At 42.8% G+C, this 144179-nt stretch overlaps 2 protein-coding genes across 5 annotated transcripts; one reads left to right on the plus strand and one right to left on the minus strand.

Annotated features, from left to right (window-relative positions):
• Positions 1 to 19864: 19864 nt before the first annotated feature.
• On the plus strand, positions 19865 to 26621 carry LOC135289096 (protein NYNRIN-like). Its single transcript, XM_064402445.1, has one exon. It carries the CDS (start codon positions 19866 to 19868, stop codon positions 23166 to 23168), a length of 3303 nt encoding a protein of 1100 aa, XP_064258515.1. The 5' UTR covers position 19865; the 3' UTR covers positions 23169 to 26621.
• Positions 26622 to 43315: 16694 nt separating this feature from the next.
• On the minus strand, positions 43316 to 117895 carry LOC135288982 (mothers against decapentaplegic homolog 2-like). 4 transcript variants are annotated; one of them, XM_064402349.1, is made up of 11 exons: positions 117807 to 117895; positions 106462 to 106756; positions 75215 to 75304; positions 73885 to 74078; positions 73265 to 73399; positions 70193 to 70267; positions 68432 to 68485; positions 67184 to 67396; positions 66064 to 66201; positions 65759 to 65903; positions 43316 to 45205 (listed from the first exon to the last, which is right to left on the minus strand). In XM_064402349.1, exons 2-11 carry the CDS (start codon positions 106695 to 106697, stop codon positions 45082 to 45084), a joined length of 1404 nt encoding a protein of 467 aa, XP_064258419.1. In that variant the 5' UTR covers positions 106698 to 106756; positions 117807 to 117895; the 3' UTR covers positions 43316 to 45081. The 4 variants fall into 4 exon arrangements, with proteins under 4 accessions (XP_064258419.1, XP_064258420.1, XP_064258421.1 ...); XM_064402350.1 differs by lacking the exon at positions 117807 to 117895 and adding an exon at positions 117429 to 117526; XM_064402351.1 differs by lacking the exon at positions 117807 to 117895 and adding an exon at positions 117156 to 117176.
• Between the last annotated feature and the right edge of the window lie 26284 nt (positions 117896 to 144179).

Raw genomic sequence — 144179 nt, forward strand, 5'->3', positions numbered from 1 at the left:
TGGACACCAGAGACTAATAAAGCATTTGTAACTCTGAAACGTGAGTTAATGCATGCTCTGGCATTGAGCATACCAGATGTCACTAAACTCTTTTTGCTGTTTTCACACGAGAGACAAGGACTGGCATTGGGACTTTTGGCACAGAAGCTGGGACTGTACAAAAGGGCAGTGGATTACTTCTCCAAGCAACTGGATGGGATCAGTAGAGGATGGCCTGCTTGCCAGCATACGATGGCAGCCATGATCCTGAACATAGAAGAAGTCAGCAAGTTCTCAATGGGCCAGCAGATAACTGTTTTTGTCTCTCATACAGTGTCAGCAGTGCTCACACAGAAAGAAAAACTCTATCTTCCTTTCTCAAATACAAGGCTGTTCTAGCAGAGTTAGAGGATGTGAGTATCCAAGTAACTGACATTTTAAATCCAGCAGCTTACCTCCAAAGCAAAGCTACAGGGGAGCCTGTACAGCACGGCTGCATCGAAACCATGGAGGGAGTTTACTCCAGCCACCCAGAGCTAAAGGACTTCCCGCTAGAAAATGCGGAAAACTGGTTCACTGACGGAAGCAGCTATGTCAAGAATGATAACGAGTTTGCTGAGTATGCAATTACAACCACAAATGCTGTCATTGAAGCAAATACATTACTTGTGAAGACATCAGCTCAAAATGCTGAAATAATAGCCCTGATTCAAGCCTTGGCATTACATTTAGACTGATTCAAAGTATGCTTTTGGAGTGATACAAGCTTGTGGGGCTATTTGAAAAGAAAGGGTTATATTAAACTCACAGGAGAAAGAAATCAAGCATACTACTGAAATCTTCCAGTTGCTAGAAGCAGTGTTAAAACCTTCAAAAGTATCTATAATGCATTGTAAAGGACACTCCCAAGATAACACCATACCTGAACTGGAAAAGGCTATGGCAGACAAAACAGCAAAAGCAGTGGCTAGTGAGGTCCAAATTCAAGCCGTAGCTCTAATCCCTTCTAGCATCCTTATGGGTAAAAATCCCCCACCATATAACACTAATGATTTAAATTAGATACAAGAAGAAAAGAGTCAAAATGCGAACATTGCATCAAATTACCTTAGATAACACTTCCTGAGGGTTTAAAAAACATGTGAGAATCTTACATTACAGTTACAAAAATTATCTTGGCATAAACAATTGTTCATAATAGTTATTTGTGTTATTACATTTGTGTTATTACATCTGGAAAGATTTGGTATATAAGATACAAACTAGATTTAAGTTACAAGAAACATTGAAAGTAAAATTAAAATAAGATAGGGTATGACAAAAACTGTTAGATATTTAATAAGTATCAAATTAAAGTAAAAGAGAAAAGCCAAATAAATGACTGAAAAAGATCAGATAAATTGCACAGTGACTGGTTGCAAATCCATCTGTGTATTTTAAATGCAAATATTGTCACTAAGTTTAGGTTACACATTGTAAGAGGGGATATAGACCAAGAGGTTTATGTACAAAGTATACAGAGGAAGAACAGTATCTGACTAGCCGTACCTTAGAAATCACTATTGAATTAGGCATAATAGAATTGGACTCCCTGGAGTGACATCACTTGTTTCAGAACAGGATAGGGGGAAAAAGTAAATTCGAATGCTCAAATTCTAACAATTGAGTACCAGAGATTGAACAAAGTACCCTGTAGAACTGATACAGTTAAACTATCAAGATTGGGCATCTTTAAAAGGAAGTATGTGGCTCGGTCTGGGTATGGGACCCCCGAAAAATATTCTTGCTGCTGAGAAGATGAGTCTGACCTCGCCACTGGCAGCAACCCAGTGGGTGTAGGCAAAGGCAGAGGAATACAAATATGGGGATCCTGATGGGCCTGAGTCTAGCCGTGTGCAGCACAGCTGGTCTGCACCTGGAGAATTTGCCCAGCACGAAGAGGCAGAGTCCTGGTAATGAATGCGGGCAGTGTCTGCAGATTGTCCTGAGAGGACAAGCAGAGGCAGACTTCAACATACTTAGCCCCAGAAGACTTCAGCAAGGGTAAGAAAAGCGAGTACTGTACCTTAAATAGTACTCGGTATAACATATGACTTAAATGGAAAAATAATATGTTATATGCAAAAAGCGGAATCTAAGAATAGGCAGTCAGAAACACCCATGCATAAAGTTTATAAGAGGAATGTTGAACAGATACCCATTCCTATTTGTGATAAATGTAATCGCACCATGTGGACTGGGGGAAAAATGGAGTCAGTGTTTGTAGCTAATTTCCAGGTGAACAAACTATGTTATGATAATAATCAGCTGGAAATGTGTGTGGTGGGAGGAAAAAAATACTGGGTAAGAAAGAATTTGAAATATGAAAATAGGCTATCCCTCAAGAATGAGCCAGTTATTCTTGACCTTCTTGAGGATCATGATGACAGGGCTTGTCTGCAATATGATAAGATTTTTTGTTTTTCAAAGAATAAAGAGGGGGTGGATCCAGAGAGTACAATACAGCAGGTAGATCAGGAATTAAAAAAAGACAAGAGTCAGAGAGCAGCTCATCAGTGAAATAAATGGGCAGGAGATCTTTCTCCTTTTTAATGCCTTTATTAAGAAGAATCAGCTCAGGTGGGGAGAAATCGACAGGTTGCGCCCACGCCGCCGCTGCTCCCAGGCGTGGCACGGAGAAGGAGGATGATGCAGCTTTGTCCGCTGGTCTGCAGACAGAGCTGAGGATTCCGTCCTCACGGGAGAGTCGCAGATTCCTAGCTTGTTTGTTTAACACTCCGGGGTGTCTCTTTAATAAGTATCTTTTCAGGTTAGGGTGAGAAACAAAAAGGGTCTAAGCAGGTACGGGACTACGCTCCCATCCTTAGACGTCACTTAAGTCACTTGTTGGCTCGTGATTTTAGGGGTTTTTCTTGTAAAAACTGTAAAACTGTAAAAATTCAGGGCGCAATGCATTTCTCATCTGCATACTGGCTCTGATGTCACTCCTATTCTGGGTCTGTCCCCCATGTCCGTCCCTGGCAAGCAGCTAGCATCAGGGGAACAATGGTTAATCACCGGCCATTAACGGGTAATTAAGGAGCCCCTCTCTGGCAGCGAAACCAAAGAGGTCTGACTTGTTTCTAACTCTGAAACTCAAAAAAAAATACAACTTTCTATTCATAACAATCAGGACCCCCTTGGTACAAGACTTTGAATAGAAAGAAAAGGGATGTGAAGAAGAAATTTCCCATATTCAGGGGAAGCCAAACATGGGGGGAGGAAGAATGGCCTGCGGAATGGATAATAGAATATTATGGGCCAGCAACTTGGGCTCAAGGTGGGAGCTGGGGTTATAAAACCCCAACATACCTCCTAAACCTATTAATCAGACTCCAGGCAGTAGTGGAGATAGTGTCAAATCATACTTCAGATGCCCTCAAGTTATTGTCAAGACACCACTCCCAAATGAGAGCCTTTGTGTATCAAAACTGGATAGCTCTGAATTATTTACTAGCAGAAGAAGGGGGAGTCTATGGGAAATTTAACGAATCAGAATGCTGCATTGAAATTGATTATTATAGGGGAACTGTTAGGGATATAGTTAGTAATTTATGCAGACAAAATATATCGACTTGTATAAAGTATATGAACCAAACCAGCTGTACATGGCGGGGGGGGGGGGGGGGGGGGTTGGGGGGCTAGGAATTTCATTCTCAGGATGACAAAACCATGGCAGACTGGCAATGACATTTACATACGAAGGAAACCTCACCTCGGCTTCACAGGAGATGGTTGTTCACGGTGGCATGTATCCAGTGATGCCCAAAGATGATGGCCCCAAAAGATACCCATCTGAGATAACCAGAGCCATCAACACCTGTAAGAGCCTAAATGAGAGATGCGGGACTCCAGGCGGCTCTTCCAAAACGCAGTTTATTGCATGCAAGATGTTCCAGGGTCGTGGGCGACAGAGCCTGAGCCTACAGCTGTCAGCTGCAGCTGCAGGCAGGCCTGGAGACCCTTAGTTTAGGTTACAAATGCATTATATACTTTTCTCTCCTGAGCATCTTAATACAGTAGAACCAATCTATACCTTAACTTTTATCTATAGCCTATCATAACTAATACAATTACCATATTCATGTTAGTATTCTCCAATCACTAAAGGTTAGTACATTACAGTTTAAGCTAGAAGTTGTTCTTCAGTTTTCTTGCAGTGGAAAATTCTGAGACCTTTTTTCTACTTGCAACATTTGCTGACTTGTTTGCCTGTGCTATCTTTCTGCCTGGTAAAAACATCTTCTTGTTTGAGGTGGGTTTATCCTTTGTTCTGAGTCATAAAAACCCCCTTCTAACTAACATACCCTTTGCCTCCTTGGTTATCCAGTAAGACTGGCTCAGCAATTCTTTTCTTCTATATCAAAACTTGCTTCTATCTCTATTCCTTCCTCAGCTTCTACATTCAAAAATCTTTCTGCTAAGCATACATATCTGTGAGACTTTCTTGTCAAACTTTCATCCTTCCCAACATCTCCCCCGTTCTGATGAACAACAAAGATGCTAGAAACTGTCTTATTCATCATTCTCTGCACACACTGAAGTGCACAGGGTACCACTAACATAATTGTAATTATCACCACTAACACAATCAAGCCTAACTTACAAAGTTCCTTCAGCCAAGGTGCAAAGCTCCAACCATCAAACAAATTGTCTAACCAAGATGATTTATCTGTTGTAATTTGGTTAGCTAAATCTCTTAAGTTTTGCAGCTGTTTATGAATAGAAGCAGAATGATCAGACAAATTCATACAACACAATTCTTCAAAATCTTCACAACCATGTCCATGTGCTAGTAAAAGAAAGTCAATAGCAGCTCTGTTTTGTAAGGTGGCATGTCTGACTGCCTCCTCATCTGTCAGCAAATCACTAATTATTGTAGAGGTGGCATTCACTTCTTTACTGAGCCAACACCCTAATTTGTTTAACTGTTTCAATGCAATTGCAGAACTTAACTGAGGTAAAAAAATGCTTGTAACAATTGAATTTCCAGAGTTCCAAGGATGAAACTCACTATCACAGTTGCTCTCATAATGATGCCCTAAGGAAGATCTTATTTTTCTATTTTTCTTTTTCATTGCTTTTTTGATACTGGGAGCAATTACTGTAAGTTGTCCCAGAGCACAAGGGCCGCCGTCTAGTTTTGAGGGAATACCCTGCCAAGCCCTGTCTCCACATATGAGCCAAATTCCTTTAGGAAATTGAATTGGAAGTTTGTTAAAACGATCTGCATAAGGTTCATCATATATAAGAAGCTTAGTTTGATTACACCAAGAAGTCATATTGTTATAAACTGGGTGATAAGGAGTAACATTTAAATGTGGCCCATTTTGTCCTATAAAATGAAACAAATAACAAGTGTCCATAGTTAATGAGCCTAAAATTTCTAATTCTTGAAGATCAGATTTATCAACTTTAAAATTATCAATATAAGTTTGGTGTCTTGGGCTAGGAGTTGGAGAAATATGGTGATCATCATATGGCCAATACTTCTCAAAAGTAACATTATCAAAACCTTCTGGGAAAGGCACTCCAACTAAACAAGTTGAAAAAGGTTTATCAGGGCTAGTGTTAGATAAGCAAATGGTGTCAGAGCCTGCAGACTTGGCTAAAGAAACCCAAACATTTGTTTTTGGTTGAGTTACAGGTAAAGCTTCACTGCAAAGATAAAAACAAAAGGTTAAAAGTAACATACACCCGCGCAAATTATAACACAACTCCATTCTCTTCTTGAACAGTTTCTGGCAGACAGTTTTCTCTGGCTGATCCTGCGTAGATCACGTTTGCGTGCCTGTCTCTCGGCTTCCACTCGCAGGGTCACTGGCTGCTGCGGAAGCATCCACGGGCTTTGAGGGGTGGTACGGTTTCACGTTCTTTGCTGGAATCCACTTGAGTCCTGTATCTGTAGAAACACATGCAAACCCCTTCCCCATGTAATAAGATCAAATGGTCCCTCTATTTTTCCTGATTCTAGATTTTTAATTAAAACTGGAGGGTGTTCCTTCAGTTTTGCTTTTTTGTTGTTCTTGAAATGTCTGTAAATGGGAGGATCTGGCTCTTCTGCAGAGCTATTCAAAAAGTTATAAACATACAAAGCCTTATTCAACTTTCTTTGAGGTGTATCCTGGACTCCCCCCACTTTTTGTTGATCTAAAATGCGTTTTAGAGTTTGATGTGTTCTTTCTACCATTCCCTGACTTGTAGGAGAATAGGGAATACCAAATGTATGGTGAACACCCCAGTCATTTAAAAATGTGGCCAATTCTTGTGAAGCATATGAAGGACCATTATCAGTTTTGATTTCTTGAGGGACACCTAATGAAGAAAATGCTTGTGAAAAATGCTGGCAAACATGCTTAGCTGTTTCTCCTGTATGTACAGACACAAAAACTGCTTTTGAAAATGTATCAATAGAGACATGGATATTTTTAAATTTCCCAAAAGAAGAGTACTTTGTGACATCTGTTTGCCACTTTTGCAAACTTTCCAACCCCCTTGGGTTGGTTGCTCCCGTAGAAGGGATAGGCTGAACAAGCTGGCAGTCAGAGCAAGCCCGTACAATGGCTTGTGCCTGCTCTAGGGAGATGTGAAAATCTCGTCTGAGCGCCTGTGCATTTTGGTGAAAAAAGGCATGACTCAATTTAGCTTGTTCAACAATGTTAGGTAAGGTAGCTGCAGGAAGCACAGAAGTGCAATCTTTAATGTCTCCTTCAGTTCCCTCATCACACGCTGCTGATGCCAATGCATCAGCTCGTGCATTCCCTTCTGCCATAAATCCTGGGAGACCAGAGTGAGCTCTAATGTGAGCAACAAAGTAAGGATTAGTTCTGTGTAACAAAATTTGATAAAGACAGGTAAGCCAAAGACACAATGTGTCATTGCTAACATCTTTTAAAACAGACCCTTCAATTCTCTTAACAACATGAGCAACATATGCTGAATCAGTGACTAAGTTAAAGGGCTCTGGAAAGAGCTGAAATGCTCTTACAACTGCAGCCAATTCAACAATCTGAGGAGAACCCTCAACTTTTTGAACATCTTGCTCCCAAGATTTAGTGTTTTTATTCTGCCATGTAATCACTGCTTTGTGTGTTTGTCCTGACCCATCAGTGAAAAGAGTGACTGCATCTAATGGTTCTTCACTGATAAGGGGTTTCTCTTTGTAGCATAATTTAGCTTTGATCAGTTTGTGTGCTGGGTAATGAATGGAGCAAACACCTGGAAAATCTAACAAGGCATAGAGCAAATCTTCTGACTTTTGCATGGCCCAATCAAAATACGATTTAATCATAGGTAAATAGATTATTTCAAATTCGCAACCTGCTATAGAAAGAAGCCTTGCTCTGCCCTTAATGATGATTTGAGAAATCATCTCTAAGGATGTGAAGATTGTCTTTGGTGACCTGTAAGAAAGAAAAACCCATTCAATTATTAACAAAGGATCATTTTGAGAGGAATCCCATTGGAAAATGAGGCCATACTGTCTCAGCATTTCTCCTAGAACTGCAAGGAAAAAAGGTTTATGTGGAATATAGCGATGAGCTTGTCTATTTTGCAGAACATCGGCAATGTTCTCCAAAGCTTTGCTAGTTTTAGGAGTAGGAGATCTGGGGGATGATTTTTTGGCTCCCTCAGTGGTTGTTGGTGCCAGTGGCAACCTGCGCAGCGATGAGATGCAGGTCCCGCTGCCTCTGAGGAGTCATCTTCTGGCTCTCGTCTTGGTCCTTTTCGACCTCCCTGGGTGCCTCGATCGCGGGCAGCACCCGGCGGGCCGCGGTGCCCGAGCCGCGGCTGAAGTGGCCGGGCTGGACCCCGCAGGGCTGCCGGCTCCAGTGCACCTTGGGCATGCCGGCGCCGCTGCACAGGGATAGGTGCCGGGCCGTGGAGGATGCTCTTGTGTAAAACTGGTTCTTTAATTTCGTGAGGGGGGATGGGAACCCCCATTCTGGGACTGCTGGGCTGCTGGAAATCTGATCCCTGTGGGGATTCTTCTGAACCAGGAGGCAGCGCCGGAGAATTCCTGGGGCTAGGTATTTCTTTCTGGGTTGAAAAATTTCCATTCCCGGGGCAAGCCCTGGCGTTATTTGGAAACATTTCTACTTGGTTTTCGGGGTTTCCTGGCTTTGGAATAAAGCAATTCCCCTCTCTCTCCGAGATATCGTTAGTTTCGTCTGCCTCTCCTGCTGCATGGGCAGTTGCTATTTTCTTCTCCCCCTCCCCTTCCCTCGCGGTTGGAGAGGCCGGCCGGGCCCGCTCGGAGGGACGCGGCTGCGAGGGTGCGGGTGGAACGGGGCTGGGGCAGGGGCGCGGCGGTGGGGCATTCGCAGCGAAGATTTCTACAAGGACTCGGCAAGCGGGGAGAAGCTTCGCTGCTGTTTTATCGCGCCGAGAGATAGCATTATATAATTTAACCCCCACAAATTCCCAAAAGTCTCTGGTATAGAAGGCTTCAGAGTCAGCATTTGGGATACGAGTTATAGTCCATTTAAAAAGCTCTTTGAGCTCTCGCTTAGGCAAGGATTTTGGACTTGATTTAACTAATGATTTTAAATGCTGATACACATCTCTCCGAGGAACAGACTTATTCTGCCCCATTATTCCCAGTGCTCACCTGCTGTCCAGCTATGCAGCAGGCCCGGCTAGCTCAGTCGGTAGAGCATGGGTGTAGCAGGCACAAGGCCTGCAAGGCCTTGGAGGTCAGAAGCCTGAGCTAGGAAATACCAAAGTCAGCATGACTAAGGTTTTAGAAGCCCCTCTCTTCCGCCTTTCGGACCCTGTTATCTCCCTGTATATCCATAGGTCACTTTTCCCCTGACCCTTACTATTGGACAGTTTTCAATCCCCCTGTAAGGTATAAAAACCCCTAAACTCTGCCCGGTTCGGCAGAGGAGAGCTGTCACTGGAACCTTCGCGGAGACCCCAATAAAAGAACCCTGCGGAACCCACACAGCGCTGCTCCCTCTCTCTCTGCGTCTGCTGCGGCGGCACCTAGGGCGACGGCCCCAGGCAAGCTGAAAGAGCTGAAATCACTAAAGAGCTGACTGCAAATCACTATAGCTTGCCTGGGTTACCTGAGCCCCCCGCTGGGCGATCCTGGACCCCCGCTGAGCTATCCTGGCCGGCCTCCCCGCTGGGCTTCTGCCCCTGGGGGCCATACATGGGACTCTTAATCCCAGGGTCGTGGGTTCGAGCCCCACGTTGGGCGCCACTGTAAGAGCCTAAATGAGAGATGCGGGACTCCAGGCGGCTCTTCCAAAACGCAGTTTATTGCATGCAAGATGTTCCAGGGTCGTGGGCGACAGAGCCTGAGCCTACAGCTGTCAGCTGCAGCTGCAGGCAGGCCTGGAGACCCTTAGTTTAGGTTACAAATGCATTATATACTTTCCTCTCCTGAGCATCTTAATACAGTAGAACCAATCTATACCTTAACTTTTATCTATAGCCTATCATAACTAATACAATTACCATATTCATGTTAGTATTCTCCAATCACTAAAGGTTAGTACATTACAGTTTAAGCTAGAAGTTGTTCTTCAGTTTTCTTGCAGTGGAAAATTCTGAGACCTTTTTTCTACTTGCAACATTTGCTGACTTGTTTGCCTGTGCTATCTTTCTGCCTGGTAAAAACATCTTCTTGTTTGAGGTGGGTTTATCCTTTGTTCTGAGTCATAAAAACCCCCTTCTAACTAACATACCCTTTGCCTCCTTGGTTATCCAGTAAGACTGGCTCAGCAATTCTTTTCTTCTATATCAAAACTTGCTTCTATCTCTATTCCTTCCTCAGCTTCTACATTCAAAAATCTTTCTGCTAAGCATACATATCTGTGAGACTTTCTTGTCAAACTTTCATCCTTCCCAACAAACACCTGCCACCTGAATACAGGATTCTGGGAATCAGGGAAATGCATTAATCAATTCCCAGATGAAGGCTTTGTGCAGCTCAGACTGAAGAAAAGAACCAACTTGAATATGAAGAACTCTAAAAGGAGACAAAGGGACTCTGATGCGGGCAAAATAAAGAGTATAAGAACTACTCCCTCGGAGCAGCCAGTGTGGACGATGGGGGATTTGGTGCGCTAGAGGCCAGATTTACGTCCACCCAGCCAATCTCCCGGGGGTGTTGCACTGTCAGTTTGATTGTCGGCTGTCAGGACTGTATCACAGTCACTAATAAATCCTTTTTTAAATTTTTATTAGAATTGGGCATATTTCATTTTTACCTATAACAGAAACTATCAGGGGTCTGGCAGCAGAAATTAAAAAAGTAGCACATGTCCCAGTCCAGAAATGGAATTCTATCCTCAAGGCCTCCTGGTGGGACAATCTGTTTGATCGAGCTTGGTGGAAGAAATTAGTATTCTTCATACTTTGTCCAGTAACAGGAATTATATTTTTACCCTGCCTGATACCGTGCTTCATTAGGTTGATACATTCGGTGGTGCAAGGCATGCAGATAGCTGCCATGCCCACAGACCCAGAATGTGCTATGGGGAACATGAATCTGGTCTCTAAAATAATGAAATTAGAAGAGGAAGACCCACACAAATGGGCAGCAGATGCCCTAGCTAAGTTTGAAAACCAAGTAAAAAGGAATGAGGTTGACTATAGGATATACCAAGAAATACCCAGGGAAGAGTGGGAGAATGATGCTGAAACCGAATAAGAGGGAGTTTTTTCTTTGTTTTCTTTTCTTTTTAAGAGCACCAGGTAGATAGAAGTAATCACACGGGTTCCAAGGGAAAATTTTTAAAGGGCTAAAAATATGTATGAACATTTTTAGAAAAACAGCACGAATTAATGTGTTTATGAAGAAGGGGAGGGATTGTTATGTGTATTATGGTAATTCATGCTGGTAGAGAATATATAAATGCATGAAATATAAAAACCTTAAAATCACACTAGCAAGGGAGAAAGGGAGTTGCTTCACAGGGTGATGAAACCGCAGCTGGCAGCCAAGGAGGTATGCAATTAGCATACGAAGAGAACCTAGCCCAGCACAGGAGATGGTCATCCTCACTGGTATGAACAGAAGAAGCCCAGCGGTGATGGCCCGTGAAGATGTTAATCTTAGATAAACGGAGCCATCAGGGACATACATTTGAATACTGGAATCTGGTAACCGAAGAATGAACACACATTGGTTGCAGACAAGAGTTTTGTTCAGCTCAGGACAGAGAATAAAAGCAACATGCATATGGAAGACCCTGAAAGGAGACAAAGAAACTCTGCAGAGGGCTAGAAAAAGGGTATAAGAAAGAACTCTGCCAAGCTGCATGTGTGAACTGTGGGGGATTCGGTGCCATAGAGGCTGAATCTGTTTTCACACAGCTCCGATCCCAGGGTCGGTGCTGTTCCTTGATTGTTGGCTGTCAAGACTGTATATTTTTATTTTTATTAAATTGGCTGGATCGATTTTTACCTATAACAGCTGCGACTCACAGCTAGCCAAATAGTGTCTCTGGGGAGAAACACCACAGTTGCTGCTATTTGGTTCAGCAGCAGGGGCCAGACAAGCCAAGGCACGTCCTGTTCGGTAATATTGGTACAATCCAATCATAATTTGTTTAAATTGATTTTATCTTGGAATTTGGTACAGGAATTTATACATTTATGAAATCATACATATATGCATTGACTTTCCTAATTTTACCTTGGAAGATTTTGGAATCATTACATTTTGGCTTATTTTTTAAGTGTTATTAATTAGTGAACTAAAGAATCCTAACAGAATATAAATAAAATACAAAAAACTTCTACCAACTCTGAAACCCACCTAAACATCTTTGATGTGCTGTTGAGTTTCCTATGTCCTAGAAGAACATTTTAATTTTACCTCACTTCTTTTAATTATGCTAATCAGTATGGTAATCCCTACACACTCTATTCCAAGAATGCTTCTCAGGGTGCAGAGTGTGATAAGGACAATTTACTCATTAAAACTCAAAAGAAAAAAAAAAAGGTTCTTAGACCAATACAACTAAATTTAAAGAGAATTAATTTATTTTTTTTTCTCTTCTATTATTCTCATTTTGTATGAAAATGGTTTTATATTTTGTGAATTTGATATGATAAAAATGAATTTTTTTATAGACTTACCCAGCCAAAACAGAAACACTACTGAGAGGAACGAAGGATTTGTCTTTACAAACAAGCTGTGGGTCTGATGGCAGATAAAACTACTGAGAGATAAAAGAAACAATGAGAAGGATTCCACTGATTGATGAATGGAAAAAGATATTTGCCTTTACAAACAAACTGTAGGTTTACAGATAAATGAAATTAGATATTGAAAGATGAAAGAAACAAAGGGGAAAAACCCTAAATTCCATACTGCTGCTTCTCCTTCCCCAGCTAGCTGATGATAAGAGGGGGAGGGCGGCACGTTCCCCCTGGAGCTCCGTTGAATCCCAGTTTTCAATTGTTTCGGCGCAATATAAAACACAGGCAGGGCACACGGGTCCCAGGGAAACTTTATTTGATGGTAAACTTCCCCTTTTCCTCTCCTGGGATGCCGATCAAGGGGCAAACAAAGACTTATAAGTGTGGGCAGGTCTCAGGGGAAGGCGCAACTTTCAACAAATCAGGGGAGTTGGGAGTAAAAATCCTAGGCAGAGATAACAGCAGTGAACCAATACAATTCCAAGGGAGGAAAAGCGGTTTCAATAAATGGCTAAAATTTGGAGAAATAGAAACTAGAAACTAGCTGACGAAATAACTGGGAAAAGGTGGAGACAAAAGGAAAACAGCACCAAGGAAAACCACCAAATCACAAATCAAACCATAAACCTACTAATAAAACAAAAAGCACGATACAAAAAAGAATTAAAAATTAAAAAGGAAGGTTATACATTAGAGGGAAATCTTTGGTATCAGGTGTTCTGGGAAGTCTGTATCTCTCAAGTACCTCAGCCAATGTGGAAAGAGAGAAGGGAAATGCAGCCGGGAAATTAGGATAAAAAGGGAGGCTGTGTCCTCCAAAAATTTGAGAGAACACAGGGGAATGCCCCATGGCCTCTCCCTTTATTCAAATAAAGTAAAAAGGACTCCTTTGTCTCCTTTTTGGACATAAACCTCTGATGTTTGTGGATTAATTTTCCTGACACTACCAATTAAATTCTTCCAACTATATGTGAATGCAATCAAGAAAAAAAACTATTTTACAGCCTTTGAAGTATGTAAGCACACATCTTCAACAAACCTATTCACATTTGTTCCAGGGTGCAATTATATTACAGGAGTTGAGGATCTCCTTGAAACTCGGCTGATTGACACATGGTAATGGTGGGGATATCCCCCCTACAGGAATTTAAAAATTGAAACCTGATGTGTAACTCTATGACCAAACTTCAAAACATATTAAGTCAACATCCAAGAAACACAGTATTGGGTAATCCCTCACACCCACTACCCAATAAAGAAAACTGATCTTTGGGTTCTCAGGGTGGGAGGCACTTACTAATAAGCATTGGATTAATGACTGCAATTGAATTTACATTTTTGATTATTGGAATAACTATTGTATTACTCGCATTATTACATCTTCTTCTATCTTTTCTCTTACTAGCCACTTTTCTCTATACATATCACCTGCCATGGGCAACCCATAAACTGAAAAAACATCAGAAGAAAATTCAATACAATGTTTAAGTCAGGGTGTGGATTGTCAGAAACTGAAATATTATAGTTTATGACTTAACCATTTTCATGAAAGACTTTCAAAACTGTATTACAAAAGCTGCAGAGAAGACCACCACACCCTGAATGGGGCTCTGAGAGGCCCTACACTGTTTGCTGATGAAGATAAGATAAAGTAACAACCCAGGGATGAGGACATTCACAAAGCACAAGCCTAATACCATGGGAGAGGAGACCACAGCCCCAGGGCTTTCAGCTGCCAGGTTTGCACAGACCCTTGCAGTATTGCATTTTATTTAAATGGTATGCTCTGTCTCACCCCTCCGAAATGTATGGTATATCCCAAGCCTGTGGTCCTGCCCTGAACCATCATGCATCTGTAATCCCATTGGCACAAGTCTGATTCCACGCCCATTTTCATTCTCCCTCTTAAACCATGTGAGCGAGACCAGTCGCTCTCTTAGCCTTTTCCCCTCTCTTAGCCTTCCTCCCCTCTTGGCCCTTCCATCCCCTAGGCCCTCTCCCTCTCCCCCTCCTTCCCCCTCCCCCTTCCCCCCTTTCTCCCTCAGTAACCATGCTGTTTCTGGGGATGGGACCCCAAATAAACTCTCATCTAATTAGCACCCTCAGAAGCCATGTGGAGTGTCCTTTCCTGCCTGCTGCTGCCAGCGAACTCACAGCCTAGGGGGCCCTCCGGGGACACCCCGGGGTGCCCCCCCCCAAAAACGAATCCCACAGACCCTTGCACCAAAGGGTGGGGGGAGAGAGGCTTTGGGTATCTGTTGGAAGGGCCTCTGGTCAGAAGCGCAGTGAATACCCATCCTCCACTGTGCAGAGGAGCCCAGCTGAGGAGCCTCTTCACCTGGGGAAAAAGCTTATCCACAGCAGAAGGGGGTGTCATGGCCCATCAAACACCTTGCCTCAAAAGGGTCCCCAGACCTTGCACCAGAGCACTGCAGCATGATGCAATAAATCCACAGTGTTGCAAGGGGTAGTGTCAAACTGGGCCCCTGCAAGGGAGGCACCTGGGAGTTCCCACTTGGCCCAAAGTGTATATTAATCCACTGAATTCTATACTCTTTGGCATGGTGTGGTGTGGCACAGCATGGTGGTGGCTTTCAGGCAGATATGGGAAAAGAAACAACAGTTTTTTACTAGTATATATATCTGTATAACAATGTGAGTGACCGCGACATGGACCCAGACTGGCAGGGAATCTGAATTGTTTATTCAAAAGAAACAAGCTGGTTTTATACAAATTTTCAAGGCACAGTACTTCGTTATATGGTAATTCTCACTACATGACCTATCCCACATTACCACGTCGGCAACACAAGTTCTAAATGTCCTTCTATGGGGTGATCATGTGCTGTTCACCTGTCTGTCAGCTTCCAGCATGTTCCTTTCCAGTAGGGGTCTGTCGTGACACCACCTCCTCCCAGGGTCTGGAGGCGACAAGCCTCTCTGTGCTGCCATGTGCTTCTGCAGGCACGTCCCATAGCCCGCAGCTCAACTCCATCCCATCTCTTCCTACATAACAAGGCAAAAAAACAACTATAACAGCAGCATCAACAAACAAAACCAGAAACCCAACAGCAGCCTTCTCTTGTCTATCAAGCACTTTCCCCTTTGGTGTAGTTATGGTCACAGCTGGCAGAGGCACTGTTGCCTCATGGCCGGGCAGGGCAGGTGTGATGATTCTCCCGTGGCTGCAGGGGGCCCTGTGGTGGGAGCTCAGCTGCCTCTCTCCACATGGTAATGGTGAGCACACCAGAGGGAGAGAGAGAAAAGGGGCTTCCTTTACAAACCCACAGGGGCAGCTGGGCTCAGTGCCCCTCTGAATGACAAAATGGACTGTAGCAGGAACCTCGGACTGGCAGCTGGAACAGCAGAGGCAGGTACACCCTGGGGTGGCAAACAAAATGTAACAGAAAACTCTGCAGCCTTAGCAGGAGCCACAGGGGTCAGGCAGACACAGGGTGTTGGGTTAGAGTGTAGCAAAAAAGCCTGAGGCAGCAGCAGAAAGCAGCGGGGCTGGGCAGTGGCAGCCGGGCTTCTTTGTAGTAGCTGCTGCAAGCAGCTAGGGAGATGTGCCCTCTGAGAAGGGTTTGGGGTCCCAGGTTTTTCCCTTGAGGCACCCGAGTAGTTGGTGAGGGTCCTTTCCAGTGAGATCGGGTGTTAATAAGGTCCCAGTTCAACGGCTGCTCTTATGAGCAAAGGCTTACTCACGGTAAGGAATAAAACAGTAACAGGCTGGACTCTGCAGTGGCAGCAAATTCTCCTGCAGTAGCAGTAACTTGACTGTTCCCCTCCGATCCCGAGAGCAAGAGAAAGAGCAAGGAGCTTGAAATAAATACACTCCACTAGTTCGCCTCCTACTCCCGCTGCTGGATACTCTCACCAGTCCGGCACTCCTTCGCGTCACTGTCCCAAGCTGATCTTCTCTGGTCCTGATAGCCAGCTGTCCTGCAGGTCCTGGGTGGGCGGCTGTCCCAGTCCTGGTGTCCTCTTCAGGTGTGGCTATCCCGGAGAACCCCCAGCTGAAATAAATATGGCAGGAGATCTTTCTCCTTTTTTAATGCCTTTATTAAAAAAAATCAGCTCAGGTTGGGGAGAAACGACAGGTCGTCCGCGCCGCCGCTGCTCCCAGTAGTGGCACGGAGGTGGAGGATGATGCAGCTGTGTCTGCTGGTATGCAGGCAGAGCTGGGGCTTCCGTCCTCCAGGGAGTAGTGGGAATTCCACTTTTTTGGTCTAACATTCCAGGTCCTCTTTCTAGCTAACATCTTTTCAGGTTAGGGTGAGAAGTAAAAAGGATTTTAGCAGATACTGGATTAAGTTCCTCACCTTTAGACATTACTTAGGTCTCTTAATTCCATATTGGCTCGTTGTTTTTAGGGGTTTTTTCCTGGAAAATTGCAAAATCTGGTGAAATGCATTCTCATCTGCATACCAGCTCTGATGTCACACCCTCCCCCCTGCTACCTGCAGGATCCGGGGTCACTCCCTGGGAAGCAGAAGGGGGACAATTGCGCTGATTTCTAACCATTAACAGGTAATCGAAGAAAAACTATTAACAATAGGTGATTGCAACATGAAGCTATTAACAACAAATAGTAAAAACTTCAATTCAACAGCAAGTTGCCCAACTTGTTTAACTTTGTAACCTTAAAAAAAATGGATAACTTTTTACTCATAACAAGCTGAGCCCAGTCCCCTGACCCCTCAGCCAAAATCTCATGGTATATCTGCCCTTCCCAAGAGAAAAGCCCCCCCCCCCTTCGTCCCCCCCCCCCCCATCCCCCCCTCCCCCCTAAGAGGCTGCAGCCAGCTGCACCCCTTCCCCCCACCTTGGCCACTTCTTTTGTTTCTCTTAAGTCCTGGTTGTTATAATTTCTTAGACAACAGATGGGAGAAAATTCCCTGAGAGAAAGGAAAAAGAAAGAAAAAAATCCTAACCTCCAACAGTGGAGTATAGTGAAATCCCATATTTCACAATAATTTAATTCAAAACCCAGCTGCAGTAAAATTTCAGTTTGCAATGCTAAAAAAAGCTGTAACCACAAAAGAAAGAGAGAAATTTGAAGGTTAAAACACAGTTCACTGTGCCAACAATTCAGAGCTACAGATGATTATGATGGGAATATGACCTTTTTGTTCACTGAAAACAGGAGAAAACATAAGGTTGTGATGGGAATGTGACCTTCTTGTTCACTAAAAACAGGAGGAAACATAATGTAAATAAGTAACTGCCAACTGCCAGGCGATAACATATGAGACTAAACATTGCTGAGCTAATCAAAATACAAGTTGTTCCCAGCCCAGATTCCCAGAGAGGGGGGCGCCGAGGAAAAGTACCAGAGGCCCTATTCGACGACCACCAGGAGGCAGAAGGAGACCCTCTAACAACCCGGTGGACATGCGCGGAGAAGCACCGGAAATGCGACGGGGCTAGGAGCGCGGGAGGGTACAAAAAGGGGAACGGAACAGTTTTCGGCGCGGTAGTTGGTGGAGCAAGGACTCCCCCGCCGCCCAGCGCTGCGATTTTGCTTTCTCTTTTCTGTATTATTAAATTGGCTATATAATTGACCCGACTGGCCCATTGTGCTCATTTATAACAACTTGGTGCCGTGACTCGGATCGGTGGCCGTCGGAGAGGTCTCTCAATACCGGAGGGGGCGCCCCTCCGATTCGGAGGCCCCGGGACCTGAGGGACCCGCTCCCGGCCCCGACCGACGAACCCCGAAAAGAGGAAAGGAGAAAGCAAAGGGAGGTTGCGGGCCCAAGGAGACCCCTTAAAAGATTTGTGCACAAAGTCCGGACGAAGACGCGGGATGCGTAAGTATTACGGGATCCGTCCGGGCGGGGTTGGGATCCCGGAGTGCGGCGAGTGTGTGGTGCGTGAGAGGAGAGCTGGCAGCCAGACTTTCCAAGTGAGTGTGGACCCTTAGTAGTGCGTTTCCCACAGACCCGCGAGGGCTTGGGCCACGAACCAGGGGAAGCGAAAGTTGACTGTGTGAAAGAAGGCACTCCGGAAGAATGGGACAGGGGAAGAGTAAGCCCCCTGCCGAGGTGAAACTCCCTCCAATACCTAGGGAAAGCCCTTTAGGATTTATGATAGAAAACTGGCAACATTTTCCAGGCACACGGGACAAGGATAAGGCTAAAATGATTCACTATTGCATGGAAGTATGGGGAGGAAAAGAAATCTCCAAGAGGGTGTTTTGGCCTGTATTTGGCTCTTCAGAAGATTGGGTAAGGCAAACCTTAAATATCTGGGTAAATAGTAGAGAACCCCCCTGTGCTCAGGAGGAGAGTGATTATGCTAAAGTTTGGGTAGAGAGACCCGAGGTGTTTCTCTTCAAACTCTCTGAAACACCGAAAGGGAATAAGAGCAAGAAAAAGGGGAATAAACCAGAAGACACTTTGGTGCCACCCCCTCCTTATGTACTCCCACCCCAAGCACAGGAAGCGGAGGCTCCTCCGAATGCACCAGCAGGGACAGACTCGGATTCGGACGGGCCCGAATATACAGGGCCAATGACTCGAAGTCGAACCAAGAGAGGCTTATACCCCTTAAGGGAAATGCCCATGGGGGGACCCCAGGCCGGTATAGGGTTTGTGTCGGTGCCCCTAAGCTCAGGAGATGTTAGGGAATTTAAGAAAGAAATGGGACACCTCTTGGAGGACCCGCTTGGAGTGGCCGAGCGGGTAGATCAATTCTTAGGACCTAATATGTACACCTGGGAGGAATTACAATCCATACTGAATATCCTGTTCACGGCAGAGGAAAAAAATATGATTAGAAGAGAGGGAATGCGCATCTGGGATGCGCAGCACGCGCAGGGGCCGGCAGCAGATATAAAATGGCCATTACAAAATCCTAATTGGGATCATCAGGACCCGGCCCATAGAGTGCACATGCAAGACCTCAGAACAATAATTGTGCAGGGAATCAGGGAGTCTGTCCCAAGAGGACAGAATATTAATAAAGCCTTTAACGAAAGACAGAAAAAGGATGAGACCCCCACTGAATGGCTAGAAAGATTAAGGAAGAATTTTCAGTTGTATTCAGGAATGGATCCAGATGGACAGATGGGACAGGCAGTGCTAAAGGTACACTTCGTTTCCAAATCCTGGGAGGACATCAGAAGGAAAATACAGAAATTAGAGGATTGGCAAGATAGAGGGTTAGATGAGTTGCTAAGAGAAGCTCAGAGAGTGTATGTGAGGAGAGAGGAAGAGCGAGATAAGAAACAAGCCCGACTAATGATGGCGGCAGTACGTGAAAGCCAGGGAACGGATAGGAGACCCGAACAGGACAGAAGGGAATTGAGGCGAAGTGGGCAGAGAAGCCCACGGGATAAACAGGAACTGAAGGTGTGCTTTTACTGCGGACGGAGAGGACACTTTAAGAGGGAATGTCGGATGCGGATTCGGGACGAGAAGGAGTTTAAGGAGGACTAGGGGGGTCAGGGGCTCTATCTCTTGGGGACCCAGAAACATCAAAGGGAGCCCTTGGTAAAATTGAAGGTAGGTCCCCAGGGCCAGGATGTTACCTTCCTGGTTGATACTGGAGCTGAGAGGTCCACACTCCAGTCATTACCTAAAGGGTGCAAGTTATCTAGGGAAACCGTTACAGTAGTGGGAGCAAAAGGGGAACCGTTCGAAGTTAAAGTTATAAAAGAGGTAGTAGTAGAATCGGACTCCAAGATGGGTATTGGGAATTTTCTATTAGTACCAGAATCAGATTATAACCTATTAGGTAGAGATATGATTGTGGAATTAGGTATTCAAATCAAGGTGGTAGAACAGGAGATTCAGATTAAGTTGTGTCCCCTAAGATTAGAAGATGAGAGAAAAATCAACCCTGAAGTATGGTATAATCCGGATAGTGCTGGCAGATTAGAAATTACCCCCTTCAAGGTAACCATTAGAAATCCGGAGATTCCAGTAAGAATAAAACAATACCCGATGTCTTTGGAAGGGAGCAAAGGGTTGAAACCGGAAATTGATAGACTAATCAAACAAGGATTATTAGAACCCTGTATGTCCCCTTATAATACCCCAATTTTACCAGTAAAGAAATCAAACGGGTCTTATCGTTTAGTACATGACCTGAGAGAAATAAACAAGAGGACGATAGCTAGGTTCCCCGTGGTGGCTAACCCTTACACATTATTGAGCAAACTAAGCCCGGATAACCACTGGTACAGTGTAATCGACCTGAAGGATGCCTTTTGGGCTTGCCCCCTAGATGAAGCAAGCAGGGATTATTTCGCCTTCGAATGGGAGGACCCAGAGACAGGGAGAAAACAACAGCTTAGATGGACGGTGTTACCCCAGGGCTTTACAGAATCCCCTAATTTATTTGGACAAGCTTTGGAACAAATTTTGGAGGATTACCAAACCGAACCGGGGATAACCCTGATACAATATGTAGACGATCTATTGTTAGCAGGGAAAGATGAGGAGGGAGTACGAAGAGAAAGTATAAAACTTTTGAATTTCCTGGGGCTTAAAGGACTAAAGGTTTCGAAGGCTAAGCTGCAGTTTGTAGAGGAAGAGGTAAAGTACTTAGGACACTATCTAAGACGAGGTGAGAAAAGAATAGATCCGGAAAGGGTGCAGGCTATTCTATCATTGCCAACCCCCAGGAACAAGAGACAAATCAGACAAATCTTAGGTTTAACAGGATACTGTAGACAGTGGATAGAGAATTACAGTAGTAAGGCCAGGTTTTTATACCAAAAATTGACTCAGGATGGGTGGATGAAATGGACTCAGGAGGATACAGAAAACCTGAAAGAATTAAAGGAGAGCTTGGTGCATGCTCCAGTTCTAAGTCTCCCTGACTTAAAAAGACCCTTTTATTTATTTGTTAATATAGAAGGGGGAATTGCCTTTGGAGTACTAACCCAAGAATGGGCAGACAAAAGGAAACCTGTAGCGTACTTATCGAAACTTTTGGACCCCGTGAGCAGGGGATGGCCTACGTGTTTACAAATGTTAGCCGGATGTGCCTTATTAGTTGAAGAAGCTAGGAAAATTACCTTTAACAGTAGTCTTAAGGTTTTCTCCCCCCATAATATCAGGAGCGTAATGCAGCAAAAAGCAGATAAATGGATATCAGATGCTAGGCTCCTGAAATATGAGGGGATTTTACTAGAAGCACCAAATTTTACCTTAGAAACGACTGCTATTCAAAATCCGGCAACCTTTTTGTTCGGGAATGTAGAAGAAGCACCTTTAATACATGATTGCTTAATAACTATTGAAGAACAAACCAAGATTAGGCCTGACCTGGAAGAAGAAGAGCTAGACGAGGGAGAAAAGTTGTTCATAGATGGGTCCTCCCGGGTGGTAGATGGGAAACGCCAATCAGGATACGCTATTATTGGGGGCACAGACTTACAAGTAGTGGAATCAGGGGCTTTAGATAAATCTTGGTCAGCACAAGCCTGTGAACTATACGCTATTCTGAGAGCTTTGAAGCTCTTAAAAGGGAAAGAGGGAACGATATATACCGATTCTAGATATGGGTTTGGGGTGGTACATACCTTTGGAAAATTATGGGAAGAAAGGGGATTAGTAAACTCACAAGGGAAGGGATTAGTTCATCAACAATTGATAACTGAAGTACTGCAAGCCCTGAGGGGACCAAAAAGAATAGCAGTAGTACATTTGAAAGGCCACCAAGTAGGAACAGACCTCAAGACGAGGGGTAATAATGCAGCAGATCAAGAGGCTAAACGAGCAGCGGCTAGAGAAATGCTCTTGAGAGAAAAACCAAGGGAGCAGGATAGTCAGGAAGATCCAGCATTGGTCTTCACTCCCGAAGAGGAGGACAAATTGAAGAAAATGGGACTGTCTAAACTTAATGGGGAATGGGTAACTCGGGATAAGCGGAAAATATTGCCAAAAGCCGTAGCCCAAAGAGTCCTATATAAACTACACCAAGGTACACATTGGGGAGCACAAGGGTTAGCAGATCACTTCGCAACCCAATATATGACTATAGGGCTACATGATATCGCCAAATACATTACCAAGAGTTGCCCAACATGCTTACGGGTTAATCGAAGCAACCTGAGGAAGTTGCCCCCAGGGGGTCGGCCGTTGGCAAAAAGACCATTTTCACATATACAAATTGACTTTACTGAACTTCCAAAGGTAGGGCGGACACGATATCTCTTGGTAATGGTGGACCACCTTACCCATTATGTAGAAGCATTCCCAACTACCAGAGAAACCGCCCATACTGTAGTAAGAATCCTATTAGAGGAAATAGTGCCAAGATATGGAGTACCTGAAACCATAGATTCAGACAAAGGGCCGCATTTCACCTCAAAGGTAACCCAAGATCTAGCCGACTCCCTAGGAATAAGGTGGGAGCAACATACCCCTTATCATCCCCAGAGTTCGGGAAGGGTGGAAAGAATGAACGGGGAAATAAAAAAACAGCTAACCAAATTAGTATTAGAAACTAAATTGTCCTGGGTAAAGTGTATACCCCTGGCATTACTAAACATTAGGACACAACCCCGGGCGGACACAGGGCTATCCCCCTTTGAGATGCTATATGGAATGCCCTACCACTTGGAAAAAGTACAGATAAACCCCAATATCAGTAATAAGAGTCTGAACAGTTATTTGGTTACCTTGGAAAAATACAGAAAGAAACTGTGGGAAAAGGGAATGTGGGTTCAACGACCTCCTTTGAATCTTGTATTACACCAGGTTCAGCCAGGAGACTGGGTGTTAATCAAGAGTTGGAAGGAAAATCCTTTAACCCCAAGGTGGGAAGGCCCATATCTTACCCTGCTCACCACAGACACTGCTGTGAGAACTGCCGAAAAAGGGTGGACTCACGCCAGTCGAGTAAAAGGACCAGTGAACCCTTCCGACTTTCCTGAGCATTCACAGAACTGTCAGTGGAGAATAAAAGGACCCCCAGACGGCCTAAGACTGACATTCACCAAAGCACCAGAAATGGGCCGTCATCCCGATGACTGAGCAGTGGGAAAGGCTAGGACCAGCGGACCAAAGGAGGGTCCAACAGAAGCTGTCATTAACTTTGCAGCCGTATCTACTAAGTTTAGCACGCTTCAACTCAGCAGCTCGAGAAGCCTTAACGAATCCTCCAGACAATTGGGTCTGGTGGATTGAAACTTTTGGACCCCAAGAGGAACCCTCGTTCCAACCTCTTAAACGCAGTCCCTGCTGTAGCTGCGGAAAAGAACTTTGTGAGGCATGGGTAGCCTTTAAATGTGGTGGTCGTAATAAGGTTTATTGGAAAGAACAAAGGTTAATATATCACTTGTGGTGCGGGAGGTGTGCAGGCAAGGACATTAGGAGGGGAGATTGGGCTCTAGCATTAGAAACAGAGAACGGAATACCTTATACTCAATTTCGGAGTGTGTATGAGACCCCAGAACAGCTCTTGTTAGCATGGGCAAGGTGGCAAATTAAATGTTGGTTGAAAAAGTGCCGACAGATCGCCAATTCCCGTATTCTAACTGCAAGGTGCCGACATACGGTACCACACTTAAGGACCTCAATAGTTGGACCCCTAGGAAAAGACACAGACCCAGATACAGCTTTAAATAATTTGATTGCTAAATTTGAGCGTCTACATATCAAGAAAAGCCGGGCCAATCCGTCCCTGTCATAAACTTTGTAAAAGGTTGTGGTGAGTCCACTGCCAGAGAGGGAGGGCTCCCAGAAAATACTTACCAACCTCGTTGGGAGGGATAACTAGGGAAAGAACTCTAGAGTGTCCTAACCAGTCTCTTGGTCCTTACAAGGGTAAAACTCGCAAGCAAAATAACAGCTATAGGTGCGACTCCCTGTTAACCCTCTTAAGAGGCGAAGGAGGTGCAAACCCCATCCCTCAGAAGATCCTTGCCGCCGAGAAGATAACAGCCCTCGTAACTGGTCGCAAACTAGTTGACGAGCGAGGCGGAGGGATACGTAGCGGAAGGATGGAATTTCACAAAATGGGAGCACCAATAGAGCTTACAGGCAGGGATCAAAAGGGCCAAGGGACTCAAGTTGAAGAAAGGGTGAAACTGGACAGGCTGATTATTCATACCCATACTGGCAGTGGATGTTACTCAACTTTAATGCGAATATTGATGATATGGTTATTGATTAGGGAAACATTAGGGGACAGCGTAAGCCATGAACCCTTCAAATGGTCACTTATTAGGTGGGAAGATCAACGAGTCATAACAACAACTACAACTTCAGGAGTCCCCTCCTTTAGGTGTCAGCTATGTGACATTATCCAGGCTAAACCCTGTTTAAATAGGATAGGGTTCTATATGTGCCCAGCGTCGAATCCAGGGAAACCATACTGCAACTATCCTGGACACTTTTATTGTGGATATTGGGGATGTGAAACTATAGCTCATGGCTTTACCCCAGGAGGAGGGAGGGACTCATATATAAGAGTCGGATGGTACCCATGGGGCTGTACCCCTCCCCGATTTGATTTTGCCGGTGGAGTGACAACGGGGGGGAACTGCCAGTCCATTCAGATAAACGTGACCAATGACAAAATTAACGATCCAGTTTGGGTCACAGGAAAAACCTGGGGGGCAAGATTATGGGAACCAGGAAAGGATCGGGGAGGGCATTTTCTAATAAGAAAAGAGCCAGTCCCTCATGATCCGGAACCTGTGGGGCCGAACCCCGTACTTACTGAAGAAGGGAGAAAGGGAGAAAGGGGCAATTATTCATTAGTAGAAAATCTCACAAGGAAGCCGACTCAGTCGGGAGATTGGCCACTAACAGCTCCACCTGCTCGGGAGTATAGTATGCTGTGGAAAGTGATGCAAGCTACATTTAGAGTTCTCAATACTACGAACCCAAATTTAACCAATGAATGCTGGTTGTGCTATACTGTTAACCCGCCTTTTTATGAAGCTTTGGGAACTACAGCAAAACCTAGGAGGATTAACGGAACCAATCCACGGGAGTGCCTTTGGAAGAGAGGCCAGGACAGAACCCCAGGGATATCAATAGTTCAGGTAACAGGGAAAGGGAGGTGCGTAGGAAAGATTCCACCAGACAAAAAACATCTGTGTGAAATAGATATGACAACCGTCAAGTCTGAAAAACCGGCTAAGTGGCTTCTCCCTGCAGTAAATGCCAAATGGGTATGCAATACACTGGGAGTCACTCTATGTATATCTATACCTCATTTCAATGAGACATTCGAATATTGCATACAGGTTGTGATAGTTCCCCGAATTATATACCATCCAAAGGAATATATATATGAACATCAGATCACTCCTGAACATCATTTAGTGAAACGAGAACCCTTTACGGCCACAGCTCTCACAGTAGCCGTCCTATTGGGCTTAGGAGGAGCAGGAGTAGGAACAGGGGCAACTGCCCTAATAAATCAGCAAAGGGGTATGAAAGACTTGAGAGCCTCAGTAGATGAAGATCTAAATAGAATCGAAAAGGCAATAGATGGACTAGTCAAATCAGTAAGATCTTTATCGGAAGTAGTACTCCAGAACAGACGGGGATTGGATATACTGTTTCTACAACAAGGAGGGTTGTGCGTAGCATTACGAGAGGAATGTTGCACATATGCAGACCACACTGGAATAGTGATAGATACCATGGCCGAGCTCAGAAAACAATTGGAGAAGCGAAAAAGGGAAAGGGAAGCACAACAAAACTGGTACGAATCATGGTTCAACCGCTCCCCTTGGCTCACCACACTCCTGTCCACTATAGCGGGACCTCTCATATTGTTCATCCTAACAATCACTTTCGGGCCTTGCATATTTAATAAATTGATTAATGTGGTAAAGGGGAGATTGGAAGCCGCCCACCTCATGCTCATTAAGGCGAGGTATGAACCTCTAAGCGATGGGAACACAGAGGACTACTTAGAGCTCAGCAGAAAGGAGCTTGCCAGATTCAGTGAACAAAAATAGTGACATAGAAAAAAAGGGGGGTTTGTGATGGGAATATGACCTTTTTGTTCACTGAAAACAGGAGAAAACATAAGGTTGTGATGGGAATGTGACCTTCTTGTTCACTAAAAACAGGAGGAAACATAATGTAAATAAGTAACTGCCAACTGCCAGGCGATAACATATGAGACTAAACATTGCTGAGCTAATCAAAATACAAGTTGTTCCCAGCCCAGATTCCCAGAGAGGGGGGCGCCGAGGAAAAGTACCAGAGGCCCTATTCGACGACCACCAGGAGGCAGAAGGAGACCCTCTAACAACCCGGTGGACATGCGCGGAGAAGCACCGGAAATGCGACGGGGCTAGGAGCGCGGGAGGGTACAAAAAGGGGAACGGAACAGTTTTCGGCGCGGTAGTTGGTGGAGCAAGGACTCCCCCGCCGCCCAGCGCTGCGATTTTGCTTTCTCTTTTCTGTATTATTAAATTGGCTATATAATTGACCCGACTGGCCCATTGTGCTCATTTATAACAATGATTATTAACCTCCAAATTTCACACCCTCCCACTTCAACATGAAAAATCAAGTTGGACACATGAAAATCAAAAGCTTGGGAAGTATGGTAGCTGTGATTTCTAGTTTTAACTGTGTTAATTAAAGTTACTATTCCTAAACATCCAAACTGACTACTTTGATAGCACTCAAGAACCTATCAAGGCAGTGTTGTGATTTAAGAATGGTATTCCCCAATTTAGTATTCCCACTAAAAAAGTCCAAACAACGCCGCTTGCTCCGTCCCCTCTCTGCTTCCACGCTGTGACAAGATGGAGATTTAGAAGCAGAAAAGGAAAAGACCACAGGTTAAGAACAATTTACTGGAAACAGCAATGAGATAAAGAAATGATAACATCAACAATATTAATAACAGGGTGTACAAAGGAGGGAAACGATGCACATGTGATTTGCTCACCAGACCGAGCCTGGAGCCTGGCAATACCTGACCAACTGCCATGCTATGCAACCCTGAAGGGACCCCTTCCCCCATCTCCAGAAAATGAGTGAGGTGGTATAGAATGCACTCCAGGTTCTAGCCAGGCCCCCTCCTGGCTACTGCAAAAATTAACCCTGTCCTGGCTGGAATAAGTACATTATCCACCCCTTTTCCTACACCATCTACATCATGCTCAGATCCTACACTTTCTAACTATATATATACATATGTACAAACACCAGTATAATTTCCATAGTCAATTGCCATCCCTCCAGAAAGTCTGTTGGGTTCATTTAGCCCATGACTACGGGTTCTATCTACCCTAGATGTTTTCAAGGGAAGGAGGGCTGGTGTGCTGTCAGCTGGTTGAAAGCTGCATCAGGAGCTCACAACTGGTGTATGTGGAACAGTCCATCCTCATGGTCCATGGTAGTTATGGCATACAGTGGCAGTGTCATTCAGAAACCACTATCATACAATTCAACATTGCTGACTGTTCTCACCAAAAAATCAAAACCCGTTAAGCTGCACATGGTGTTGAAGCACGGACAGATGACTCTTCAACTAATTAAAAGTTGAAAAGAAGAGTATTTATTGCAGCACCCTGGACACGTGGAATCATTTCCAAATACACGTGCAAGGAGTTGCAGACTCTTGCCCTCCATTTATACAGAAAAGGTTTTACATATTCACATGGTTTCTAGGGACACAAAATACATAATCATTACCTGCCCACTTCGTCTTATAATTAGCTGAATACCTATTACGGCTGCACAATTGTGCACCCTTAATTGAGTCGGTGGGATTTTGAAATAGGGGAGTTGTCGTATGGGAGGAAGAAAATCATGTTCCTCATGGTGAACTCTTTACCTATAGCCAGTTAGCAGGAACTTTTGACCTGCTGGTCATGGTCCAAGCATCTCTTAACTATTTGATTATTCTTGAGGTAAGGTATTTCTATGGTCTCTGCTTTTTCACAATTGCTACATCTATCCTTGTCACTTCTTCTTGTTTAAAGTGCAACCCCTTGGACGAGGACACGAGGCTTGACTCCATTTTCATCAGAAGGCTGATTTATTATGTTATATATTATACTAAAATGCTACATTACAACTATACTAAAGAACAGAGAGAAAGAGATCAGAAGGCTACAAAGACAAGAATAGAATAGGAATCAATAACAAAAACCTGTGACTGCTCACAGCCTTGGCACAGGTGGCTGTGATTGGTCACTGATTGAAAACAACCTACATGAACCAATGGAAGATGCACCCGTGGCATTCCACAGCAGCAGATAGCCATTGTTTACATTTCTTTCCTGAGGCCCTCAGCTCCTCAGGACAGGAAAAATCCTAGCAGAGGCTTTTTCACTAAAAATCCTGGCAACATCTCACCCTTTTAAATTATTAAATTAAATAGAAAAATAAATGTTTGCAATCTCTTCTACTGGGCCCTTGCAGAAGAGAGAACAAGCACCTCTTGAGGTTCATCTGTTGCCAATCAAAATCTCAATCAACTGCTGATGTGGAATGGTCAGGGAAATTCTTCACCTGTAGAACATTCAGGGAAATTCTTCACTTATCAAACATCTAATTATATCATATCACTAAAACAATCTTAAAAAATAAGAAAATGCAAAAACTCATGCAAAGAAAGTTCATTGTTTCAAGTCCAAACAGCTGAATTTCAGGACAGAGTCCATGGACTGAAGATGCTCTTCTTTGACATCTCTGGAAGTCCCCTTTGGTCCTGAAACAGGCTTGCAGAATTCTGAAACAAAGAACTGCTAAAGGAAACAAGAATTAGCAAACAATTCATTGACAGTCATGAAACAATTCAGAGAAAATTTCTGGAATGCCCTGGCCACAGCCCTTCATTGAACCACTTGGGCTGAGGCTAATTTTTGGCTTTTCAATACTTTTGAGCTGCTAGCTCTTTCCACTTTTCTTTATTAAATTTTTTTTTTTTTCAAAAGAAGAAGAGTAACAGCAGCAGAGGGTCTCTAGGACCCTTGGGTGGCCCTGGTCCTGGTGGGCAGACCAGAGAACCCAGACCTGGCTCACAGAATGGTGGCCCAGGTCCCTGTGGGGAAAGCAAAGTCCCCAAACCCAGCACTGGACGGGGCAGTGGCCCCAGCCCAGGGAAATGAGCCAAACGGCCCAGAACCGGCCTGTGAGGCGGGCTCTGTGTGCTCAGAACCTGGCAGGACCATGCTGCCAGCGTCTTGAGAGCAGAAGTGACCCAATGCTTCCTCCCCCCAGCAGCACCACCGGTGCACACCGGCAGCTCAGGAAGGGAAGCATTCTCAGGAATTTTCATCCCAGATCTGAGGGACCCTTGTCCCCAGTGCAAGCGAGCAATGCTTGCTTTGCTCTGTGTCTCTTGCTCCTGCAATGCAAATGCAACTGCTTTCTGCCCCTGGGCACCACCCCCATCCCCACTGGGCTGGGAACCAGAGGCAGATGCCACAGGAGCCAACTCCCCCACGCCGCTGGGGCGCTCGGGAGAAGGCAGGCACCCCAACCCCCAGGGAGAAGCCCCCGACCACACACGAAATGACCCAGAAACCATACTGATTTTGAACACAGCCAGCCGAACTGCTCCTGCAGTTAGCTGGAGGGCCACGCCTCCTCCACGGAAGGACAGACTCTTCGCAGGGTCCGATGCGAATGACGGAGATTCGGAAACCAGCGGGACAGCTGGGGTGGGTGGTGCGGGCAGCATGGGCGCTGGTGTCGACTCTTGAGGCGGTCCCGTGGGCTCAGCACCATTCTGAGCAAGCTCTTGCACTGCAATTGGATCGGCAGGGAGCAGCGGGACAGGCTGGGGCGGCGGGCTCGGAGCGGGGTCGGCCCGCGAATTCAGTTGCCGGCTGTGATGCAGAGAGAGAAGGCACGGAGGCAGCTCCTGCAGCTCCCGGGGACAGCAGCACAGCCGGGGAATCACTGTTGTTGATCGCGTTGCCTGGCAACACGGGCGGATCGGCAGGAGGCGGTTCCGGGTGCCGCGGCGCAGGCACAGTCATCAGAGCCGGCGGAGCTGGCTCGGGCGGCTGCGGGGCCGCGGGCGGAGCCGGCTGAGGGGGAGCCTCGGGGTCCGGCGCCTCCTGCGGGGCTGGCTGAGGCGGAGTCGGATCCGCCCCCTCCCGGGGTGGGGGAAGCGGAGAGTTCCGCGGCGAAGCGGGCGGGGCCGGCCCGGAAAGCGGCGGGCTCGGCTCCCCATCCCCCCCAAGAGAAGGAGCGGGGGGGAAGGCAGATCTGTTTGCTCTAAGGGAGCGGAGAAAAACTTTTGCTCAGCTGTGGGCAATGCGGGGGGGCTGCAAACCCGCGGTTCGTCTTCTTTGAGAGGCTTCTTTCGTGCTGAAGCTGGCGGGGACAGAAAGCGACTGCGCGCCCGAGCCAGGATGTCCCTCGCACTGTGCCATCTTTTCAAAATAAAGAAATAAATCTGTACGTGTATTTCATACATCATTGGGGATGAAACACCCTGGACTATTGTCCACGAAAAGGCAGCGTCTATGAACTCCCAAAGATGTAAATCAAGGGAGTATACGACATTTGTAAAAAATCTATGAAATTTTGCCCATCTGAAAAACTCATAACACTCTCTCTCCCACATATGATGAGTATTTCCGTCCTCGCGTCCCCATCTGCACCAGAATTTAATAACTTTCTTCTCTGACGCAGTAAACGGAACCTGAGCTTCCGAAGGTACATTTTTCCAACTTTCCTCCCACCTTTTGCGAATGGCAGGATTTTCAGGAAGGGAAAAAATAACAGTACCTTTAGACAGTGTCCTTGTGGATCCAGCTGTGCAGCTCTGCTGCTCTGCGGTCTCTGGACACAATCTCCAGGAAAGTCCAACAGGTTCTCCTGTTTGCCTTGGCTGTGAACTCTGCCCATCTTCAGGGTCTCGTTTCTTCAGCTCCAGGCTAGATTCCATGGTCACTCTTGGGGTGACCATCAGTTTCACACGTCCAGGGGTCAACAATTCTTGTTTAAACTGCAACCCCTTGGACGAGGACACAAGGCTTGACTCCATTTTCATCAGAAGGCTGATTTATTATGTTATATATTATACTAAAATGCTACATTACAACTATACTAAAGAACAAAGAGATCAGAAGGCTACAAAGACAAGAATAGAATAGGAATCAATAACAAAAACCTGTGACTGCTCACAGCCTTGGCACAGGTGGCTGTGATTGGTCACTGATTGAAAACAACCTACATGAACCAATGGAAGATGCACCCGTGGCATTCCACAGCAGCAGATAGCCATTGTTTACATTTCTTTCCTGAGGCCCTCAGCTCCTCAGGACAGGAAAAATCCTAGCAGAGGCTTTTTCACTAAAAATCCTGGCAACAACTTCTAGCTTCTCTTTCTTAATATGTTTGTTACTCTTTAACTAAGGTATGTGATTTTTGCTAGCTAACTTAATTTCTTAACTAATTTTAAAATCTTAACTAAAATATGCAATCTTCTACTATCCCAGTTGTATTCCCAGCTAGCCCCTTGACTCATCTATGATTTTCAGTTATCCTAAATACATTTCCAGCTGACCCCTTGACTCGGTGTTTCCCGACCCTCTGATTACCCACCAAGTGTACACAAGTCCTTGAGCAAAAATAAATCCATGGCTGATTTTGACTTTGCTTGAGGCAGGACTAATCCAAACTGTCTTCCCTAACATATTCCTCATAATGCACCAGAGGAACTTTATCCCCTTCTGCAGTATGTGGAGGTTTTGATTGGGCAGGGCCAGCTTGATTGGTAGAGCCTCTAGTGTTAACTAACCAGGTGGCCTTTGTTAAATGTAGATGCCAGTGTTTGAAAATCCCACCACCAATTGCTTTCAGTGTGGTTTTTGACAGTCCATTGTACCATTCAACTTTCCCAGAGGCTAGTGAGTGATAGGGAATATGATATACCCACTCAATAATGTGCTTTCTGACCCAGGTGTCTATGAGGCTATTTTTGAAATGAGTCCTGTTGTCCAACTCAATTCTTTCTGGGGTGCCATGATGCCACAGGACTTGCTTTTCACGGCCCAAGATGGTGTTCTGGGTGATACCTCAAGTTTTAGCATTTTTTTTTTTCAATTCTGTGCTGCTTTGATGTGTGGGTCTGAGTTTCATGTAAGGGGATAGTAAGCTCTCTTCACAGAGTAGGTAGACACAACAATTCCTTCTCTAGCTAGGGTCCCAAGGACAGCTGATCTGGATCTCAGGCCCAAGAGTATAAAAAACAGTGGACTGAAGAGAGAAAAACAAGAAAGTTGGGACATCATGGGCTGGGGATGTAATTGGACAATTAGCTCCAACATGCTAATGGACCAAAACTTATAAAAATGTGAGATCGTGACCAAGCCCTCTTTTGCTTCCATCTTGGAACCATCCAGGCAGAACCACTGTCACCATGATATATTTATGACAATCTTTTTGATAGGATTTTCTCCTGAGAAGCTGAGGAGCCTCAGGAAAGAAATGTAAACAATAACTATCTGCTGCTGTGGAATGCAACAGGTGCATCTTCCATTGGTCCATGTGAGATGTTTCTACTTAATGACCAATCATAGTCCAACTGTGTGGACTCTCTGAGAGTCACAAGCTTTTGTTATCATTCCTTTCCTTTCCAGCTTTCTGATGAATCCTTTCTATTCTTTTTAGTATAGTTTTAGTATAGCATTTTAATATAATATAATATCATAATGTAATAAATCAGCCTTCTGAAACATGGAGTCAAAATTCTCAGATTCTCATCTCTTCCCTTGTCCTGGGACCCTCAAACACAACCATAAACCACAACTGTGGCTCTGGTGTGCCTCTTCAAGACATATCCTCTTTATTCCCCTTAACTCTGTCTAGCCTCTGTTCTAGCTGCTGAGGGCATCATGGGCAGTGGTGTGAGGCATAGGGAACATCTCCATCCACCCAGGGGTTGTTTCTACCATTGTAAGCATGTAGCGCTTGCCTTGGTGAGTTTGCAAGTGTGATGTAATCAATCTGCCAGGCCTCCCCATACTTTTATTTCAACCATCATCCACCATACACAGTCTTTACCCACTTGGCCTGCTTAATCGCAATGCATAATTCACAGTTATCGATAACCTGGGAGATAGTCACCATGATTAACTCCCCCTCCTTGACCATGAGCCCATCTGTTGCATCTCTTTCCTGATGACCTGAGGAATCATGGGCCCACTGAATCAGAAATAATTCATGCTTATGTTGCCTGTCCAGATTCACCTGAGACACTTTAATCTTGTGTTGTGGGTTGATGCTGGCCAGATGCCAGGCACCCACAAAGGCCATGCACTCACAATCCTGTGCAGCTGGACAGGGGAGAGAAAATTAATGAAGGGTTCATGGGTTGAGATAAGAACTGGGAGGGATCACTCATCAAATACCTTAACGGGCAAAACAGACTCAAATTAGAGAAATGAAATTAATTTATTACTAACAAAATCAGAGCAGCATAAGGAGAAGTAAAATAAGCCCCACCCCTCCCTCCTTCCCAGCTCTACCTCCTCCCCCAGTGGAGCAAGGAGACAGGGAATGGGGGCTATGGTCAGTTCATCACCTGTGGTTTTTCCTGCTGCTCAGGGAGAAAAGTTGTTTCCCCTGCTGCACTGTGAATTTCTCCAACACAGGTCCATCTCATGAGCAACAGCTCTCTGCACACCATTGCATCATGAGTCCATCCCACAGGCAACAGTACCCATCAAACTGCTTCAGTATAGGTCACTCTTCCACAGGATACAGTCCTTCAAGGACAGGCTGCTTGTCTCAGTTTAGAGACAAGTTTAGAAAACACTAGAATAAGTGTTTCCTCTTAAAAAAAATGGTTCCAACAACCCCTTTACATCAAAAAGAAGTGAATACTAGTGGATGAAAGTGAAACCCCCACCTATTTATTGACTAACAGAGTGGCCACACAGCACAGTAAAAGGTAAATAAATGCTTGATATTGAATTGTCAGACATTCCCCTCCCTCCCCCACCCCCCATTGGAACAAAAACCCAAAAATCCAGGGAAAGGGAAAAAAAAAACCCACACCGTGGGGGGGATGGAAGATGGCACTGGCTCCTGTCTCAGGGAAAAAAACTGAAAGGTTCATGCAGCAGCTCTGGCAAACAGATGGGAAACTGGTGAATCTCTGGTGTTGGTCCCTTCACAGCAGATGAAGCAGGTGGGTTTGGTGTCCTTTCTCTTGCTGGCTCAGCTGTTTTGGAGAAGAGGGGCCAAAATGGAGTGGCCCTTTGCCTTTCCTGCCAGTTGTTCTCTCTGATCTCGGACCAAAACCAAATTGTTTAGGTCACTTTGAAAAGCTGATGAAGGATTGATGCTGCAGCCTCTCCAAGGCCAGGGAAAGAAAAAAACTCCTGGCTGGGCTAACAAAAAAACCCAAGCTAGCCAAGCAAAAAACCCAGACCGCACAGCACACCAGACCCACAGCCTGGGGAATGAGGCTTTGAAAAAGATTGCCGAAGAGCCCTAAGGCTCCCCCCTCCCCCCGGACCTACCTTAAAGTTACAGTAACCATTTTTGGGCATTAAACAGACGATCAGAGAATAGACTAATCATCAAAAAGTCACCTCAAGACACTGCTCCAGCATGGGAGCAGGGCCCCTCTCTCCATGGGTATCCCCTGGGCTCACACCCTACTCTAGGCTCCATCGTAGGGCTCCTCCATGGGCTGCAGGTGGATCTTTGCATCCTCCATGGACCTCCACAGGCTGCAGGGGGACAGCCTGCTTCACCATGGGCTGCAGAGGAATCTCGGCTCTTGTGCCCAGAGCACCTCCTCCCCCTCCTTCTTCACTGACCTTGGTGTCTGCATGTTGTTTTTCTCACGTGTTCTCACTCCACTCTTCTCTGGTTGGAATTAAAACTGTGCCATCACTTTTTGTTTATCTTTCTTCTCAAATATGCTATCACAGAGGCGTTACCACTATTTCTAATTGGTCCAGCCTTGACCAGCGGCACGTCCATCTTAGGAGCCACCAGGGATTGGCTCTGCTGGACATGGAAGAAGCTTCTAGCAGCTTGTCACAGGAGCCAGCCCTGTAGCCTCCCTGCTACCAAAAACCAGGCCATGCAAAAGCAATCTGTCTTGGCAGCGTGATCTACCTGTCCATTGTTATAATGTTCTTCAGTAGCTTGACCCTTAGGTACATGTGCATCTACATGACATACTTTTACAACCAGCTTCTCTAACTGGGCAGTGATGTCTTGCCACAATTCAGCAGCTTAGATGGATTTCCCTCGGCACTGCCAATTGGTCTTTTTCCATCAGTCTAGCCACTCCCACGGAGCATTTTCTACCATCCACAAGTCAGTGTAGAGGTAAAGCGCTGGCCATTTTTTTAATTCAGCAATATCTAAAGCCAGCTGGATGACTTTCAGCTCTGCAACCTGACTCAATCCTCCTTGACCCTCAATAGCTTCTGTGACTCATTATATACCATTCCATATGGCAGCTTTCCATTTTCTATGTATCCCTACAATATGGCAGGAACTGTCAGTAAAGAGAGTGTATCACTTTTCATTTTCTGGTAGCTGATTATATGGTGTGGACTCTGCAGCATAAGTCAGCTTTTCCTTCTCCTCCAATAGTCTGAAATTTTTTCCTTCAGACCAGTTCATGATGACTTCCAAGATCCCTGGGTAATTTAGGTTACCTATTCAAATTCGCTGTGTGATCAGAGCAATCCACTTACTCCGTGTAGCACCAATGGCATGGTGTGTAAAAGGGACTTTCCCTTTGAACACTCAGCCCAGCACTTGAAGTCAGGGTGCCAGGAGGAGCTGTGCCAATCACTTGTGAAGCACCTCAAACCCCTTCATAAACTGCCAGGATCTCCTTTTCAGTTGGGGTGTAACAGGCCTCAGATCCTTTGCATCCCCAATTCCAGAACCCCAGGGGTTTTCCTCGAGTTGCCAGGTACCTTCTGCTAGAGGCTCCAGGAAGGACCATTCTCCCCAGCTGTGGTATAGTGTTTTTCTCATCTTGTCCTGTCCTGAATGGCCCAAGAGCTACTGCATGAACAATCTCTTGCTTAATCTGTTCAAAGTCTTGTTGTTCAGGACCCCACTTAAAACTGTTCTTCTGGGTCAGGTGAAAGAGAGGTCTTATAATCTGACTGGAATCTGGAATATGCATCCTCCGAAAACCCACAGAGCCTAGGAAAGCCTGTGTTTCCTTCTTGATGGTCAGTGGGGACATAGCTGCTATTTTGTTGACCACATTTATTGGAATATTGCTATTTTACTCCTAAAAACTGAATTTACTGGGCAGGTCCCTTGACCATACTTTGCTTTATGGAAAAAAATGGCCTTCAGGACAATCTGGATTATCTTCTCCCCTTTCTCAAAGACTTCCTCTGCTGTGTTCCCCATACAGTGATGTCATCAATGTACTGCAAGTGTTCTGGAGTGTCACCCTTTCCCAGTAGTCTGGATCAGTCCATGGCAAATCATGGGTCTGTGTTTCCACCCCTGGGGCAGGTGGTTCCATGTGGAGGCCCTGGGGGGCATCCCCTAAGTTACACCCCACTGACTCGTTCTCCTGTTCCTATGTCTGTTCCTGTGTTCCTGAGGCACTTTCCCTATTCCCTAAATGGCCCTTATCTTTGTACTGCCCCAAGACCAGGGTCAGCCCCCAGGCTGCTGGAGAGAGAAAGCTGGACCCTCCATGTGTGTCTGTCTGGGACCTAAGCATCTCACTGCGTGGCTGAATTAAACATCTGTGGATTTTATGTAAAGGCCCTTTTTTGCTTCTTTACCTTGGACTTTACTAGCAGCAATTCAGGCTTCTACAGTTCCAGGTGTACTGGATGCCCCTCCAGGTAAAAGCAAACTGTGGCCTGCACTCTGCTGCTAAAGGAATGGGGAAAAACGCATTAGCAATGTCAGTGGTGCACTACTTTGCTGCCTTGGATTCCAGTTCATACTGAATTTCCAGCATGTCTGGCACAGCAGCACTCAGTGGTGGTGTGACTTTGTTCAGGCCACGGTAGTCCACTGTCAGTCTCCATTCTTCACTGCACTTATGCATTGTCCATACAGGGCTATTGAAGGGTTAGTGACTCTTGCTAACCACTCCCTGGCTCTCCAGTTTATTAATCATCTCATGGATGGGGGTCACAAGTCCTGGTTGGTGTGATATTGTTGACAGTGCACCATTGTGGTAGCAATTGGTACCTGTTGTTCTTTGACCCTCAGAAGTCCCACAGCACAAGGGTCCTCTGAGAGACCAAGAAAGGTATTTTGCTTTCTAATTTCCTCTGTCTCCAAAGCAGCTATCCAAAAAGACCAATAATGCCTTTTCAGGCCCTTGAAATACCCTTTCCTGAGGTAATCTATGCCAAGGATTGTAGCAGGCCCAGGGCCTGCAAGGCCTCCTTGGAGGTCAGAAGCCTGAGCTAGGAAATGCCAAGTCATGATGACTGGGCCTTAGAAGCCCCTCTCTTCTGCCTTTCGGACCCTGCTTATCTCTCTGTAAGCTTATAGGTCACTTTCCCCTGACCCTTACTATTGGACAATTTCCAAAACCCCTGTAAGGTATATAAACCCCTAATTCTGTCTGGTTTGGCAGAACAGCTGTCACTGAGAACCTTTGTGGACCAATAAAGAATTCTTCAGAACCTCACACAGCTTTCTCATCTCTCTCCCTGTGTCTGCTGCTGCAGCAACAGCAAGCTAAAGAGTTGAAATCACAAAGAGCTGATAATCACTAAGAGCTGAAATCACTTAAGCTTGCTTAAGGTTGCCTGCAGCTGGGAGCTGCTTGGGAATTCGGATGCTGTGCTGAGAGCCTACCTGAGCTATCCTGGCCAAGGCAGCCCACCGGGCATAGCCCGGCTGGGAACTGCCGCGATAAAAAGGATGCACAGGGTCTATGGGCAAGTCACAATGGGGTGTTTTTGCCATTCATTCCCAGTCAGGCTCACTTCAGCTTCCAGTACAGTCAGATGTTGGGATTCCCCTGTCACCCCAAAAATAGAGGTGGATTCTGTCCCTACATATCTCGATGGCATCAGGGTACGTTGTGCACCGGTGTCAACTAAAGCCTTTTACTCTTGTGGATCTGATGTACCAGGCCATTGGATCCACACAGTCCAATAGATCCGATTGTCTGTTTTCTCCACCTGGCCAGAGGCCTTTAGTCCTGGTCATAGTACTCATTGCTCACTTTTTGTACATATGACCTGGATGTCTTTTCAAGAGGATCACAAGTGACATTAGCCCTCTGTATTGGGTCTGACTGAGATAGAGTTCATTTTTCCTTAGCACCCCTCACAGTTCTGTGCTTTGCATTGGTAGTGTTTTGGCTACTGCTGAGCAGCGCTGTCCCTCTAACATTCCTTCCCCCCCATCAAGGGGCTGGGAGTACGTGTGGCAGCAGCTCTCTGGCCACAGAGAAAAAGAGACAACTTTCCCAGTCATTGTCCTGAGGAAAAGTCTGTGAGAAGATCAGAGAAAAGAATGAGAAAAAATTCTTATCTTCATTTGCTGCACCTGTTGTTGTGAACATGTGGAATGTGTTATGGAGATTTGTTTACCAAAGGGTGGTTTCTTAATTAGCCAATGGTGATGGTGTTTGGATTGGTGGACCAATTAGGTCCAGATGTATCGTAACTGTCTATAAAAGCAATGGGTTTCTTAATAATGATAATATATAATAAAGAGATTGATCAGCCTTCTGTGAATCATGGAGTGAATGCTTACTATTACCTGTCCAGGGACACCCTGCGGCAACAAGTGGGCAAGATTCTGGGAGGGGACACAACCAGGTCAGCTGACCCAAATTAACCAAAGGGATATTCTTTACCATATGATGTCAGCTCAGATATAAAAGCTAAGAGAGGGAGAAGGAATGGGGAGGGGTAGGTGGTTACAATGTTTGCCTTCCAGAGCAACTGTTGCATGTGTTGAAGCCCTGCTCCCTGGGAAGTGACTGAACAGTGGCTCACTGGTGGAAAGTAGAAATTAACTTTTCCCTTTGCTGATGTGCATGCAAACTTTTGCTTGTTTATTTCTTTGCTTTTGTAAACTGCCTTATCTAAACCTCCTAGCTGTTTTCCATCTTATTCTCCCTCCCCTGTCCCACTGGGAAAGAGAGTGATAGAGCAACTTAGTGGGCACCTGGCCGAGGTCAAACCACTACATCCTCCTCTTCTGTCTGAGGACTTGCCCACTGGAAACTGGAGCAGCATTTATCCTTGAAGGATTTCTTGCAGTCCTTGTTCTTTGTCTCAGCTCACATCCCCATGCTGTTAGGGCAGAGGTGGGTTTCCCATTCCACTTCTTCATGTCCTCTCCGTGGCCATGTAGGTAAGACCACAAGTGACCTTGTGGTGTGTACCCTTTCTCTTGAGCAGGGGGGCACTTTCTCCCAATAGCAGAAACTCTGTACTAGTAGGGCATGGGAAACTTCTTTAAATTGCTGGTAGTCCTCTTTAAATTGATGGAAGTCCTTGGACAATCTTTACACAGATGAGACACAGGCCCATATAGGTAAGAGATATTTTTTTGCTGGAGTTTGTTAACCAAATTAGCCACTCTTTGTTCTCTTTCTTTCATTGCCATCAATGCCAATGAGTTGATGCATGACAATGGCACTCTCCATAGGAATTTCCGCTGCATGATTTGTGTACACTTGACTATATCTGGATTTATAGGGGATTGCTCATTATTTGAATCCTTAAAGAGTACCTCCAGCACAGCTAATTCTCTCAGGTGCCGGATACCTTGCTCCATGGTGTTCCACCTGTTTTGGTGCACTACTAGAGCATCCTTGAAAAGCTATCTTTCCCTCAAACTATACAGGAGTTGCCTTTAGAGGCTGAGTTTCGATTCTTTTCACAATCTCCTGATCAATGCCCACATCCTGGGACAGGGATACCAGTTGCTTGGCTTCACTACCATCTAGTTTCATATTGTGGGCCATGACATTCCAGCATCAGAGCAACCAGGTTACTGTGGGCTCACTCAACTGGCAGCTGAAATCTTTTTGCATACCTTGCAGCTTACCCAGGAATAAGGATTGGATTATTATCTCTGGCCCTGCCTCTTCCTCCTGCTGTGAAGGCCCTACTTCTACTAAAAGAACTGATTTTGTCTTGGCTTTCTTCTTCTGTACAGGGGCAACTGCTACCAGCACAGGTTGTACCTCTGGTTCAGCTGCAGTTTGAGTGGCCATAGTGCCTGTTGGTCTGCTTTCCTCTTCCTCCTCCTCCCCCTGAGGGTGCTTTCTTGTAATGGGCAGTGTCCAATAAATAGTAGCCAGGGCCTAGCACCTTGCATAACTTCGCGCCTCTCTAGAACTGCCACAGCATTTTTCTTTCCAATATACTGCCGCTATCAGGGTCCTGTAGTTGTTCAGGGGTGAACTTCCAAACCATTGGAGCAGAATAGTCCTTCAAAAGCTGGACGATTTTCTTCCACCTTCCATGCCATTCATGATTCTCTACCCTCAGGACAGATCTCTGAAAGACCCTCCTAAAAATCTCTTGTAACTCTAAACATGGTGTGGACCTCACTGAGGAGACCTGGCAGACATAGCAACAAGAACATGCTTTCCTTAACACCCAAAAGGAATTCAAAATTCTCAAAACCTGTTGTAAGAGGCCTGAAGGAGGAAAAGGGGATGAAAAGCTGGGGAAATTCATCCTCCCCTGTTCCCCCCACAGGCTGGGTATGATTATTAAAGGACTCCTAGTAGTAGCATGCAAGGTAAGGGCAGAAGGAAAGCACTGAAGACACATCCCAAATGACCCTCATTGCCTTTGATGTTCTGTCATAAACCAGTATCACACAGTACATCAACAAAACACTCCTGATCCCTCTCCCTGTTCTGAAAATCATAGTGAGGAGCATATGTTGCATATACAGGGTTAGGTGCCACAACCACATGAACAGACCAAGCAACATTGTGACCAGTGGCTCTGAACCTAATACAACAAATGCTTAGATCAAATTTGGTTCCAACCTGCTCTGGTAAGATCTGTTCTTATCTCAATCCTTTGAGCCCCAAATTTGGCACCAAATAAGGCTGTCATGGTTTAGGAATTATATTCCCCAATTTAGTGTTCCCACTGAAATACTCCAAACCATGCACTGCTTGCTCACTCCCCCCTTTCCCCTGTGGCAGGCTGGAGAGGAGAACTGAAAGCACAAAAGGTAAAGATCACAGGTTGAGATAAGAACAATTTACTGGAAACAGCAGTGAAATAAGGAAACAAACAGTAATAGCAACAATATTAATAACAGAAGCGTATGAGGGAGGTGAACGATTCACACAGGATTTGTTCACCACACAGAGCCTGGTAATACTCACCCACCCACCACACTACATGACCCCAAAAAGACCCCTTCCCCTGTTCCCAGAAAATGACATGAGGTTGTAAAGAATAACCTCTGTGTGCTAGCCATGCCCCCTCCTGGCTACTGCAAAAATTAACCCTGTCCTGGCCAGAACCAGGACAGGCAGATATTCCTACTTACTTTATGCATTTAAATCGGGCACCTCAGCCAACAGCCTAGGTTCTCCACCAGAGAGCAATTCAGAGCCCCAAATTCAGACTTTACCTCTCTGTTCTGATTATACAGGTAGTCTAAAATTAAACTATTTATGCTGCTTGCCTGCAATCAGTCTCAAGGAGGTTAAGTTCTGATTAAGCACAATGTCCTGAATGAGAGCAGGAAAACACCACAGCTCTCACTGCTCTAGAATTATATAGCAGCACCTGAAAGCCAAAGTACTCTGCAATATGCTAAAGTAACAGCGAAGAATTCATGTTGCAGAGAGCTTACCACCTAGATAGGAAACATGCACTAAAGTAAGGGGGAAATATACAGAGAAAATGCTCTACTATAAGTTCTCACAATTAAAAGCCACAAGAGTCTAGGAATTTGACATTGTTCTCAAAGCCTCAGCCCTGAAACATCAAAATGAAATCAGGTTTTTCTTTGGAGGGAAAAGGGTACTTAAATGTTAGCTCAGTGTTCCCATGTTGCCAAAAGGCAACTCAAAAATAATTTTTAGGCCTGGGTTTTTGCATCAACTATCTGATTTTTGGTTACTTGGCTTTGGCAATACTATGAAAATCAAGCTCAGACAGGGCTAGTGACAAGAGAGAGATCAGAACCCAGGGTTACAGAATCAAAGTCCAAACTTAAGGTATGAATTACATGCATAGTTTTTCCAGCTTGACAATACAGATAAGCAGAAGGCTACTCATTCTTTAAGCATCTCCATTTGAGAACTTCCAGCTTGGTAACTATTTTATTTTACAAAACAGCCTCGCTGAAAAAAAATTTCACTTTTCATATGTACTTTGGATATCAGTACTTTGGCAGAAGAGAAGAGGGATGAACTTGCATTCCTTACGTACCACAGGCATTCCGCATTAAGATGCTTGAGCAGGCACTGGTCAGATTTTGAAGAGCAGAACAGCAGTGGGATAAGTCAGAAAGGCACTGGATTAAGAAACAGGAGTAGGTAACGTTACTCAAGAACTGACAAAAGAATTTAAATGAAATACAGGCAAGCAAATGTTTCAAATGCAGATAAATTCCCTTGTGCCACTAAGCTGTGGCTGAAACAGCAATCACAGGAGACAATATCTTAGTGGTACTAACAGAAGTTTAAAAAAATGACCTACATAGACTGAGATGGCCTTGCATGCAGGCAGCACCACAGGTCCACAGATAATGTCTGCAGTGTCCTTGTCTACTTGGAAGTGCCCACCAAAAAAAGGGTATGGTCAAGGTTATTAATTACAATATTCAAGGCAAAGCAAGTAATATTGCCGTAACTGAAAGAACACATACAGAAATCCACAGTAAGGGGACTACAGAATTAGGCCATCCAACTGATTCAAGTTGCAAACTGCTCATAAATGTAATGGGAGTCTTTCACCCAGACAAGTCGCTCTTATCTGTTTCACAGGTGAAAGTAATCATCTGAGCTAGTAGGATGCAATTTGATTGTGGTAGGAAAAAGCAACTGCTTTAATAAATTTGATCAAGAGTAGAAATCTGTACCACTAAACACACATAGATCCAGAACCTGCACAACAGCTGTATGAGAAGTGATTTTAACATCTAAACTATACCTTTCCAGCCACAACATGCAGGACAGTTGTGCCATTTATTTGGGTGGGTTAGAATGACTCCTAACCTTCAACAGAAAATATAGACAGCAATTAATAAAAACCCAACCATCATGAGAATTAAAAGTTTTATTAGTGTATTCACATGTTAGGCAAATGCAACACACATGAAGCTTATTTCTTAGGTTCACAAGTTCTACCAATACATTAGTCTAGTGGTAAAACTAGCATAAATTGGTAACTTCTTTGCCAATTTTTGAAAGGTGTCTGTCCCACTTTTTCAAGGCTTGATTTTTGGTATTGCTTCTATGCCCTAGTCATTTTGGCATTAAAATATCCATCACTATTGTCAATTCAGTTAACAGATTAAAAGATGTAACACTGGCCCCATTTTTGTTCTAAAAGCTATCACTAGCTGTACTTACAAAGTACAGTACTAGTGTAATGGATGAAACAATGGGAAAGAGACAAAGACAATCCCGCTACTGCCACAATAACAAAAGAATGACAGACAGCTAGATCACAAAGCTCGTTAGTAAGATATATATTTTTCAAGTCAGAATAACCCTTCTATATAGCTTCCCAACCCATCCCCAACCCAGACTTATTTGTAGAATATATTTCAGAATATTTTTATTATGGTGCCGCTGTAGTGTCCAAGGGTTCACAATAACATGCACTGTTACAAACAACCTAGAAGTCCTCCTTTGCTGGTCATACCTCAGCAACCACTATCCTAGAGGTTTTGCAAAAGCAACTACTTTTAATAACAAGACCCATTAGGACATAATTAATGTGTATGATCTGATATCCAAGTAAGCTATACAAAGCCACACAGATCAGAAATTTAAAATCTGTTACTGAAATATATTAAGAAGATGCATCTATTTAAAACCTATATGAAAGAGTAGTTTACCTTGGGAAAGAGTTTTTCAAGGTATTTAGCTCTAAAAACTAAAAGCCATGATTTTTAGTGACATCTGTTCAATAAAAAATACAGATGTAAGGGGTAAGCCAATAACCTTGTGTACTTAATCCAGTATCCAATGCTACGATAAATTTCCATGAGAAAAAACCACTGACTTCAATGCTTCAAGGTAAACAAAAACGGCTGAAATTACACCATTGTCAGCAATAATGCTGGCACCAGATTCATCAACTCAGATGTGTAGGGAAAAGTAGATTCTCAGTGTGATGGATACTTGGAATTTATAATATGAATTGATTTAGGCCCCGTTAAGTATATAGTGTCTTAAAATTTCACAGATGAATCTCAAGACATTTCTTTCCCTTCCAATTGAGGGATTTTCTTTTTCTTTAAGAAGGCAGCAAAAAGTTGAGCTTTTTATGTTTAGGACAACTCAAAAATCTGCTTATATAAAAAAAAAGTATAAAAGAATAAGGGAGTAGAGTCTTGGAATTTTATAAGAGATTTACCCAAATCAAAAAACCCCAAGCAACTATTTATGGGAACTAAAATGTAGAACAGCAGAATACTGCTATATTTGAGATCATGATGCATTACCGGTACATATCCTTAGTTATTCATGTTATTGATAAACCATTAGGACACTCAATTATATACCAAATAAAAACACCATTAAGAGTCTTGAGAACAGTCCCATCTTCTTTCTGAAGAAGGCATTTCTATACACTAAATTTTCATTTAGTAGCAGAGTATAGGAAACAGAATCCACAAGGTGCTTTAATTGCTGAGACCTCAAGTGCTGTTTTTCTTTTTTTTTTTTCTTTTTAAAAAACCTTTTTAGATAGTAAACAGTTCATGGGGACCACACACAAATACTATGGGAGACGAGGTGTTATATTAAGTCTGTTGATTAGCCTTGATATTTAGCCCACTGGTAACAGAAGAAGGAGTTTTATGACATGCTGGAGCAGCGTACTGAAGGGGAGCCCATCTGAGTCAATACTTTGTCCAACCATTGTAGAGGTCCATTCAGATGAAGTTCAATCCAGCAAGGAGTGCTTGTTACTGTTTGCCGCCTAGAAAATAAATAACAGGGAAGTCAGAAAGCAGCTTTAGCTACCATAAGGTTCTCCATAATATGATCAAATCTGTTTCTATATCTCATACACAGAAAGATAAAAATCCACAACCATTACCATAACTGATACTAAACTTGTTTCAGTCTTTGAAGGAAAAAAACCCAACAAAAACTCCAAAACACTCCACATCTGTAAGACACAACAATAATTAGATGCTTGTCCATAATACATTGAGAATATTCCGCTCTGGAGAATAAGAGCTTCAGCATTTGCTTCAAGTGTGCTTCAAGTACCACACCAAGAGCTTTACATCTAAAAATAAATTCAAAACTGAAGATTGTCCAACCAATGTGGTGTTCAAGTCACAGATAGCTGTGTGCAGCTGCATGGCAACCTTCAAAGAGTCTGCATGCATAACTCGATTTGAATTTTGTAGAAAATTACTGAGAAATACAAACTATAAACCCTTGACTCTGCACTATTAGCATGGTCAAACAGTACAATGCTATGATAATCATAAGGTCTGACTTTTTTGGAGCAAATGACAAGATAAATGTATAAGGAAACTGCTAGATGTTGTCAGAAACACTGTCAAAAAACAGTGTATGGTTATACTGTGCTAACTGATGCTATTGTAATATATGATATGGAATAATTTGTGCTCATGTGAAATATGCATGAAATAAAGTTATGCTTGTAAGAAAAATTCTTAAAGTTTTAAAAACCACAAGCCGGAGCCAGGGAGACATTGCTTCACAAATTACAAAAAACCACAGGTGGCAGTGGAGAGAAAGACCTAATTAACAAACGAAAAGACGTGGCACTGTGCGGAGATGGGCCCTTTCCCGGGACAGTCTAAGTATCTACTATTGAGATAGCCAGTTGTCAGGAGCATGCATCCCAATACCAGGTTCCTGTAACTCAATGATCAGCATTCATCGCTTCCCAGAAACGGTTTTGTCCAGCCCAGCACAGAGAAAAGAGACTACATGAATATGTGAAGCTATGAAAAGAATAGGAGAAACTCTGCCCCAGGCAGAAAAAACTGTATAAAAACTACCCTGACAGAGACAGCATTCGTGAACAGAGGGGATCCGAAGTGGTACAGTTCGTGTCAGAGTTCACCCAGCGCCGATCCTGGGCTTGACGCTGTCCCTTTGATTGTGGCTATCGGAGACCGAATCTCGGTCGTGAAATAAAACCTATTTTATTAATTATTAATTCAGCTTTATCATTTATTACCTATAACACTATCTCAAAGGAACACTAAACTTTTATCTCAAATTTTCTATAATCTTTTATTTCTACATGTGTTTTGCACTGCAACATCCTCACAAAAACAACCAAAGTAAAAATTGTGTTTCCATTGTCTTCAATATAAACTTACCTATAATTTTTCACAATAGAAGCCCTTAATTAAACACCATATCACAAGTCTCAGTAAGACTGAAGGGCTGACAATCAAAAAAGTTTCATTCACTCTCCCATATATTCTTGTTTCAGAGACCTGTTGTTCAAAAATTTTCCTTTTCATCTCCAAAGGAAAAAAAAATCAGTATCAGACATACTGTGCCTGAAAAATCTTGGTTTTTTTCACTATACCTGCTCCAGGCATGGGAATTTTCCCATAATTGACTGTCAAGACTACTGTTGTTAAACCAGTTTGTCCTAGTAATTTTAGCTGTCCCAAAGTCAAAGCAAGATTAAGATTCAAAGGCAACAGATTAGTCAGACACAAACACAGCCCCTTCATTTTTACTGTTGGCACTGCAACCCTTCCCTTTAAGGAAACCTACTTATATAAACAGGAATTGAAAAGGCAGAAAAATTAAGCCAGAGTGAAGATGAATTTCCAAAGTTTTCGGTGATTTCACATTTTCTAGGAAAAGAAAGCAGCTGGGATCTCTGCACTCTCAGCACTCTAAAAAACATTGTTTATCTTTGCCTCAAATGCCTATGCTAAAATAAAGTGATACAATAGAACAACCTAAATCACGGGAAATAGAATTTTATTTAGTCTCGAATCCTTTCCCAAAGAAGGAAGTTCGTTATTCCAATGCTTTTAACTCCCCTACAATGCGTTCTACAACATACTTCCTCAGAATTTTATAACTGGTTCTGTTTTCCACTCTAGCTTTGCACTACACTGGCAGAAGTTGACAAAATAGCAACAGTTGCTTTGCAGCTGTCTCAAAGCTAAAACTCAGCCTCTTCTACCCACAGATTTCCAACTCTCATATCACTGCTTGCTATAATTACATCTCTACTGAACTCTCTTCAGAAGATTGTCCTAGACCTGGATAGTTCTTGATGTGAACACTTGACTGCTGATCTGAACTTCTTCCACCATCCTCAATTCTAGCCAACATGTGTTGAGCAAAAAGTTGTAAACTATTTTGTCTACCAAGCTTATAAGCTTGGTAAATAAACAAAATGTTCCACTTTGCCATACCTGTGCATTTACACACCTAGCATAAAATATAAGTAATGCTCTGGCTTTGCCCAAGCCCGTTGTATAAGAAACATTTTGACATAATGATGAAGCACAGAAATTTTAACAAGAATAATGGATTTTACAGTGCCTCCTGGTCTATTTTGTGTCTTGGTTTGAAAGACAGGTGTCTACTAAGGAAGGCAGGAGCCTCCCTTGGAATGAAGAGTGTAAACCCCCTCCCTCCAAATTATTATAATTTTGAAATTAGGGTCTCTCAAGAAAAGATATGAGGATAGGGATAACAGTCCTTTACTAGTATGTATAACAAGGCAAACAAAAGAACAGTAACTATGGCATTAACAACAAACAGAACCAGGGACCCAGACACAGCCTTCTCAGCCACCGGCACTTTCCCCTTTGGTGCAGTTACTGTCATAGCTGGCAGGAATGAGCAAAAATCCCAGGGTGGTGGATGAGATGTATCAGAAGGTCCGCGGTGATAGCTGGAACTCCAGGATGGTGCTGGCTACAGCGTGGGTGAGGCAACAACGGCCCGGCTCTGAGAAGAGCAGGGAGAGACTAAGTTCAGGATTTCCCAGGGCACACGAGCAGATGGTGATATGTCCCTCAGGGCTGAGCTCCAGCAGTGCTGGTGAATTCTCCCCGCAGTAAGCGACAGCCTGGCTGTCCTCCTCCAGTGCCAAAGAGCAAGAGAGAGTCCCCAACTCCCCAGCCCTCATAATTTACCTGCCTCTATTCTCTAGGTATCTCTGTAGTCCAGTCCCGCCCCCTTCCCCTGCCCCCCAGAAAACTCCTAAACACCAGAGGCCTTCTGCTCCCAACATCTCAAGCACCCAGTCATCAGTGTTTCTTAGCAACTCAATGGGAAAAAATTCCACAAGTAACAAGGAAAGAAAAGGAAAGAAAAGAAAAACATAACCCCCAACATTTTGACAATTCAGACTACATTCATTTAAATTCAAGGTTGTGTTTGCAGGAGCAACCTCTCTTGCTTTAATCACAACTGCAGCATAACTTACAGGTTTTGTGCATCAATACTTTATTAGCATCATTTTAAATAGAGATGCAAAGAAATTAGTTCAGCATTATGCCAGTAATCTGTTTCTGTGGTGTTCTGGCAGTGTTTGCACTGCAGATTTTTTAATCCTATGATCTCTCAACAGTTTATAGACTACCAACAACCAACATTCTCCCTAGTTAGAAACAAATTTACCAAAGGGCTCCTGACTATTTTACTTCAGCACTTACACTCCATTCACTTCAAGTTGTCTCCATATAATCTGACTGATTATACCTCTTCTGTTCTGATTTGAATATTGTATTTAAGTATGTGTAAGTGTATACATACTTCTTTTGAGACAAACCTGAGAGGAATGACGGATTTGTCTTTACAAACAGTGGGTCTGCTAGTAGATAAAACTACTGAGAGATAAAAGAAACAATGGGAAAGATTCCACTGATTGATGAATGGAAAAAGATATTTGCCTTTACAAACAAACTGTAGGTTTGCTGATAAATGAAATTAGATATTGAAAGATGAAAGAAACAATGGGGGAAAACCCTAACTTCCATAAGAATTAAAAATTAAAAAGGAGGGTTATACATTAGAGGGAAATCTTTGGTATCAGTCTGTACCTCTCAAGTACCTCAGCCAATGGGGAAAGAGAGAAGGGAAATGCAGCTGGGAAATTAGGATAAAAAGGGAGGCTGCATCCTCCAAAAATTTGAAAGACCACAGGGGAATGCCCCATGGCCTTTCCCTTTATTCGAATAAAGTAAAAAGGACTCCTCTGTCTCTTTATTGGACATAAACCTCTGATGTTTGTGGATTAATTTTCTTGACAACTGGGGCTCTTGTCCGGGATCTTTCCGCCATTGGGGTGGCAGGCAGCGAGTGGAGCTGAAGGCGCGCCTCACCCAGTTTCAGTGATCAGCTTCCCTTGGTGGCGGCCGGCACCGGGCAATTGATTGGGTTCCTGAGACTGTCCAGGAGACAGATGAGTGGCGGACCAGGGGGGTCCGTGAAGAGTCCACAGGGAAGGACCACTGAAAATCTCAACGGTGAGTAATATGGGATCTTTAGGGAGAAAACCTGGGGAGGCACCCATGGAGGGTAGCACAGGTGAAACAAGGCACCCGTAGAGGGTTGCAAGGGTAAAGCTGGGAAGGGGCCCCGGAAGGGATGACGATCCCATAATACCCCCAGAGAGTCTCTTGGGGAGAATGCTGAGGTCTTGGAACAATTATACATTCACCCAGAGGTAACTATGGAGATAATTGTAAAATATTGTTATTTTGTGTGGCCAGAGTATAAGTTGCCAAAGGTGCTTATATATGGCCACCTTATGGAACAGATAGAATTCATTTGTGTTGAATTTTGTGGAGGTATTTAGAGGAGAATTGGAAAGGATGGGTTGAAAGGGCATGTGGATTAATATGGATTAGACAAAGAACAGGAGAAATCTATGTGTTAAGAAAAAAGGGAGAAGAAGAAAATGGGAAGGAAAACAGTGAGAATTGGGATGTTTTTCAGCACCTTCCCCCATCTTGTCCTGCAGTGTTGCCAGCTGACCCAGGGCCAGCTGCAGGTCCCCTGTATCCTCAACTCCTGGAGCAAGGGGATCAGGGAAATGCTGTTCCTATGGCCCCACCTGAGAATAATGATAGTGTAGGGGGAGGGGAGCAGCATATCATATCTCCCCCTAGAACTAAAAGAGGAACTCAGTTTAGGACATCAGAAGCCCCCCGGACCCATGAGACAGGGGTACATTAGATGCCACTCCACCAGGTTCCTTCGGGGGGTCAAGGGGGAGGGTTTGGGTTTGAAATTGTACCACTTACTATCCAAGATATAAGAGGGTTGAAAAAAATAATAACCCCCATATTTGGATGATCCCATAGGGGTGGGGGAAAATATAGAGGAATATATGGGAAATGAAGATTGTTATAAATATGGTTAGTAATTTGTGGGAATAAAAGATGTATCAGAATATATATGTATAAAATGAACTACTGGTGTACAAGGCGGGGGGGGAGAGATTCTTCCCCAGGATGGCGAAACCGCGGCAGATGGACAGAGAGGCATCACCACATTTGCATGCGAAGGAAACTTCGGCTGCACAGGAGATGGGCATTCACAGGAACATGCACTCAGTGACGCCCAAGCGATGATGGCCCAGACAAGATACCTATCTGAGAGGACCAGGGCCATCAACAACTTCCATCTGAATGCCAGATTCCGGGAATCGGAGAAGTGTATTATTCTATTCCCAGACGAAGGCTTTGTGCAGCCTGAGCCAGAGAAAGAAACCAACTTGAATATGAAGAACGCAGAAAGAAAGACATCCTGCCGTGGGAGAAATAAACTGTATAAGAACTGCTGCCTCGGAGCAGCCAGGGTGGACGGGGTAGAATTGGTACTAGCAAGGCCAATCTCACGTTCACCCGGATCACCTCCTGGGGGTGGTACACTGTCTGATTTGGTTGGTGGCTGTCGAGACTGTATTACGGTCGCGAAATAAATTTTGTTTTTATATTTTTTATTAAAATTGGCTAGTTTTCATTTTTCATCTATAACAAATGTTATGAATAGAAAGTTGTATTTTTTTTGAGTTTCAGAGTTAAAAAACAAGTCAGAACTCTTTGGTTTCGCTGCCGAAGAAAAGCTCTTCAATTACCCGTTAATGGCCGGTGATTAACTATTGTTTCCCTGATGCTGGCCGCTTGCCAAGAAGACACCAGGACAGACCCTCCAAGGTAAAGAGAATAGGAGTGACGTCAGAGCCAGTATGCAGATGAGAAATGCATTGCGCCCCGAATTTTTACAGTTTTTACAAGAAAAACCCCTAAAATCACGAGCCAACAAGTGACTTAAGTGACGTCTAAGGATGGGAGCATAGTCCCGTACCTGCTTAGACCCTTTTTGTTTCTCACCCTATCCTGAAAAGATACTGATTAAAGAGACACCCCGGGGTGTTAAACAAACAAGCTAGGAATCTGATACACTCCCGTGAGGACGGAATCCCCAGCTCTGTCTGCAGACCAGTGGACAAAGCTGCATCATCCTCCTTCTCCATGCCATGCCTGGGAGCAACGGAGGTGTGGGCGCAACCCGTCGATTTCTCCCCACCTGAGCTGATTCTTCTTAATAAAGGCATTAAAAAGGAGAAAGATCTCCTGCCCATTTATTTCAACAAAGATTATACATGGAAGGATATGGATTTTCTTTTGGGTATTTTGTTTGGGCAAGCTTTGCAGAAAATATTAAGTTTACTCCACCCTCATGAGTTAGGTTGTTGCAGTATGTGGATGATTTGCTTTTATCAGGGGAACAGGAAAAGGCGGTTGAGGAGGCTACTGTAAAGCTGCTTAATTTCCTTGCTAAAAAAGGACTTAAAGTGTCCAAAAAGAAGGCACATTTAGTAGGAAAAAAAAAAAAGGCCAAATATTTGGGACACATCCTGACTAGAAGGTTACAGTGTATTGATCTAGAAAGAGTACAAGGGATTTTATAAGTACCATTATCCCAGAAAAAAAAAGGAGTTAGAGCAGTTTTTAGGGTTGGTGGGATACTGCCGAGCATGGATTGAGGATTTTTCTGTTGTGGCCAGACCTTTATATGTCTTTTTAACCCAAGATAGTCCTTATGTCATGGCATTAACACCATAAGGAGAGCAAAGCTTTAAAAAAATTAAAAGACAAATTGATTAATGCCTGCAGACTCAGAAAAGGAATTTGAACTATATGTGGATGTTAAACAAGGTTATTCTAAAAGAATTTTGGTGTAAGAGTATGGGAGAACACAGCAGCCTATTGCTTATTTTTCTAAACTGTTAGACCCGGTGGCCAGAGGCTGGCCCCATTATCCACAAAACTGTGCAGCCACAGCTCTGATGGTGGCTGAGGCCCGAGGGCTGACAAGGGAAGGGTATCTGATAGTGAAAATTTCACATCAGATTAAAGCTTTGTTAACTGAGAGAGCCTCTAAGTGGATGACCAGCATGCAGTTATTACAGTATGTTATAGGTAAAAATCGATCTAACCAATTTAATAAAAATAAAAATAGAATTTATTCTCGACCGATATACAGTCCCGACAGCCAACAATCAAGGACAGCACCGACCCCGGGTTCAGAACTGGGTGAACACAGATTCGACCTCTATTGCGCCGAATCCCCCACAGTTCACGAATGTGGCTTGGCAGAATCCGTTTTTATACTCTTTTTTTAGGGGAGTCTCTTTGTCTCCTTTCAGGGTTCTCCATATTCATGTTGCTTCTTTTCTTTGTTGGATAAAACCTTGTCCGAGAACCAATGTATGTTCATTCTTCGGTTACCGGAATCCGGTATTCAGATGTATGCCTCTGATGGCTTCGTTTATCTAAGTTGGACATCTTCATGGGCCATCATTGCTGGGTGTTCTCTTGTTCATACCAGTGAGGATAACCATCTCCTGTGCTGGGCTAGGTTCTCTTTGTATGTTAATTGCATACCTCCTCCTCTGTTGCCAGCTGCGATTTCGCCATCCTGTGAAGCAACTCCTTTTCCCGATAGTGTGTTTTAGGATTTTATATTTTCGACATATTTCATGCATCTATATATTCTCTAACAGCATGAATTACCATAATGCATATAACACAGTATGAATCTTGTTTAATGGAACTAGAGGATTTAGAATTTAAAAGTGGGGAAGGGTCCAACCCAGTCTCCTGTTTGAACAGCCCTGAAGGGGGAGAGAGGGGCAGAAAGAAATCCATGACTACATTCCAGTGATAGATCTACAGACCCGGGCTAGGGAAGATTTACAAGATACTCCCTGTCCTGAGGGAGAAAATATGTTTATTGATTGGTCTTCCAGGGTGGTAGAAGGGAAACGATTTACAGGATACTCGATTTAGTGAATGAAAAGCAATTAAAGGAAGGGGGGATGTTACCGCCCACCTGGTCACCTCAGACAGCAGAACTGTATGTGCTCGTGAGAGCCTGTGAATGATACCAGGACCAGAGAGTGAACGTTTTTACTGATTCTAAATATGCATATGGGGTGATACATGCCTCTGGGAAACTATGGGAAGAAAGAGGTTTATTAACATGCAGGGTAAAGATGCCAGCTCATGAGAACTTAATCTCTCGCCTATTGGAGGTGGTGAGCTTATAAAAAAAAGTTAGCAATAATACACATCAAGGGGCACCAGGCAGGGTGCTCCAAGGAGGGAACAGGAAACTGACTGGCTGATAAAGAAGTTCTGAAAGCTGCATTGCTGCCAGAAACCTCTAAGATGCTCCCTTTGCTCCCAGTAACTGCACCGCTGCCAGAGAAACTGTCTTTTCCACCAGAGGAACTTGAGATAATTAAAAAGAGTGGGGAAGAGGAAAGGGGATAATTACGTTACAAAAGCTCTGGCCTTACAATTGTTAAAACAACTTCATGAAGGGAGTCATTGGGGCTCCCGAGGACTGGCAGAAGCCTTCCTCAAAACATATGCTGCTGTGGGTCTTTTTATTCCGGCAAAGCGAGCTATTGAGGGTTGTTTGATTTGTGCTAAAACCAATAACAGAGTTACAAAGAAACTTGCCGGGGAGGGAGGCCTTGGTCTGTACGTCCTTTCCAGAGATGCCAGGTGGATTTTACTGAAATGACCAGAGTGGCAAGATTTAAATATCTTCTGGTAATATTATAATAGTTAACAGGGTGGCCAGAAGCATTTCCAGCCATTTCAGCAACTACAGGATTAGTTATTAAAAGTATTTTTGGAACAAAAAATTCCAAGATATAGAACTGTGGAAGCAATAGACTCAGATAGGGGAACTCATTTTATAGGAAAAATTCTTCAAGGAGTTGTTGTAGATTTGTAGATGCTGACAGTCTGGTCAGAGAGAAAGTCAGATAAACTTCCCCAGGCATTGCTCTGGGGAGTTTTGAGAAAGCTCAGAGAAAGAATTAAAACAATCCTTAATCTTTGCAGCTGGTGTTGTTTACTTGTAAGATATTTATAAAAAGGGTGTTGTTCCTAATTAGCCAATGATGTGAGGGGTGTTGATTGAGGACCAATCAGGTCCAGCTTTGTTAGAACTGTCTATAAAAGAATGTGATGGCTAATAAACTCCGCATTTGCCTTCTGAGAACATAGGAGTCTGTGTCGCTTCATTCATCCGTCCCTAATACAACAGCGACATCTGGTGGACCTCCTACATTCAGTGCAGCCAAGACTGACAAACAGGAGTCCGGTAACCTCCGACTCCCTTGCAGCCAAGACTGATGACTCAGAGTTGCCCTCTGTCCTCCAATAGAAAAGGCATGGTGATTTTCCCTACGCCCTCCCAGAGGGGGCTGGTCCTTTGTGACCAACGGGTAGTGGAACCGACCTAGTAGCTGGTTGGAACAGGTCCCCAGCATGCGAGTTTGTATTCCGGAGCAAACCACTGCTTAGGCAGGGTGCTAGGGAAAGGTTCCCTAGGAGATGGGGAATCAAACCTCTACAGAGGAACAAATCGTGCTTTCTGTATGGAAGGATGCATTACCGTGCATGGGAATTGCTATATCAGATCATTCCACGCGTGCCCTGCTAGGCTGGGCAAAGGCTCATGTATTTTTGGTAGACGCTGGGACCGCTTTTAGCCTAGACACTCGGCAGCAGCTATGAGTCTGTGGCAAGAAATCTCAAGCGGAGATAAGGACGCATTTGAATTAGCAGTTACCTGGGGCACTATTTTTAAAGCGCTACAGAACAGGACCCTGGGGAGGGGGAAACGGATGTGGAGGACTCAGAGGGTGAGGACGATCCCTCTATGGACACTTATGTGCCAGAAGGTGAGGAGGCTCAGGAGGCTGCTGGCAGCTTTCCCTTGGCTCCACCTGGACCCCTGAGAGACACAGAAGTTGCTCGTAAAATCTATCCCTCGCCATAAGATTATGTTCCCCCGACATATCCCTCTCCCTGTGACTTTGTAATGCCAAAGTATCCATCACTGGTGACGCAGCTCATGGATGCTTTGTTAGCTAACGAAGCCCCAGTTGGAAATTGCCAAGCGTCCTTCTCCTTTTGCCCCCCCATCCCCTCCTCTCTCTGCATCTCAAGTGGCAGCAACGGAGCCTTTGCTGCAGCCAGCTTTGTTTCCCTGCCCAGCCCCTCCTCTCTCTGCATCTCAAGTGGCGGCAGCGGAGCCTTTGCGTCACGCAGCTTCATTTCTCCCTTGGACCCTCCTTCCTCTGCATCGCAGGGGGTGGTGGGAGTGCCTCCACTGCAGACAGGTGATGCAGGCGGAGCCGTTGTCCCTTCGGCCCCTCTGTTCCCATCTGCAGGGTCGGCGCAAGTGTCTGCACTACCTCCTCCCCCAGCCTCATGCAGAACTGTGGGCACTGTGCCTTCTGCTTCTGCTGTATTGGCACCACCGCCCACAGTGTCCACCATGGCTGCCCCCCTGCCTTGGTGCTTCAATCTGGCCTGCCCTCCTCCACTTCCTTCAGGCTGTCCTGCGTGCCACTGCCCTGGGACGTGGACAATGACATGGATGGAGACCAACAGCTTGTCCTGCAATAGAGGAGTGGCCTGGCAGCTGAAAGCTGGCACTGATGTGTTGCAAAAATGCCCCAGAGCCACCTGTGGACATTGCCACTGTGTCAGGTGACTGTGCAACCAGAGCACCTGGGATTTTTTTGGGAATTGGTCAAATTGCGAGCTCTGGAAATGGGGAATTGGGACTTGCTGGAGAAGATGGGGATGCCCAGGGGTGGCATTATCAAGATCGTAGATGAAGGGGGGGAGACACAGGTAGACATCAAGTAGTTGTTCCAGCATCTAAAGAAAGTATGTAGGTGAATCAGGGAGGCAGTGTAGCCCCACAAGGGGGTGTCCAAGCCTTTCCTGTGTTTAAGGCTGTTCCAAATATGGGACAAGTTGACAGGCATGATGTCATCGCATGGAAAGTCATACAGGATTTGCAAAATAAAGTAGCAAAATATGGGCTTGGTTCTCCAGAAGTTATGCAAGTTATCAGGGTGTTAAACACTGATCTGCTTGCCCCATTTGATATTAAACATCTGGGTCAAATGTTGTTCCAACCTGTGCAATTCAGAGTTTTTGAGGACAACTGGAGGCAGGTGCCTGATAAGATTGCAGCAGATAACATGCGATTGCCTCAGGCTGATCCCAGATATGCCGTTGGAGTAGATGATCTTATGGGGAAGGGTATCTTTTCTAATCCTGATGTTCAGGCTACCTGGGACCCTCGGATTCTCGAGCAGGGTCAAAAGATAGGCATTGGGGCACTGCTAAAAACTATAGAAATGGCTGTTCCCAAGCCACAATATGTGAAAATAACTCAATGAATGAAGGAACCATTTCAGCCATTTGTTGAGAAAATTGCAGCGGCCTTAGAAAAGCAGGTTGAGGATGACAACTTGAGAAAGATTTTATGTAAGCAATTAGGAAAGGATAATGCCAACGAAGATTGCAGAAAGATCATAGAGGCTCTTCCGGGTGACCCAACATTAAACAGATATGGTCCAAGCATGCTCTTCTGGATGCATTTGGACCATTGGGTCAAGATTGAGTGCACTGCTTGTGGGGAGATCTAGTGCGACCCTTCAAGGAATCTTTGTGCATCCAGGAATCATTGATGCTGACTTTACAGGCCAAATTTGTGCCATGGTTTCCACACCCACCTCCCCGTCACTATCCCTGCAGGGACTCGTATTGCTCAACTTGTGCCTTTTCAGTCATGTGTCCTCAGGACTGAGCAGCGGAGTCATGAGGAAGGCAGCTTCGGATCTACAGGACTGCCACAAGTTTTCTGGACTGCATATATTTCTACTCAGCGACCACAGGTGACATGTACCCTGATTCTACCAGGTGCCAGTCTGCCTCAGATCCAGCTTTGAGGTTTGATTGACACAGGGGCTGACGTGACAATCATCTCCTTCTCTGCGTGGCCTCCTACGTGGCCTTTGGCTTCCATGAGTTCAGCCATCAAAGGGTTGGGAGGAACTACACAGACCTTTGTAAGCCAATGGTCTGTGCTGGTCAAAAATGCAGAGGGACAGATGGCTAGAGTTCCGCCTTATGTCACTGCAGCTCCACTCAACCTCTGGAGGCAGGATGTATTGGCAGCCTGAGGGGTACGGATTGTGACACATTTTTGACGGGGGCCACTGTGCTGAAGGGCACAGAGTATCCCATGCTGCCTTTGCGGTGGCTAGTAAACACACCCATCTGGCAGAACCAGTGGCCCCTGACAAAAGAAAAATTGGTCGCCCTTCGTGAATTAGTTCAGGAACAATTGCAACAGGGTCACATTGAATCTTCTACTAGTCCCTGGAATACTCCCGTCTTTGTAATTAAGAAAAAATCTGGTAAATTGAGGCTGTTACAGGACCTCCAGAAAATCAACGCAGTGATGGAAAGCATGGGGGCGTTGCAGCCTGGTATACCCTCACCCACCATGCTCCCTAAGGGGTGGAAAATTTTGATAATTGATTTGAAGGATTGTTTTTTCACAATTCCTTTGCATTCTGATGACAAGCCAAAATTCTCCTTTACGGTACCTGCAATTAATAATGCGGAACCTGTGCAGAGGTATCAATGGAAATTTTTGCCGCAGGGCTGCAAGAACAGTCAGACTATCTGTCAATGGTATGTGGCTCAGGCCTTGTCCGGAATCTGTGAGCAGTCCCCTGAAGCATATTGCTATCACTATATGGACGATATCTTGGAGGCGGCATCCACCCAGGATGAGCTGCTGAGGATACAGCCTCAGCTGTTCGCTGCTCTGCATTCTTATGGGCTGCAGGTAGCTCCAGAGAAGGTTCAACAGCACCCTCCTTGGAAATATTTAGGAGTAAAAATTTTGGATCGCACCATTCAACATCAAGAGGTGCAATTCATGGAGTCTATTAAGATTCCGAATGATGCCCAGAAATTGCTGGGTACTATCAGTTGGTTATGTCCTTATTTGTGGCTAACCATGACACAATTGTCCCCACTGTTTAACATTTTAAAGGGGGACCCTGATCTGAATTCACCTCAGCAACTGACTCCTGAGGCACGATAAGCGCTGGAGGAAGTCCAGCAAGCTATTTCTGCTCATCAGGTTTATCGAGTAGATCCCTCCATTGATATCACTGTTTTCATTACCAATCCAGATTTTCATCCTACAGGTATCATTGGCCAACAGAGTGAAAAATGGTCCGATCCTTTGCACATTTTGGAATGGGTCTTCTTGCCCCATCAACCAAAAAAGACAGCACCCATGTTGTTTGAATTGATTGTTCATTTGATAATCAAATGCCATCAACGGTGTTTGCAATTAATGGCAGCTGATCCTGCAAAAATTATTCTTCCAGGAGAGTGGGAAGACTTTGAATGGAGCTTTGTTAACAACGCTCCTTTGCAAAGTGCACTGCAAAACTTTTCAGGGCAGATTGCTTATCATATGCCCAATCATAAGTTATTGCAGTTGGCAAAATCAACCAATTTGTCTTTGCGGCCAAAAAATAGTCGGGTGTCGATGCAAGGACCCACCATCTTCACTGACAACTCAGGAAAAACAGGGAAAACCATTGTTACTTGGAAGGATAAATCTGAGTGGCAGGTGCTGGAAGGCCACGAGTCAGGCTCGGCCCAGTTGATTGAATTGAAGGCTGTTGCCATGGCATTCCAGCGATTTTCTCAGGTACCTCTGAATCTGGTCACTGATTCTGCTTGTGCAGCAGACATAACCAAATGTTGGGATTGTTCGCTTCTGAAAGAAGTCAATAATGCAGCTTTGTTTCACTAACTGAAAACGTGGTGTGCAATTCAGGCCTGAGTTCATCCATATTACGTCCTGCACATTTGGAGTCATACAAATTTACCAGGTTTCATAACAGAAGGTAACACCAGGGCTGACAGGTTAGCTAACCCTGCGTGGGTAGTGCCTCAGCCTGACAAAATTGTACAACCCAAAGCATTGCATGATTTTTTCCATCAAAGTGCACATACTTTGCAGAAACTACTTCAGTTAACACCAACTGAGGCTCGTGACATTGTCAGTTCTTGTGCTGACTGTCATGGACTTGCTGCGCCTTTACCAGCAGGGGTGACCCTAGAGGCCTAAAAGACTTGCAGCTTTGGCAAACGGATGTCACTCATATTGCTGAATTTGGCCGACTTAAGAATGTGCACGTGTCTATTAACACCTTCTCCTCTGCTATGTGGGCATCTGCTCATACTGAGGAAAAGGGTCGCGATGTTATTGCCCATTGGAGGATGGCTTTTGCGATCTCAGGTATACCTTCTTCTGTGAAAACTGATAATGGTCCTGCCTACATCTCGCAGAAGACGTGGCAGTTTTTAAGTTTATGGGGAGTGTCACATGAATTTGGTATTCCGCATTCTCCAACTGGTCAAGCTATTGTTGAACGCGCTCATGGCACTTTAAAGCGTGTTCTGGAAAAACAAAGAGGGAATGCCTGGAGAAACCCCGCACAGTCTACTGGAAAAGGCTCTATATACAATTAATCACCTTACAGTGCCACAAAATTCAAACAATCCTGTCATTTTAAATCACTTTCTTTCGTTGCAGTCTTCAGGCGAGATGCACCTGCCTTGAGTGAAAGTCTGGGTAAGGGATCTAACCACCAATAAGTGGGAGGGCCCATGTGAGCTTATCACTTGGGGTCGTGGGTTCTACATGCGTTTCTACAGATGCTAGGGTATGGTAGATACTTGCAAGGTGTGTTTGTCCTGACTTGCGACACCAAAAGCAGAATGTGGCCAACAGGCAACCTTTGAATGATAATCAGGATGACGATCATCAATTGGATGGTCTCTACAAGAAGAGAATGAGCATTCTATCTTTTTCTTTGTTTCTGAAGTAGTGAATGTTGACAAGTTAGACTGCCAATTCTATGAGCAGACTAACAATGTTTTGTTTACTGTATTAGAATTAGTAACTGACTTCTTTCAAGAATGAACAACAAGACTTGATGTTGGTGCATGGATGTGATTGTGAAGAATTTGATGGCATGTGCGAGAGAATCTCCCTGAGCATTCTAATTTAGTGTCTGATTGAGGTTCTGGTTGGTAACCGGCAAATTACTAAAGGGACCTCTTGAACTGGGTTTGTTCTCCTTCCTGCAAAGGGCCCTGCAGGGGATTACAAACACTGCCTTCTTTTTTAAAATAAAAAGGAGGAATTGTGGATGCTGACAGTCTGGTCAGAGAGAAAGTCAGATAAACTTTCCCAGGCGTTGCTCTGGTGTAGCATCCCATGAACTCTCTCCCCTCAGCCAATTCCCAAGCAAATTGCCTTGGAAAGACCATAGATTTCATTCCTCCTGTGGGAAAAGACAAGACTCCCCCATGGACCTCTGTCTCACTGATCCCTATATTTTGCAACCTACCCTGGTTTCTCTTTTCCCTGTTTCCTCATTGTTTGGGTACCCCTGGGGCTGCCCCTTCTCACCTGGAGACCAATCCCCTTTGCCCTGCCCTTAGCTCTGCACCCCCCATCCCTTCCCCTTCTTAAGCTGTCCAGAGCACGTGCTCTCACTCTTTTGCCTGGGTTTCCTTCAGCCACCACATGTAATTAACCTCACTGGAATAAAATCCTGCAAAGAGCCTTCTGCCTCTCTCGCTGAGCCAGCTGTGGTGAGTGTTGTGTGTGGATCTGACTGTGTTGCCTGAATGTTAACCCAACCTCCAGGAGAGGTTTGTTTGGAAGAGATAACAGGCAGCAGTATCCACCATCCTACTCTCCCATTTTTACTCTGTGGAGTTCTGAGAAAGCTCAGAGAAAGAATTAAAACAATCCTTAATCTTTGCAGCTGGTATTATTTACTTGTAAGATGTTTACAAGGGTGTTGTTCCTAATTAGCCAATGATGTGAGGGGTGTTGACTGAGGACCAATCAGGTCCAGCTTTGTTGGAACTGTCTATAAAATAATGTGATGGCTAATAAACTCCGCATTTGCCTTCTGAGAACATAGGAGTCTGTGTTGCTTCATTCATCCGTCCCTAATACAACAGCAACAGGTTGTGACTGCTTTAGGGATACAATGGAACCTCTATACCCCCTGGCACCCCCAGAGTTTGGGCCAGGTTGAAAGGATGAACGGAGAAATAAAGAAACACCTCCTGAAGCTGGTGATAGAAACTAAGGTGCCATGGGTATGGCTCTTGCCACTGGCTTTGGCAAGAATACGGGCCAGACCCAGGGGAGATATTGAATGATCTCCCTTTGAACTGATGTTTGGAATTCCTTAACCTTGTAATTCTCAGCCTAATGGGGGGGCAGAGATAAGTGATGTGTATTTGAAACAATATGTGGCCTGGATACTGTCTCTTGTGAAATCTTTTTGACAGGAAACTCAGCTGGCACAAACCCTGCCTTTGGACTTTGCTGTTCACAACATCCAGCCAGGAGATTGGGTCCTAGTTATGGAGTGGAAAGAAGCACCCCTGGTGACCAAGTGGCATGTACCTTTCCAAGTGTGACTGACCACAGAAACAGCCGTCAAGACAGCTGAACCCAGGTGGACCCATCACACTCGGGTCAAGGTCTCTGAGGCCCCAAAGATTTGGACATCTCAGCTGGAGGAAAAGGATGGGAAGCCATGACTGACACTCCGCAGGGGCAGAATGGAGCAGTAGCCAGTGTGTCGGCATCAGGGGAAGCGTTGTGTGCCTACCCACAGACTGCCTGCTGAAATAATCTGTGTGGGCATCCCTCCTCTTGGATCTCCTGTCATTGGGAGCCAATCCTCGCTGTCATTGTTTCCTTTATGTTAAGCTGTTTCTGTGCCTTCTCTCTCCACAGGTGGGGTGGAGGACAACGTGAAAGTGAAAATTAGGTTAGATTAGATTACACCGTCAGAATGTTTCTCTTAATAATCTTACCCTTATATTGTCAGTTAGGTTGGGGCCAAAAGTGGGAAAATAATTTTTTAACCTTGGGAGAAGAAGTAGCAAAAACCTTTAACCTTAGCAATTGTTGGGTCTGCGAAGGGCCAGGCAGATCTGAAAGCTGGCCATGAGTGGCCAGCCCAGTCGAGCCTAAATGGTGGGTTAGCATCCTGAGTGAGGTCCATAATGGAACAGGATTTTGGGATGAAGAAGGAAGTCCATGGCAGCTTCATTCTTCTGAAAGAGGCATTTATTGTCTAAATAGAACAAGAAACATATACGTAGGAAAAAGTGTTTGTTACTGGACTTTATCTTTGGGTTTAGATTGTTGGACCCCCAACTGCTCTCCTTATGATTGTTCCAGATATCAAGTCAGATGGAATCAAATGCATGTTAAACTCACTAATGGTAGCTGGGTAAGGTGTTCCTTCCATAATTACAAAAAAGATTTTGAAGGCTGTAAAGCAGTGGGGAATGATAAGTTTTTTGACCCCTTATTTTTAAGCTGCCCCCAAGATAATTCCACAAGTAGGACATATGTTGTCCGTAACTATCAGTGGAAGTGGCAACACCGGAAGGGAACTTGAACCCTTTTTAATAGGTTCTGGTCCAGATCTAACAAACAGATCTGGGACGTAACTGCAGGTGGAAACCTCACGTGGGAGCTTGGAAATGCAAATACTGTGATTCTTACGGCAGGGCAACTATTGTTGGGGGACCACTAGCCTCAGGAAGCAAGCTGTACTTTGACCCACCAATTGATGATGAAAATTGGAAAGGTCCCTTTGCCAATGGGACCTGGGCTTTAAAAGGGCATTACTGGATTTGTGAACGATATGCTTACCACAGGTTACCCCCAAACTGGTCAGGGATATGTTATGTAGGGTATATTAGACTGTTGTTATTTCTGCTACAAGTACAGGGAAATCAGTTAGGAATCAAGGTATATGATGATCTAATTAGAGAAAAGCAGTCAATTGATGTATCCCTGGCTGGAAGGAGCACCAAAAAGTGGGGTGAAGATGAATGGCCACCTGAACGAATTATACAACACTATGGACCAGCCACATGGATTCCTAATGAATTAATATCAGGTGCCAGAGAACCCATTTATAATTTAAATCAGATAATTAGGTTACAAGCTGTCTTTGAAGTAATAATGAACCAGACAGCTACAGCTCTTGACCCCCTTGCTGACCAATCTACTCAGATGAAAAATGCAATATTTCAACATCGGATGGTATTAGACTATTTATTAGCAGAAGAAGGGGGAGTGTGTGGCAATTTAAATGACTCAAACTGCTGTATGCACATAGATGACAATGGAAAGGTGGTGAAACAAATAACAAAAAGAATAAGAAAGTTAGCTCATGTACCAGTCCAAACATGGAAAGGATGGGAATGGGACATGTTTTCGTGGTTATCTGCTGGACTATGGGTTAAACAAATGCTTTTCTTCCTCTTATGTGCTGTAGCAACTCTAATCTTGTTACCATGCATATACCATTTGCTTAGTACAACTTATTCAACATGTGACCAAAGGGATGCAGGTAGTAGCCATGCCTACTGAGCTAGAGATGGCTACAAAAGGACAGAAATTGATGTCACTGCAAATAATTGCAAAATCAAAAAAGACCCAGGAACAGGAAATTAAGTAAATGATAACTTAAGTTTGTAAAGACAATTATTTTTCAAAAAGATGAGGGATTGAGAGGAATGACAGATTTGACGTTACAAACAAACTGTGGGTCTGCTGGTAGATAAAACTACTGAGAGATAAAAGAAACAATGAGAAGGATTCCACTGATTGATGAATGGAAAAAGATATTTGCCTTTACAAACAAACTGTAGGTTTGCTGATAAATGAAATTAGATATTGAAAGATTAAAGAAACAATGGGGGAAAACCCTAACTTCCATAAGAATTAAAAATTAAAAAGGAGGGTTATACATTAGAGGGAAATCTTTGGTATCAGGTGTTCTGGGAAGTCTGTACCTCTCAAGTACCTCAGCCAATGGGGAAAGAGAGAAGGGAAATGCAGCCAGGAAATTAGGATAAAAAGGGAGGCTGAGTCCTCTAAAAATTTGAGAGACCCCAGGGGAACGCCCCATGGCCTCTTCCTTTATTCGAATAAAGTAAAAAGACTCCTCTGTCTCCTTTTTGGACATAAACCTCTGATGTTTGTGAATTAATTTTCCTGACAAATCCAATAGTTCTTTAAACTTGAGCTACATTAATTTTTGCGTATCTCTTACTAACAAAGAGGTACCAATTTATTCCATTACTCAAATTTCTTATTTCATCTAATTAGACTTCAACAAAATTGGCTTCATTTATCTGAGAAGCCTCCCCCCACATACTGACGCTGCTATTTACATGTGTATATTTCAAGAGCAGATAAAAGAAACAAACCCCCAAGATTCATAGTGGAACCTACACACTATTATTGAACTTCAGAAATTATATGAATTTTTTAAAAGTCATTATGTATTACAAGAGGGTATTGATATGTCAGACTTCATTCTTTCAGGGGACAATTTCTAGAGAGGTTTAAGGAATTTGTTTAAATAAAAAATACAATTGGAATCTATTCAAAAAGCAGATAAAAGACTATTTTTTCCCCTCAAAAAAAATTTTAGCTGTTTTACTACATAAACAGTCATCTTACTCCCACAAATTTTTTTCCATAACAAGTTCCGAAATATTTGTCAACCCTTAAATGCATGTTCTCCAGCTGTTTCATTCTGCAGAATGCACTCCAAATGACTTCAGTTATTTCTGTCAGATACTATCAACTGCATCCCTCACCACAACCTAATGAACCCATAATACTCCACACAGAACAGGACAGAGACCAAAATTACCGTATATCTAACAAACAGCAAATAATCTCTCAGCACAAACTGTGAAACTTCTAGATATTGTCAGTGATTTTGCCATAATAACCAAGCAAGCAGAACCAATTGAGAAAACAACTTTGACAACATTCCTTGCTCAACAGCTGACTGTAATACTAAAATCAATTTCTGGTCTTTATAACTTAAAAACTCAATAGCTGAGGAGGGAGAAAAAGGAAAATATGGGGTTCAACTTGTAGACAGCATGTCTACAGTAGCACTAAGAAACTTGTAGGTACAGCTTTCAAACCAGACAGAAGTAGTGCATTAGCAAAAGAAAAAAAATTACCTTTAAAATGAAAACCAAAAGTTTTTTACCTGTATTCAGCTCCCCATCCTTTAACAAAACTCATTCTTATGGTACACATTCTAGTAAGCTGATAAACTGCTTCAAAACCTTGATTCACAGATTGAGCCAGAAGAGCAGCAAATTCTTGGTTATTAAAGATTTTTAGGTTGCATCCTATAAAGAAAAAAAGTCCAAAGAGTACAATCAATCAATGAATATCTGTGTTTGCTACACAGAAACCCAAAACTATGAAGAAACTATGAAAAGGAAAGCAAATGTCCAGTGAATACATTCACTGAATATTTTTACACAAGACCTTTGGTAAGCTACTAACCTGGTGGAATTTTGCACACAGTTGCAGGATGCCAGCCATATCTTTGATTACAGTTGGGGCTCTGAACAAAAATTGCGCTATCACTTAAGCACTCAGCAAAAACTTCTCCACCAATGTAATAGAGACGTACTCCCCTTCCTGTAGCAAAATTCAAAAGAACTCTAGTTATGATATGACCCAAGAAGATTAACAAAAAAGAGAGGATTTTGTTCCAGAGAAGGCCACGTTTTTTCTTTATAAGAGAAACAGAAATCAATAATCTACAGGACAACACTGCTGGGCTGACAGCTGTAGCAGGAGCAGAACACAACTTGCATTTTTCCTCCCACAAACTCAAAATAGTTGAAGGAGAAGCAGAATAATTTTTGGTCAAGAGTGAGACAGAATTTTCTAGCCATGTAATGGCTTATAACCCAATCAAAATTAGAAAGCAGTGTTCGCTACCAAATAATTTTTTAGTTAAAGAAATACCAGAATCAAAATAAAAATATTAGGTTCAACAGAGTTAAAACTTGTGCCAGTATTAAAGTGTTGTATATGAAGGAGCACAGGCCACTATGCTTTACAGGCCATAGTTCCTATTTCCCTTTTTTAAAAAACAATTTTTTAAACAAAATGTGAATTGCTCTATTAAAAAAAGTAAGAGTTCTTTACATTTTTGCTTTTCCTCATAATTGATCATTTTGATTAGTTAGCACAGGTATAGCCTGGACTTCTGCACATCTAAATTTTTATTAGACAAGCATTTGGATTTGGCATAGAGGCAATCAGAAGGTTCTATTAAAGAAGTTGAAATTTTTACTAAAAATCAAACCAAAAAACCTCATGAATGTTGCTAAATAAAAGAATCCAGAAAAAAAAGGCTAGTTTATTGAAGAACCTAAAGCCAAGACACTACATTGTTGTTGGGATGTTGGGGGACACAAGACAGATGATGGACTTTGGACCTTATTAGCATAAGATATTTGATAAACAAAATACCTTGGCAAAAGCAAATGGAACTTTGAAAATTTGATCTAGATTGCAAGAAGATTACATCAGACAGGTTTACCGGAAAAAGAAAATCTCATTAAACTCTGCAAGCAAGTCTAAAATGAAATTAAAGATCAGAGATCTTTACCTATGTGTCGCCTTGTCATTTCCACTGTAGCATTTCTGTTTACGTTGGAAAGCAAACCTAAACAAAATCGTTCTGAATTTGATGGATCTGTAAAGCCATCTACAGTCAGGGAAGGCTGGGATGCATGGAAGGTTTCTCCCACTCTCTGATTCAATTCATAATATGCTATTGAACACCAAAATGCAGGCTCCGAGTAAGTAACTGGTTGCAAGTCTACACAAAAAAAAAATTAAAACAAGCTTGATACAGAATTTGAGGCTGAAATCTATCTGCCCTGCTATTTGTCTCTCCCAGAAACAACAGCTGTTAGTCTCCACAAATTATATTTTACTTGCTGTCATTTTTACTTACTCCAGTAAACATAATGGAATTTAGATTTTCACACAAAGGAAGGAGGGGAAGAGGGGGTGATCTAATCTGACCACAGCTCATTTAGTTCAGTACTTGCATTTTGCTTGGCAAAATTATTAAACTAATGCTGCTCTGAGTGCCAGATGTTGAGATGTTTCTGTTGCTTTTCTATAACTCACAAACATTTTGGCAATGTTAATGAAAAGATTAAACTATCAAACACTGAACGACACAAAAGGAAAAATATTAATATGAAAATGATATTTTCTTATATTACACTAGATCTTATACCATCTCTATCTAAAAGCAGTTCTAAGGTCCTTTTACTTTCCCTTATGAGAGCTCGATATCTTCCCTGTGCATCTTCAGCTTTTCCTGAGCTGCTTCCCCTTTTTACCTACCCTCATTACTTACTAAGTGTTCTGAACAGCATTTTTCTGACATCATTCCTTAAACAAACCCAGGGGAATCTGATCTTCCTGAGGCATTTATACAAATACACAGCAATGGCACCTGATTGAAGCAGGTGGGCAACTAATGTGGGCGCAACGATTGTGTTGCGGTTACAGGTGAAACAGTTCACGAGAAGAGTAGCAGAACATATATACAAGGCAGCACTATGGATTGGCTAATGTCCTTTAAACTATTTTATAAATGCTAGTCCTGCACATACAACCATATTATTCTCTTTGCTAGGAACTCAACAGTTACAGAAATAGAGTAGTAGTTAAGAAGTTATTTACCCAGCCCTATTATATTTATCATCAGGAAGCCAACCCAATAGTCTCCTCCTAATACAGTTCTCAATTTTTTTAAGTATGTTTTCAGTTTTAATGTAATATATACATAAAGAAGAGTCATCACACAGAGAAACAATTACAAGAATTTCCAGCTTACCCAGGCTATGATTAACTGGAGAAAGACTACTAGGAGACAGCTCTGCTGGAGATCCTGTTGAAGCAATACAGATTGTTTGAGAGCAAATGATTCTCGTTATTTCAGATAAGTAGGAATAACCATTATCTAAAGTAGGAATAACCATTATCTAGATATAGTTTTACATTGAAATTCTTCAGAATAAGAAACTTCAGAAATACTAACACCACTTTTCCAGCATATCACACACTTATTGTGAATTAAGACTGCATTTAATTTTCCAGATTCATGGACCCTACCCCTCCTCATAAACCTAATTAACATCTTGGTGTTGTATTTGGCAGAGCTTTCACTTCATGCACAATCTGTGAACATAACTTTATTTATGTGCTTGTCACAGAATCATAGAATGGTTTGGATTGGAAGGGACCTTCAAGATCATCTAGCTCCAATCCCCCTGCCATGGGCAAGGACACCTTCCACTAGACTAAGTTACTTAAAGCCCCATCCAACCTGACCTTGAACACTTCCAGGGATGGGGCAGACACAGCTTCTCTGGACAACCTGTGCCAGTACCTCACCACCTTCACAGGAAAGAATTTCTTCCCAGTATCCCATCTAACCCTACTCTCTATCAGTCTGAAGCCATTCCCCCTTGTCCTATCACTCCATGCCCTTGTCCAAAGTCCCTCTCCAGCTCTCCTGTAGCCCCTTTAGGTACTGGAAGGTGCCCTAAGGTCTCCCTGGAGACTTCTCCAGGCTGGACAACCCCAACTATCTCAGCCTGTCTTCATAAGAGAGGTGCTTCAGCCCAATAAGAATGTAGTGACTTCTTCTCAAATTCAGTGGAAAAAAAGCTAAGAAAAAGTGGATGAGACAAGCAAGATATTGCCTCTATTCTCAAAGGAGAGGGTTTATCTTTAGAAGAACAACCTGGACTTCCTCATTTGAGAATATTCTTTCCTGGAAGGAGGAAGGAAAAAATTTAGAAAAACATGAACTCTCCAACATAATTTGTGTACTTGTAGACAAAATACAAAGAGGCTTTGCACAGAATCATTCCTACAATGATTGCTGATATCAAGCTTTTTAAATTAAGGTAGCCATTATCACATAGTGGGAAAATATTGCAGTACTTTTGGAAACTGGTGCAGTTGATTCCAACTAACTGAAAAAGATTGCTAACATTAGCTAACCAAATACATTCAAGTCTGACAGCAGATAGCAGGATGTTCTTGTCCAGCACATTAACTGTTTTTTGACAAAGTCTAAAGCCAACCACATTATCTAGAAACTCTTTCATACAAAGGCACAGATGCTTAATATTTCTACTACTCTTTCCATAGACCCTTCTGTACAAGAATTGATTTGAAACATGGCAGATGTGATAAGGTGCCAGAGGTAAGAGACAGGTTCTCAAAATTCAGAGTCTGTAACTTGTTTAGGCCAACAGACATCAACAGACATTGCTCCAACGAACCTGTTTCCAGAAGGTAAAGTTGGGGATGGTTAAAAAGAATCAGCTATTAAAATCTGATGAAGACTTAATTAGACCTGTATGTTTTTATTACAAAACAAATGTAATGTACTTAATATGGCACAGAATGTTTTAAAAGCATTCCCCGAACAAAATATTAATTTGTTCACTAATGACTGAAAGTGATATTTTAAACAGAAAACACCAGGTTGTACAGGGGAAAACTGCCATCATCTTTTAGGCTGAATTCATGTTGCTATGCAGAGGGATCACAGCTAGTGATCCCAAGTTTTGAGAGTAGTTACCTGTATCCATGCTTTGGTTCAACTGCTGGTCATTTGTTTCTCCATCTTCACTGATATATCCTGGAGGTGGTGTTTCTGTAAAAAAAAAAACAACAAAACGCCTAATGGTTCAATGACTGAGGAAATTTGTATGATTTAGCATTTTGAGTTTTTGTTCTCAAGTCCTCATGAGCTTTATTCAAGACCTAAATACTTTATTAGAATTTCATTTTGCCATCCCTTTCTCCTTCCAGTAGGTCTTCAAACACATTACCTGCATTAATTGTCTATGCAAAATGTATAATCTCTTTTATGCCAGTCAACTGTTCAAATGTGTTAATACTTGTATTTTCCATTTAAGACAAGATACTTTCACTAGAATAAGTAACAGTTTTGTAATTATGATCAACAGCTTTCACATTTAGTAGAATTACAAATTTAAAAAACCCCTCATCTGGTGACTTGCCCAAAAAAAAAATCACGTGAACTGTCTTAATGTACTATAACCATCACATCAGATACCCTCCCATGCCTTATAGATTTGAAGGTTACTTTTCCATTCAATTCCCAAATCCATTTTCCTTCATTATCTAAAAATTTCACTCAATAATAACTATATTATTTAACTAGTTACACTTCACAAGCTCTATTATCATTATTACTTCCAAGATCTATTAAAACAATCATCTATTCTTTTAACTAGCTTTCTTTAAAGATGGAGTTTCAGTAACCAAAGCAAACTCAGAAACAAGTTTGAAGCATTCTGATACTAGAAACTTTGCCTAATTCAACAGAAATATCTTCAAAACCCAGAAGCGTATGCATGTTCCTTTTCCCCATTCAAAAGGTACTTTGTAATCCAGATAAGTTAACCAACTGCCTTTCAGGAAATAATTTTTTTTTGAACTGGGCAAATGTCTTTTCCTATATGGAGTTGGACTCCAATGAACCTTGTGGGTCCCTTCCAACTCAGGATATTCTATGATTCTATATATTAAAGGCAAAACCTGGATTGCTTTAGTGAAAGTGTTTGAAGCTAACTATGTCTACAATCGCCTTAGAATTGTCTCTGAGACATCTGAGGGATTAAGTACATTTAATGACATTATTATGAAACAGCAGAAATTAAGAGCTTTTTGCCTAAGAATTAATATCAAATTATATCAAATATCATGTCTGAGATTTACAGCAATATATTAAGGTCAGAAGGAATTCAGTGACAGGAAACTAGATTAAGTCAGTTGATTAAAAAAAATTAATCAAAAGAATTATCCTTGGTTCACTCTGTAAAACTAGTAACCTAAATATATATGTGACAAAATTCAAATAAGAATTTAAAAGGACGATTAAAGGAAATCTTCACTATCAAGAATTATGATAACAAAAATCATACTAATTTTGAACATTTTTATTGAATTCATTGTGATAAAGTGGACTCCAACCTTCTCCAAATCATTCATTATAGTTAAGGCCACAGCTATGGTAAAAGGTCAATAACCATTTCCAATCCAACCCACACCTCCTGTTTCCAGTTGCTAATCTAGAGTCTTTGGCATAGATTATTTTCCATAACTAATCTCTGTCTGAATAGAGATTTCCTCCACGTAGTAGTATTAATGGAACATACAGCACCAACCACCATCCTGCACCTTCACAACTGCCATCTTCCCAGCTGTAAGTGAAACCAACCTCTCTGTAGACCATGTACTGAGACAGTATTGTGGTGCAAAGCTACCACAGTCTTAGTTTGTCCTACTGCTAAAGAAAATGGTTCTATGAAGTAGGCTGTCAAGACACACAAGACTTATCAGAACCTAGTTAAGTGTTCAAGATTAAGTCAGCAAGGTCAAATAAAGTAAGATGCCATGAATACAACAGGAGGGTGTCAGTGACAAAGATAAGGAGGCAAGGTGTGGTTAGCTGCACAAACATTTGAAAATCATGTGAATACCCACAATCACCTTGAACATACTCCCTGCAAATAACTACCTAGCTGCTTCAGCTCATTTCCATAGCACTGGATTTGCAAATGGCAACTTTCCAGTAAGTTGTTAGGAAATGGTATCAAAAGCCCTCAGACTGAGTCACAAAAGGCATATATCAGTTAGGAAAGCAGCACCAATTTCTATCCCTTTAAATCGCTCTTTAAAGATCTGCTATCCCTAGGTGGCAACAAACATGGCCTAGATTAAACAGATTTATTGCATTTTTTAATGCCATTTCAATTCTTGGATACATTTAAAGAAAACACAAGCAATAACCTGTTTAAGACAGATACAATTTCTATATTGCACATATTTGAGTTTCAAGTAATTTTATTCTTCAAGAGAGTCTAGATCTGAATTTTCAGCTTGTTCATAACATAGCTGCATTAAACATTTATGAGAAAACTTCAGCTTTACTTGGTTTTACACTCCAGGCAACTTCCTGAAGGGATAGGAAACAAAGTTGGGGCAGGAAACAAAGTTCACTGATTTTATGTTTCAGTAGTAGTACCAGGGTTCGGGTGCACTGTAGCAGGTTAGTCTTGGGGTGGGGAAGGAGGAAAGAAGGGGAAGAAGGGAAAGAAGGAATTCTTTGATTTCAATAATGTTAGGTTGCTCTTTCATACTAAAAAGACAAAACTGTGCATATAATAGTAACAAATACACAAAGCAGACCTTGATCAATTGTGGACTACAGATCAAAACACTAAGCCACTGATTTGCAACTTAAAGTTTTCTCCACAAACTACATGTGGTGAGATTGAGTATTAAACTGCTGCTCAGTCTCTAACACACAGCATTTGGCAACCCCCATATGCTTGTAAAACAGATTGAAAGCATAAGACAAAGGTCTATTTTTCACTCATTAGCATTCTGAATCTTAAATAAGCTACTGAAACCAAGTAAGCAATATAGTTTCACACAGGATCGTGTTCTGCAAACAGCAATGTTCAGGTATTTCCATTGGAACTAATACACAAAATCAACTAGATCTAACTTATTGGCACATCTTGCAATTAATTTGATCACTTAGGAGCGTAAAATTACCATCTTTGTTTCAGCAGCACAATGTCAAACATACTGTTTACAGTGAAAGTTAAGAAAATACCTGGTATGTAATTGCTCTGTGGTTCAATCCCAGCTGGAAAGTTAGTGTTTTCAGGAATGGAATGGGTATAGTCATCAAGAGGCGGCAGTTCTGTTAGAATCTCAGTGTGCCGTGGCACTAGTACAGGAGGCAAGACTGGAAAAGCAAAATTCAAAGCATTGGTAAGACCCTCAAAATGCACGCTTCTGTGAGCTAAAAGGAAAAAATATCTCTCTAAACCATCTAACAATTTCTTCAGATGTTTTGAAATTTTCTGAATTTCAGTACTGCTAGTATTACAATTGTACTGCTAGTGGTAGAAACAGATTCCTGAAGTGCCTCTTGAGTAAGACTATTTCACATTAGCAAAGGTGAATAATCTCTGTTCTCCTTTTAAGTCTGGGTCATATTTAGCCATCTGGAAACTACAAATGGTCCTGGAAATGTTTATCGGGGTAAAAGTATCTCCACATTCATAAAGATTTTTCAGTAACTGTACTACTAAAAACTATCAGGGGTGGTTTTCACAAAAGCTGTATCTCTAAGAATCTTGTACTTTCGGCAAGAGAAAGCATTTTTCTCTTTTTACTTATGCTGATCAAGTGCATACAGATGCTATACAAAGTCAGTAGTCTTCCTACCTGGTGTCTCCACCCTCTGGTAGTGGTAAGGGTTTACACATACTTCATCCTTTTTAAGATTAAAAGCATATTCACAGTTTTCAATTGCTTTAAGTTCATGGTGACTGTGAAGATCTGGCCAACGCCACAAACGACAGTAAATAACATGCGGCAATCCTTTACGATGAGATACCTGTAGACGGCCATCGAGAGATCTGGAGGGAAAAGATGTTACAAAGTTTTTACAGACTGCATGCTCTTAGCCACTTAAGTAAGAGTGGACACAGATGGGATGGGTAGTTTATTCATTCTCAGAATTCAGTGGATTGATACTGCTAGTGACATTTATACTCTTGTTGAAAAGCTTCAAATGTGATAAAAATGATCATATCAGTAGTCTCTTAACTTGTATTTGAGTTGCTCTAATCATTGGCAGTTAAATTTAAAATTCATTAAAAGCCACTTTACCTCCAACCAAGTATTTAAGATGATTGCTTCATATATTTTTTAAATGCAGAAGAGAGTTGTTAAAAAAAAAATCACACACTTAATGGTCCCTTCCACTACTAATCCTCAAAGCTTTGTTGTGGCATAGATGCTTTATGGCTTTAAGTTTAAGAATTCCCACAGGACTGCAAATAAGCCTATAAGCAGTCAGCTGCCCAAGTGCTCCACATGGCAGTATAACTGCAATGCAAAAAGCATGAATGCACATCTTTTAAGGACTGTACAGTTTATCTTCTTGACTTCATCTGCCTTACTACCAGCTGAAATAATTTTGCTAGTTTTAAGACAGACTGCATATGCTTACACAAATGCAGATGTTTATGATTGTTATGGGATGGGAGACAAACCTCAATACAGAAATCAAGTAATGTGACATGAAAAAATAAAGACCCTGTTTAGAATTTGCCTGCCATTAACTACTGAAGAATTTACAAACAATTCTTTAGTAGCTCATATCTGAGCCAATTAGCAAGATTTAACTGATAGCTTGTGACATACAAAGCAGTTTAAATACTTTGTAAGATTAGGCCTAAAGAATCAAACTTCCCAACTTTGCTAATATAAATACCAAATCATATTAGAGCTTGCATTTAGCAAGTCTTCCCATTCGTTCAATAGCACTGTCATGAAAAATCAATATTGCAGAATTAGAATTTCATTGGTCAAAACATCAGCTGATAACACTTGGATTTTTACACTGGCAAGCAAATATCTTTAAATGCTGTACCATGAGAGGCCTAGGAAGCATTTTAGTCTATTTTACAGCTAAAGCATCCCATTACAGACCCTCCAAATCCAATCCCTCCCACAAGATTTCTATGATGCAAGAGGGCAGAATATTCACCTGGTTTGTTCAGAGAAGCTGTAAAGGCCTGCTGTATCCCACTGATCTATCGTGTTTGGTGTACTCAGTCCCCAAATTTCAGAACAAGTGCTGTGCATAATAAATTGAAAACAAAAACAAAAAATTGATATGAATATGGAACATGGTTATTCAAAACACTATGGTGTCAAACATGGAAAAACATACAGAATACTTCCTTTCACATAGAAGATAGAGCATTGTTTGACTTGCATTTAGACTGACATCGCATGCTGTATTTTCTATATGAAGGAGGCTATCAAAATGGAACAAGTGATTCAAGGTAAATGATAAATGTTTTTAAAAGTTGAACAAGTTCTCTGCTTTTAAGTAGTCAGTACAGTTGTAACATTACTTAAAACAAGCTAAACTTCTTCAGCCTAGCTCTTAAAAAATTCTGTTTTAAAGAGTAGTTTCTGGGTTTGTTTCTTGGGGTTTTTTGTTTGTTTTTAAACATAAGCTTCCCTAAGACTTCAAACAAATGCCATGTATATCTGAAACTGAATGTCACAATCTAACTTTCAGGTACCACCACTTAAGCACTAATCTCATTCTCCATGCACATACTGACTTGCTGCTTTCCCCAAAAGAGGAAAATTCAGACTTTAAAGAAAAGCACATCGTAGCTAATACTTCTCACTGTTTTCTGTACTCTCATTGATTAAAGAACTAAATATTCTTTTCCACAGTATACAAAACACAGAATGTTTAACACAATTTTACAGTATAGCATTTTATGATTCAACTACAGGATAACAAACCTTTAATTGCTACATCAAGAAGGAGGAAAAGAGGGACAACTAATTTTTTACCAAACTGGTTCAAGGACAAGATCACAACAGTAAAGAAAAAGGAGCCTTCAGTCCAGCGCAACTCTATCACAGACTTGCTCTGTGATCACTAAAAATGGACAGTTTATTTTTATATAAGTGACATACAACTAGACTTCGCACCTCAGAAATTATGAGAATTTGGTTCAAAAGCAACTTACATCTCTATTTCCTAATTACAGAGCCTGAAGTTTGACTGTCTGCTACAGTCCCTTTAAAATAAATAGCCTCTGAAAAGTTGCAACAGAAAGAAAATAATCCAAGTTCACCAAACTCCTGGTTTTAAATATAGGTGTTGTGATTTAAACTACTAAACTTAGCTGATACAGTCACAAGTTTGGAATGAGTGCTTAAGGGAAGAGAAATGAAGTAGGTATTTTTATTTCCCCTCTCTACACAGGGAAAATTCAGTAGTGTTATGAAACAAGAAGACATAAATGTAAGCGTGGGCTACTGATGAAGGGAATTAATGGTTCTTCTCCCCTTCTTGCCTGTCCCAAACACCTCACTTTTAGTGCCATTCCAGGGAGGCTGAAATGTTCATGCAATTGAGCAGCAACCCAAATCAATCTGACCACAGAACATACATGGCAGAAAATTTAACTTTTGATAGTTACTTTTCATCTAGGTCACTTCTATTCACTGTAGAGCTACATGAGCACTACAAATCAGGAATAAGACTATAATTGTGGACAGCAGCCTGCATTTATCACAAATAAAATTATTACAAAAAATATGGCCTTTGACATTTTACTGATTACGGACACAAGTAAAATATTGTAATAGAGAACATTTGTCTAGTAGAGAGTAGCAGTGTCAGACGAGAAGGCCTATTCTCTGATTTAGATCCAGCTCTTCAAAAGAGCCAACTCTCCTGAATGAGTTACATCTATCTCAGACACAGGCAGCATCACAGATCTCTAGAAAGTGGGCAAAGAGGGATCCTGAGCATCACTATATCAGCAGAGCATACAGCCTCTCTTTTTCACATTCCTAAGATGTCTCTAGGATGGTAGACTGCCAGAAGCTGCGTAGTGATTCAAATAGTTGCCCTGAAGACACATAAGGCACCTGTGGGATGCCAGGGAACATTCCAACACTGTACTGTGTCCTTAAATATTCACCACTGCTGCTTGTAAGACAGATCATTACACACATTAAATCAGAACAATCAGCAGACACAAAGCCTGCTGCATATTAATTGACACAGTCAGCTCATTACCTTTGAGCAATAGATCCTTTATACAAAGCAGTGCTCCAAAGCTGACATTATTACAGATTACACATTCCCAAAATTGTGGGGTGCGTCACTGGTGAAAACATGGCTTGCCTCACATTTGCTGCACAAGACTTAAGATAGCACATGCAAAAGTAAAATTTCACAGTTCCTGACAAAGCATGATGAATAGGAACAGTATTTTATATTGCTAACCTCTTCTCTCTATAAATATTCAAAGTATCAAAGCTGACAGCATATTTCATAACCCACAGAAAGACAAATGGTATCCTGAAGTGACTGCAACAGTCACAGGTTGCAATGAAGCTCAGGACACCATGGAGGGAAGGCAGGCCAAGGAGGTACAGAAACAGTGAACAGTTAGAAGTTAGAGCAAAACTGCTCTAACATATAGCAGCTTACATGACATGCTATCTTCCAGAATGTGTCTGCTTAGAGTTAGGATTAATGGAAATTTTTTACTGGTTCATCTACACTGTGACTATACTCAACTCCAATAATCCACAATCAAACACAGAAGAGCCTGCAGGAAATTAACCCATAAGATCAATAAAGTCAGCTCAAAATAACTTTTACTGTTCACTGGAAGAAACATCTGAGGAAATAAAGTGGTCTCTCCACTCTCCTGCTTACATGAAAGATCCATTACCTGAGATGCAAGACTGTCCCCCCACTATATCACCCAGACAGTAAACAAGGCCTCTTAATATTCACACACATACACACTAAATCAGAATGAAATTCCTCACAACCCTAAAAAGCATACTGAGAGTGGAAAATTTCCAGAGTGGAAATCCATTTTGATTTAGGTGAAATGTACATCTTTGAATTAAGTCTGTAGCTTGCAAACATAGCTGTTTGGTCTGACTGCCTGTTCTCGCAAAAAGCCTATGCTCTAAGAAACTGCTTCAGCCGAAGGACAGAGATAAGGGAGGGCCCCTTGAACTCTGAAACAGACAGAGAGGCTGCTACAGAAAGCAGGGTCAAAATGACCCAGGAATTCTTTCTGATAAAGAAAAAATTAGCGGCAAATGTCATGTGAAATCAGTAGAATGAATATGTATGAACCTATTGTGAAATTGCATGCATATGTATTTGAGAGGGAGATAAAAAAGGATCTGGAGTTCTCAGAGGCAGGCATGTCATTTTAGGGGACCTTCCCACATGCGTCCAGCGCTGTAATAAACATACCGGCTTTACAATTTTCACAAAAGTTGTGGAGTTTGTTTGCTTCCACAAATCAATACTTCATGCACAGCACTTCCATGAAAGACCACAATATGTTCATTCATATGCAAGCAATAGCCTGACAGAGGGCAGACACATCTATTCATCCCAGAAAGGTGGTGCTGGAAAGGTGACTGCATTCTGAAAGATGTTTAAACAACCACTGTAAGCAACCACTAAAACCCTCTGAAAGGGAAACAGGAGTACAGAATTACTGTCCCAAAATAAATAGGATGCATTCTCTCCTAAACCTACATCCAAAGCATCCAAAACCCCTTGTGAAGAGTCCTCTCTATTCCTTATTCCATAAAGAATTTAGGAGAATCAAGGATTAACACCTGTACTCATAAGTTAAGTCTTGTCTGGAAATATTCCCATGCCCTGGAACGTGATCATTTATGCTAGAAAGCAGCTAGGACATTCCCCAGCACTGGGCCATGCCAATTACTGTCCTTCCACACAATTCCCAGGTTTGTGAATGGCACATCAGAACCACTTCAAAGATATTTACATATGAAGTACCAGAAACTCTATACAAAAGTTGCTAAATATAATTTTCTTCTTCTTCAGTCTCAGAAAGCAGAACTGTAAAGGAGCTTAAAAGGCACCAAGTTCAGTTGACAGCCTCCTCAAGTGATAGCACTAGAGAAATGGCAAATAAAACCTGAAATGCAAATAGCATCATGCTTGTCAAAGCCCACATTATCCAGAAATCATTACAGAATGGTCTTGGAGATTCAACTTGCTTATTTGTGAAATATTACACTGAGTCACTAACATTTCTACTGAATCTTTCATATCTTTTAGAATCTACAGCCACTAAGAAGTTTGCCAACTCCACATTCAAGGCAATCATCTCCATTTGGTTTTTTTCCTGCATCCTATACTCACAAGTATTTCTTCCATTTAATCTGTCTACCCCTACATTTTATGAGGCATTTGTAGTGCTGGAGCTGTGACTGAAACAGAAAAATAATTTTAGTAAACCATGACAGTACCCCATTTATCTGTTTTAAAGTAGGAGATGAAAGTTTTCAAATTCTAGAACTGTTATGCAAAATCTTCCCTATAGATGTGAGCCTGACATTTGTTTTTACTCACATTTTCACTGAAAGACTAAACAAGAAAAATGCAACAAAAATATGATCAGGTTTTCACTTAAACTGGAGAAGTTACTTAGCACAGGGACACAAACACCTTTATACCAGCCTAAAATTTACAGGACTTACTACCTTGACTTACTACCTTTGTCAGGGGGGTAGAAAAGAGGTGCAGAATTTGCTTTGAGAGCTACACCAAGCTATCAAAACAAGAGTTAGAGGAGTAAGAAATGACCACTAGATTTATAGAATCCTATTTTCTCACAACAAATGGGCAAATGCCAATGCATTAACATTGCTCATAGCTGCTTGTGTAAAATTTGCCTGAAAAAACAGGTTGAAGTCTGCAGATTAAAGATCTGTACCTTGTATACTAATTAGTTTTTGTTTGTGTGGTTGGGGTTTTTTGTGGTTTTTCTTTTTGGTTCATCACTGGTGAAGCTCCTGTGAAGACACTGTCCCATTACACTCCACTGATACTAACTTTGAGAAAAGGATCAATGAATTGATGGATGAAAGAACAGAATCCTTCCTCTCATACCAGTTATCGTCTTCCTGATACACCTAAGGTTCAAGAACAGCTAGGAGGGAAACATACCAAACCTTTGGAACTAGTTCAGAGAGGGTCTCAAAGACAACAGTAATAGGAAAGCCTGATTTGACAAGCTTAGGTGTAATATAGATGAAACAAAGCTATTAAAAAAGTTCATTGGCTTACATACAATATTGTATTCAGCACAGACAGTCCCTAACAAGTCTGCCAAATTCCACCTTGGAATTCTGGTGAGCAGTCTTTGGCCTGTTTAGGACATTTATTGACAGAGTACCTGGGGAGTCAGTCCTGAAGGGCAACGGTGTTCAGGAAGGCTAGATGTGCTTTAAAAAGGAATTGTTAAATATTCAGGAGCAGGTTGTCCCCATGTGTAGAAAGAGAAGTTGTTGGGGAAAGACCAGCCTGGTTAAACAGAAAATTTAGGCTGGAACTTAGGGGAAAAAAAAAAAATCTATCATCTCTGGAAGGAGAGACAGATAACTTGGAAGGACTATAAGGATGTCATGAGGGACATATATAGGAAGAAGATGAGGACAAAAGCCCAACTAGAACTTGATTTGACTGCTGCAGTTAAAGACAAAAAAAAAGTTTCTATAAATACATTTGCAGCAAAAGGAGGGTCAAGGAGACTCTCCATTTATTGAATGCAGAGGGTAGTGTAATATCAGGGTATTGAGTCAAGGGGCCAGCTGGGAATACAACTGGGATAGTAGAAGATTGCATATTTTAGTTAAGATTTTAAAATTAGTTAAGAAGCTAAGTTAGTAATATCGGTGGCAAGAATCAAGTACCTTAGTTAAAGAGTAACAAATACATTAGGAAAGAGAAGCTAGGAGTGACAGGGATAGATGTAGCAATTGTGAAAGAGCAGAGACCATAAAAATACCTTGCCTTAAGAATAATCAAACAGTTAGGAGAGGCTTGGACTGTGACCAGCAGATCAAAAAGTCCTGCCAACTGGCCATGGGTGAAGAGTTCACCATGAAGACGGCTTTCTTCCTCCCATACACTCACTCCCTTATTTCAAAATCCCACAGACCCAATTAAGGGAGTACAATTGCGCAGACATAATGGATATTCAGCTGATTATAATACAAAGCGGGCAGGTAATGATTATGTATTATGTGTCCTTAGAAACAGCTTGGATATGTAAAACCTTTCCTGTATAAATAGAGAGCAGGAGTCTGCAACTCCTTGCACATGTATTTGGAAATGATTCCACATGTGTCCAGCACACTGCAATAAATACTCTTCTTTTCAACTTTAATTAGTTGAAGAGTCATCTGTCCGTGCACCAGTATGAAGAAAAGGCAGAGGTATTTGATGCCTTCTTTGCCTCAGTCTTTAATATCAAGACAAGTTGTCCTCAGGATAACCAGCTCCCTGAGCTGGAAGGTAGGGACCGGGAGCTGAGTGAAGACACCATAATCCAGGAGGAGATGGTTAGTGACCTGCTATGCCAATTAGATACCTACAGGTCTATGGGCCCAGAGGGGATCCACCCCAGAGTAATGAGGAATCTGGCAAAAGAACTTGCCAAACCACTCTCAATCATATACCAGCAATACTGGTTAACCAGAGAAGTTCCAGCTAATTGGAAATTAGTAAACATAATGCCCATCTACAAGAAGGGTTGGAGGGATGATCTGGGGAGTTACAGGCCTGTCAGCCTTACTTCGGTGCCAGGCAAGGTTATGGAGATGATCCTGAGTGCCAATACATGGCACATGCAGGACAATGAGTGGATCAGGCCCTGGCCAACATGAATTTACAAAAGGAAGGTTCTGCTTGACCAACCTGATCTCCTTTGTCCTGGGTAACCCAAAATGTTATTGTATTCCATAGCCATCTGTGCCCAAAATTGCTACTATCTCTTTAAGACCCTGCAATGCAACGGTGGGGCAGGGGTTGCCCGGGGCTTTTAAAAGTTGGAGCATGCAGGGAGCCCTCTCTCTCTTGCCATTTTGGCTCTCTCTCTCTCTTTCACCTTGTAGCTCTTGCTCAAGGCAGAGGCTCCCTTTTGTGGTTTATTTTCTGTTTCTCTCTGGCCTCTGGAAGGGGTGGTTTCAGGCAGGTTTCTGGACTCAAAAAAGTAGCAACTCAAGAAGCTGCATTTCATGATCAAAAACTGTTTCAGAGTAAAATTTGCAACACCTGTCAGCAGTGCGAAGTCTAAGCTGGTCTGGGGTTGGGCTGCCATGCATGAGTGCCTGAGAGTCCATTTTCTCCCTCCCCCCATGAAAGCGGAAACCCAAAACAGCAGTGCCACCACCGGCAAAGTCCAGTGGGTGGCAGGCAGCAACAAGCAGTAGCACTGACCCTCACAAATATCAGCAATTCCCATCTTCCACTAAACTGCTTCATAAGCTCCTACTTTCCTGTATTTTTTTTCCAGGGGCAAGAGTGTGCCAGGCAAGGTTAGTCTGCCATCTCCCTTTTGTCTCACAGACTACACAGGCACCTGAAGAGCATGCCATCTTGGAGGGAGGGCTGCCACTGTCTTTTTCCTTTGTCTCTCTACACACATGGCGAGCACCCTCTTGGGGAAGGAGACTGCCATTTTGGGTTTCTCTGTTCACAGGGAGTCTGTGGGATTTCAGCAACTTTGTAACTAGCGTCTATAACTTATTTTTTGCCTGTTGCTGTTTCATTTTTTAGTAAACTTATTTTTTCACTTATATCTACTTGTATTAGTTTCTTCTTATTGGTGGGAAGGGATTAATTAAAACTAAAGAGGTAACTCATTTGCGTCCACCTTAAATTGTCTTAAACCAAGACACCTTCTATGACAAAGTGACCCACTTAGTAGATGAGGAAAAGGCTGTGGATGTAGTCTATTTAGAGTTCAGTAAAGCATCTGACACCATCTCCCACAGCACCCTCTTAGAAAAACTGGCTGCTTGTGGCTTGCATGGGTGGACTCTTAGATGGGTAAAGAAACAGCTGGATGGACAGGCCCAGAAAGTTATGGTATATGGAGCTAAATCCAGTTGGTGGCCAGTCACTAGCTGTGTTCCCCAGGGCTCAGTTTTGGGGCTGGTCCTGTTTAACATGTTTCTTGATGATCTGGACAAAGGGGTCAAGTGAATCCTCAGTAAATTTGCAGACAATACCAAGTTGGGTGGGAGTGCTGATCTGCTCAAGGGTAGGAAGACTCTACAGTGACATCTGGATAGACTCAATCAATGGGCTGAGGACAACTGCATGAGGTTCAATAAGGCAAAGTGCCGGGTCCTGCACTTGAGTCACAGGAACCCCATGCAGTGCTACAGGCTGGGGGAAGAGTGGCTTGAGGGCTGTTTGGCAGAAAGGGACCAGGGGGTGCTGGTTGACACTTGGCTCAATATGAACCAGCAGTGTGGCCAAGAAGGCCAATGGCATCCTGGCCTGTATCAGCAATAGTGTAAGCATCAGGACTAGTGAGGCTGCACCTTGATTACTGCATTCAGTTTTGGGCCCCTCACTTCAAAAAGGACATTGAGGTGCTGGAGCATGTCCAGAGAAAGGCAACAAGGCTTGTGAAGGGTCTAGAAAACATGTCTTATGAGGAATGGCTGAGGGAGCAGGGGTTGTTTAGTCTAAAGAAGAGGAGAATCAGGGGGACCTCATCTCTCTGTACAATTATGTGAAAGAAGGTTGTAGTGAGGTGGGGGCCAGTCTCTTCTGCCATACCTACAGTGAGAGGACCAGAGGAAATGGCCTTAAGCTGAGACAGGGGAGATTCAGATTAGATATTAGAAAAAAAAAATCACTGTTAGGGTGGTCAGGCATTGGAATAGGTTGCCCAGGGAAGTGTAAGAGTCACCATCCCTGGAGGTGTTCTCTTGGCATCTAGATCTGGTACTGGGAGATATAGCTTAGGGGTTACATTGATGGTGCTGGGTGGTGTAAGGACTTGGAAGGTGTTGTAGTGTGTTTTTATACTTTGTAATGGTTTTGATTTTGTATCCCCTTATTTTCCCCAAATGGCTTACCCCCGATTGTACTATCCCTCAACCTGTGTAATCCCTCTCGTTTGTTGAGATCATCCCCAAATCCCCGCCCTGGCTCTCTGTCAATCACTCAGCATCCCATCCTTTCTATCTAGAACTTCTGGTCCAGGTCGTCGAGTGATTAGTCAGAGGCCAGGGGTCAGCCCCCCAAGTGCTACCCCATACACTATCCCAAATGCCCATTCCCTAAGTTTTCACCCCTGAAAGCTCTTTATTGGTCAGCAAATTTATCTACTTTTTGCTTCACACCTCCCTTTAAAATGTAATTTTGGCACCTCTCCCAGGCACTCTGAGCAGGAGGCCCCCTGGGGTGGGGAGCTGCCAGGAGCTCCAAATAAAACTTTGGATTAACCCCTGCTAAGAGTCGGCCCTTTCATCCTCTACCGATGTCTCTAGCGTCTCTTCTGCTGCAAAGGCGACTAGCCTAGCTGCCTTCAGTGCCCTCGGGGCACGAGAGAGAATGTCTCCCCCGCTGGCCATGTCGGGGCTGGCCAGGGTTCCTGGGGAGCTCCCAGAGAGACAGAAAGGCACAGTTGCCCATCTCAAACACTGTCAAGGCCATGGAGAGAATTTGCCAAAAGCCACAGGAACAGGAACTTGAGATAAGCACAGAGGGGAGGAATTTGTGACAGGAAGGTGCTAGTTCCAGGCTGGGCAGAGGTGAGATCTGGCTAGCACATACTGGTTAATGCATCTGGACAAAAATTCCAACCATGGCAGACTGTGGGAAAAGAAGCAACTGCTCATACACATATCACCCCAAGTTTTAGGAATGCCATTGTGATCACCCCATAGATACCCAAAACTTGGACTGTGTAAAGTTGGTACCCCCAGAAGAATGACTCTGGGACCCCCACAACAAAGTCCAGGGTGAAGGAGAACTCAGAGGATGCTGTTAGATCCCACAGGTGGTGACTATCTTCTGCTCTCTCCTCTTTTCTCTCCTCCTCACTCATCCCTCTTTGCCTCTCTTTTCTCTCTCCTCCCTTCTCTCCCATTCCCTCTCTCCTCCTTTCTCTCTCACTCCCTTCTCTCTCCCCCTCTCTGTCTGTCCTTTTTCTCTTCCCCTTTCTCTCTCTGTGTCTCATGAAAGACCTTTTGTTGCTCAAGGCCCTACTTGAAGAGGTTCTTCTTTCAGGTCATTTGATAGAGAGGGCTCAGAAGCTGGCTATAAACCTAGAACATGCATTCTCCAGAACCCCACAAAGCCTAGAAAAGCTTGTGTTTCCTTCTTGTTAGCTGGTGGGAAAAGTTGCAATTTTGTTAACCACCTCTGTAGGCACATGACAGCATCCACCCTGCCATTTTATTCCCAAGGTCCCTTGACCTTCCTTTTCTTTTTGGCAAACTCAGTTTTCCAAAGAATCTGAATTATGTTCTTCCATTTCTAAAACACTTCTGCCTTATTGCCCCACACAATATCATTATCAATATATTGTAGATGTTCAGGGGCATCACGTTTTTCCAATTCAGTTTGGATCAGTCCATGACAAATAGTAGAGCTGTGCTTCCACCCTTGGGTGTGTGGCAGGGCTGGCGTGGGCTCCATGGCCAAGGTGCACGGGGGTTGGAAGTTGATTCTGCAGGGGCAGCAGGACCTGCATCTCATCACCAGGCAAGTCACCACGGGCAGCAAGAACCACTGAGGGAGCCAAAAAATCATCCTCCAGATCTCTTACTCCTGAAGCCTGCAAGGCTTTAGAGACAATTACCGATGCTCTGCAAAATAGACAAGCACATCACTATGTTCCAGATAAACCTTTTTTCCTTGCAGTTTTAGGAGAAACGCTGAGACAGTATGGCCTCATTTTCCAATGGGACTCCTCTCAAAAAGATCCTTTGTTAATAATAAAATGGATTTTTCTTTCATACAGGTCACCAAAGACAATCTTCACATCCTTTAGAGATGATATCTCAGATTATTATCAATGGCAGAGCTAGGCTTCTTTCTATAGCAGGTGGCAAATTTGCAATCATCTATTTACCTATGATTAAATCCTATTTTGATTGGGCAATGCAAAAGTCAGAAGATTTGCCGTATGCCTTGTTAGATTTTCCAGGATTTTGTTCCATTCATTATCCAGCACACAAATTGATCAAAGCTAAATTATGCTACAAAGAAAAACCCCTGATCAGTGAAGAACGTTTAGATGCAGTTGCTCTTTTCACTGATGGGTCAGGACAAACACACAAGGCAGTAGTTACATGGCAAAATAAAGATACTAAAGCCTGGGAACAAGATGTTCAAAAAGTCGAAGGTTCTCCTCAGATTGTTGAATTGGCAGCAGTTGTAAGAGCATTTCAGCTCTTTCCAGAACCTTTTAACCTAGTCATTAATTCAGCATATGTTGCTAATAAGAGAATTGAAGGGTCTGTTTTAAAGGATGTTAACAACTACAAGTTGTGTCTTTGGCTGTTGTATTGCACTAAGTATTTATTTAGTTATTTGCACTGTGTGTTCGGTAATTTGTACTGTTCACATGATTTGTATTCTATCACCACATGGCCTTGGCCTTCCCCTTCCCCTCCCCCCCCCCCCCCCCCAATTAGTGTTGCTGGTCTCTTCCTGGTTTACCCCTCCCCTCGCCCCTCCTCACTTGTATCCCATTGGCTGTTGCCCCCTTCCTCCGCCCCCCTTCCCCTCAGCTCAAAATCCCCCCAGGGAGAAGGTGACTCCCTTTTCTCCATCTGGGGGGTCACCTGGATGATTTGGTGTCTCCTATCAAGGAAATAAATTTAGGACTTAGTCCCCACGTGGAGAAGAGTGCTTCTCGTCATTTGCCTTTTGTCCTATGTAAGATCGTGTGGGCTGGGGTCCATAGCTAGCCGGATTGGACCTGAACAGCCCGCCAGACACGGATTCTTACATTTGGCTTACCCGTCTTTATCAAATTTTGTTATACAGAAATAATCCCTATTTTGTTTCTCACATCAGAGCTCATTCCGGTCTCCCAGGATTTATGGCAGAAGGAAATGCACATGCTAATGCATTGGCATCAGCAGAGTCTGGGGAAAGGGTTGCAGCAGACACTGAAGATTCCACTTCAGTGCTTCCTGCAGCTATCTTGCCTAATATTACTGAACAAGCTAAATTGAGTCATGCCTTTTTTTACCAAAATGAACAGGCACTCAAACGAGATTTTCACATCTCCCTAGAGCAGGCACAAGCCATTGTATGCGCTTGCCCCGACTGCCAGCTTGTTCAGCCTATCCCTTCTACGGGGGCAACCAACCCACGGGGGTTGGAAAATTTGCAGAAGTGGCAAACAGATGTCACAAAGTACCCTTCTTTTGGGAAATTTAAAAATATCCATTGACACATTTTCAAATGCAGTTTTTGCTTCTGTACATACAGGAGAAACAGCTAAGCATGTTTGCCAGCATTTTCCACAAGCATTTTCCTCATTAGGTGTCCCTCAAGAAATCAAAACTGATAATGGTCCTTCATATGCTTCACAAGAATTGGCCACATTTTTAAATGACTGGGGTGTTCACCACACATTTTGTATTCCCTACTCTCCCATGAGTCAGGGAATGGTAGAAAGAACACATCAAACTCTAAAATTCATTTTCAGATCAGCAGAAAGGGGGAGGGGCCCAGGACACACCTCAAAGGAGGTTGAATAAGGCTTTGTATGTTTATAATTTTTTAACAGTTCTGCAGAAGAGCCTGATCCTCTAATTTACAGACATTTCAAGAACAACAAAAAAGCAAAACTGAAAGAACATCCCCCAGTTTTATTTAAAAATCTAGAATCAGGACAAATAGAAGGACCATATGATCTTATAACAGGGGGAAGGGGTTTGCATCTATTTCTACAGATAAAGGACTCAAATGGGTGCCAGTAAAAAACGTGAAACCGTACTGCCCATGGCCGTGGACGCTTCCACATCAGCCAGTGACCCCGCGAGTGGAAGCTAAGAAACAGGCACCCAAACATGAATGACACAGAATCACCCAGAGAAAACTGTCTGCCAGAAACAGTTCAAGAAAAGAATGGAGTTGTATTATTATTTGCGTGGATGCATGCTGCTTTTACCCTTTTGTTTTTATTTTTGCAGTGAAGCTTTACCTGTAACTCAACCAAAGACAAATGTTTAGGTTTCTTTAGCCAAGTCCGCAGGTTCTGACACCATCTGCTTATCCAACACAAGCCCTGATAAACTTTTTTCAACTTGTTTAGCTGGAGTGCCTTTCCCAGAAGGTTTTGATAATGTCACTTTTGATAAATATTTGCCATATGATGATCACCACATTTCCCCAATTCCTAACCCAAGACACCAAACTTATATTGATAATTTTAAAGTTGATAAATCTGATCTTAAAGAATTAGAAATTTTAGGCTCATTAACTATGGATACTTGTTATTTGTTTCATTTTGTAGGAAAAAATGGGCCACATTTAAATGTTACTCCTTATCACCCAGTTTATTGCAATATGACTTCTTGGTGTCATCAAACTAAGCTTCTTACATATGATGAACCTTCTGCAGATTGTTTTAACAAACTTCCAATTCAATTTCCTAAAGGAATTTGGCTCATCTGTGGAAACAGGGCTTGGCAAGGTATTCCCTCAAAACTAGATGGTGGCCTTTGTGCCCTGGGACAACTTAGAATAATTGCTCCCAGTGTCAAAAAAGCAATCAAAAAGAAAAATAGAAAAATAAGATCTTCCTTGGGGCATTATTTTGAGGGCAACTGCAATAGTGATTTTCACCCTTGGAACTCTGAAAAATCAATTGTTACAAGCATTTTTTGGCCTCAGCGAAGTTCTTAAATTGCATTGAAACAGTTAAACAAATTAGGGTGTTGGCTCAGTAAAGAAGTAAATGCCACCTGTCCTAGATTGCAAGGCAATATATATTCTATTTGCCATCTGCTAGAGGTTTGGCAGTTATCTTCTGTTAATTGCAGTTTTCCTTATCTCTTCCACAAACCAATCTTCCCTCCAGGAAGACATCTGCTGTTAATGGGCTATTGAATGTCACTGCGTGACTGGTGAAAATTACAGCATCCCATTGTGAGATGCTCTGCCCAGAGGGAGGAGCCAAGCATTCCTAACTGGATATAATCTGAAATTTTTGAACACCAACATGACTTCTCCACTGGATTCCCAGAGGAACAGCTGTCTTTTCCACTGGATCTTCAGAGGAAGACTACACCCTTCTAAAGGATCACTGCTCCAACAGAACCACATCTGCCACTCCAGGAGGACTGCAGCCACCATTCCAATTGGACTGCCACCAACACCCTGAACAACAGGGTGTCAGATTGTATTCTGATTCTGTCAGTGATTTTTCTTTTGTATTATTGCATGTATTTTGTGGGTTTTTTTCCTTTTCCTAATAAATTGTATTTCTGACTTGGAGTCTCTCACTGGTTTTGCTTTCAAACCAGAACACCACCTCTGCTATGATTAGTGATTTGCTAACAGATGAAGAGGCAGTTAGACACACCACTTTACAAAATAGAGCTGCTATTGACTTTCTTTTACTAGCACATACTTTCTTTTATTAGCACATGCTTTCTTTTAGTAGCACATGGGCATGGCTGCGAAGATTTTGAAGGACTGTGTTGTATGAACTTGTCTGATCAATCTGCTTCTATTCATAAACAGCTGCAAAACTTAAGAGATTTAGCTAACCAAATTACAACAGATGAAACATCTTGGCTAGTTTGTTTGATGGTTGGAGCTTTTCACTTTGGCTGAAGGAACTTTGTAAAATAGGCTTGATTGTTTTAGTGGTGATAATTGTAATTATAGTAGTGGTACCCTGTGCACTTCAATGTGTGCAGAGAATGATGAATAAGACAGTTTCTAGCATCTTTGTTGTTCATCAGAACGGGGGAGATGTTGGGAAGGATGAAAGTCTGACAAGAAAGTTTAACAGATATGTATGCTTGGCAGAAAGATCTTTTAATGTAGAATCTGAGAATGAAATAGAGATGGAAGCAAGTTTTGATATAGAAGAATAATAGAAGTGTAGATTGAGGTTTGCTGAGCCAGTCTTGCTGGACAACTAAGAAGGCAAAGGTTATGTCAAGTTGGAAAGAGGTTTTATTACTTAGAGTAAAGGATAAGCTGACCACAAACAACAGGATGGTTTTTACCAAGCAGAAAGATACCATGGGCAAACAAGACATGTAGATGCGGCAAGTAGAAAAAGGGTCTAAGAATTTTCCACTGCAAGAAAACTGAAAAACAAATTTAAGCTTAAACTGTAACATACTAACGCATGTGATTGGATAGTATTAACTACAATATGGTAATGATAGTAGTTATGATAGGCTATAGGTAAAAGTAAAGATTGGTTCTACTGTATTAAGATGCTCAGCAAAGTATATAATGCAATGTAACCAAAACTAAAGGGACTTCAAGCTTCTCTGCAGCCGGAGCTGACAGCTGTAGGCACAGGCAGGCTCTGTCACCCACGACCCTGGACTATTATAACATCTTAGATACAATAAATTGCATTTTAAAGAGCCACCTGAAGTCCCACATCTCTCGTTATGGCTCTTACACTTGGGGCAGTCAATTCCAGGTGTATCGGACACCTCTCCAAATGAAAGCAAACTGTGGCTTGCACTCTACATCCAAAGGAATTGAGAAAAATGCATTGGCAACGTCAATTGTAGCACACTGCCTGGCTGTCTTCGACTCCAGTTCATATTGGAACTCTAATGTCTGTTACAGCAGCACTCAGTGGTAACACTACTTCATTTAGGCCACGATAACCTACTGTTAACCTACACCCTGCATCAGACTTTGGCACTAGCCATATGGACTATTAAAATGCAAGTGAGTCTTGCTGATCACTCCTTGGCTCTCCAGTTGATGAATCAGCTCACGGATGCAAGCTAGGGAGTCTCAGTTTGTGCAATATTGCTGCCAGTACAATGTCCTGGCAATTGGCTCCTGCCGGTCTTCAACCTGAAGCAATCCCAAGATGAAGGGATCTTCTAAGAAGCCTGGCAGGGTAGATAATTGTTTGACCTTCCCTGTATTCATTGTAGCTACATCAAAAGCCTGTCAATACCCTTTTGGATCCTTGAAGTACCCTCTCCTGAGGTAGTCCATGCCAAGGAGACCAGTCACAATGGGGTGATTTTGTCACCCCGTTAAGCTCACCTAAGCCTCCAATACAGACAATTCTTGGTATCCCCCTATCACTCCAGAGATCCAGATGGGTTCTGTGCCCCTGTACCCTGATGGCATCAGTGTACACTGTGCACCGGTATCTACTAAAACTTTATACTTCTGTGGATCTGATGTGCCAGGCTATTAAACCCACACAGTCCAGTATACCTGGTCATCCCTTTCCTTCTCCTGGGCAAAGGCAAGGACCCCTCTATTCCTGTTCCTGGTCAGAGTACTTGCTGTCTGACCTTTGCAATGCCACACCAGATGTCTCCTCATCACGGTCAAAGGAAGTGATTTCACTTGTGTCTGGGAGATCGCTGATTGTCTTGTCTCTCTGCAGCAACTACACTGACAGCCTTCTCGGGCAGCCCCTTCTTAACAACTCTCTTCCCTCTCAGTTCACTGACACGGGCTTCCAGCTTAGAGGTGGGTTCACCATCCGACTTCCTCATGTCCTCCCTCTGGTCACAAAGAAACAGAGTTCGTTATGTGGCCTGTGCTTGGGGGCTTCCCTCTGACTGGAGCAGGAGAGAACTGATCTCTTGGGCTGCCCCTAAAAGCTGAGGTGCTGGTCTGTAGGGATGTGGAAGTACCCAAAGCTTCTTCTAAGTTTCAGTGTCTTCCTGGCTCCATCTCTACAGGTGGCATATCCATTTTCAGGTAATACATTGCTACCAAGCTGCTGGAATATGATGCAGGGGAACATTGAACCACCTTCCTCCACAGGGCCATTTTGAGCAAGAGACATCCTCTGAATCTTTAGGAACACTATTTTTTAGATCACTATAGACAACTTGTAGCACTGCTAATTCTCTCAATAACTGGATACCTTCATCTGCAGTGGTCCACTTCCCTGGAGAGTTCACAAGATCTTCCTTAAATGGATATCTTGCCCTCACACTTGAGAGAAGCCATTTCCATAGGCTGCAAATTGCTCCTTCCTGCCCAATTCCTCTTTCAATTTCCCAATCATTAGCAAGGGATCCCAGCTGTTGGGCTTCATGACCTAACTGCTGACTGTGGGCCCCATTATCTCAGCATCAAAGCAGCCATGCAGAAATCTGCTCACGTGGCTGGCAGCTGTAATCTTTACGCAAACCTTGAAGTTCTGATGAAATCAGGGACCAAGTAACTTCGGTTTCCTGTTTGATTTGCCTCAATCATTTCAATTTCTGTGTTGAAGGAGCAGCTTCTTGATCTAACCCCTCCTTTGCTGATTCTCCTTCCTCTTTGGTTGGATGGATGGGCAGAGTCCAGTAAGATTAAGTTTAACAAGTCCAAGTGCCAAGTCCTGTATTTTGGCCACAATAACCCCCTGCAACGTTATAGGCTGGGGACAGTATGGCTGGACAGTGGCCGGGGGAAAGGGACCTGGGGGTACTGGTTGACAGCCAACTGACCATGAGCCAGCAGTGTGCCCTGGTGGCCAAGAAGGCCAATGGCATCCTGGCCTGTATCAGGAATAGTGTGGCCAACAGGACCAGGGACGTCATTCTTCCCCTGCACTTGGCACTGGTGAGGCCGCACCTTGAGTATTGTGTCCAATTCTGGGCCCTTCAGTTTAGGAAGGACCTTGAGATGCTTGAACATGCCCAGAGGAGGGCAACAAGGCTGGTGAGGGGTTTGGAACACAAGCCCTATGAAGAATTACTGAGGGAGCTGGGGTTGTTTAGCCTGGAGAAAAGGAGACTCAGAGGTGACCTTATCACTCTCAACAACTTCCTGAAAGGTGGTTGTAGTCAGGTGAGGGTTGGTCTCTTTTTCCAAGCAGCAACTGACAGAACGAGAGGACACAGTCTTAAGCTGCACCAAGGGAAATTTAGGTTGGATGTTAGGAAAAAGTTTTTTACTGAAGGAGTGATAAAGTACTGGAATGGCCTGCCTGGGGAGGTGGTGGAGTCACTATCCCTGTATGTGTTTAAAGAAAGACTGGATGTGGCACTCAGTGCTGACGGAGAAGGAAGACTCGTTCACCAGATGATGATCTACAAGTCTCGTCTTTATTCCCGAATCGCCAATTATTATACACCTTTTAATTAGCTCATGCATAGTGCAAAATCCCAGCTCACCATTGGCTAATTAGTTATCAGCTATCTACGTGCTGTTTTGGTGCAACTACCACCACTTTCCCAAGCTGTTTTGCTTTACCACCTGTTTTTGTGCATTACTTCATCCCGTGGGACAAGGACACACAGTTGAATTGGAATGGCAACTCCCCTCATTCTCTATCTCGGTCAAATTAATCTCACTGTGACCTTTAGCTCGGAGCCAGCTTGTTACAAAGCTCTCAACATTTCCCCCGTTTTCTTTTTGGGCCAGAAGTGTTGTTTTCCAAGCCCTTTCCATCATCTGACTCACCATTCTTTGTACGCAATTAAGCAAGCATGGTAATACAAGCATTAGCAATACTATCACACCTAATATCCTTATAGCATACATGATCATTATTCTCAGCCAAGGGCCCAATCCCAGGCTCTTTATCCAGCCTTCTAATCCCAATCCATCATCCTCCTTCAGGGCATGTAGCCCTTTCTGGAGCTCTTTAATTTTCGTATGTATTGATACAGAATGATCTGATAAATTCATACAACACATACAAGATCAGAAAATTACTAAACACTACAACACTGAACTCTTATCCCAGAGTCTGCGACAGCTGATAAACCTTAAAATGACAGAGAATTGGAGAAATCATGTCCGGATTCATGTTTCTCCAAATCACCTCCGAAAATGGCTCAGCTGTCATAGATGGTCAAATCGCCAAGTCAAAAGGACTTGAATACTATTTGATGCAGAAAATATCTGGGTTGATCATCAATCACTCCATCCAAATAGAGCTAGAGCTTGGCCAGAGCCCGAACTCTAATTGGTGAGTGTCACTTAACATACTTTTTAAACAAGGCTTTTAAAAACAACCGTTATAAACAAGAAACCTTAGGGTTACAAACCAATCAAACTATCAAACAATGGAATCCTTCTGAAGTTTCTGTCAAGACAGAGATTTTCCAAACACAGCAAACTTCTTGAATTCTCTGCTGGAGTATTTCTGTAATAATAATTAAAAGAACCACAAAACTAGCAATTTGGCTAAAAACCCTCAAAAACATCTAAATAGTTAGGAAATAAAAAGACAGGATCCTGAAGAGACACGTGTCTTGCAGGTGATCACACAAAAAAAAAAAAAATAAATAGAAAAACACATGAAAGGAAAACACATGAAAGCCGGCTGCAAATGCTACAACACACCAACAACAACTCTCATCACAAAAATCTGAAAACTCCCTAACAAGAAGTGCTTGAAGGGGTTAAGACAACCTTCCCAAAGTATTCATCTAGTATTAACAACAATCACTATCAGCATTACTTACAAAAACTAAAAATAACAAAGGTTATAAACTTAATATAAATAATTCTTAAAACTTTGAATCATTGGGGAATCGACTGATGACCCCATAACAGGGTCTGATTCACCTTTCTCAAATGCTTTGTCTTCCAAGACACCTTGGGTAATTAAATCTCTACTAATACTTTCATCTTTACATGACATTTTGTTTCCCTGGGAATAATTTTTTACAATAGAAGCAGTTCCTCTGGCATTTTGTTACACTGAGATTTCTTACTGATTGACAACAATCATTAACTGAAGGATAACAGGCTGGTAAAGCTGGACAGTTTGCATAGATATTTTAAAACAAAACTGAGAAAGATGACAGATAATTTTAAACACAAATAATTTCACTTAAAATAAGGACAGTACAAAAACAATTAGCACATTTACATCCATTTATCTAATGCCATCTCTTAATGAATAGAAGAGAGCAAAGACTATAAAAACCATAGTATACAGAAATATTACAGTTTAAATCTTCTCACATGTAGTCCAAACAGAAACCAGGAAGTTTACTTAGACTCTGCCCCCCTAAAAGGTTGCTCCCGCCTCAGGCAAGGGAAAGGCAATGAAGTCATCAAACCTTAAGGCATCAAACTCAAATACTCTACCACTTTTAAAAAAGCAAACACATTTACAAAAAAAACTAGTAAACAAACTGTAAATCCTGTGGAACAGTTGGGTGAAGTGCCCCGCATAACATCTGCTGCTGCATTTTCTGTGGAGTTGCCCCCTTTTTTTTTTTTTTTTTTTTTTTTATAAAAAGCTGGATGAAGCACTGTGTGAATTTTCAGAAGTTTTCCATCCTGATCTTGAAGAAAATTCCTGACCTGTTTTTTCTCAGACACTTGTTTGAATTGCTGCGATGGGCTGGCTGCTGTGGTTGCCGGGCAGCTGCGACAGGGCGGTGCCTTGAGGAATGTCTGCCTGCGCCCGTCTCCGCCTGCTCCGGCAGAGCCTCAGTCTGCGCCACCTCGGGGGTGCGGAAAGGAACGCTCTCGCCCAGACCCGCGCAGCCCCGATCTCCTTTGGGCTTCGCTCCACCTGGATCTCCGCTCGGGCTGGTTCCCCCTGGCTCTGCGCCAGCACCCGCAGCCAGCAGGAGCATGTCCCACACCGCTGGTGCTCTTGTACGCTTGCAAAAAGTGAGAAAGCCCTCCCAGCTCCAGCTTTCGGGTTTCGCGTTACTGGTGTGCGTCCGCCGCCGCTACCACCGGCACTGCGCTTGTCGCTGCCGCGCATTCGGCCCCCGCGTCTCGCCTTGGCTGGCCCAGCCCTGGCTGGCACTTCCCTCGTGATCTGTGCGCTTTCCCCATGGACAGCTGCCGTGCAAGTTTTTGCCACTGTGCGTGTCGCTGGACCCGTGGTGCGCGTAACCGCCGCCAGCACCGAGCATGCCGCCGCCACCATACGTGTTCTCGCCGCCGCGTCTGCCCCGGGCTCTCCCGCGGCCCCCATTGCCCTCCTGGTCCCGAACTTACGCCACTCTGTTAATTCATGTACTGTATAAGGATTTTGAGAAACTCCTTGTGCATACCCGTAAGCTAACAACTGTGGGAGCTCTTTCTGCAAGTCTATGTCCTTAACCTGACGCTTTTTTAAAAAGCAAGTAAATAAATCATATGCTGCTTGCCTTTCCATTCCTAATCAGCGCTGTTGCAAGGCTTCCAGGCTTCAGCAGCACATAGGCTGAGACTATCTATATAGCTCCCAGGGCCGCGAACTCGCAGTGGTTCGTTTGCCGTCCCACCCCTTGCTTCAGAGGGACCCGCTCCTACTTCTCCGATCCGTGGCAGCTGTGTCCGTCCGTAGTCGTCTTACGGGTCGACGTCGGGGTCACCATTTGATGGAGAAGGAAGACTCGTTCACCAGATGATGATCTACAAGTCTCGTCTTTATTCCCGAATCGCCAATTATTATACACCTTTTAATTAGCTCATGCATAGTGCAAAATCCCAGCTCACCATTGGCTAATTAGTTATCAGCTATCTACGTGCTGTTTTGGTGCAACTACCACCACTTTCCCAAGCTGTTTTGCTTTACCACCTGTTTTTGTGCATTACTTCATCCCGTGGGACAAGGACACACAGTTGAATTGGAATGGCAACTCCCCTCATTCTCTATCTCGGTCAAATTAATCTCACTGTGACCTTTAGCTCGGAGCCAGCTTGTTACAAAGCTCTCAACACAGTGCCATGGTTTAGTTGAGGGGTTAGGGCATGGGTTGGACTCAATCATCTTAAAGGTGTCTTCCAACCTAGTGATTCTGTGTGTGATTCTCCATTTCTAATTGATGATATGGACCTGTAGCTCTCCTTATCCATATTTCTTTTTCACTACTTGAGCAATTACTGTAGTTGCTGTAGTTTGAGTCCCTTTCTCAGGCATAGTGTCCTCAAATGCAGTTTGGGTTCCTGCCTCAACTACAGTCCTCTGAGAGTACTGAAGAGGGACTCTGTAGGCATAGACCAGGCCCCAGTACAGGGTGAGAAGCTTCTGGTTTTCATTGGGGTAGGCAAGGCACCCTTCTATCAGTTGACAGGTCAGTTTCTTAGGGTTATTTACCTGTTCAGGAGTCAAGTCCCAGGCAATGGCAGGTGATCATCACCCTAGAAAGTTTCCCAAATCCTTCCACACATCCTGCCACCCAGGAACTGGATGGCTCAGGGCAAATTTCAATAGCTCCTCACCTAAAGTATTTTCTCTTTACACCAGAACAACATCAGATTCCACAAACCACATGATTTGTTAACCATATTAATTAATATTAATACACAGATCACATAAGGATGAACATGGACCACAGGAGTCTGCATTATAAAACCATTCACATCAATCTTGGGCAGGCAGAAGGAGGTGCAATCCCTCATCGTCCACAGAAGATAGCTCCCCCAGCATAACAAGGCCATCAACATAAAGCACAGAATCATTGCTTGTATTAACACATTCCCAAACTCGGCAAAAGATAAGCTGTGCAGCTGACAAACTCCGTGTTCCACACAGGAGTTTGTACTTAGCAACTTCTATTACTATAGCATGCAATATATATATATAGATACATAAACTGGGTGCAAAAAGGAAAAGCCATAAAAATAAAATGTCTATTGTCTAAGCTCAGTAAAGCGAGACCTAGGTATTGTTCAAACCCATAACACAGAACCCAAACCAGCAAGAACCAGACTCCTGGTTTTGGCCAGGACACACTGACCTAGGAGTTGGCCAAACCTCCACGGCGCATGCCCAGAAACGAAGGTCAAGTAGCGAACACCTGAGGAAGACTTCTTACTTCATTGAAAGACCCCTGCCCACAACTCCCAGAAGGCATGGCACCACAGAAGACTAATTATAATATGAAGTGCAAGGAGGCAGAGAGTGGGCGGGGAATGGGTGGACAGGGAGGTGTGGGCTTGCAGGATCAATGTCTACTTAAACCTGAAACCTGTCTTGACCAGGTACGTATGGTGGAAATATCTCCCATGCATCCCAGCTGGAATAAAACATACCTGCTTTACAATCTTCATTGTCACATCCTAATTCTGCAACTCACTGACCTACTAAAATTTGCTTGTACATTTCAGAATAAAAAGCCACAATTTGGGGAATCTTCTGAACAAATGCTCAAGTCAGATTACTGTGCAGCATTTGTTCAAGGTGATTTTCCCAACCTCACTGTGCTTCTGCCAATTTTTAAGCATATGCAGCAAGATGCGAACTTACTCCAGCTCTCAATTGTTCTGTTCTATCCTGCTGATCAGCTTCAAATAATGCAGCATGACAGAAGCCAAAGAAAGTTGTTCATTATGAGATTACAGCATTTTATACAGTAAATTTTAGTTTTCCACCAATCAACACTGCAACCCATTCAGAGTAATTAAACAAAAACAAGTAGTAAACAAGACATGGGAAGTTACTTTTATTAAATTAGCAGGTATAGATTACAAGCAGGATTAAATCAGTAGGGAGCCTATTAACTAGCTATTTGTGTTAAAAGTTGCAGCAGTAAAAGAACTGCAGTACGTTGTTTATCCTAAACATTCTTTGTAAGCTAACTGCCTGAGCAATACAACCAGGAAGGGTTTTTTTCTGTAAAATTGCTCTGGTTGTCCTAAAACATTCACACCAGTAAAAACGGCACTCAGGTGTTTTGTTACAGTACCAAGTAAACTAAATTAGCTAACTTCTACAGAAGAAAAATATGAGGAGAGGAATCTTTGTTACATTGAATAGCTGGCCTGATATAAAGGCAAATTACCACAGTAAACCAGGGAATAGTTTAGAATTGACTGAAGCCAACTAAAGCCTTGATTCCATTACTGGAGGGAAAATAAGGACTATTTATGAGATAATTTGGGGCTCAGTACTGACAACAAAGCACAGTCAACATTTTTCTTGAGTGACTAATGTCTTCTTAATGGCAGCATGAAGGGCCAGATACAGATATTATTCTAACTAGAGCTTTATACCAGGATTCACTGAGCAGGTAAGTCACTAAAGTAATCACAAGTAGCTCTTTTTCATTTGCTTAAAACTCAGCAGTCCTAGCATCAGTTGTTAACCTGACAAACAATAAATGGCATATAAAAAACAAGAAAGCTTTAACACTTATTTTTCATTCTGATTCTTCCTGCTTACTATTAAGACAACCCTAATGAGGAGCAACAGTAAATTGAACTTGCACAAATTCCAACATTTTTTCACCTGTAAACTTGCTTTCCACATCACTGATACTCCAATGGGAACAATACCTTAAACTTACTCCCTAAACAAATAATACAGCTTATACCACTGAGGTGAAGAAATTGCATTATCCTACACCTTAGAAAAAATCATCTAAATTTATAGACTGAAAAAATGACAGCAAATTAAAAACTTGTAAGGTTACCTGAGAAAAAGCAGCAGAGCCAAGGCCAGAATCCACATCCCCTGAACCTTTATCCAGTGCTTCAGTTAGTATACAATATAGTCCCCAAAATTCAATGCTTTTTTCCTCCTGACTTGAGAGACAAGCTCCTTTGAACTATACAGCATTTTGCTACTGGCTAAGTATCTTGTACATTTATATTTTTACATGTTGACCTACCTCAAAAGACATGCCAATACTTTTTGCTTGACACACCAACTCTAACAAATTATGTGGTTAAGTTACGTGGCTTCCTGAATTGCACAAGCTTCAAACTGGTAGCCCTAAGTATCTTTAATACTCTAAGACTTCCTTTTTCAGGATGACATCATTATAAGACACTGTAACCTGAACTATGTCTACACTAAAGCTTAACCTTAGTTATAGCAATTCAGTCCTCATCACCAGCTGTGCAACAGACCAAGTTATCAGCTATATTTTAGTATTTATAATTAAAACTCAATTACACTTGAACACAATCGCTATTCTTAACTTCAATCAACACTGTTAGAAGGCTAGAAAACTTAAATCTTCAAATTCATCTTCTAAAGAATGACCGATTTGCAAGGCCCTAACTGCTGTAATACACAGTGTCTGGGCAGTGCCCTACTGATGCACATACGTTCTTCTGTATACAGATATCAAAATGATTTGGGTTGAAAAGGACCTTAAGACTATCTAGCCCGAACCCTCCCACCATGGGCAGGGACACCTTCCACTAGACCAGGTTGCTCAAAGCCCCATCCAATCAAGCAGAATCTCACAACACTGTCTTATTGATTGCTAACATCAAGCTTAGAAACTAAGTTTCATAGAGACTTGAAGTCAAACCTGACATGAATTTTTATTTCCCATTGTATGTCCATACAGCATCTAAAAGTGTTCTGTCAACCTAGAGTTTGAACATGTCATTTTACACATATGTAATTAGGGCCAGCATCCTTGTGTCTATAACCACATCATCCTGAAAATTTAGGAACTAAGAAGAGCTGGAACCATTTATCCTTGGGTGCAAGATTGTCTTGGAAAACCAGGTGCCAGCTTCTGCCACTCCAACTCTGCAAAAGGCTCCAAGGAAATCAGTAGAATCTCTCAGAGCACTCTCATTCTCTCTACACACTAATCCAGACTGCACAATACAGCACTACAGAACATGGAACAGTTGAAAGTGGTCATTGTAACATTATTGGAAGAAACGCTTAACACGGATTAAAAGACACTACAAAATGTCAGAAAAACACTCCTAAAGTCAATGGCTTCACACACCACTTTCAGAAACAACAGACTGCTTGTCTCACAGGATCACCTTACATTTTATGTTCAGGCAATGCAGGTGGACTCTATTCACCAGACAAGCAGCTGCCTGGCTGTTTCCTAGGCTGGAAATTCAGGCTGCACAACACCATTTACTAAGAGGAAGTCAGGAAGTTAAACAGTAAGCTGCCAGAGGAGTACATACACATAGGGCCAACTCCAAGATGAAGAAATGTCACATGCAACAGGAAGCTACTGCAAAGCACACCATCACTCTGTCCTTACTGCCCTGTGGACACCAGAGCCTGGTGCAATGCACTTAGAAAGCGCCAAGAACTTTCTTTAGTCTTTTACAGAGAACATAGAGACAATGTTCAACTCCCACCATAATTACAGAACTGAGAAAAGGAAGGACAATTTGATCCTCCTGCTACACCTTTCCAGTTAACACAGCCAAAGTCTTCACAGCACCATCTATCACAAGGAGAATGAGGGGATTTTGAAGCTTGTTTTGGCCAACACTCCCCAAAATATCAACTATCTCTTGCCATATTTCCAGGAAAGATCTCTCTGGCTTTCTTCTAAAGCATTATTTTAACTGAAATTCCAACAAGAGAAAAATCACAGGGAGGTCTGCTTCATCCTCAATAATCCTGTCATAAGAAAAGGGAGTCAAGTTTATAAACAAACAATTTACAAGCACATTCTTCCTGTAACCTCATCAATAAAAATAGTATATTCTGATGCACTGTTTAAATAACTATACTTATTTTAGAAAGCTTAAGATGTTCAACTATAGTCTTCAAAAATTCATAGAACCAATTTACAGCTAAGTGAATGCATCCAGACTGAGATATGGTATATGCCATGAGAATATTCTTTATATATAGCAACTCTCAACTTGTGACCTATGATTAAGAATCAATGTCCATCCCCAACCTGAATAGTGAATTATCCCAGCTCTGCTACAAATTAGCAGACAGTGCAAAGTTCTGCTTCTGGGAAAATAGACTTCACCTCTGTCTGGATAGCAATGTTATTTTAGGATCTACTGTGTCAATCCAACTGCCTGCTGTTGTCCCCTTACCTAATGCACTCATAGCTTAGCAGCAGATATTGGGAACTCTCCTAAAACAGTTTCCAGAGGAACTTTCCTTTCCTCCCAAGTGTAATTGTTGAAACCACCCATTTCCTACGGCTTTAACCTGTATTGCTATACTCTAAAGCAACCTATTTTGGGGAAAGATATTAAAGCTTGAAAACCATTTATTCTAAAAGCCACATTAGCTTGACACCTATGCCCTATTGGTGATCAAAAGCATCCCTAAAACTAGGTTATTGCATGCAGCTATGTGATCACTTTCCGGACACATATTCCCAAGGAATTAAAGAAAACATGCTAACAAGTAGCACAGGTTATATTCAAGAAAAACTGTGCCCTTTACACCTAAATTAGAAATTATTTTTTATTCAGTTATGAGAAGAAAAGGCCTCAAAATGTCATAATTTTAAAATATTTTGTTCTGAAACAGCAGTCCCAAGCCAGTTATCCCATCTTTGCCTAGTTTACTTCTGCTGTTAACTCCTTTGTAGACACTGTGATCAGCACTAAAGTTCCATGTATGGAGGCTCATATTAACTAATAAAGAGAGTGAGCCTTCAGAAAACAATTTTAACATGTACCATAAGCTATGCCTAGGCTGCTTATCTTATCCTTAGTGCCAACTCAGTGCAGGGAATGAAAAAAAGGGCTGACAGGACAAGCAAGCAAAGGAATAACGTTAGTATATTAGAGAAATTCATAATTTCTTTAGAGAATTTTGACCATGTAAAATGGTCTTGCTTTCACATGTTTGATGAACTTTCACCAGATTCTGCAGTTTTAGTAGTAATACTTCATATAAAATATCCCTAATACAGTCATCACATTATACAAATGTTTGCATGGAAACAGAACTCAACCTGTGGTATGGATGTACTTGGTTACAGCTCAGGAAGGACACAGTTCTGCACTAGGTTTCAGACATATGCTCTAGAGGAACAGAGGACATCATGAAGGAGTCTAAACTCAATGCTTCCCTTCGACTAGCTTTTTTTCAGTTTTAAAAACATAGGAGCTACAACATTCCAGGCCAACATTATCCCAAACCTACCCCAACTAAACTCTTATTAGTTGTACATTATCAGGCATTTTACAAAAGCGAGTGCATTTGGCAAGTCTATTTAAAAGAAACAAGAAGGCATGAAGCATATCTATACTCTTTTAATGACAGAAAAGCCACACAGCTGATCACACCAAAATACTGAGATGATGAAACTAGTTATTTGTTTCCCTGATTTGGATTCCAATGCTCTGTACTGTCATCACTGAAAGAACTTTTTAAATAATGAAGACAAAATATGAATATGCCATTTGACTATTCACTATGTGGCATGATTTGGTTTGTTAAAGGCTTGGATTTTAGCTACCACTAATTACAAAGTATTTATGGACAGGGCTTTGAGCAACCTTGCTTAGTTAGTGGAAGGTATCCCTGCCCATGGCAGGGAGGTTCAAACTAGGTGATCTTTAAGGTCCCTTCCAACTCAAACCATTCTATGATTCTGTGATTCTATTTCAACAGAGAAATCCATGATAATAAGGAAGAAACTGCTCCATTAGAAGACTCATATAAATGGTGAACTCACATGCCAACATTTAGTTTCAAGATACTCAGGGATTATGTGATGAAAATCCCACTGGCTTGCTGGGAGGATTCAGCAAGGTAACTACAAATTACTTAAGAGGGCTAGTGTCAAAAGGACCTCTGTTCAGCCTCTGCTCTAGATTACTGACCCACTTATGAAGAGCTAAGCATCCCTGCTGTGTAATGCCAACACCCACTCCATCTGTTTGCTTCTGCTTTCTCAGAACCTCTATTAGTCTGCATAAGAAGTTCTGTTAATTACAACATGAGCAGCTTTTGCATAGCACACACAGTAACAGCCTCACTCAGTATGTGGTCATCTTGACAAACAGCATAGGAACAGAGCAATCCTAATTCAACAGGATTATCAATGACATACAGTAATATATAATATGCAGATTACTGAAGAGGGAATTTAATAGAACCTTTCTCCAAGCTGCCTTCAGTTTTGAGAAAAGCTTGTAGGTGTTTAGTTGCTTTAGGTTTCAATGATGAAAAAAGTATACTAAAGTACTGTATCAAACTCTCTGGAAATCTCCAAGGGGACCAGAAATTTGTGAAATCACAAATGAAACTTCTGTCAAGGAAATAATGCAGCAGTGGGAAACAGAAACATCCCACATTTGTCAATATCTACACTGAGTATTAGTAAGTAAATCTACAGGAAGTTTAAAAAACCCACACAAAACCAAACACAAAAACCCTCCCCAAGCAAAACAAGGTTTGAAAAGTTAGCCCAGCTGCCACAGCAGAACTATATAACATCATCTTGGCACATCAAACTTTATGTTGACTAGGAAGGAAAAAAGTTTCAAATTCAGCATTTTATTATTTATCCCAGCTGACCTGCAGATCGTTAAGACATTAATTAAATAGATCTTAATCAGCAGTGTCATTAACTTACTAAATCCAAGAACAAGAATCTCCAGAAGTCATTATAGTACTGAGTTGACATTTTTTATTTCCTGGGAACCCAGACTCCAGCTATCAAAGTGAAATAATATCAACAATCCAAAACCTAACTATGAAACTCAAGAATTCTGGCAACCCTGAAATAATCTCACCCCTTAATACCAAAGCCATTTCTTAGTTTAAAATTAAACCTTGTACAATTGCCAACATCACTTCAAGAGCTCTCTAGCTACTAGCTTACTCCTAAGGTAGTTAAGAAAAGTAAAACCTAGGTCCAGTACTTTTTACAGCTTACTGGAGGATAGAGGAGAAGAGTATATCACAGCCCAGCAAGAACTACTGGTCATAACATGGAGGCTATACAGAGTATCATAGAGCTTTGTATTCAGTTTTAAAGAATTATTTAGTACGTCACACAAAAGGTCATGCAAGCAGAAGGACATACCCAACGTAGACTAGGAAAACAATTATATATTAGCATACTGTTAAATCTTCTAGAAAAATTAGACAACTGTTCTTTTGAAATATGAATATTTACTGCCCCAGTACCCTTGCAGGAGAGCTCTAGAAGATAGATACACATTTTATATCAAGTGAATCTCTATATGGGATATTTAGCTTCTGTCATATGAAACACCTCACAATTAAAGCACTTTGTCTTTATCATGGTAAAGACTTGCTAAATACAGTCATCTTATGTCAAGTCAAGAAATACATACCCCTACACGTTCCAATCTTAGTCTACTGATATACACCAAGACAAGAAAGAGCTAATATTTTATTTCCGATTGTTTTCCAGCCAGCAAAAGGAAGAAAGCAGAAGGGAAACCCAGAGAATTTTGGAACTGCTCTAGGGAAGAAAATACAAGCAGAGGGCAGCATTAGAAACAAAAGGTGGATAGAAAAGAGAAAACACAATTAAAGTAGTCATTATTCAGAGTATACTCATGATTTTCCCAAACAGCTGTGTCAAATCTAAAAGAACACTAGAACCATTATAAGAGCTATAATACATTTGATATGTGGAAATCATTAGTCACACCAGTCAAAACTAGTTTGTGCTATGATTAATAAAAGTTTAAAAGTGATTGGGATGAACATGCTAATACAGAAATTAGGGTCATAAACCAGATGCAGTTTCTCTCCCCTAGAAATTATTTTAAGTGTCAAGGCACTAAATGGCCAAAATATTCCCATGTCACCAGATCCTCTTTTTCATAGAAAAACACACCTGTGAAGTGATTTGATACTTGTGTTGTACACAATGAGCTTGCACAGGCACCTTAGCAGTATTTCTGTACAACATGAATGGAAAACAGACCACATTATACTTAAAAACATAACCCTTGCTCCTCGCACAGAAGTTGCTATGAATTAAGTTGAGAAAGACAAAGCGGTAGAATGCAAGTTATTCACCTATATGTATATACATATCAGAAGTGGAAGAACAGTTCTAGAAATATTTCATGTTATTCAATAAAAAAAGCATTTACATTAACCAATAACAAAGAATTAACATAGTCTTCAGACAGTGTGCCTCCAAAGACAAAACTTCAAAAGAGAGAATGGATACAGCTTGTACAATTTAACTGAAACTACCAGGCACAACAGAAAATAAATAGATGACTGGAGTGTTGACCAAGGAAAAACTAGTCTTATTTTCAGAATGAAAGTTCATGTATGCTCCTCTGATTATAGACAGGGTTATTAAATAAAACCATAAGGCAGTGCTACAAACTAAGAACTGTGCTAGGTACCACCAGAATACACAGAATTTGAATCTAAGTAGCAATGAAAATTGAAACAAATGTATTATTAAAAATTGTAACTTTACAAAACATGCGATTCAGTTATGAGCAAGCACTATATAAAACCAAAAACAGATTTTAAAGAATTTGTAAAGAATCAAAGCATGCAACTGATTTTTAGTCATTTGTTCAGCTAGCCTAAACATCCATTTATTTATTTCCTTCGTGGTTGTAACAATTTTAAACATAACAGCACTTACCTTGGTATTGTCACACATTTTGTACTGCAGTTCTGAGTGGTAATTGCCTTCTCAAGCTCATCCAGCTGTCCTGTTTTCTTGAGCTTCTTTACCAAGCTTTTCACTGCTTTTTCACACCACTTTTCATCCTGACCATTCTGCTCACTACCAGCAGCCCCTCCAGAGCCACCAGCAGATTTTTTCCACCCCAGAAGTCTCTTCACAACTGGTGGAGTGAATGGCAATATGGATGACATGACTTTCACCAGACAGAACACTCAGCAAGCAATAAATTAAAGAGATTCCAGTCTGATCCCTAAAAACACAAACCAAAACAGACACATTAGCACTGAGGTTTCACATGAAACAAATACCTTGCTTCAGACTTTTTATTACCAAATGCCATAGGACCCTGCATCCTAAAATAAGTCAGATAAGTCTGCATAAAGGTTAGGTACTTCACCAATAAAATTCAAATGCAAGTTTTCTGCAGACTCTTCAGCAGTTAGCAAAGACTAAGGTTACTGTTGGATTAGACATTTAATTTTTCCTCAAGTCTTTCCTGGCTAAATCCAGAAAAAAAAAAAACAAGTTAACTCTAGTCTAGCTTTGCACCTAGGCTGGCTGGATCTATTAATTTATTAAAATTTTCCACAAGTGACATGCACAATCTGCCCATCTCCAAATTAATTTAGCAAGCAAAATTGTGTTTGAAATGTCATTTAGTCATGACAGCTTGACAGAAGTCTTCTAACAACCAGCCATTTCACAAGCCTTTTCTCCTTGTTTGTCATGCTTTAAATAACTACCAATTTTTGGTACACCAATTTGAAATTCACTTGCAAATCTAATAATAAGCCTATTCCCATCTTTCAATCTAGAGTTCAATAGCTTACAGATAATTAATCTTATCAACTGGCAGTGCTCAAAATCATCAAGTCTTTCAAAATTTATTAAAGGATAGTTAAAATCTTAGTTTGCAGATACATGGGTAGTAGAACTGTCCATTTTCAATTTTGATAGCCTTTCCATATCAATTACCTGATCAGGACGTTTATGTGAAATGAAATATTAGAAGATATGCTGAAAGTTGGGCTACGTTTAATATTCACTACAACTTGCACTTCAAATAATTTAAAAGAAAAATTATAGCCATTTAGAAAAAAAAAATCTTGGTTTTGGAGCTTCTATTAAACAAGTTTTATGTATGAAAATATAAGCCCCAAACCAACCACATTATTTCAGGCAGACAGCTGTTAGAAATTGCTCAAGTACATAATGGTCTTATAGATAGAAGTATGGCATTGAAGTAAAAAAAAAAAAAAAAAAAATCTTATTTCCAGGCAACAAACTCCAGAAAGTTCCCTTATTTCCAAGCTGTATAAATTAGTTGAGTCAGCTGAAAAAACCCTGTTTTAGCTAAAACTTAACACTAGATTCAGTCTACTCAATTTGAGCTCTCAAGGCAGCTTACATGTCTCTACATCCTGTACAGGTACATTCCTCACTTCTTTTCAGAATACACCAACTTAATCTTACTGAAGTTTCCCATCTGTAAAACAGCATGGTTGATTTGGGATACTTCAGCCTACACTATTTATGGCTAATTTATGCCTTGTCACATCTTTGCAGTTTCACTGAGAACCAAGTCAACAGACACTATATTATATTCTACAAGTAACTTTAAATCATAACTTTTCAACTTCTGCAAAACAGAACATTTAGTAGGCATGACATTTCAGTTTCAACTAAATTATACCTCCATAAACCAGCTTCTGAGAGCATCTCAGAACACAGGTGAAGCAAGAAATGTAGTTTTCTTGGATCTGGGAGACAGAGGTTCCAATTAACAGGGTCTCAAGATTTACACTGGGAACTTTATGCAAGCCATTCAAAATAATCTATCCTAAATAAGTTAATCATAGAAATGTTCAAATTAAACACTGACTAGGACACTCAGGGTACAGTTTCTTAGGGAGGCAAGCCAACCCAACAGCTTCCTGCCACAGGAAGCACAGCCCTCCTTTTCTTCCCTGTGGCACCACCACCACTACCACCTCTGCATCTGTACTGATACTTTTCCACAAAGACTCAGCTAGATAACTGTTAAAAATGCGTATTTTATTATTAGCTTTTCACAAATATTAAAATGAATATTATATGTGTTATGTTAGAAAGTTATGTTGTATTAATTTTCTTAATTAGTGTGTTAAATATAGTTTTAGGTTATAACAATGTTAAAATAGATACTATGTATGTGGGATATTTTTTTAAAGAATGAGGTACTCGCACTGAGATAGCAGCCACAGGACACCTAAATCTTTCAGAGAAAAATAATTTATTGCTCCCTTATCAGAAGAAACTAACTTCTTCCTGCCTTGCTCAGCCCGGAAGACGCCATCAGGATTAAGAGGAAGAAGTTGGCACTGACCAGACAGAATCCTTTGTTTGAATAGGAGTTATGCATCATGTATGAGATGTATGAATATGCAACAGGTGATTGCTTTTAAGGGTTAATCCTCTGTTAACGTGTGTCCTTTTTCAGGCTTATTTTGCACAGAAAGAGGTACCTGGACTGTCTGTAACTCTTTGTTTTTATTGTCTCGTATTGTCCTAATCCTAATTGTCCAAATTTTTATTACTCTAATTATATTACTATTTTTATAACCATTTTATTACTATTAAAATTTTAAAAACAAGTAATTGGTGTTTTTCACAATAACCAAGTAAAAACGGACCCATTTAGGGGTGGCTTTTGTTTTGTTTTTTTTTTGCTGAGCTAGTTTTCATTTAAGGTTAACAAGTTGCAGCAGCTCACACAGAGTACTATAAGTACTCCCTGATGTCAGGGGAGTTACAGGAGTATGTATGGAGGACTCCAGTCCCAGCCTTCAGCAGCCATTGTAGCAATGACTGCTTTGCTAGAAATGCAAATCTGGGCATGTACTTTTAACTTAATCATTTATTTTGGTGGCAAAGCCAAATAGGCTGTCTTACACTCCCGTTTTCAAATGTTCTGAACTGTTCACAAGCCTCAAAGTGAAACATGTTAGTCCCCTAATGCAGTACATGGAGTAACTCCAGAGATGAAACAAGAGGTTTGCCTGGCCTCTGTTTTAACAAGCTCACACTAGGTTTCTGAAACAGGGAATAGCAGTCACTCTGAATGTTATAAAAATACTTCAATATTTGAGCAAGGCCAACATTAGATGCTTCAGAGGCATATGCAAGAAATTGAAAAAGACCAAATCAAAAAGATAATCTCTTTTGCTTTAAGGATCCCATTTCAAATACTAGAAATTGATGGTGTAATACTTGAACATTAAATTCAGTGTTGAAAGGTGTGGGCAACCAAGTACCACTATCACTGCTTATCCACACACCATTTCTTCTCCTCATCTATGGAGCTCACTGATAGATAACATATGTATTTCCTGTTTAGCTTCAAATTTTTTACCTTTCATTGCCCCAGAATACTCCTTTGATTGTCAGTCTTATAAAACACACACTTGTCCTGGGTTGACTATATGATGCTTTTATCCCCAATTGTCTGTTCTGTTTATGCTGAATAATAAGTTTTGCACCTTTAAGACTTGTTCCAGAGAGTGAAGGGAGGAGAGAAGAAGCACACAGTTTGTTTTCAGACACTGCACTCCTCCACATTCCTGCTCCTGGACTGTTGTTGTCTGCGGATGGACAGACAGTGGGACAGAGCTCTCCTTTCTTTTAGTTAGTTTTAGCTAGCTGAGGCAAAGAAGTTCCCTGGACTGTGTTTTTTGTTCCCTTTTCTTTGGACCTGTTTAAACCTGCTCTGAACTGAACACCCAGAGAGCAATGGCAGTTCGCACCTGGAAACCTAAACAATATTAAACAATAAAACCTCTTGCTGCTCCAAAAGCGATGACAAACTCAGAAAAGTCCCCTCCCTGGGTTGCAGCTTGGCTCACTCAGTCTCTTATCAGTCCCTCCGGCGCTGGAAATGTCATGGCCCAGGCTTAGCCCGGTGGGCCACAGGTGCAAGCTGCTGGTAGCTACTTCTTGATAGAATTGCCTTGTTAAGGTTTCAGGCTCCACATGTTTCAATGATCTCAGGGGGAGGTTAACAAAGCTTGGCAAGAAAGATGCACCACTGATAGTGGACACAAAGAATGCAGAATTTACAGGCCACAAGGGCATTTGGCAGACCTCCCAAGACAGAGAAACTAATAAAGCAAACTCAGCAACTGTGCTGAATCAGCTCCGACTGGGTAAAATGTAATTCTGGCAAGGGGAGATCAAAACCACAGACTCATGAGCCACTGACCCAAGAGAAAGACTGAGCATGCAAAATAATTAGCATTAGATGCAAGGGAATCATTAACCAATAGAAGATAGAATATTAATTAATAAGATAACTACGTAACTTGTAGCCAATGAAGACTAATTCCTTTGTTTGCTAAAATGTATAAATAGTAAAAAGTTTTAATAGTTGGCGTGTTTGATTTGTGGAATACCACTGAGCACCCAGGCTTGTGCAACTCTGAAATAAATAATCAATGTCTCCCTTGAGTGTGTAATTATTGGCTTGTTGCATGCCAGGTAACGAATCTGATTTTTGTAGACAACACTACCACTGCAAGCTTTGCTGAAGACCTGTTTGTATTCATCTTGCCTGCAAGCTTCATGATTCTGTCCATTTCAATCACATCCCTCTCTCAAATGGAGGGCTATCATCAGCCTTTTGTCACAAAGAAAGTACCTGAACACAGGTCATACAGTTTGGGATGCTCCTCTGGAGAGATGCCAAGCCTGAAAGCTTTACTACTTCAATTAAAGTACAAATACTCAAAGACATTGCCTAAGGACTGACCTAAAGACCACAGAGGAATGGACATAGAAGGCAGAGTGCATATCTGATGCTGAATATCTGGCAGGAGCTCATATAAAAATAAGGAGCCCTACACCTGTGTTTGGTTCTGAATATCTACCCAGTCTCAGATGCCATGTTTATGGTAACAGGTTTAGGAGTCACTGTTGCAGCTAATTTTTGACCAGTAAATCCCATTTCAATTAATCAACTAACTTTTCCCTTCAAATTGATACAGTAATCTAGGTTTTGATCTTTGTTCCTAAAGAATCATCCTCTTATACATTGGCACTGTTGATACAAGCCTTTTGCTAAACACATTGCTCTAGTTCTTTTGCCTTGTACATTTTCTTCATTCACAAAAAAAAAAAAAAAGCTTTTTCCCCAAATACACCCAGAAAACAATCTTTGCCAACAATGCAAGAAACATTTCCATGTTGCTAAATTGGCTGCAAATTAAATACATGCTAAACATGTAATATCCCTTCTTCCTTGCCATATGTTTTTTGTGATTTCCTTGTCATCTACAACCAACCATCTCAAAAAAAAAAGAGTACTCATTTACAGCCTTTGCTTCTAAGGATTTTAAGTGTGCTTCACAATCACTTATTCTTTTTACTGCCTCCTTCTTTGCTCACTCTCTTCTACTGAGGCCAAACACCACAGCCCAAATCTGATTTTGAATTGCCATGTACTATTTTTCATTTCCACTACAACACACCAACATACAGGGCCTCTGAGTAACTGCAGAGAGATTTTTAAGATCCCTTCCTGAGCTCAACTGTAGGTGAACTATTAGTATCAAGGCAGCAGTGCAATACATAGCAGAAAACTTCCACTATTTTATCCCTTTCCACATTCTCTGGATTGTGCCTTAAAATTGCAGTGTTGAATACTCAAGGTGCACTCACTGTTGCCCAGAGAGGTACAAGAGTTTCTTTAGATTGATGGAACACAGGGAACACATGCTGTTATTCCCAACAGATTAATACTGGAAAAGCTACAAACTGCCTAGCTCTGGTGATATTTATTTAATCTCTGCCCTCATAGTATCTCTGCTTCTTGATGCATGTGTTTCTATAGTGTGTCAAACAGTGTCATAGTCGGCAGCTTCTAAAGTCACAGCTTGAGTCATGTCTGCTATTTATTCCATTCTGCTGTGGTGGAACAAGTATTAAGCCCATTATCCCAGCAATAACTAAGCATAAAATACAAAGTAAACCTTAAAGACAGCATGCTATCAGACTAACATCTTCAAGAGAAATTTTCCTTTCCTGAGTGACTGGAACATACTATAAATGTACTGGTGCTACCAAAAGTATCAAGTGCTTTCTGGCTAATTTATTCTAAAACCTTATGCAACATATTTCATATCAGTCTGCTTATTCATCTTAAACTTGAAAATAAAGAAATCTGATCTCTCTTAGTTTTACTAGAAGCATTCTGTCTTAGAGGAATTTCATTTGCAAGAGCTGTTCTGGAATAAAGAGTACATAAATTAAGCTCCTAAGGAAAGAAGACCAAGGAAAATAATTAGTGGTATTTGAGAGAGAGTCTACAAGCTCATTTCCTCACAATTTTCGTCCCATTTCTGAGATTTTTTAAAGACAATTTTTTTTTATTACTCTTGGAATGTGGACAAAATTCTTTATCAATTTCACCAACTGCACAATGTTTCAGATCTTTCAGAAGACAAGGGTATATCCACCCTTTCCCTTCACATGTGCCCCTGAGATATTACTGGTTTCACAATAAAGTGACATTAATTGAAGCATAGTCTATTTAAGGCAGAATCAAAACCTTAGGTTAAACAATAGTGGGAGTTGAAGTTTTAAAAGGCATAGTTTATGCAGTACTTGCATGTCTCCTATATTAAGTCAGAAGTCATTAAGACTTAGAAAAACAATAAAGCAAGTATTTCATCTTGCATTGAACAGAAGAAAAAACTAATTTATTGTCTGCTTCTCGATCCTTCAGGCTGTGTTATTCCATCCAAGGAGACAGTTTATTCTCTGTGGAATCTGAGAAAGTTCTCTGCTGTGTTAATGATCTCAACTTGCAGGAAACCTGAATTTTGCGTGAACTTCAAACTAAAATCAAATTCCCTTTCAGATAGAATATGCTCTAGTTAAATTACATAGTGTAACAGACATTTCACTTCTATTGCAGCCACAATCCCTCCAAAAACTGCCTTTTGCAATTCCATAAGGGCTAATTCTTTCTCTACAAATGAATATTAGACACCTGGTTTTGTCATACTGGAGAAGCTCAAGCCTACTGCCACATACATACTTTTCTGGAAAATAATCACACAAGAAAATGAGATGGTGCTCATCTTCTCATATTTCAGTCATAGTAGGACAGATTTGAGTATTCCCTTACTGGTTTTTGGGTGTTAGGGTTTTAGGTTTTTTTGCTTTGGAGGAAGGGGAATGCAGCCCTACTGAGCAATGCCCTCAAATCTAACTCCCAGTTCAGCTTTTCAGCCAATTAGCTCAGCAGTGGGGAGTGGCTCTGAAGAGCTCCCTCCCAACGGGCTCCATCTGGCCAGCTCACAGCCCTAGGTTCCAAGGAGTAAAAAGCCATGGTCCTGGTTGAGCTTTGACATGAGCCAATGAGGCAGGCTGCTTGTGATCTGGGGGGATAGGAGCAAGGAAAATTCTTGCTCTGAGTCAGCTTTATAATGAGAATTTCAAACATGCCTACAGAGGCTCAACATATTCAGTTTTAAGTATACTATGTTCTAGTATTGCAATGCATCTTGAAACTCTGCATAACTGTAGTACCTTTAGCTCGCTGAAAACAGAATTACCCACCTACTTTGAAAGTAGACTTTTTTCCTCTCACTCTCTTCATGAAGTTTGTTTATGAATCAAATGAGAAAACTCATATTTCTCATATACAAAACTAAAATAAACACAATCATGATATTATGAAAGCTTCAGAAATTGGATTTTTTAAAATTACTAAGGACTACTGCAAATGACATCCAAATGTAGTAATGAAAAGCTGTATTGCTATTAGAAAATCGCACTCTATGTAACACATTCATTCATGGTATACTAAAATTGCATGCAACTGGAGACACAAGAAAGATGTTAATTTTACTAACCTTTCATCAAATTACTAATAGGATTGAGGTATTTTAGCAACTCCCCTAGAATTGGAAATGAGGAAAATTACAACTGCAGTCAGCCAATTCACTTGTTTCTGCAAAGCAGCAAACTTCTTCCACTTAGTGTTATGAACAACCTAACAGTATTGCTCCTTAAAACTAGAAGGCCATAATAGCCCCACAAAAGCATCAAAGCACTCCAAATTACAGCAGTTTAAGCCCCTGCCTCATTAATTTTGACTAAAATTTTTCATGTGTAACAAAGTGTCAACTTCATTATTTTAGAAAATAAATACTCCTGGACTAAATTTGACAGGAATATTCACAGAATGGATTATCAGGTACCTAGGTACCTGTTTCAGTTTTTATCTGTATAGCTTAGCAGCTTCTCCACTTCACTAAACCCCAAACATTTAACAATTATTTAATGCAAGATACAGGCCAAAATTAAACATATCTCAAACAATCCTCCTTGTTAAGCAGAGTTCACTTTGCATAAGCTTGTATTGCTCCAGTGTAATTAAATTTAGCTTGAGTTCCAGACTAAACTGATAGGACACCCAGGAACTGCTCTCTCAGTCTCTTCTTGGTGTTACTTGACCACTTATGGCTGTCACCCATCATAATAATAAGTCATATGGAATGAAGCCTTACTGTTTGTAACAGTTTCTCTATTGAAAATGGAGAGGAACGTTTAGGAAGGTTTTCTGCAGTAGCCCAGAGTACTGAACACAAGGCTGCCTGTACTCTCCATTCTATTACAAAAAAAAAAAAAAAATAATCCCATTGCATGACCTGCAGTAATTCAGTTTAACAAATCAACAATTACAAATATTTTGGCAAAGTAAGCTTAGGTATTGTTTGCCTCTCAGCACACTTCACAATCAGTTAATGGGTTTATGATAAAAGTAATTAAATCCAATCTGAAAAGCAGAATTTACAGCTCACTAAGCAAGTCAGGCCCATAAATGGATGCTTTCAATTACAGGGCATTTATATACACAATTATTAAGGCAGCATTGAATACATTTGAAAGCTCAAAAACACTTTTGATAATAATTAAAACTTTTGTGCACTGTTCTTTATACAAACAAAACTTAGAAATTTATTTCAGTCTCAGGTAGAGATCAGAGTCGCTATCCAGGCCTGTTCTCACAGTGCTTTTGTGGGAAAAGGATTACAGAGGTGGAAAGTTTTTTTTAAGTTCTGTTTAGTAGCAGAGAATTTTTGGAGCTCAAATAAACTGAATTACATCAACTGGTGCTCAACAGTTCTGAAAGATCAAGTAGAACAGGAAAACAGAGGACCCAGAAGAGGCTTTCATTTGGAGATTCACTGTAATTATTTGATTTTGTTCTGGGTGGAATAAAATAAGAGATCAATTAAGAGACCAATGATTTTAACCTCATTTTTCCAATTGTGGTGCTCTTTTTAGTCATCAAGCAGAACCTCAGGAAAGTTGACAAATTCTTCTCCAAGATTATGTTACACAAACCCAGCTTCATCCATAAAGAAAACTGGATCTTCAAACACTCTCATTCCTTTTGGTGACTGTCAGTGTAGTTTGAGTCTGACCCACACAACCGAAGAACATCAACAACCAGGTTACTCTTTAAAAATCACAATATGGTCTTAAATATGTGCTTAGACTTGTCTTTGAGTGAAATTTAAGCCACTTTAAATGAGACCCTCCCCTTTCTCTTTTTAAAGGCATTTGTAACTAATGCTATATTTCATCCTGATAGTGCTAAGCAAACGGGAAGGAACTTCACAAACCTCCTGTTTACTTACATTTGCATTCTCCTCTAATTCACTAGTTTGTAAACATTAAAGTTTTAAAGCTATACTTCAGAACAAACACACAGTCAATCTACTCGCACAATGCAAGCTCCAACACTGCAGTGAAGCATAGGAAAGAAGAACAATGTTGCTCTATAGACTAAGGGAAGCCTTTCACTTTAACAAGAGGGGGTTTTGTTGGTTTGGGTTTTTTTTCCAGTTTGGAGAACAGAGCAAAGACTAATCAGTCGCTCACTAGAGAGCCCAGTCTCCACAGAAATAATGTCACAAATCAATCTGAAAATACAGCACTCCAGGCTAAGAGGAACACTTAAGAAAAGACAAACCTGTTGTTATGTGCAGTCTCATATTATAAACTTTTTGTTACATATGGAATCTGACTCATTTGTAACCATGAACTGTGATAACATGAGCCCTACACATCTTGCAGCAATCACTAGCGCTATTTTCAGAAATAGTTTGATGGTAAACTCAGTAAGCAAAACTTTTTCTTAATGCTATCCACCTGTTTGTAAAAAATTTGAAAAGAGCACAACACCCCCGTTGGGGTTTTTTTAGTCAAAAACTGTGACAGACCAACAAAAATACATGGGACTAGGCTGCAGTGTGAATTCCAGCTGTTCAATTCAACAGCTCTCCAAGACTATCACAAGAGCTCTTCACTCACCCACTTTTTAGCCTTCTTTTATTTCCCCAGAATGAAGACTAAAAGACTAGTGTCACTTTTTCTCCTCCCCTCCAGCCCCTACAAAAAAAATACAAATAGGAACTCCACAAAATTACAAAAAGGAACTCTGCAGTAACACCAACTACTTGCATTTATCATAACACAACTTGTCCCATGTACTTATCTAGGTAAATGACATACTTAACAGATGATGTTTGTTTACAGCTTACAATGCATTAATAGCCACAGCATTAAAACAAGAAAACCACTAATAAATTAGCATGTACATGTCTCACGTAGACTGTGTCTATTTCACATTCACGGCTCTGGAATACACCAAAGAGCACTGGCTGAAGTGAAACCTTTCCATCCTAAACACTTCTTTCCAACTTGCTTCTAGTTTTCTCCACCACCCCGGCACGAAGTCTTGCACACCTAACCTCTGTAAGAAAAAAAGTCCAGGCAAGAGAGGGAGGAGAGAAAAGAAAAGCATATATTCCTTTTCCCCCTTCCCCTCACCCCTCATACACACAGCGAGGGCGCAGGCCAACCCTTCCCACCTTGCAACACCCCGCGTCGAGGGCTATTCCGGCGTGTGAAAGGCGGAGAAGGTGACAGCAACACCCCCAGCCCTACTTCCTGGAAGCAGACCCTGGGAGCAGCCAGCAGGAGCCGCCCCCCCCCCCCTCCCCCGCAGCAGTTTCCTTCCGCCAGGAGAGGCAGCCTCCCGAGCCGCCGCCACTGGGGCCCACCGCGCCTGTTTGCCGTCCTCAGCACCAGCAGCGCCCCACCACAACAGAGTGAAGAGGTGCGCGGGGAAGAGGGCGAGGGGAGGAGCCCCCGTCTCCCGCCGGACCTAGTCAGCCCATACACCGCCGACAGGGCACTCCTTCCCACAGCGCGGCCAAGCCGCTCGTCGAAACCACCCCAAAACCAACCTCCTCAGCAAGCAGCCCTGCCGCCCTGCTCCCTCAGCGTTGCTCTCCCCTGGGCGCCCGCCCTCCCCACACCCATTGGCTCCCGCTCAGACCCGCCCCTAGCAGTGGGCGGGGAGGCGCCGCATTGGTTCGGCCATTCGTCACTTGAGAAACAGTGGGCGAGGATTGGGCAACGGTTGCCAAGGCCCGACCCCAGCCGCTGATTGGCGCATTTAGCCACCAATCGAGTGCACGCGACCAGAAAAAAAAATAAGGAAAGAGAAAAAAAAAAAAAAAAAAAAGAAAAAGAAGCGCGGCGAGAGAGATGAATCCGGCTGGGTGGGGTGGTGTGTTCCGCGCGGCGAGGGCGGGGCGCCGCTTATTGATCACTCCTCGTTCCACGCGCCCATTAAGGGTGGTTGATCAAGAAAGGATAATCGGAGCGGAAGTTTGAGTTGCCCGCAGGCGCGCAGCCGCACTGAGGATGAACGCGCGCGCGCCGCTGCCGTAACATTCCGTGCTCCGGTGAGAGCTGAAAAAAGCAATGCGCTGTTTCCCGACAGAAATTACCTCAGGAACCGCGGCGGGCCCGGCACAGTGACGCCACTCCCCGCTCCGTTCATCCAGACCTCCTGCCCTCAAGCGGCCAATAAAGCCGTAACTAAATCGAGGTTTAAATGTTCCTTGGCTAAGGGAGGGCAAAACCTCTTCCCTCAGTGTCCGGGTACGGATGGGAACCACGGTGACCCCTCAGGGGCACAATACTGCACAGTCCCTGCAACTATGGTGAGGACAAAATGGCCTGCCCCCAGCCCTCACCAGGCCCCTTTTCCCTGATCACATCCTGAATCTTTTGGTCGACAGCAGCCGAATATGAGCCAGCATGTGCCCAGGTGGCCAAGAAAGCCAAGAGCATCTTGACTTGTATCAGCAATATTGTGGCCAGCAAGATGTGGGCAGTGATCATGCCCCTGTACTGGTGGGACTGCACCTAGAGTACTGTGTTCAGTTTTGGGTCCCTCACTTCAAGAAAGACATTAAGGTGCTGGAGTGTGTCCAGAGAAGGGCAATGGAGCTTGGGAGAGAGGCTGAAAAAGTCCTGTGAGGAACGGCTGAGGGAGATGGGGGTGTTTAATCTCAAGAAGAGGAGCTTGAGGGGAGACCTCTCTCTATAACTGCCTGAAAGGAGGTTGTAGCCAGGTAGGGGTTGGTCTTCTCTCCCATGTAACAAGTGACAGTGTCACTGAAATCGTTGGGATAAATGAGACTCCCTAACACTCTCTTTTTGATGTTGGTGAGTAAGATATTACTTTATTCTTGGCCAAGAGGTGTGTGTGGGGCTGACAAAGTTCTGGCCTCCAGACAGATGCCTATACAAAACTTTTTCACTTATTTATGCATTTTCAGCAAAGACATTAATATTCATTGGTTCTAAGTTACACAATTCTTTTCATTAATTAGTATTCTATCCTCTATTGGTTATTGATTTCTCCCTCTTCGTGTTAATCCAGTCCACATTCTTTAATTCTTTTGCTATCTTTTTCTCAGGTGGAAAATCTTCAGTTTTCCAGGCCTTAATCTCCTCTGTATATTCTAGTGTTTTGCCAGTAGGCAGAGTCGGCACCAAAGACGCAGACACAAACTTAAGGAACAAGTGTGATTTACTATAATGCAAAACTGCAAAGAATTGCAAAAGGATAAGCTAAGCAATGCACATAATCATTACTACAAAACATTGCCTATAGTGATTAAGAAAGATATATCACCAGTTACCCTAATACTTAACTCGTACATCCAGGCCTGTGCAACAGCTGGGGAAGCTCCTGTCACAGCGAAGGACTGGAGAGCCACTCCCAGCAACTGGGAAATCCTGCGTGGTGCATCCACCCACAGGCAAGGCTTCCAACTTTGCTGTGAGAAGGCACCGTTTTTATATTGTTGAATAAACAAGCTGACATAACTTCTAGCATGGGAACATCTAGTTTCATCCTCCCCTTGGGTTTCTCCCAAAGCCTGGCCAGGGCTCAAGGATGAAACAAGGGAGTTGTCTTTGATCATACACCTCCAAACAAAGCCAGATGTCTGATTTCATGGCCTTGTCTGGCTTCTAATTATGGAAAGGTAAATACATGTTTCACTAATGACACATATATTGCTAATAATACTTCATTAATGAGTGGATACATATAACATTTGGTTGGAAGGTTCATCCAGAGGTCAACATTGGCTTGAGGCCTGTTGTTAAGGCCTTAGTACTCCATTTGGTTACTCCAATGTCTTTGAAGTGCCATACATTTAAGACCCCAGATGCCCAGTATTCAAATCCTTTTGGCTTTGTTTATTGAAGCTTGTCAGGGTTAGTTTTAAAAAACTTAAGGTTTCAGTGATTTAATGATCAAAGTAACAATAAGAGTCTGTGAAGAAACTTAACTAGTGCTGGCTAAAAGTGGATACTGCTTACAATTAATTGAAACAACTAATTAAAAATTAGTTAGGAAACGTCTATAATTTCCAACAATTTCCCCCTTTGGAAGTGATCTTAATTACTTTTTTTAAGATTACTTCCACTTAAATCATTGAGTGTTTAGCAAGACTTAAGACACTAAAATGCAATAATTACTATTAATAAAACTTATTAGGTAAAACATTTAAATTATCTAGTACCTTAATAATACTAATCAAGCTTCTTAACACTAGATTAAAAAAAAGATAATTTTCCAAAAAAATCCATTATACAGAGTAGCCAGCCATCTTTTTGACATCTTTTTCAGTTTTAGAAAAGATAGTTTTTGTTGGATCTATACATTCTATTACATCCTATTTTGCCAATTTGGAATAAAATACATAAACCAACAATTAATATCAAAACTATGATAATTATGCCAATCAGTTTTCTTGCTATTGCACTTAAATTTGGGATTCATTATGCTATTTAATTAAACACATCTTCCACTTGATCACTTGATATGGCCCTTTCCACCTTTCTCAGAGAAGTTCTTCAATTGAGGTTTTGAGGTACACCCAGTCTCTGGGTTGGTATGGATGGGCGGTGATGTCCAGCATCATGGGTGCTGCCAGTACAATGTATCTGTGGAGAGAAGGCACCACCTTCTGTCGGAACCCAGGACATCTCTCTGGATGCCCTGGATGTCTCAAAGCCCTGGCAGGGGCTCGGAGACCCTGGCAGGAAGCCAAAGACACCTGGAAATTCGATCTTAATTCATGGAGCAAATTGCCAACCTTATAGGAAGAATTACAGGCCACAAAAGTTTAAGTAGCATAGTAGCAATCACAGGGTGAAGGGAAAAATTTTGGAATCCTGTACATGGGGGTCAGGAGTCCCAAGATGGAGGGATTTGGGCGTGCCCTGTCCTTCTTCTTTCTTCTCCCTGGCATCCATGTTCAGGATGATGTTGGCACGTGTGGATTGGTTCATGGTGAAGGTGCACTTGCCAACAAGGGTGAAAAGTATTGGAAATAGAAGGTAAATATCTTATACGTAGTTTTCACTATAAAAAAGACAACTGCCCCGTGGGCGGGAGAGAGTGCTCTTGGCTGTCTTGCTGATCAGACCTCGGCTGGACAGACAGAAAAACTTTGTAGATAAGGAACAATAAACTCAATTGAAGACCGAAAAGCAAGAGTCCAGACTCCTTCTTCAAAGCACGGCCTGCCCAGAACCACCTTTTCCCGTGTTGGGGCAGAGACAAGTAACAGCCATCCCCGACACCTTCCCTAGGGATATAACATACTCTGTTAGACTGATTCACTATTTCTACTTTCCTGCTCAACTGAGATCTCCATGGGGTGTGCAAGTCCCATTTCACCCCTAACGTTTTAGCTGGGCTTTGCCCTATTGCAGCAGCGAAGTGTGAACCTCTGACTGATGACATTCCCACTGGTGCTCCAAACCTCAGGATAATTTCTTTCAATGACACCAGTCATTCATATGCTCAAAACTTGAGTCTTCAATATTACTACTCTAGACTCTTTTCCCCCATGAGTTACCTTATGTTGTTCCCCTGCAATTTTCCTCATAAGGTGTTGGGGAGTTATTACCTCTTTGCTGGGTGTAATCCACTATCCTTCAGGACTCTTTTCAGCATCTAACAATTTTGCCAATTTCTCATCTTCAGCCTGATAATTGGCAGCCTCCTTGTCCAAATGCCGATATTTCTCAGGTAAGACCAAAAGGATGTCTCCACTGGCAACCTCCTAAGCTGCTTTGTCAGCCAGGTTAGTTCCAATATTTACTGGGGTCTCTCTTAATTGATGAGCTTTAGAATGCATTATTGTCATCTTTTGTGGTAGCTATACCCCCTCTAACAATCTCTTTATAGTCCATGTTTCACAGAGGATCCCTGAGAGGTTTACAGCCAAATGGCTCCATGGGCATGGACCACTCCAAAAGCAAATTTCGAGACAGTCCATTGTCCTGGTTTAGGACAAATTTGGGAGAAAACCTCCAAAGGGGGCCTCTCAAGAAAGCCAACCCACATGGCATCTCCCCCCAACCAGTTTGGGAAGGATTCATCAGAGAGAAGTGGAAAGAACCTGTTTATTTCACAGGCAAAGCACTCCCCAGCACACAAAATGAACAATACCGGATGACAAAACTCATTCGCTGCTCTGAAGAGATGACAAATCCAGAAAGTCTCTCCCAGGGGTGGTTGCTCTGTTATCAGTCCCTCCGGCACTGGGAAAGGCTGCAGAGTGGGCCCCGGCAGGCTGCAAAGTGTTCTTGGTGTTTCCCCGGGTCCCGGTCTGGAGCAGGTTTGAATGGTTCCAAGAAGAGGGAAAGAAAACCAGTCCAGGGAAAGCTCGGTCTGCCTCAGCTAGCTAAACTAACTAACTAAAAAGCCAAAGGAGCAAAAGGAGCAAAAACAGCAAAAGGAGCGTGGTATTCTGACCCGTCCATGCCCAGACATCAACAGTGTTCCAGCAGACTGTGGAGGAGGAGTCCAGTCCCTGATAACAAAACTCTGTGCCTCTTCTCCCTGCCTTCGCTCTTAGACAGTCTTGAGGGCACAGAATATAATATCCAGCATAAACAGAACACATGATTGGGGATACAAGCATCATAACATCACCCTAGGACATCCATATATTTACAGTCCTATCCTGTGAGAGCTCTAACATTCTCATCAGTGCAATCAGTTTGCTTTCTGAGCTGATGTTTGGGGGATTAGAGCTTTGGCTTCATTACCTCATGCTGAGTTACCACTGCATACCCAGCTTTTCAGATTCCATTTTCACAAAGCTGCTCCTGTTCATGAAAAGTTCCCAATCCACTTCTTCCAAGGGAGTGTCCTATAGATCATCTTGACTGGAGTATGCCTGTTCAATAGTCTGCAAACAATCACGGACCAGTTCCCCTTTTTCCTGTGTCAGCTGTTAAGAACGCTGCTGGATTCAAAAGGGCAGTTACTTTTAACTCCACATCATCTTGTTCTAACAATATTGCCTGGTATACTGACATCCTGCTTGGTCATAACCAGTGTCCTTCTTTTTGTTACAACACTACTGTAACTGTATGGGACACAAAACCCAGTAAATTTCTGTCCTGGTGTTAATTTTCTTGCTTCTTGGATTAGGAGGACTGTTGAGGCTACTGCCCTAAGGCAGGCTGGCCATCCTTTGCTCTTCCAGGATCCCAGTTATGTCAATGCCCCCAGTGTCAAATGGGACCTTTCATGCACAAAGAATTCTAAAGGTTTTTCTAAGTCCAGTAGTCCCAATGCAGGAGCAGTCATTAAAGCATGTTTCAATTCCTGAAAGGCTTTCCTGCATTCAGGCTCAGTTCTCTTTTAGAAAGGGCCTCAGGAGTTTGACAGAAAGCCTCTTGTCTTTCCTGGCCCAGACTCCTTTGTCCTTGTGAGATAGTAAATCTCCTAAAGTGCAAGTAACCTTCCAGTTCCAAGGTAAAACCTTTCCACATAACAGTTAATCTGAGCAGGCCAAGGCCTGTGTAGTGCTACACCAATCCCTTGGCTGCAGGACAAACTAAGACAGCTCATTGTATCAGAGGAGCCCGAAGAAGCAGTGGCCTGCTCAGGCCATCCTGAACTTGATAAGAGCTCTGTGTAGAAGCAGCAGCCTATCACATTTATCTCACCTTTGACAAAGGCTCTCTGTTCTCTTGGGAAAGGTGCATACCAAAGGATTGACTCCAGCCATAAACACCATGTGTGAATGTTTTCCCTTACCACCCAAACACTGGGAGGTGGCATGTTTGAGGGAATGACTGATAAGGGCAGAAACATCTGCTCTAATGGGTGCTTGGTGGTGTGGCTGTTTTGTCTTTGCTTCTGCACCTTCCCAAAACTTTCTCATAGCAGGAACATATAAATACTGAAGTGTGCGTAATAAAGATGGATCCTGCTAAAAGAATCAGTGGTCTCTGGTTTTTTCCAAGCTGCTGCAGAGCCTGCAGCCAGAAACTTGGTACTGGTGATTAGGCTCCAGAACATCTCCAGTACACTGATGACATTGCTGTGTGGGGGAACATGGCAATGGAGGTATTTGAGAAAGGAGAGATCATCCAGATTCTCCTAGAAGCCAACTTCACCATCAAGAAGAGCAAAGTCAAGGGACCTGCCCAAGAGATCCGGTTCCTGGGGGAAAAGTGGCAAGAGGAATGGCATCAGATTCCCACCAAGGTCATCAACAAGATCACAGCAATGTTTCCATCAACCAGCAAAAAGGAAATGCAAGTTTTCCTAGGAGCCATAGCTTTTTGGAGAATGCACATTCCTGAGTACAGCCAGATTGTGAGCCCTCTCTACCTGGTCGCCCGCAAGAAGAATGATTTCCAGTGGGGCCCTGAACAACAACAAGCTTTTGCCCAGATCAAGCAGGAAATCGCTCATGCAGTAATCCTTGGCCCAGTCAGGACAGGACCAGAAGTGAAGAACATGCTCTACTCTGCAGCCAGGAACCATGGTCTTTCCTGGAGCCTTTGGCAGAAGGTGCCTGGCAAGACACGGGGCTGACCACTGGGATTCTGGAGTCGAAGCTAAAGATGGTCTGAAGGCCACTATACCCCAACAGGGAAGGAAATGGCAGCCTATGAAGGAGTTCAAGCTGCCTCAGAGGTAATAGGCACTGAAGCACAGTTCCTCCTGGCACCCCAACTACCAGTGCTGAGGTGGATGTTCAAAGCAAAGGTTCCCTCTGCCCACCACGCCACTGATGCCACATGGAGGAAATGGATTACCCTCATCACACAGCACACCCATATTGGAAACCCAAATCACCCTGGGATCTTGGAAATAATTACAAACTGGCCAGAAGGTGAAAACTTTGATCTCACTGATGAAGAAGAGCAAGAACAGGTAACCCATGCTGAGGAAGTTCCACCTTACAACCAACTGCCAGCAGAAGAAACACACTATGCTGTGGTGGGGGCTCTCTGGTCACAGAGAGAAACAGATAACTTTTCCAGGCATCAGCATGGGGAAGTGTAAGAAAGCTCAGAGAAAGAAGCAAAACAATCTTTAATGTCTGCAGCTGTGATCACATTAACGTGTGCTACATGATGTTTACAGTAAGATGTTTGCAAGAAGGTGTTGTTCCTAATTAATCAGTTGTGTGAGAGGTGTTGCTGAGGACCAATCAGGTCCTAGGTGAACGATCCTGTCTATAAAAGGTGTGTGGTTTCTAATAAAGCTTGCTTTTAAGCCTTCTGAGAATTGGAGTCAAAATGTCGCCTTCATCTTTGCTGTCCCTAACTCACGGTGACACTATACTCTCTTTACTGACGGTTCCTGTCACACTGTAGGGACAAATCGAAAATGGAAAGCAGCTGTATGGAGCTCCACGTGACAGATTGCAGAAGCTACTGAAGAAGAACGTGGATCCAGTCAACATGCTGAACTCAGAGCTGTCCAATTAGCCCTGAACCTTGCTGAAATTGAGAAGTGGCCAAAGCTCTACCTTTACACTGATTCAAGGATGGTAGCAAATTGTCTTGGTTTGGAAAGACAGGTGTCTGCTAAGGAAGGCAGGAGTCTCCCCTGAAATGGAAAATGTGAACACCCTCCCTCCCTCAAATTAGGATAAATTTTAAATTAAGGGGCTCTCAGGCAAAAATATGGGAGCAGGAAATAACAGTTCTTTAATAGGGAACAAAATAAAAAGATAAAATAAACAAGGCAGTAAACCAAAACAACACTGACAGTCAGAACACAACCTGACACCCTGTTGGTCAGGGTGCTGGTAGCAGTCCAATTGGAATTGTGGCTGCAGTCCTCCTGGAGTGTCAGGTGTGGTTCTGTTGGAGCAGGGATCCTGTAGAAAGGGTGTAGTCTTCCTCTGAAGATCCAGTGGAAGAGACAGCTGCTCCTCTGGGAAATCCAGAGGAGAAGCTGTGCTGATGTTGCAGAATCTCAAGATTATATCTGGGTAGGAATTCTTGGCTCTTCCCTCTGGGTGGAGCATCTCACAGTGGGATGCTATAGTTCTTATCATTCATGCAGTGACATTCAATAGCCTGTTATCAGCAGATGTCTCCCTGGAGGCAGGATTGGGTGTGGAAGAGATAAGGAAAACTGCCCACTTAACAGAAGACAACTATCAAAAATCAAATCAAAGGCGACTCCTGAAGTGTGTGGAGAGGGAGAGAAAATGATGCATCTGACTCCATCATCAGAAGGCTAAATAATTTCTTTATTATTCTATACTATATACATTATATCTAAACTGAATCTGCCTTGCACTCACCTTTGCTCACAACTGCACAGAACTGCACTCATCTCTGATTTTCTCGTGACTGTCTCCTGACTGTCAGCAGACAGTCCTGACACAGACACACTCTTGGCCCTGATAGGCCAAGGGAACAAAGCATCCTCACTTTGGGTAAACAATCTCCATTTGCACTCTACTCTAGCACAACACAGGCACAGCAAGAGAGAAAAGAATTATGTTTTCCTCCTTCTCTGCTTGTCTCACAACTTCTCTCTGTTCAGAGGGCATGTGAATACCACAGACAACTGCCATACAGATGGCAAATAGAATACAATTTGCTTGGCAATCCAGGACACAAATGCTCTGTGTTATTGGATAGAAAGATGGAAAAAGGCCAACTGGTTGCATAGGGGAAAACCAGTCTGGGCTGCTGATGAGTGGAAAGACATTTCCACTCGGGTAGAGAAGATACCTGTGAAAGTCTGTCATGTAGATGCCCATGTCCTCAAGAGTAGGGCTAATGATGTAATGCAGCTTTTGGGGTCTCCCTGACCCCGGCTGCCGTGCGTGTCCAAGACAGAGACATCCAATTAAGCACGACCTGTCCGGGCCCCTCAGGCAGGCTCCAGAGCCGCAGGCAGTCTTAGCAAGCTCAGCTCTTAAGTGAGATCAGCTCTTAGTGATTATCAGCTCATTAGTGATTTCAGCTCTTAGCTTGCTAAGTGCCTTTGGCAGATGCCGGGAGAGACAGGAGAAGCACTGTGTGAGGTTCCACAGAGATGTCTTTATTGGTATCTTCTGTGGAGGTCCCAGTGACAGCTCTTCTACCAAACTGGGCAGAAGTAGGGGTTTATATAGGGTACAGGAGTTTTAGGAAACAGTCCAATAGTAAGGGTTGAGGCGAAAGTGACCTATTGTCTCACAGAGAGGTAACAAGGGTCCAAAGGCGGAAGAGGGGCTTCTTAGGTCCAGTCATCATGACTAGGCATTTCTTATCTTAGGCTGCTGACCACCATGGAGGCCTTGCAGGCCCTGTGCCTGCTGCAATGAGGAGCACTGAAAAATGAACAGGTAGATCAGAATGTGAAAATAGAGGTGTCACAGATAGATTTAGATTGGCAACACAAGGCCATCAAGGCAGAGATGCCACCTATAAGTGGATTTAACCATGGACAGTATTTCTCAGATTATCCATGACTGTGAGATGTGTGCTGTGATCAAGCAGGCCAAGCAGGTGAAGCCCCTATGGTATGGTGGGCAGTGGTCCAAATATAAGTATAGGGTGGCCTGGCAGATTGACTACATCACACTGCCTCAGACCCACCAAGGCAAGAGCTACGTGCTCATAATGGTAGAAGCTACCACAGGATGGTTGGAAACCTACCCTGTGTTTCACACTACTGCCTGGAACACTATCCTGGGCCTTGAAAAGCAGGTCCTTTGGAGGCATGGTACCCCCGAGAGAATTGAGTCTGACAAGGGGACTCATTTCAAGAACAGCTTTATAAACACCTGGGCTAGAGAGCATGGCATTGAGTAGGTGTACCACATTCCTTACCATGCACCAGCGTCTGGGAAAGCTGAGTGATACAACTGCCTGCTTAAAACCACCCTGAAGGCACTGGGTGGTGGGACTTTCAAGAACTGGGAGATACATTTAGCAAAGGCCACATGGTTAGTTAACACCAGCGGCTCCACCAACTGACCAGGCCCTGCCCAATCTGAACTCCTGCGAACAACAGAAGTAGATAAGGTTCTGGTGATACACAGAGGAGGTATGCTGGGAAAAATTGTTTGGAATAATTCTGCCTCAAGCAAAGACAAACCCATCCATGGGGCTCTCTTCGCTCAGGGACCAGGTTGCACATGGTGGGTAATGCAGAAGAATGGAAAGACCCAATGCATACCTCAAGGGTACCTTGTTTTGGGGTTAACTGTCTGTCACACTGTGCCTGTATCTAGATCTTGATGTATATATGTATATAGTTAGGGTAATTGTCTTGGTTTGAGACAAATTGGGAGGAAACATCCTGAAATGAACATGTCCTCTAATAGAAGGCAGGTTTCAGCAACCTCTCTTCCACACAAGGTTCGAAAGGAATTTTCCTCAGAGCAAAGTGAAAGCAACTGTTTATTTAACAAGCAGGGTGTTCACAGGCATGAAAAAACAATGAATAATGTTAAATAATAAAACCTCTCACTGCAGAGAAGAGCTGGTCAATTCAGAGTCCTTTCTGTAGGTGTGGCTCAGCTCCCTCCAAGATCCAAAGCTGGCCTCCAGGCTGCAGCATGGGAGGGAGGCAGGCAATGTTCTGGTGTTTCGGACCAGAGAAAAGCGGAACAGTTCCAGACGAAGAAGAAACCACAGTCCTGGGAAAACTTCTTGCTTCAGCTAACAAACAAAAAGCTAGCTAAAAGCAAAGCATTTTAACTCTCCGTCCCTTTCCTGAGAGAGCCGAGAGCCACAGGAAAAAAACTGAGCGAGTTATCTGTGTGTTAAAAATGACTAGATAATATTGGCTTTTGTATTTATGTATTAGCTTATGCATGTTGTTAGTGATTATAAGTATTTAGAAATAGTATCAATTATAACTCTTTTTAGCTGCTTGTTAATATAATCTATCAGTTTCAGTATGCACTATGTTGCTCATAGAAATAGTAGTGTAATGAATACAATATCTATGTATCACTTATGGAAATAATAGTGTGATGAATGTACTGTGTTATAGACCTTAGCAAAACAAAAGATGTAAAAAGAAAAAAAAATATTTTGTGTAACTAAAACCAGTGTAAAGCCATCCACTGACCAACCTGTCCAAGTGATAACCATGACAGAAACCAGAGCACCAGAGGACAATTAGAGAATACCATGTTAAATTTAAAGAGGACATACTAAATCCTTATCAGAAGATGTGAAACAGCAAGATGGACACACAAGAAGAAATAAAATATATTAACCTGACACACAGGATGTCATGCAGATAAGCTGGAGTGTGACGAAGTCAGACAAAAGAGTTCCCAAAACATCAGAAAGTTCACAAGAATGTTTGAATAATGCATGAAACATGCCAAGAATAGGTTAGAAACTGTTGTAAAATAGTTGATATTGTTAAACATGTACTGTTAGTTTGGTTATTATATTGTAAAAGGGGTTAAAAGGGTAATTATAAGAAATACAGTACTCAACGTACCATATTGCACCTAAGTAAGGTGCACCACCTCCTGAAGAAACGTGTTTCCTGGGCTGTCAGGGTCCACTCCGGCTAGCTACAGACCCTTGCCCACATGATACTTCATAGACGATGGTAAAAGATTAGAGAAGCGCTCTCCTCCACGTGGGAAACGTTGTCCTTTATTCCAAGACACACATCAGGCAGACAAACCCATGGGAGAAAAGAGAGCTTTCCCTGGTGGCAGGGAGCTTTTATAACCCCCCGGGATGGGGACAGAGGGAGAGGTCCACAGCCAATGGGACACCAGTGAGGACTGGCGAGGGGAGGGGTAACCCAGGGGAGAGACCACCAGGTGGTACCGGGACAGGTGAGGGAAAGACCATGTGATAGGGAAAAGGGGTAACACACCACATAATGTAACATAAGCTATACAGTGCAATATAAAACTATTCTGTGCAAATTCCCAATCACCCAGTGCAAGAGAACAACTAAACTGGTGCACCACAACAACCTCCCCAAGTAAAACGAGCCAGCCTGGACAAAACCGTAATGGGCCAATCAAGTGCCTAAAACCTTCATGCAAATGAAGGATCCCAACAGAAACCAATCCAGTCGAACAAAAAACAGTATAAAAAGGGGGCATCTGATCCAGTGAATCTGTGCTGCTCCACCTGGAACATCGGGGACATTGCTGCTCAAGAAAGGAAGAAGACCCAGTGCCAGCACTGCAGCATCCTTGACTGGAACTCTCCTGCTCGACCCGCGGGCCCCCATGCTTTAGGCTTTATTATAATAAATGCTGAAATCACTTTAGCTCAGGACATGTGTTCCTGTTTTTAACAAAACACATGAATATACATGTATCTCAGCAACAATATAAAAAATGTAAAAGTATAAAGATAACATTGTCTGTGTACACCAGCGTGTTCTTTGGCTGTTAGCCAAGAGCAGCCCACTGCTAGAAATATTGTCCTTTTTTATATTATTATTATAATATTATTATTGTTGTTATTATTAAACTTTTAAAAACTCTAAACAGTGAATTCTGTTTTTCATACGTGTTTTGAACTCAGGCTGCCAAAAGAATTCCACCACTTTTCTTCTCCCCCCCTCCCCCCCCGCCCATCTAACTTAAAGGTACAGGACTCATGTCTGGGCATAAAGCAGACCATAGGGGATACAGGACCATACAGCCACTCCAGGACAGTAAATGCATATATTCATATTGTTTAAAAGTTTAAGTTTGATGTAACATGTTGGTAGGGGATAAAATTCAGGGTGGATAATGTTGGAGGTGAGGAGTTTTCCTTTTGTTTTCTTTCTCTTAGGGAATTTTCTCTTATTTTGTTGCTAAGAGGCAATAATGACCGGGTACTTAGGAGAGCAAAAGAAGTTTTCCTGGTAAGGGTGCAGCTGGCTACTCTTTTATCTGAGGGTCTCTCTCAGAGGGGCAGAGATATGGCGAGAATTGGGGTTGGGAGGAAAGGGGGCTGGGTGCAGCTGCCAGCTGTCTTATGCTGTCGGCATTCACAGGGGAGAGAGTCCGCAGTCGCTGTGAGGAGAATTAGTCACCACTGCAGGGCTCCGTCTCCTGCTGCCTTCTATCGTGAGTGGAGGTCTGCTCATAAATGGCTGTTGCACTGGGACCTTATTAACACCCTACCTCACCAAGCAAGGTACCCTTCACCATCTGCTGGGGTGCCTCAGGGGAAATCCCGGGATCCCCGAGCCCCTTTCCCTGCCAAAGGAGCCTCTCCCTACCACGTTTGGGAGCTGGGCTGCCACTGCCCAGCCCCCCACTCTTTCTTTACCACTGCTCCAGGTTTTTGCTACACTGTAGCCCCCACACTCCCTGCCTACCGGGACACCCCACGGTTCCAGCTACAGCTGCGGAGTTTCTAATTTATCTCGTCTACTACCCCGGGATTTTGCTCCTTCCTGCCATTCCAGCTTGCTGCTTCTGAAGGTTCCTGCTGGAGCATCAGGATGAACTGCTCCTGGGGATTTGCAAAGCAAGCCCCTTTTCCATCCCTTCCTGTCTTGGCCAAGCTGCTATTAACCACGTGGTCTCTAAGCTCACACCACAGTGCCCCCTGCAGCCATGGGGGAATCATCACATCTGCCCTGCCCACTGGGAGCCTGCCAGCGCCCCTGCCGGCTGTGACGAACACTACACCAAAGGGGAAATTTTTTAAAGAGCAGGGAAGAGACTCTTTATTGGGTTTTCTGGTATTTTTTTTCTTTTGTTTGTTGTTGCTGCTGTTGTTTGTTTGCCTTGTTATACACATACATACTAGTAAAGAACTGTTATTCCACTGTTATTCCTTTTCCCATATCTTTGCCTGAAAGCCCATTAATTTCAAAAATATAATAATTCGGGGGGGGGGGGGGGGGGGGAGTGGTGTCATATTCTCCATTCCAAGGGAGGTTCCCACCTTCTTTGGCAAACACCTGTCTTTCAAACTGAGACAGTGGTGTTGCACCAACCCCTTGGCTATTGTAAAAGCAGGCAACCCCTTGTCGAAGGGAAGAATGATACATCTAACCCCATGATATCAGAAGGCTAATTAATTACTTCATTATACTATATTATTCTATACTATATTACACTACATCTAAACTGAAACTGCACAAGCACTCAACTGAACAAAATCTTTTAACTGTCTGCTGACTGGACATATGCTTGGCCCTGATAGGCCAAGGAAACAAAACACCATCACTTTGGGTAAACAATCTCCATATTGCATTCTACTTTGGCACAACACAGGAGCAGCAAATGAGATAAGAGCTGTTTTGATCATTCTTTTCTCTGCTTCTCTCACTGCTTCTCTCAGGTTCAGAGAATGTGAATCCCACACTTGGTCCCAGGACAAACTAAGCCAGATCATTCTACCAGAGGAGCTGGCAGCCAGAAACTTGGTACTGGTCATTATGCAACTAGTATGGCTTTGTTTTATCAAAAAGTGCAGCACAAAGTTCTCATGAGCCCAATTTCTGATACTTCTTTTTGTATTGTCCACAGATCCCTGTCAGTTTGTGTTCAAGAAAAGTCTCTATTAATGATTCCAGTCCTTTCCTAGTTTCCAATTCCAAAGACTACTGTTTAAACCTTAATGGTCTGGCATTTGATTTCAGAATTATCATTATTGGTGTTACTAGATGATAAATTGTCCACACCTGGTGAGATAACACGATGCTTATTCTCCAAAAACCATTGTCCTATCAAACTGCATAATGCCCATTGTGTAAGGAGAACAGGAAGTTCACCAGCCCGAGTGCACTGCCAACTTGGCCAGGTCAACTGTAACATTGGGGTCCTCAACCACCAGGGACCACCAAAGAGACCCCCAGGACAGAAGAATGCATGCATTAAGGAGAAGGGAAATATGTTAATGATTTTAAGGAAATTATTATCATATGTATGTTTATTCTGGGACAGTCAGTGAATATGTATGTAGAATACTGTCCCAGATATCAAGGCAATATGTATTCTATTTGCCATCTGTTAGAGGTGTGGCAGTCATCTTCTGTTAATTGGGCAGTTTTTCTTTATCTCTTCCACAACCAATCCTCCCTCCAGGGAGATATCTGCTGATAATAGGCTATTGAATGTCACTGCATGACTGATAAGAATTATAGCAACCCATTGTGAGATGTTCCACCCAGAGGGAGGAGCCAAGCTTTCCCAACTAGATATAATCTGAGATCCTGGGACAGCAAGATAGCTTCTCCTCTGGATTTCCCAGAGGCACAGCTGCCTCTTCCACTGGATCTTCAGAGGAAGACTATGGTTGTGTTCGAGGGTGCCAGGATGTGGGAAGAGATGAGAATCTTGACTCCATGTTTCAGAAGGCTGTTTTATTATGTTACGATATATATTATATTAAAATTATATACTAAAAACTATTCTAAAGGAATAGAGAGAAAGGATCCATCAGAAGGCTAGAAAGAACAGGAGAGGAATGATAACAAAAGCCAGCTGATTGTGATTGGCCATTAATTTGAAACAACCAACATGCACCAATCACAGATGCACCTGTTGCATTCCACAGCAGCAGATAATTATTGGTTACATTTCTTTCCTGAGGCTCCTCAGCTTCTCAGGAGAAAAATCCTGGCAAAAGGATTTTTCAGAAAATATCTGGCTACAGAAGACTACACCCTTCTACAGGATCCCTGCTCCAACAGAACCATATCTGACACTCCGGGAGGACTGCAGCCACAATTCCAATTGGACTGCTACCAGCACCCTGACCAACAGGGTCTCAAGTTGCATTCTGACTCTGTCAGTGTTGTTTTGGTTTACTGCATTGTGTATTTTATCTTTTTATTTTGTTCCCTATTAAAGAACTGTTATTCGTGCTCCCATATTTTTGCCTGAGAGCACCTTAATTTAAAATTTATAGCAATTTGGAGGGAGGGGGGTTACATTTTTTCATTTCAGGGGAGGCTCCTGCCTTCCTTAGCAGACACATGTCTTTCTAAACTGAGGTAAATACAGTATATTAACAGAAACCTTCCTGTACTCAGCATGCACAACTTCAGGAGGAGATATCCCCTTGTGCATCTGACTAAACAAAGAATGCCTGTGTTTTAATGCTACATTGGTGTGAAGGAGTTTTTTTATTTTACCAAATTTTTGGTAACAGTTTTGGCAAACCAGGTGGAACATACTCCTAAATTTCAATGGATCTGAGGGATCGCAGGACCTCCAACTGTCATGGAGGGATTCTTGGTGAGAACCTTCGATCCCCAGTCCAAAGGAAATTGGAGCAAGACCCCTGGTAAGATAAAGGCATTAATTTCTTTACTTTAAAGGTGTTAACTCTTAACCTGCCTGTAAGGTGCAGCAAAAACTTTGAAGGGTTTGGTTTAAAGGTACCTAAGGTGGGAAGAGGGAAGGGTTAGAGTCCCTTCTAGGAGCTCCTAAATGGTAATTGGTTATAATGGGAAACAAACCTCAATAGAGGTATCACAGGTGTTACTGCTGGGATGTATCTTGAAGCATTGGAAACAAATTGGGGGTGACCCCCTCACACAAGAAAAACCTATAAAAGTTTGTAACCTGTGGTGGCCACTTTACACATTGGAAGATCAAGGGAAGTGGCCTAAGGATGGAACCTTACCGTATAATACCATATTGCTATTAACGTTGTTTTTTAGAAGGGAGAATAAGTGGAATGAAGTTCCTTATGTTGACTTGTTTTTTCACCCTAAGAAATCATCCAGAATGGCAAAAGGAATACGAAAGGACCCTGCAAGGTCCATTATTTTTAGGACTTCAAAGGAAAAGAAAGGCAAAGGGTTGAAGATATGTGCTTCTGCATGCAGCGTAGGATAGAGTTGCTTGAAGTGCAGGCAAGAGGAGGAGGAGGATTTAGAATGGAAGGTTGCTCCTCAGCAAAGAATATCTGGGGAAATTTTGAATCACCAGGAAATATGTTTAGACACATGAGTAGGTTGCAGAAAATTGTACTGGAATGAAAAGAATGTTTTAGGGGATCGTAGGATTTCAGTCCGATTGTGGCATGCACTAGGAAGGCAGCAAGGAGATGTTGGGGGAGAAGCTGGGGAAATTCTGATGGCTCCCCTCCAGCAGGCAGTCAGAAATCATTGTCCAGTAAGAGTAAAACCCCCATTTTTAATAGTGGATTTAATGTCATGGAGAAAAGTGGCAGGAGTTCATAGGGAAGATTTGGATAGAGTTGCTAAAGTATTTCAAATTAGGGCTCAGGACCCCCTCACTCAGAAACAATGGGTTGAATATTTTAATAGTTGGCAGCTGAAGCAAACTTTGGCAATTTGTATTGTAATAATTAGTGTCTGAAGTATATTTGGCAATTTGTAAACAAAGGGGACACTGAAAAAGGGAGTGTCCCCAAGTGAGGGGAAATCAGACAGAAAACATAAACCCACGTCTTCAAGCCATCAAGCTCAAGACCTTAAGTGAAGATGAAGAATCCCCCTGAAGGGGACCGCGGGAATCATCCTCAGCTGAAACCCTGGTTACATTATCTCTGGGGAATGAAAAGATAATTTTTTTAAATTGATACAGGAACAACTTATTCAGTACTGAATATGTGCAGAGGAAAACCTAGCTCAGAACCTGTAAGCGTTGTGAGTGCAATAGGGAGGAAAGAGAACAGGCCTTTTTTTTACGACTATTGCTAGTTGAATTATAAAAACAGTAGGGGAAACACTGTTATGAATAGAGAGGGGAGTTTTAAAAAAGTTTCTGCCTCTGGCAGTAGACAGTAGCTTTACTGAGGTAACCAGCAGCCCAAAACCCACTCTTGTTTGCAGATTCCTAATAATGGCCGATTAGGTCAACTACAAAATGAATTATTTATTTAATAAATGTAGTGGTTTGACCAGGAAGTGAGTTTCTGGGACAGTGGTGGTCAAACCAATCAGTGGCCAGATTTGAAATTGGCACCTGGTGTGGCCACTAGGGACCTGGATACGCCTCTGAGAACACACAGGGGTTAAAAGCAGATGATTCCCAGAGGGGCTTTCTCTTTTGAGTCCAGTTGGTGAGTCGAATCTGACCTCCTCCCCTGCCCAGCTGCATCTGGGAGGGGGAGGCCATGTGGCCTGTGGGGAAGGGAGGCTGGAGGCCCTGCAAGGTGCAAGGGTGGAGGAGACCTGGAATGTTTTGGGGAGCCCCCCCCCCCCCCCCCCCAGGAGAGAATGATAGAGACTGTGCTGGCTTGAAATTTGATATCTTGTGCCAGTACCATGGCCAGGAGAAGAAGGGGGTGGGGGGAACAACAAGGTGCCCAGCCGCGGCCAGACCGCGGCTGAGGTTTTAACCCCGTTGGTGCTGAAACAATGGAAGCTGTAAAAAACACTGATCCTCCCCAGCTAAGAGTTGAGAGGAGACGGAGGATGGGCAAATGAGAAGAAGGCTTGAGTGGGTGAAGAAATGCCAGCAGATGAGAAGCACCCTAGATGGAGGAGATGAGGGAGTGGCCTTCTGGGCTGGACTTTTCTCTTACATGGCCACGGGACGGAACCAATTTCTTCCTGTAATGTAGAGACTGCACCTTGGGGGAGGCGGTTGGCCAGAAGCCAGGAGTGACAAAGCTGTTATGAGAAGTAGAGGGAACAGAGAGTGATGGGGAGGGTGTGGTGGAGCCCTCTGCTTTCAGTGGAGAAGGATCTCTGTTCCTGAGACCCCCAGGCCCCAGGGGAGTAAATATGGGGGGGACAGCTGTCCCAAATGGTGAGAAGCTTCCACTTCTTGGAACTGGGCAAAGCATTCTTAAAAGGGCCTAAGAAGCAGTTTGGATCCATGGTCAGTGGTGAGAGCACTGGACATGGAAGGAAGATGATCACCACGGCAGATTGTCTCCGGGCGGCTGCCACATGTGACATGGAAGCACAGGAGGATCCAACTGTGTTTCCTGGGGAGGCCCATGGTGCAAGAGGGAGACTCCTCTCTCCTGATGAACTGGGGGGAGGTTGTGTGAAGGATGGTATTGGACTGAGAATTGATTGTTAGAGGGGTGGGGGGAGGAGGAGTGTTTTGGAGGTGTTCCATTGTGGATTGCTGTGTGTGGGGGTTTTTTTCTTTTTTTTCCCTTTTGTCTCTATGTTCTAGATTAATAAAGTGTTGTGTTTTTTCTCCTCCATTTCCAAGTTGGAGCCTTCTTTGTTCTTTTTCCGGGTCACATCTCACAGTGACCATTTTGGAAATATACCTTTCATGGGGGCACTGGCATTGTGCCAGGTTCAAACCATGACAGACAAAATTAACAGGCAGAAGACTTTAAACAGACTATTTACTACACAGGATAAACAAAGAAACACTACTAGTACATAAACAATTCAGTGCACGAGTGAGGTACCTATATTTTTACATCTACTGAAGAAATAGTACAGATTAAGATTCAATGTATCTTACCATCCAGTTTCTGATGGAGCATACATATGGTCCTTTCACTCAGTTTCCAGAAAAGTATCCATAGACATGCATCTAAACTTCATGGGAGAAGTCCTGCACATCTCCAGGGAGTGTGTAGGAGGCTTCTGCCTCTGTGAAAATTTGTGTAGCTTTTATAGTGTAAAAGTAGTGTCTTTCAGTCAATAATTATCTCTCTCTACATCTTGCGCACAAGGCAAAGATGTTTTTTTCTCAGCTGGGGGTCTTGCCCTCTTGTCACCAGAGATAATCCCCTGCTGGGCATCTGTGGCCTGGGTTATCTCATCCGTATGCACCAGCTGATGGACAGAGCCGATAAGCTTTCTCTGGTAGAGAGGGGGGACACATCCTGCCACAAACACCAATTTGTATATGCCTGAATGCTCAATCCCCTTGTTGGGGAGAGATTTATTGGGGAAATTGGATGTTCAAATAACCTTCCAGGATGGGGAAATACAAATCCCAACACCAGAATCAAAAGCCATTGTGGCAAAGATTTCATGTTACAGGAATCAGAAGATGTCATGGTTTGACCCTGGCACAATGCCAGGGCCCCCATGAAGGGTATATTTCCAAAATGGTTGCTGTGAGATGTGACCCGGGAACAAAACAAAGCAGGCTCCCATTCGGGGATGGAGGGAAAAACACAACACTTTATTCATTACAAATCTAGAAAGGAACACATACAAAGCTAAGAATGACAACCTTCCAAATACATTCCTCCTCCCCCCTCCATTTCCTCCACAGATTCACCACCCCTCAAATAATCAACTCTCAAATCCATCAGGGAGAGAGAGGAGTCCTCCCTTGCCACATAGGCTTCCCCCGGAAGCACAATTAAAACCTCCTGTGCTTCCGTGTCACCCATGGCCCCACCCAGAGAACATCGGCCCTCGTGACTTCTCCCCCCCCATGTCCAATGCTCTCACCACTGGACACGGGCCAGGACTGCTTTTAGGGTTCCCCGTTTAAAGATGCTCCACCCACTTCCAGAAGCAGCAGCCTCTCCACTTTGGGACACCAGTCCCCCCCAAATTTCACCCCCTGGGGCTGCGGGGCCTCATGAACAGAGATCTTCCCCTCCATGCAGACAGAGGGCATCCCACACCCTCCTCAGCCGTCTCTGTTCACACCGCTGCTTCACTCTTGACTCCCAGGTGTTGCCTCCCCCTAAATACAGTCTCTGGGTCAGAGGGGAAAAAACACGGGTCTGTCCATGGCTATACAAGAAAGAGTCCAGCCCAAGGCCACTCCATCATCTCTTCCACCTAGGATTCTTCCCACCTCTTCCAGCTTTCCTCACGCTTGCCCATTTCATCTCTCATCTCTCTCTCCTCATTCTGATTCAAGAGGATTCAGTATTTGTAAGGTTTCCATTAGTCTACAAAGGGGTTAAAATCTTCACTTCTCCCTGCCCAGGACTCCCACAGCTGCCGGGCACCTTCTCTCGCTGCATCCCCTGCTTCTGGCCGGCCATGCTGCCAGCACAGTCTATCTCTCACTCCGGGGGGGTCTGCCCAGACATCTCAAGTCTCTTCCACCCCTGTGAAGGAGTGTAGGGGGATGCCCCCAATGAGAGAGGGGCAAACTAGCCTTTGTCCCCCAAAAAAGGAAGGAAGCCCAGAAGTTTCTCCCAACGATCAGGTGAAAAGACACCTTATAGGACCCCAGAGACTTCACTAAAACCTTGGGGTCACCTAATTGGATGAAAGCCAAAAGGTCCCGCCTGGGCCATAAGGTAGAAAAGGAAAGGACAAAAGAAACCACGAGGCTTTTGTGAAGGTGTTTTACCAGGAGCAGACCTCTGTACCTGGATCGGATTTTCTGTTTATTGTTTTTCCTTTTATTAAACCTTTTTGTTTCCAACACTGCAGCAGAAGCCATCCTGCTCATTATTTGCCTCCAAAGGTAATAGCTAGGCTATCCTTGGTGTATTAAGTTCCCTTTTAAAGGCTCATAAAACCCTGGCCCGATAAAACAGAACTTAATACGTGGCGCCTGGACAGAATTTCTCACATTGAGGAAGATGGTCTAGGAATTTTTGATTACCTCAATCAAAATAGGACAATTTTCCTTGGTATTTGCGTTTTTGGGGAAGCAGGCCTGCACCTGAGTTTTTTGTCGCATTAAAAAAGAAAACTCAGAAGAACAGATTTGAGGTTTAGAGGGAATCTCAAATCGAAGCCTCATACCGGTGAAGAAGAGGCTATAATTCAGACGGGACGGGAGCAAACGGCACACACCCTCAGAGGACTGTGGATCGGCTAAGCTGAAACTGTTGCACCCAGGACCCGGGAAAAAGTCTATACCAAGAAGGACAGCCAGAAGACTCGGTGAGTTTCACCATGGGGAATCGGTTGTCAGTAGCTGAGCAGGAATTTTTTTCGTATTTTAATTATAAGTTGGAAATCCAAGATATTCAATTTGACAAAGAACAGGTTAAAAAGCTTGTAAAATGGGTCTTAAAGGAGTTCCCAAACTCAGATATGTCTCAGAAACTCGATCCAGACTTCTGGGATTCAGTTGGACTGAAATTATATAACACGGAAAAGAACAAGAAGTCCAACTTAAAGCTGCGTCCAATATTCAGGACGGTGTTGAAATTTGTAATAATGGAAAATGAAAAGCAAGCAAAGACCAGGGAGAGGGCAGAATGCAGGCAGCAGGACAGAGAAGACAGGAGAAAGCGAAGTTCTGAGGGGACCCAAAAACCTTCCTTTATCCCAGCCGAGAAACCCCGGTGGAGAGGCCGGGAGGCAGTCAGGCCAGCTGCCCCCCCGCCTGCCTCACCTTCCCCATCCCGAGACAGGGGGGAGCAGACCAACCCTGGCCAGGCTTGTCTGCAAAACCCGTCTTCCAAAAACCCTACCAGAGCAAAGTCCTCTATATCTCCTCTCAAAACCTTGCTTTGGCGTTCAAACTCGGTGAATTTTGACTGTAAAATCGAAAAAAGCCGAGCCGATAGTATCCAGTCTGAGAACAAAAGAGCACGTGGAAAACTCCATTATGGCCCCGAGCCCAGCTCTGCCCTTCGTGGGCGTGGCTCGCCATGCTCCCCGGGCTCCCAGGAGTCCCTGGGTAGCTCGTCCCTGAGCTCCTACCCATCAGAGCAGGGACACGCCCCTTTTGTGGGCGGCGCCCGGTCAGTGTCCCTGCCCCTGCTCCCCGCCCACAGTCCAGGACAGCACGCCCCCTCCCTGCCGAGCGTGGGAACCGGAAGTGATGCCCCAGAACTGACCCTGTCCAAAATGGCGGCGCCCATGTCCGATAACTTGCCGGAACAAAAAACAAATTATTCCTATGCTCCACAATGTAATTTCAAACAATCTAAGGAAGAGTTTAACACACAGGGAGTCACAGATACCTGGCAGAGGATAAGAAAGGATGCAGTTCAGGAAGGAGAGTGGGAAATTGCATCGAAATTGAAGGTTTTTCCTGTGAAGTACACAGCAGGTCCGGGGCCGAGGGGTACATGGCAACAAATTAACTTTGCTGAGTTAAAAGAGATTTGCAAAGCCTCTCATCTGTATGGTAGAGATTCTGCCTATTTCAGAAGCCTATTACAGGCCACCTTCACAGCAAACATATTCACTCCGCATGATCTAAAACAGCTTTGCACATCCCTGCTATCCCCAACAGAATTTTCTCTGTGGGAACTAACATGGAAACGTTTGTTAAACGACCTTTTAAGAGGTTATGCAAGAACTCCAGCTACTGCAAATTTGACTATAGATCAGCTCTCAGGTGAAGGAGCTCATACAGATCCCCAAACACAAGCCCGAACTCTTAGTAGACAAGTATTGCAGGATATCAAAGAAGCCGCAAAAACAGCTTTGTTACAGGTTCCTGATGGCAACAAACCAGAATTAGATTTCACAGAAATAAAACAGGGAATAGATGAGCCTTATATTAAGTTTTTGGACCGTTTAAAAATGGCATTAGAAAAGCAGATTCCAATAGACCGAGCCAGACAAGAGTTATTAAAACGGCTCGCAATTTCTAATGCAAACCCAACCTGTAAAAAGACATTACGTACATTACCACAGGATCCTGAGCCCACCCTGACACAGCTAGTAGATGCTTGCAACCGCCTAGGCACCCCTGAGAATGCAGCAGCCATGCAGGCAGAAGTACTAGCCAGTGCCATCACAACAGCTCAAGAAAACACCCTAAAGCAGCAGGAAAAAGCAGTAGAAATGCAAACACAAACCCTAGCAGAAGCTTTAATAGCATTCAAAGGTGCAATTGAAAACCAACAAATTCCAAGGGACACGTGCTATTCGTGTGGTCAGAGAGGTCATTTTAAAAGGGGATGTCCTAGGACCCGCAGAAGGCCATTACCAAGAAACAGTGGATACAGAGGTTTCTGTCACAATACTAACAGCTTTTACCCAGCACAGGGTTGTTCGTGCCATCTGCCGGGAAACGTGCAGCCCAGCACGGGGCAGTGGCGTGCCATGACACAAGAACCACTGCACCAGAGGCCAGAGACCACCACAGGCCACCAAGTTCAGAACTGCAACACATCCTTGCAGGACTTCCGACCACAATGTCCCCAGGTACCAGACTGGAGCTGTCTACAGCCCAGCCAGTGATGCTAACCAATGCTATTGCTCACACAGTGTCTACAGGACAGCTGGGACCTAAACCACAACCACATCAGTTCTTAATAGTGGGAGTGAACAGATCCCATGCAGAAGGTTTTTATGTCATTCCAACTGTGCTGTCTGTCACCTGTTCACAGGAAATTACAGTCTTAGCTTTGTGTCCAGACCCTCCATGTTTTTTACCCAAAGGGTTAACCATAGCGCAAGCTTTCCTCCTACCAGAGTCCCAGAACAGCACAGCTGTCATCGCTTGGACCAGGCTCATCAGCCACAGGTGGCCTCAGCTCACCTGTGTCCTGAAGCACCTCGGGCAAGCCATCACCCTCACTGGCCTGATAGATACCGGAGCAGACGTCACTCTGATATCGAAATCGAAATGGCCACAGGACTGGACCATCGTGCCTACGCTGGATCAACTGGCAGGTATTGGTGGTCACTGTGAGAGCTTTCGAAGCTCGCACGCAGTCACATTTGAGGGGCCTGAAGGTCGTGTTGCCACCACAAAACCATTCATTGTAGGAGCTGATATTGTTCTTTGGGGACGGGACATTTTATCACAATGGCATCTCAGGTTAGAAACTGGATTTTAACAAAAGCTGTTGATGGACATAACACTTTAAAACTGACATGGACATCTAACACACCCATTTGGGTCAGCCAGTGGCCCTTACCTGAAGAGAAACTTGCTGCTTTAGAGCAGTTAGTGCAGGAACAGTTAACCAAAGGTCACTTAACTCCAACTACTAGTCCCTGGAACACTCCAGTTTTTGTAATCAAAAAGCCAAACAGTGGGAAATGGAGGTTGTTACAGGATCTCAGAAAAATTAACAAAGTAATTCAAGAAATGGGTTCTTTACAACCAGGTTTACCCTCTCCTGTTATGATTCCAAAAGATTGGAAGTTAACTGTTATTGATTTAAAAGACTGTTTTTTCAATATTCCCTTGCACCCAGACGATGCACCAAGATTTGCATTTTCCATCCCATCCATAAATCAGCAAGCACCCTTGAAAAGATACCATTGGCTTTCCCTTCCACAAGGCATGTGCAATTCCCCGAGTATATGTCAGTGGTATGTTGCAAAAATACTTTCCTCAGTTCGTGCACAATATCCAAATTCTCTCATATTACATTACATGGATGATATCTTAGTAGCAGCAAAGGACCAAGCATCAATGCAGGAGACAACAGATCAGGTCATCTCAGCAGTGGAGAAAGCAGGACTCACTGTAGCAAAAGAAAAAATACAGACACTTCCTCCCTGGAAATATTTAGGATACAGGATCACAGAACAAACGGTAACTCCGCAGCCACTCCAGCTAAGGACAAATCCAAAGACCTTGAATGAAGTGCAGCAGCTTGTAGGGACTCTGAACTGGTTTCGTCCACTACTAGGCATTTCAAATCAGGACTTGGCTCCTCTGGCAGATTTGTTAAGAGGAGACACAGCCTTAAACTCACTGCGAGAATTCAACAAAGAAGCTCAAAATGCTTTAGATAAAGTGATGAGAGCCATCCAGTCACGTCAAGCTCATCGGTATAATCCTAACCTGTCTTTTTTGTTTGCAGTTTTAGGGGAGAGTCCACAACTTCATGGTTTGATATTCCAGTGGGATCTAGAGAAGAAGAACCATCTGATAATCTTAGAGTGGGTTTTCCTATCGCGTCAATTGGGTAAAACTATAACAACTTGCCCTGAAATTATTTCACAATTGATTATCAAGGCTAGATCTCGAATGCTTTCCCTTGCAGGAAGAGATTTTGCAGAAATCTTTCTGCCTGTCACAACCATCTACTTAGAATGGTTAATTCAAAATTCAGAAGTTATGCAATTTGCTTTGGAAAACTTTGCAGGAAAAATTTCAGTCAATTGTCCCAAACATGAGCTAGTAACAGACTCAATTTATGTTGCAGGTGTGGCGGAAAGAGCAGAAGGATCTCTGCTAAAAGAAGTTACTAATGATCAGTTATATAGTTTGCTCAAACAGTTAATCTTACTTCTTTCC

This window comes from Passer domesticus, chromosome W (genome assembly GCF_036417665.1).
Source record: "Passer domesticus isolate bPasDom1 chromosome W, bPasDom1.hap1, whole genome shotgun sequence".
Classification (NCBI taxonomy): domain Eukaryota; kingdom Metazoa; phylum Chordata; class Aves; order Passeriformes; family Passeridae; genus Passer; species Passer domesticus.

What these genes read in the sequence shown, in the direction of transcription:
- LOC135289096 (XM_064402445.1), top strand. Translation starts at nt 19,866, where the DNA reads ATGGGTATTGGGAATTTTCTATTAGTACCAGAATCAGATTATAACCTA.
- LOC135288982 (XM_064402349.1), bottom strand. Translation starts at nt 106,697, where the DNA reads ATGTCATCCATATTGCCATTCACTCCACCAGTTGTGAAGAGACTTCTG. An exon ending in GAACCAAAGCATGGATACAG is followed by an intron (nt 68,486 to 70,192) that starts GTAACTACTCTC and finishes TTGCTTCAACAG; the next exon opens with GATCTCCAGCAGAGCTGTCT. An exon ending in AATGACAAGGCGACACATAG is followed by an intron (nt 66,202 to 67,183) that starts GTAAAGATCTCT and finishes ATTTTGCTACAG; the next exon opens with GAAGGGGAGTACGTCTCTAT.